Below are 121896 nucleotides of genomic sequence, written 5' to 3' on the forward strand. Positions count from 1 at the left end.
CTGATTCAGCCATTACTTTTGAGACATCTTTTCTCACCTCCTGTCCAGTTTTATACTCGCCATCTTTGAAGGTGATGCTCTCAGTGTGTCTCATACACCTTTTCTCCTCCTTGTTCGCCTCACACCTGCACTTCCATTTTCATGATGTCACCAAAGTGAAACTGACAAATCACACCAAAGCCAAACTGACCAATCAGATTGGTCAGACTGGACACACAGACCCTAGTGTTTTATTACATAGCAGATAACCTCTCACCAGCCCCTGTGTTTTTTTCCCAAAAGCCCACATTTATGACACAGAATGTATATCATATCACCAAGAACATCGATTACAGATTTATTTAAAACAAGTTTCCAGCTTTATGTTTTTATTTAACTGAAACATACAAAAGTTTTTAACAGGAAAAGCAAATTAATTTCCATTTGTAACTTTGTGATCTTAACAAATGCTGATTAAGCTAACTATTGTAACAGCAAAGTATACAAGCAAGAACAACTAGGATCAAGGTTTTGTTGGCTATATACAATAATTACAATATTCTGATTTATAATTAGGGGCGGCACGGTGGCACAGTGGGTAGCGCTGCTGCCTCGCAGTTGAGAGACCTGGATTCAGCAGGTTGGAAAATGGATGGATGATTTATAATTATACATTATTAGCAATGGGAAAGTGAATTTCTCTTTCACTTGTGTTGCTGCATCCATGGCATACATGTTCAATATTTGTTTTGCTGGTCAGAAGTGCAGAATAACAAATTCAGCATTAGTCCTATATGCTATTATATACATACACAACCATTTATTAATGAACATCAGTAAAAGACTTTTTATAACCTGAAATATTTTAACCTAATGTAATTTACTTGATAACAGAGTCATATTAAACTGGTGACACTAATCACAATACTTTCTAATTTTCTAATAGGTGATGCATTTCCGTGTGAAGTTTGCAAATTCTGCCTATGTCATAAGTTTCTTCCCCTGGCATTCAGGTTTTCCTCAAACATCCCAAAGATGTGCAAGATAGTTTAAGTCATGACTCTAAATTTCTGTGAGTGTCAGAGAGTGTGTGCTCTGTGACAGACTGGTGCCTGATGCTCTCAGGAAAGACTCGCAGGCTTTAGGTGTACATTAGTAGGAATTGTTGTTGTATCGTCACCTGTACAGTATATGGTAAAACTGTTACGTGTACGTCCGACCAAATACAACACACCACTAACTCTCCAGTGCCATGACAAACAAGGATAGATAGATAGATAGATAGATAGATAGATAGATAGATAGATAGATAGATAGATAGATAGATAGATAGATAGATAGATAGATAGATAGATATGAAAAGCATAGTACAGTATATAGATGGATGTGATAATCGATTTTCATACCTTATCCTGTAATTGTTGTTCCAAAGCAGTCCAAGGACTGAAGTCTACTCAGTTATGTTGGCCTTATTTTGTATATCACTTTGTATATAAACATCTGATATACAAATAAATATAAATGTGGATGGATGGCTGTAAATCTTTCACTATATAAAATAGTCAACTTGTACCTTCTGTCTCTTTAGGGGAGCCCCGTAATGGATGCACTATGTTACTAAAATAAATCTCCAATAAAGCGTTGTTTTTTTTCCTCAAACATTTAAGGCCACAGCTAATGTAAATACGTTTACAATCAATGAACACCACAATTTAATTCATTCTACACTGTCTTGCACATCACCTACCCTTAAAATAGAGAATTCTTCTGTACTCCATAAATGACAGATTAGTTTACTGAGTCAGATTTAGCTTGAGAGAGGTCACTTCAGCGTGTACTGTATATTTGGCATACTGTGTTTTTTCTCTTTTAAATGTCAGATTGCCACACCTACCTGCAAACAGATCCTTAAGAGGCTATTTAAATGACAGCAAAGTTGCACACTCATGTCTGCATGTCCTTGTGCCCACATCTTATGTATGAATGTGCTGCCTGTCCAACCCTCAAAGACACAACTAACACACTTTGTGACAAAATATTTAATAAACAAAAATGTCTCTTTAATGAAGTAAAGAACAAATGAATTATGCTCCAACTTTCCATCAATGCATCCATTTTCTGATCTTGGAGGGTCACAGAGTCTGTCACTTTCTTATTGGTGACCAATTTTTGCTGTTAATTGACTTCTTTTCCCTTCATTTTAAATGACTTGTTTTAAAGACCCAGTCCTCTGGTTTGCTTCCTTTTTCCTTAAATGGTAGCCAATACAAAAATGAGATGTGAAATGAAGCAACAGATGACCAGTTAAGTCGGGGGCCTCAAACTCCAACCAATTTCATGCCAAACTGTTTCTTAATTGGAAGCCAGTTCTTGTTGTTGACTCTCATTCTAACACAGCAGAGATCTGCAAAGCAATTGATTTACATTTTTGAGACCACTGTCAAAATGTTTTGTGGACTTGAGCAGAGCAACAATACTGAGACCAGTACTCATGTGTTATAACCCCGCCACAGGTACTCGTGTGTGATATCGCCAACGTGGGCACAGGCAAGAGAAAAACTTCATTGTTTTTTACATTTGTTTACTTACAAAACAAAAACAAGAATACGTAAAATTTGATTTTTCATTACTTTAGAAACATTTCTTCTGTCACGAAGTTTCTAATGCCGTTAAGTGTAACATCGAAATTGGTCATCAGCATTGAGCAAAACACTATCTGGGCTGAGTGACAGTGGTTATAACACACAGGTATCCAGGGACCTTCCCTTTTCTTTATTTTCACAAATTATAGGATGGACACAGGTTTGTAGGTCATGCATTGGCTCATTTTGTATCTCATTATTGTTTGGCTGCTAATTAAGGGAAAAAAAGCAATTAAGGGGTCTGAGTTTTAAATCAGAAGTCAATTAAAATGAAGACAAAAGCGTTCATTAGCAGTATAAATTGGTCACTGACATAAAAAATAGCAGAAAGGATAACCTGCTCTCCATGATCACAGTTGGATACCCCTGTTTTAAACCCACTTATTTAAGCAGGGACTCAGGGAAACTGCAGCCTAACCCAGCAAACATAAGGTGCGAGGCAGAAACAATCCATCATATGATAAGCACACAAAAGCCTACACACACCCACACATAACTCAAGTTAACTCAATTCCAAAATGCCTCTGTATTACTCCACCATTGCATGCATCTTCTAACTTGTTTAAAAAATAAGAAAGTGTTTATTTTGGCTCAAGTACATTAAGCAAAAAAAAAAGAAGTCATCAGTCCTTTCAGTATCATTATAACTTGTGTACTTTTTCAGAATTTCAAAGTTTTAAACGTGTTATGGTAAGATTTAGGTCATATTGTAATTTTATATCACAATCCATTTATGTTATGTGACTTGGAATATGGTGTATCTATCTATGACTTTCTCCCCACGTCTGCGTGGGTTTCCTCCGGTTACTCCGGTTTCCTCCCACAGTCCAAGGACATGCAGGTTAGGTGCATTGGTGATCCTAAATTGTCCCTGGTGTGTGTGTGTGTGTGTGTGCCCTGCGGTGGGCTGGCGCCCTGTGTTGGCTGGGATTGGCTCCAGCAGACCCCCGTGACCCTGTAGTTAGGATATAGCGGGTTGGATAATGGATGGATGGATATCTATGACTTTGTAGAAGTATGGTTGTGACTCTTAAAAAAATGTCAGCCCCCAAACTCCAGCCCACCAACCCCCACCGCTCAAAGCCTAAATGTTAAACACTGTCTATCCCTAATTGCTGTGGTCTAAGTTAGTAATTATTTTTTTATAAGAAATCCAGGATAGATTTGAACATTCTATGCATCTATTCCGTCATTTTCTTACCCAAGGAATCTAATCCTGACATTAGTTGTTTTTCTAACATGTGTCTAGGAGAAGCTGAAAATTTTTTACGTCTTCTTGCAAGGCCATTTTATTTTTCTTATGAGTGCTTCTATTTTGCCAAAGTCACTGTAGTCCTGCATGTACTGAGGGGTAAATTTATTCAGCCCAGTTTAGGTTCACAGGGAGCCAGTGATTATGGCAGCAGAACTAGGGGTAAGGCAAGAAGCAGATGTGGTGGATGATGCACCGGTCCTTTTCAGGGCTCAATCGCACAGTCAAGCAGAAAAGACTGGGCTGCTTGCAATCCAGTCAAATTATTAAACAGTGGCAGCTGGCCAATAGAGGGCGCTCCCTGCTCCAAAGAGTTTTTGAGTTTGGTTTCCAAAATATACATTTTTAAAATAAAAATAATTACTTATTTTAGGAATGTGTGTGTTTGAAATAATAGTGTGCAATATATAAATAATACTTAATCAAGTCTGAGTGAACTTCACTTTATAATCATCCCCTCTCTCTCAATATCTCTTCTGGAGTACTGTGTTCACCAGAACAATCGCCCAGTCGTTGCAGCAGCGTAGCCAGTCACTGATTAAAGATATCCACAAAGCAATGTATATTTAGTCAATCAGCCTAAAAGGTGATTAATTTATCACCCCAAGCAGAGTCCATTGGTGGAGTTGGGACATCTGATGTTGTTTGCCAGATTACACAAAAACTATTATTGACAATGATGAGCACGCATAATCAAGATAGGGGATTTTAGCCGCCTGCAAATTCAATAATATCTCTGAAACTACAAGTCAAAAAACTTGGCCCAGATCAACCACACATCAAAATCACACAACAGGCCAGCAAAAAAGGTAAAATCTACATTCAAGGCTTCTCCCATAATTGGTACAACAGAAAGGCTTGGCTATCTGTATGCAGTCATGCAAATGCCGTATTTTGCTTCTCATGCTTACTTTTTAAAAAGGCAGATACAAAATGGACTGTTTCAGGAGTTAGGAACATGAAACGTTTATCTGAAAAGATTAAAAAAACATGAGTGAAGTGTCTTTAATACTAGAGTCACTGAGCGATTTACCACTCAGAAAGACAGAAGGCCAAAATTCCTGTATAAATAAGATGTCACATAAACACACACACACATACTGTATTCCCCCTAATCCCATTTTCCTTTGGATATAGTTGACCTTAGCATATTACATCATCATATTGCACTCTAGAAATTCCTAATACTTTGTCTTAATGGTGTCCTTGCTAATTTTATTGTTTACTGCAGGCTATATGTTTCATTTTTTGGTGGCGCAATGGTAGCACTGCTACATCGCAATAACAAGATCATGGGTTCGCATTCCAGATCTTCCCCTCATGGAGCACTTTGAGTAGTGGGAAAAGAGCTATACAAATGTAATGAATTAATTATTATTACTAATCTGCTGATTTTTTAAAATGCCAGTTAAATTGACTGATTATTTCACTTGGTATCCTGCAGTTTGTATTGAAGTCTATTGGGATGATCACTGAAACTGTCTGAATAAGAAACAAACAGCCCCACCTTTAATGTGTGTCTCCATCCGCCACTGTTATTAAAGTATCTGTTTAGTTTTAATTGAGTTATTTGTTAAATATATTTTGAAACAGTGTTGTCTAGTGGCACAGAGGCTAATGCTCAGCCATGGGCTCAGATTGCAGATTGAAAAAAGAGCTGGATGTTATTTACTTCAGGAAGGACTAACCTAGTTTTTCCTTTATTGAAAAGTATTACTGACACATTTCCAGTATTCACTGTTAAAATGGGTAATACTACTCAGTTAAACACACTCACTAATAGCAAACAATCCAGAAAAGTATGGGCAAAACATGCAAACCCCATACAGTTGGTGCTATATGGAAGGAATGCCAGCTCTGCGCTACCACTCTGCCCTTATGTTAAAACATCTTACTGAACTTTAACCTAGTTAAAACTAAATGTATACCTGCAGTTTTTGTTGAATTCTTGTCACATAATTGCAAGGTACTTGGACACTTGTCCGCTCCTTCAATAGCTGTCATTAGACAACCAAAGGACTCGTGTGCACAACAACACCAGCTCATCCAAGAACGCCCTTCTTTTGTTTAACCAACATTTTAGGAATGTTCTTATTGATTTCATTGGAAGAAGCATTTGGCTGAAACTGTTGTATACAGGAGTTTCCTAAATTGCTTGCTGTAAAAATGGCTTAGGTGTTAATAGTGTCTTTGAAAATAATGGGAAATAACTTTTCAGGTGGTTTAGGAGTGATCTGATTCAGCACTAAAATGCCAGAAAACAATTAGATGTGAATGGGCCCATATTTTTGGGAATGAATGTAATTGTGCTTGTGTCAGTATGTTCCAGCCTTGCACCCAACACTCATGGGATAAGAACCAGCTTTCCCGTGACCCTGAACTAGATAAACAGAAGAAAACTCGATAGAAGAATCAATGGAAAGATAACAACTTTACATAAAAGTGGGTGATTTTTGTTATTTTGTTTTCAGGGCTTCAGAAAGAAAGGATATGATTTATTATTTAACTGGTAAAAAAAAAAGCTGGAATGGGTTTTAACATAACAAAAAAGTCTTGGTAAAAAAGGCAATATACAAATGTACATTTTCCAATTGCAAATGTGCACTAAGAGCTTTTAAACATGTGCACTCTTAGCATGGTTTGGAGATGATGTTGCAGGGGCTCCTTTCTTGGAATAATAAAAACGATCTTCACTGTACTGAGGAGACTCTCCAGTACAGCAAGTGATCATAGATCCTCCAAACAAGCACAGAGCTGAACCGATCCAACCAGCATACAGAGAGAAGCCAAACGTCATCAGTCCAGAGTCTCGGTATGCTCCAATTGGAAACCACACTGTTGATATTATTCCAAATAAAGCTGCAAGACAAAAATGTAATATTTTCCATTTACATAGGGTTATTTAAAGAGTTATAATGACTTACAGAAATCATTAAATGTCTAAATAATCTCAGAAACTAATTTAAAATTGGCACAACACAGTCCCAAAAGGCACATTTCAATAAAGGAAATAAAATAACTTGGCACACCTCTGTTTAACGCTGTCAGAAGAAATGTATGCTGCGTCACAATGAGTGGCATTCAAGAAGTGAAATGGGGACTTAATGGCAGTGATTCTTTAAACCTCCTCTGGCCTACATTATGAAGACTTTAGCTCACTCCTGTCCTCTTAAACAAGGAGCCAACTATAGTCCACAATTACATGAAGAAAGTATTAAATCGTATCCCATGACTCCCCTAGGCCTGCTGCCAGATCTTCTAGTTTCAATCAAGTGCTGTATAAATTCAATATAACCTTTATCAAACGGCACGTGATAAAGTCAAATAGCCTTACAAATAATATCCATAATTTTTCCTTTTTTATTTTTACTTTGTGAATAATGGTTTCTTTTGTCCTTTGACTGTGGTACAGTACATCTGTGATGCCTTAGACCTGAGGTGTCTTATAAGCAAAAATAAAAAATATCCATTGCAGCCAGTCAGTTTCATTTGGTTTCTTTTCTCATCAACGGCAAGAATATAAAATAACTGCTATACATCTGATGTTCCTTTTGTTAATTTAATGGGTCTAAAATGCCAATTTTAAGACTACTTTCATGGTGAGGAGCACTCCTTTTATCTTCTGCAAGATCCTGCACTTTTATATTATTCTTGGTAAAAATTCCTGCGAATCCTTATTGGTTACTGTGTTGCTCAAAGCTGCAAGGTTTAGCTTAAAAACAATTGTTTAGACTTATTCAGCAACTGAAAAAAGCAGAAACATGAAGTCACAACTTATTTTATTACACATTTGTGTGTGTGTATGCCCTGCGGTGGGCTGGCGCACTGTCCGGGGTTTGTCCTGCCTTGCGCCCTGTGCTGGCTGGGATTGGCACCAGCGGACTCCCGTGACCCTGTGTTAGGATATAGCAGGTTGGAAAATGACTGACTGACATTGCTTGACTACGGGAACAACAGATTAAAACAGGAATGCAGGTCTCTTCTTCTAAAATATATATATTTTATATATACTGTATATATATATATATATATATATATATATATATATATATATATATATATATATATATATATATATATATATATAAATAGAGAGAGTAGAAAAAGAGAGAGAGAGATAAGGAGAGGTGAATATTAAGAAAGAGAGTGTTTTGTAGCACTTTAGAAAAGTTGGGTAGTCACCACACCTGGCAGAAAGAGGGCAAGACATGTTAAGGAAGGCTCAGCGGGTCGGGACTTTCTTTAACATTTCTTTCCTTGTTCTTCTTTTGGCTGCTCCCGTTGGGGGTTGCCACATCAGATCATCTCTTTCTATATCTTATTTTCCATATATTGCTCTGTTTCCCCCACCACCTTTATGTCCTCTCTCACCACATCCATAAACCTTCTCTTAGGCCTTCCTCTTTTCCTGTTACCTGGCAGCTCCGTCCTTAACATCTTTTCCCCAATATATCCAGCATCTCTCCTCTGCACATGTCCAAACCAACGCAATCTCACCTCTCTGACTTTGTCTTCCCAACTCTCCAACCTGAGCTGACCCTCTAATGTAATATTTCTAATCCTGTCCATCCTCGTCACACCCAATGCAAATCTTAGCATCTTTAACTCTGACACCTCCAGCTCTGTCTCCTGCTTTTTAGTCAGTGCCACTGTCTCCAACCCATATAACATAGCTGGTCTCAATACCGCCCTGTAGATCTTCCCTTTCACTCTTGCTAATACACATGTGTCACAAATCACTCCTGACACTCTTCTCCACCCATTCCATCCATGCCTGCACTCTTTTTTCACTTCTCTTCCACAATCTCCATTACTCTATACTGTTGATCCCACGTATTTAAACTCATCCACCTTCACCATCTCTACTCCCTGCATCCTCACCATTCCACTGACCTTTCTCTCATTTACACACATGTATTCTGTCTTGTTCCTACTGACCTTCATTCCTTTACTCTCTAGAGCATATCTCCACCACTTCAGGTTCTCCTCAACCTGCTCCCTACTCTTGCTACAGATCACAATGTCATCCGCAAACATAATAGTCCTCAGGGACTCCTGTCTTATCTCCTCTGTCAAACTATCGGTCACCATTACAAAAAAGAAAGGGCTCAGAGCCTATCCGTGATGTAATCCCACCTCTAACTTGAATGCATCCATCACTCCTACTGCAAACCACACCACTGTCACACTTCCCTCGTACATTCCCTGTACCATTCTTACATACTTCTCTGCCACTCCCGACTTCCTCATACAATACCACAGCTCCTCTCGAGGCACCCTGTTATATGCTTTCTCCAGGTCCACAAAGATGCAATGCAACTCCTTACGGCCTTCTCCATATTTCTCCATCAACGCCCTCAGAGCAAACATCGCATCTGTGGTGCTCTTTCCCAGCATGAAACCATACTGCTGCTCACTAATCATCACCTCACTTCTTAACCTAGCTTCCACTATTCTTTCCCATAACTTCTTGCTGTGGCTCATCAATTTTATCCCTCTGTAGCTACTACAGTTCTGCACATCTCCCTTATTCTTAAAAATCTGTACCAGTGCACTTCTTCTCCACTCCTCAGGCATCCTCTCACTTTCCAAGATTGCATTAAACAATCTGGTTAAAAACTCCAATGCTCCACTGCCACCTCTCCTTTCCATTGGTTCTTTAAGTTATTCTTTTGTTTACCTCTTCATGGTGCATTTTATTATTTAACAAACACAATATTTGACATTTCTTTGGTTCTTCTTGGTAATATTCTAGACAAAGAGAGAAGCCAGGGAGTACTCTCCTCAATAAAACTACTTGTGCACTCTTCATCTTATTCAACTAAGACAAATTTAACTGATAGTTGAATATGAGAAACACAATTTAAAATAAGATGAAAATATATTTACCAATTAATAAATTGAGTATGCCACCAATCACAGAACGCCTGTGCTTCACTGACTCTGGCTCGCTTCCCAAGTTGATGCATGGTAAAGACATTAAAACCAGGAGGACAGCAGGCAGGCCGATGATAGAAGCTGAGATCATCAATGCTCGGGATGTCTGGACGTAAGCTGTAAAATATTAATAACACTTATTAGGTGACATAAAGGCAAATTTTACTAGTATTGTATGCCCTTGAAAAATATTTTGATTAAAAATATGTAAATTACAATAATTTTACTGTGAGAACACCCACATATTAAATTTGCATCCTATTGTTTTCACCTGCTGATAAACAACTGAGTAGTGATATTCAGAGGTTGTTAAGAGATTAATGGTTGGTTTCTTGATTTTAAAAAATTAGGAAAAATCAGTTTTGCACAGAAAAGAAGGGAAAAGTTAATCAAAGTTAATCATGTGGCAGTTCTTCACAAGAACCATTGTGAGAATTTGAAATGAGTTATCAAATCATATAATTCAAACACAAGTCTGGAGAGACAACTTAACTGTGGTCCATGAAGTTCCCAAACGTCTTCGGAATTTTGCCAAACACACAGTGAAGCAAACACCACGGGGTACACTCTTCACTACTAGTAAACCTAACTTGCACTGTTTTTGAAATATGGAAGAAAATTTAGATCTCCAAGAAATACCGCAAGAAATCAAGGAGATTGTGCCTTCTCCACATACTGTAACAGTGAATAGGCCAGATGAATGGCTTTGTGTGCTACACTGACCACCAAGTAAAAAACCTTTACTGTCCTTTTGGGTCTTTTGACATTAAATTTATAAAGTTATTCACAGCATGTACCGCATTTGACTAGAAAACCTCTAAACCAGTGGTCTTCAGGATCAGTCATGGGAACCTCTGAGAATGAAGGTTTTTGTCCCAACCAACTTCTACTTTTAATTAGATTCCCAAATTAATTCAAGCAGTTATTTCCCAGTTGCTATGTTTTGGTGTCGATCCAGAAATTACAAAGCTTTGTTTGTTAAGCATTTATTGGAATGTAGCAATCATTTATGAATGTTACAAGGGGACAGGTGTGTTATTTTACCTTGTTTTACACTATCCTAGTCATTATGATTTTTATTCTGCTTTACAAGGTGTTCTGGTCATTTAAGCTAGTATTTACAGATGAGCACTTTTGTGGGTCAGATGCTGAGGTAGCTGCAGCCTTTCATGATTCAGTGCCTTTTGCAGACGTATACAGTATACTCTGATTTTCATTAATTGCCATTATCAAGATACAATTAAGGAAACAAAGTCCACATAAAAAAGGTGGAACAATACCAAAGACAACAAAACAAAGTTAAGGATTTAGAGATATGGCAAAAGGCAAATGTTTCAAAATTACTTTTAAATTTGAAACTATTGTGCCTTTTCTCAATGCAGAATAAGAGGAGAAGAAAAAATTAAACAATGAAATGACTTAGAGGTAAAATGATTCAGTGATTGTGTAACTGGTTGGAGGTCCACAGGCCTGAACTTGAGAACCACTAAGTCTAAAACTTTTATCTCATAGACTATTTATTTTATCCACATGTTCATCTTCCAACTTGCTTATCCAGTTCAAGTGTTTTGGGAAGCCATTATCTGCCTGGTAGAACAGGTCACCAGGCAGTAAGCAACCTTGGATGAAGCAGCACTTCATTACAGTATAGACTCGTGCACAAATACGGACACTCACTCACACTAGGCCAGTTCACAGTACCCAGTGATCCTGTATTTATTTTTCTAACACTGATTAATCTATGATTACCATGGGCTGGAGATTTGCAACCTCACAAATAGGACCAATTTCATTTAATAGTTAACCCAACCTGTTGGTTTTAAGGAAGTGTGAGGAAACTGAGTAAGGCCTACATGGACATAGGGAGAATTTGAAAACTCCATACAGACTGTGACCAGGCTCAAAATCAAACTATGTTTCTTGAGAAGTGATGGAACAGTTCTATCACAGTTGCTATTATTGTACACTATTATCAGTGGTTATAATTAACATTAACTCAGCTCTATCCTTGTAAAAAAGGATAAAGGAAAAGTAGCTCAAGGTGAAGGGACCTGACATATAATTATTATCTATGGAATTTGAATCTGTGAGAAACAAAACATAGTTGTCCAAAACAGAGATGAATGCACAAACTAAACAAAACAAAGGAACTGGTAATTGACTTTTGTTACACCAAAGAAACTCTATGCCAGGTCAGTATTCAGGGAGTGGATATTAAGGTGATGCACTCATTCAAGTACTTGGGGGTCCACATCAATGACAGGTTGGTCTGGCCTCAGTATACAGAGGAACTATTAGCAGACTGCTTTCCTTTAATGTGGGTAATGGCACCCTTCACATCTTCTACAACTCTGTGATGGCCAGTGTAATTTTTTACACTGCGGTATGCTGTGCTGGTAACATCACTTCAAGAGAAGCCCACTGAATCAACAAGTTAATTAAAAGGGCAAGTTTGGTTATAGGACACATTCCGGACCCCCTGGAGGTTGTAGCAAAGGAGAGAATGAAAACAAAACAGAGTGCCATTATGAACAATGCTGCACATCCTACCTCTGACACACTAACACTGAGGACTTTCTGTCAATGAATTATTCAGCAGAACTGTGTCAAGAAACACTGCTGGGGCTCCCTTATACTAACAGCGATGTGTCTGCATAATGTCTCACTGGGACTGGGACTACCAAAGCAAACATTATTCTTTATTTTTAATCTGCTTCCTTTTAAATCATTCTAGCGTGTGTTTAGACTATAGTGTTTTTGTATTTACTTATTTATTCATTTAAAGAGTTTCTGTAAATAGCCAACATTTCCCCTGGAAACAAATAAAGTTCAATCTATCTAGATTTTTCCTTCCATTTCTTCATTTATTTTACAAGGATAGTGCATTGACATTATGAGCAGTTTGAGAAGAATCATTTATGTGCCTCTGATGAACCCAGACAACATTTAGGGAACAAGAATACTCCAAGGCTGAATTTGGGCCTACTCAATAAAACAGTCAGAATACATTTTACAACTTTGACATTTCTTGAATTATATATGTAATACTTAGTACATTATGCCTGTTTTGCATTACAATTAATATTATGTATTAGTATTTATCTGAATAATTTGTGAAATTAGTTAAATGCAATGTAGCAGTCATTTGCATGACTTATATATACTATATAACCCACATATATGCTGTACATGCACTTTATAATGTACATAAATCATATATGTCCTTAAATCAGCAACCTTTATAGTAGAAACCGAATGAGCCCAAGCAATATATTTAAAAGAAATTGTCTCTTAAGTTCACAAAGATGAAGTCAAGAAAATAATTAGTTTTGAATTTGTATTTTTAAAGTAGTAAATAACTCAAATTATACGTATTATTGGTGTTTACTTTTTAAAAACTGGAATTTGTTCAATGAAACTAACATGAAACTATTAATTAACCAATTTATTATTGATATATTTGTTCTTGCAACTTTTAAATAAAATATACTGAAATCAAAAATGCTGTCAAATTGACATTCATTTACTTAACATCTTTAATAAACTGCTAGTTTTCTTTGACATCATTTACCCAGAATATTGAACTTCATTAAAGCAAATATATACATCTAGCCCATGTAAAATGCATACATTAATGTGAAGATTAGAACATTAGAACACTCTAGACGATTCAACCCAACAAAGCTCGCTGTTCCTATCCACTTAATTCTTCTAAAAAAACATCAAGTTGAGTTTTGAAAGTCCCTAAAGTCCTACTGTCTACCACACTACTTGGAAGCTTATTCCAAGTGTCTATGGTCCTCTGTTTAAAGAAAACTTCCTGCTGTTTTGAGAAATTTACCTTTAACAAATTACCAACTATGTCCCCGTGTTCTTAATAAACTTATTTCAAAATAACAGTCTCAATCCACTGTACTAATTGCCTTCATAATTTTAAACATTTTCAATCTTGTCACCTCTTAATCTTCTTTTGCTTAAACTGAAAGACTCAGCTCTTTTAATCTTTCTTCATAACTTATTCCCTGTAACCCCGGAATCAGCCTAGTTGATCTTCTCTGGACTTTTTCTAGTGCTGCTCTGTCCTTTTTGTAGCCTGGAGACCAAAACTGAGGCCTTACCAGTGTGTTAAATAAAGCTTGAGCATAACCTCCTTGTACTTGAACTCCACACATCGTGCTGTATAACCTAACATTCTATTTGCATTCTTAATGGCTTCTGAACACTGTCTGGTAGTTGATAGTATCGAGTCCACTACGACGGGCGGCGCGGTGGCGCAGTGGGTAGCGCTGCTGCCTCGCAGTTGGGAGTTCTGGGGATCCGGGTTCACTTCCCGGGTCCTCCCTGCGTGGAGTTTGCATGTTCTCCCCGTGTCTGCGTGGGTTTCCTCCGGGCGCTCCGGTTTCCTCCCACAGTCCAAAGACATGCAGGTTAGGTGGATTGGCGATTCTAAATTGGCCCTAGTGTGTGCTTGGTGTGTGGGTGTGTTTGTGTGTGTCCTGCGGTGGGTTGGCACCCTGCCCAGGATTGGTTCCCTGCCTTGTGCCCTGTGTTGGCTGGGATTGGCTCCAGCAGACCCCCGTGACCCTGTGTTCGGATTCAGCGGGTTGGAAAATGGATGGGTGGATGGAGTCCACTACGATTCCTATAAACTTCTCATAAGGTGTACTTTTGATTTTCCGACCACCCATTGTGTATTCAAACCTAACATTTTTACTTCCTATGTGTAATACTTACATTTACTGAGTCATTAAATGACTCAGGCGCCGCCGAGAGTGGCAGCCTTTTCAGCAGCTCCGTGTACAACTGTGAATTTCCCCTTGGGATTAATAAAGTGTCTATCTATCTATCTATCTATCTATCTATCTATCTATCTATCTATCTATCTATCTATCTATCTATCTATCTATTAAATTTCATCTGCCACAAATCTGCCCAAGGCTGTATGCTGTCCAAGTCCTTCTGTAATGATATAATGGATTCCAGATTATCTGCCAATCCATCTATCTTGGTATCATCTGCAGACTTAACCAGCATGTTGCTTATATTCCTATTGAAAGCATTTCTATATATTAAAAATAGCAGCGGCCCTAACACTGACCCCCTGTGGAACACCACTCTTAACATTAGCAAATTCTGATAAGGTTCCTCACACGCTAACCCTCTGCCTCCTGTGTCTGAGCCAATTCTGTACCCATCTACAAACATCACCCTGAACTCTCACTTCTTTCAGTTTAATGCCCATGTGTGAATATATAAATCGGTTTATAATCCATTTAAACTGCCAGATTGTAAATAAAATATTATAGGTAATGCTATATCAAAGGGTAAAAGAGCAATAATCATACATTTACAAGACTCTTATGTCATAGAAAGGATCATACAATTTTTGGAGGGCACCATTTACAGCTTTGCCTAGGACAGTAAAAATGCTAAAGCTTGCTCTGCCATCAAGGACTGATGTCCAGATTATGTAACAATAATATTAAAATAAGCACAGATCTCAGTACTGCAATAAATAATAAATAAACACCCACATACAGACATCACTGCCCACTTAAGTATATGATTTATATATTCTATATATTTATAAGGAACTCTGTTTTTGATCTGATATTCCAAACGAACCTGACATTAAAGCCATATGTATGCAGATGATTCAGTTTATTTTTGTCTAGCGCTCTTCACTGAGTGCAGGCACAGAGCACTGTGATAAGTTCTCAGGTAAAGTGGCAAATATAAATTTTACAAGTTACTATGTACACAATTAGTAGACATAAGCATACAGAATGGAATATAAAGTAGTTTGAAACTGATTAATGTAAATTGAAACTAGCAATATCTGCCCGTTGATTAACTGTTGAACTAAGGGCAGTTGACAACGGTGGAGAGGAAAACAAAAACGCCAGTCAGAATCGTCCATGGAGAAAACAAACCTCTGGGAGTCCACGGTCAATTGTGAGGGAGAATGTCAAAGACAAAGTCAGACACAGTCAGAGTTCTCGAGTCCTTGGCCAGCTAGCCACCCATGACCTCCTGGGCATTCTGTAGTTGAATCTGTGCTGAACCATCCAATTTGATGGCAGAATACAGAATAATATACAAGGACTATTTCTATTTATTCAGTATCAAGTCTATTCATTCATCCATCTTCTTGTCCTCTTACCCAGTTTAGGTTATGGGTAGAGCCCATCCTAGCAGCACAGTATAGGAGGCAGGGACCAATCCCAGATATGGTGCCAACTTATCAAAGAGCACTCTCATCATACCAAGGTGATCAACATTGGCCAAACTCCTTAACTCACACATCTTTGTGGGGAAAACCTGAGTACTAAGAGGAAAGGCTCAGATGGTGGAAAAAGGTAGAATGTACACATAGACATTGCTCATATTCAAACTCTGTGTAATAGGAATGTGAAGCAGCAGCTCTAACCACTGTGCCACAGTACTGCTCTAAATGCATGTCAATATAAATATATTGTAATATTAAATTGTGAAGCAGTGTTGTGGTGGTTACATCAGCTTCCCAACACCAGGAGGCTGAATTCGATAAGGAAAGTTTGTTATGTATTGAATTATTGTTTGTGACTTGTTAAGGTTGAGATGCAAGGGCTGCTGGCAGTAGTGTAGCCAAACGTGGGCACAGATGGGTGATCACCCACCCGCTCTGAACCCAGCCAACTGAATCAATTTTGAATTTTGAATTTTCAAATTGAAATATATATATATATATATATATATATATATATATATATATATATATATATATATATATATATATATATATATATATATATACTGTATATGTATTTTATGTAAAACCATTTTAATATTTATGTGGGTATTATTCGTCATCCCTAGCTAGAGCTAGAGAGAGAGAAAAACATTCACTTAACATTGTTGTTAACTACAGACAGTTAATGGTGTTTATAGTTTGGGTGCTATCATGCCAGATATTTTTTTTTTGTTTGTTTTGTTTTGTTTTTTTGCATCATTGTAAAACCATTCTTTTAATTTTCTTCTTATAATAGCCAAGGAGGGTAGATTTGTATATTTAACAGCTGGATTTTTGACTTTGTGTGAATGTATCTTCCAACGTTGTGTGCATTACTGAGCAGGGTTTTATTAGAAGATATCCCTCCTTCAGCCGCTGATGGTCAAGTTCTATAAACCATCTTATCTGGGTGAAATTTTATTCACCCACCTAGTTTCATGAATGCCCACCCAGCAAGAAATTTCTGGCTACGCTACTGGCTGCTGGGTATGTGGGTGTGGTTTCGTCTTTAATTATAAAGGGGCAGTAAATAAAAGGTCATTCAGTGTAGCTGCTGACTTAGGTACAGGATCGTTTCACCTAGAGTGTGTACAGGAGATACAAATATAATAATCTTTATGTAATAAAGTTCCACTAATGAAGCTCCAACAGTATTCAAAGTCAAAGTCAAAGTGAACTTTATTGTCATCTCAACCATATACAAGTAAACAGATTGACGAAATTGCGAAGCTCAGGGTCCATAGTGTAACAACATGAAGTGCAAATAAAAAATTAAAATTAGAATGAAAATTAAAATTTTACAATTAAAATTAAGATGTAAAATTAAAATGAAAACACAAACAAGACAAGACATTGTGCAAAGACAAGACAAAGGGCAGACTCCACCCCCATAGACCTTCCCGGCGCTGCACGTTTATCTTGTGCAACTCATTCACTGCGGGATTGTAAACAGACGCGTCGGTTGTTCGGTTTTATGTGTGTGGATTCGACAGACAATTCAACGATCTGTTCTTCCCACTTGTGAACAACATTATTCCAGTTTTTAAAAGGCGAAAGGCGGAGTAGTATTTACAGATAGTCTGACGATTCAAACGTCCTATCCAAGGGTTAATACGCTTATTTACTTTGCATAACTGTATACTTTTTTTAGCAATAGGATAGTATATTTTTACCGTTTTATTTATCTTTACAAACAAACGGATAGACTATGTATAAACATGCATGTTGTTAACATTAATTGAGCTTTTCATTTTATTAAAACAACTTGCACAGTGAGAGACACACATGCTCCCCACAGCAGGTAGTTTTTCTATCTAGGGCTGAATAGAATATACTGTACAATTATCTAGTTGTAAAGTAAGCAGCAAAACAGGCACATCTGTATTGTATGCATACATAATAAAGTGGGTGCATGTTTAAATTTATTAAGATTTTCTAATTAGTTTGCATTGTTGCTTACTTGATAGATACCTTTGTATGCCTTTGTAACTACAGGTATTTCATTTGGTGCTATAAAGTATTTCTAGCACCATTTTTAAGAAGGTATTTCAAGCTTCCCAGTTGTCAATATGTATGGATAATAGGTATTTATTTTGTTAAAATTTACTTGACAGCAGTTCTTGATAAGGGAAAGAACTTTATCAATATTAGCTAATCGAATGTTTTTGAGTTTGTTAGATGAATGAATGAAAATGAAAATTTAATTTGGTTAGAGGCATTTTCCTAAAAGATACACATGACTTTCGACTCATTTAGCTGTTAAAGTACCAGAAACTACTTGCATATTACATTAGCTCTGATGAGACCATCAGTTTGCACTACTGTAGAAAATTTAGAAAAGTTAGGACAATTGTCAGCACTCAGGTACCAAAGCATAATCCGCCATCTATGTGCAGGGGTGCCAGTCCATCAAAAGGCATAGTCTCACGCACACATAGGTGCCAGTCTATTGAATAGCACAATCTTACACACATAAAGGTGCCAGTTCATCAATTGGTGTAATCTTACACAACCATGCTTGCCAGTTCATCAAAAGGCACAGTCTTACAAAATGCATGTGTGCCAGTGCAACGAAGGATACATTTTTACATACCCTCAGGTAGCAGTCCATCGAATGGCACAATCTTACATACCCATGAGTGCCAGTCCATTAAAGCATACAGTCTTACAAACCCACAGGTGCCAGTCCATTGAATGGCACTCCTTCGGAGGACACATCCTTACATACCCACAGGTTCCAATCCATCAAATGGCTCAGTTTTACACGCCCATAGGTGCCAGTCCATCAGAGAGTACATACAGTCTTACAGACCCACAGGTGCCACTCCATCAAATCGCACAATCTTACATACCCACAGGTTCCAGTCCATTGAATGGCACAATTTTACATGCCCATGGGAGCTAGTCAATCAAAGTGTCCAGTCCTACACACCCACAGGTGCTAGTCCATCAAATAGTACAATCTTACACACCCATGGGTGACAGACAAACAAAGTGCACAATCTAACATATCCATGGGTGCCAGTCTATCGAAAGTGATACACACCCATTGATGCCATTCCATAGAAGGGCATTATCTTATATGCCCAAGTGCAGTCATACTGGGTCAATTTACAGATTCCAAATAAACCAACATGCACATCTTTGGAATAAGGGAGCAAAACAGAATTACCTGGGGAAAAGTCATCATGTACACTGAGACACCATTTAAACCCCATCCAGACTGTGACCTGGGCATGTTTCCAGTCATTAAAAATGTAAAGGTTTTCAGTCCCAAAATTTCTTTTAGATCCCTCTTACTAGAGCTTGCTGCACTTTTGCTAATCAAGCCCACCCTTCCATATCTGTTTTTGCTTGCTTACCCCTGGCTATTTTCAGAAAGAGGTGTACATAATTGATTATATAAAACGCATTAATTCCCCCCAAATGGTAGTGGCGTTTGTTTAGTTGCAAAATAATAATAATAATACATTTTCGCAGTTAAGAAAGACATGAGTGTGACAGAACATAAAGCTGAACGCGCAGGGCGCGTGGATGAATTTAATTCCATCTACTACGCATTTCCAGGTGCAACAGGTTAATTCTGAGAGAAGGTTGGCATCCCTACCAGGCAAGGACAGTATGTCGCTCAGAGCTTTGCAGTGGTACAGGTCCGTTGACATCACGCAATGCTGCCAAAGGCCTTTAATTCCCAACTGGTCCATCTTTTTGCAGGTGGTAACCTCGTAACTGCAAGTCACAATCCAATCATTGGTTGCAGTTGCGATTATTATTCCAATCCATCCGAAGAAACTGATGAAAAAGCCTGAGAGCTGAAGGCAAGCCGACGCCATGAAGGGAGTAACTCAGAGATGTCTCAATTTAAATTAACAAACCCGTCGTGTATATTCAACCCACTCAACAATCCGGCTTTACAGGTGAGTTTAGTTGCAGACAGCGGACTATCTCTACTCTAAACTCTGTGGCGACTTGATTGCATTTCACCGTTACTTTCAACACCCAATCACTGTCGACGAAAATAAGCCCTAGGAACTTTCAGCCAATCGGTAGGCTCGGGCGTCGACGGTGGGAGGTGGCAAACAGTGCTGGGGTGGTGTTGAAAGTGAGTGGCGGCGTTTCAGTCGGAGTGGGCGAAAGATGTTAATGTCGGTTTGATTTATGTGTTCTTAGGGGTGTCGGCATTGCGCTTTATGAGTAGCAGGACTGAAATTGCTTCACAGTAGCTTTCATTTTTAAACTATTTCTGCGTTTTTATTGCCACCTAGTGGCACCTTTTCTAACTACTTTTTCTCGAAGACAACATTAAAAAGTATTTTTATAGAGTTTAGTTCTAACAGGTTTAAAGGCTCTTTGTTGTAGAGTACGGTAACATTTTCACTCACATATGCTAATCAAAATGTAGCAAGGTTAGTGGGAACTGCATTACCTGGAAAATTCTGTCTTGCTTACAAAAAAAAAACTCAGAACATATTCGTCATAGCAAAAAGAATTATAATATATGCCTACAAATAAAGTCGAATGAAAATGGAATAATGCTTACCTAAAGTTTCTCATCATAAAGTTTCTTTTAATACCTGTAGCTCACGCAAATTCACATATAACGTGAGTAAATGTCAAAAAAGTTAACCATACACTACTCACTATAGAGCCAAATGTTTGTGGGCACCTGACCATCCCTCCTACATGAGCTTGTTGGATATTTGCACCATCCCACCTATATAAGTTTGTTGGACATTCCTAAACAATGATCATTGATATGGATTTGCCCCCCATTCGCAGCTATAATAGACCTTGACTCTTCTGAGAAGGGTTTCTACAAGAATGTGGAGTGTGTATGTGGGAATCTGCACCCATTCAGCCAAAAGAACATTTGTGAGATCAGATACTGATGTTGGATGTAAAGACCTGACTTGTAATCAGTGGTCAAATTCATCCTAAAATCTCTCAGTAGGGTTGAGGTCTGTGCTCTCTTCAGGCCACACCAAACTTGTCAAACCAAGTCTTTATGGATAAAACTGGAACAGAAAAGGGGCTTCCCCAAACTGTTGCAACAAAGTTGGAAGTGCATAATTGTCTAAAATGCCTTTGTGAGTTATAGCATTAACAATGCTCAGCATTGAAACCAAGGGGTGCTAGTTCACCCCAGAAAAAACAGACCCAGACCACTATCCCTCCTCCACCAAACTTTGCAGTAGGCACTAGATAGTGTTTTCCTGGCATCACCAACCCTAGGGCCATCTTAACCGCATCATAGTTCTTCAAGCAAACTAGTGTGCTGGGGCCTATGCTTTGATAGCAAAACAGAAACATACTGTACATTGGCATCAGAAACATCATGAGCCCCTATGCTCCTGGTGCCCAGGGCCAGTGCCCATTGTGCCCATATGTTAAGACGGCCCTACGTTAGTCTGCCAGATATTGAAATGGGATTCATCACTTTTGAGAACACTTTTTCACTGCTCCAAAGTCCAATGGCAATGTGATTTACACAACCCTAGCTGATGCTTAGCATTACAAGTAGCGATCCTAGGCTTGTGTGTAGTAACTCAGCCATGAAAACCCATTTCAGGAAGCTCCCAACACACAGTTCTTGTAATGATGTTACTTACAGAGGCTGTCTGGAACCCCTGTTGTGAATGACGCTATGAGGGGATATGTGATTTTTATGTGCTATGTGCTTCAGCACTCAGTAGGCCTGCTCTGTGAGTTTGCATGGCTTACCACCTCATGGTTGAGCTGCTGTTGTTCCTAAACATTTCCACTTCACAATAACAGCACTTACAGTTGACTGGGGCAGATCTAGCAGAACTGAAATTTCACATACGGGCAAAGATGACATTGTTTGACATTGCCACGTTTAAAGACACTGAGCACTGACCTGCTGTCAGTGTTTGTCACTGGAAATTGTATGGCTATGTGCGTGATCTTATGTAAATGTTAACAATAGGTTACCTGAACTCAGTACTTTGGAGGGGTGTCCTCATATTTTTGGCCATATAGCGTATCTTCAATTGAATGCCCACTTCCTTCCCCATGAATAGGTAGGTGCCCATTCAGGTCACCATTCACACCTTCATTATGATGGCTACTTATCCAAACTGTCAATGAGCCCTTTCCTTTCCTCTTCTCATTCCTCTAGATTCACTAATGTTGTCAGTTCTAACAATTTTATACCTCTTCCCCAAGGTCACCTGAAAATGCAGTTGCTGTCATGGTGTCAGCATTTAAGCCTTGGGCACTACTGTAAATACAGTATATCTCAAGGATCAGAATGGACACTAGTATTTCACTAATTGTCAGTGTAAATGTGATTAAATTACTCCTTATTTCAGGCTGGGTATTGAAAGATTCACTCAGCACAGATCATAGTACACAAAACCAATTTATATCAATCACAAGTTTGCGTATGTTCATTCAGGAAGTCATCTTTTATTCCCTTTCTGGGTTTTCCTAATGTATCCACTTATATAAGCTTAAAGATTTAGAGGATACAACTAAAGCATTCTATAGGGTCAGGGTATGGCGTGAGTATTTTTCTCCTTTTTAGTTGTTCATGTGACAAGAGTCCTAATATTAACAGAGTGGATATGTGTCTGTACTCTTGAGGCCATAAGGTAACACTAAAATAATAGTGTTTCATTTGATCGTACAATAACAGTTGTCTTAGCCTCTAAACTGTGTCACACATGGGTGTTCAGGTGTCCCCTGTCAAGCTCGGCTGAGGTAAGCACTACCACTCCAACCCACCGCAGGACACACACAAATACACCCACACACCAAGCACACACTAGGGCCAATTTATCCATCCATCCATCCATCCATTTTCCAACCCGCTGAATCCGAACACAGGGTCACGGGGGTCTGCTGGAGCCAATCCCAGCCAACACAGGGCACAAAGCAGGATCCAATCCCTGGCAGGGTGCCAACCCACCGCAGGACACACACAAACACACCCACACACCAAGCACATACTAGGGCCAATTTAGAATCGCCAATCCACCTAACCTGCATGTCTTTGGACTGTGGGAGGAAACCTCAATAATGCATGACAGACATGCAGAATCTTTAGACTTATAAAATATATGCATTAATTTAGGATTTTACACATATTGTACAAGTATATCTGCATAGAAAAATTGAATAGCAATTCAGATAACCAACTTGCTTTCAAATTATAATTTAAAAATTAGATAGGAATTCTTTAACAGTTGGGAGTGGTCCATGTCCAGTGACTTCTTATCGACACTGCACACATTTTCTTTTGCAGAACATTCCTGCCATCTGGTGTTGAGGCTTGAATTTACATGCTGCTGTGTAACCAGATGTCACATAAACAGAAAACCCACAGTGCCAAAAGAATTGTGCTGAGGCTTCCAGCCAGCGCTACAAAAAAGTATTTTGTTCTCATTCTCATGAATATCATTCCATGTTGGAGGAAAACCCTTGAAATTCAAAGATTTTTGAGGTTTGTATTGTAAATGTGCTTTATAATGGCAGGTTACATTTTTCTTTGGCTAGGTTGCATAATACAGCTATTCAAAAATGTAAAACTTTTCTGAACAGGGAGTCACTGGCAGCACTGGGGTAAAGGGTGAACCTAACTGTGAATGTGATGCCTGTCCTACCCTTGGGTTTATTTGTACCACTGAGACATCTATAATCCTAAAATTGACATATCTAGAATATGGGTAGAAGACTGGAGAACTCAGTAGACAGAACATAGATACAACATACAAACTTCATAGAGTAGGGTATTGTCTTATTTATTAAACTGTTTAATTTCATGGTTGATTTCTTTACTGTACTGTCTGCAAGCAAGAGCACAGCAGGTTTGTACAATTTAACGGAAGGAACACTACAATGAAGCAGGGGTCAAAACCAGAAGAGCCTATAATCTGTCACCAAAACCAAAACACTACACAATAATCAAATTCAAAAGGAGAATTGCAAGAAGTCAAAATCCTAATAAAGCTAACGTCACACATGATGTGTTCTTTTTCTTCTGAATCCATGATCTTGAACACTGCATAAAATGTGACCCCTGTTTATCAAGAGTTGCACAGCTGATATTACACTTTGCGATCTCCCAAAACTACGGCTCTAATAAAATGACAGTGTCCACGGGAAACAAAAAAAAAAAAGGTGAAAAAGTTCATCTATTGATCCAGAGACAAATACTAATCAAAATAACCATACACCCAGAATCCTTGGTTTTCAACAGTACCAAAAATTCTTAATTGTGTCACAAAAAAAATGTATTTACTCAAAAAAAATTCTCATATCCTGAATTGTAACATTTATTAATTTTGGCTACATTTGTTTTGTAAAGTATTATTTTTCTTTAAATATACATTTTTCCTACTACTGATTACAAAATCACTTAATAACTTTATTCAATTAATCATTGAGTCTGGAAGGATATGGTTTTAGCCATTTGGGGAGAAATTAATGACACATCATGGTAGTCATTTAGATTTGGGTTTGATGCTTTTGTTAGAAATATTATAAAGGAGAGGCGAGAGGAGAGATGCTGGGTATATTGGGAAAAGGATGCTAAGGATAGAGCTGCCAGGCAAAAGGAAAAGAGGAAGGCCTAAGAGAAGGTTTATGGATGTGGTGAGAGAGGACATGCAGGTGATGGGTGTAACAGAACAAGATGCAGAGGACAGAAAGATATGGAAGAAGATGATCCGCTGTGGCAACCCCTAACGGGAGCAGCCGAAAGAAGAAGATTATAAAGGCAAAAAGGTTATGTTTAGTCGGAAAAGAACAGTAAGAAACATTCACATTTTATGACAAAATGAACAAAGGAAAACATTCAATGTTTTGTGGGAAAAAGAACAAAGAGAGAGACTTCATTGTTAAGAGGAAAATAACTACAGGCTACAGTTTAGTTGAGAGCTTGTGTGCAGGTGGCACAAGGAGGCTCGAGCAGGTGAAGCACACGGAATCTGGAGTGTCTGTTTCATAAGGACACTAAAGTGTGTAGGCACAAGGAGACATGGGTTTGTAAAACATACAGAAACGTTGGTGTGTGAAGAACACAAAGCATCTTCCGTGTATTGAGCACTCAGGGGTACCAGGAAGGGGAAGTGGAGAAATTCATGGTTTGAGATGGAAAGCCTTTTCATAAATTTCATGAGCAACTTTTGAGTACTTATAAAAAGTTCAACATTTAAAGTTATCATACTGTATATGTAAATCAGTACCTTTAAAGATATATGCAGGAATTTAAGAATATATCTTATTCCCTTGAAGTAACAGGTTTTTTCATTAAAAAGGTGCCCAGCAGAGGTGAAGTGTTTCATGGTTCCAGAAGACCGTGCTCAGATCCCAGTTTGGTCAGTATATGTGCAAAATGTGCACATTCGCCCCATCATCTCTGTGTGTTTCCTTTCTCAGGGTACTCCAGTATGCCACCCAAATCCTAATGACATGTATATTAGAGGATAGTTATTCATATTTGTTCCATAAATATGTTCAGCAATTGGCTGGCATCCTGGATATGGTTGGTTCCTGTGTAACCTATGATCTGTGTAACCTAAGTGTAATTTAATTTAAGACCAATTTCTTAAATGAGAAGCCAATTATTGCTGTTGAAGCACTCATTGCTCAAGCAACATTTTTATACCTCATTTTAGTCGTCTCACCTGTTAAACGACTGCCCCACTCTTAAATGCTTAATTTTGTCTTAAATGACTGTATTCACTGTATTTAACGGCTACTTATTAGAAATAAGGTGTAAATGACAAAGGGACCAGCAATTCTACATCTAACTTGCTTCTGTTTACACTTTGGTGTATTTATTGTGAACTCTCTGCTTTATTAAAATATCTGGAAGGAAACTAAAGCGGAAAAAGTAAAGGACTGAGAATTACTCAGCCATTTCAAGCTACAAATCATTTGAATGACATCCTTGGAAAGAAAAAAATCTATGATATAAGAACGAGCTCACATGGCAGAATGAAAACACTAACAAGCCATAAAATTAATAATTAATTAAAAATGAATAAGGTCTGTTATTGATAAGGATCAGTTTCTAAAGAATCAAACCTGTTAAAACAAAAACCTGCAGCCATGTTAAATCTCAATGACTGTCTCTGCAGAACCCTGTGCTAGATAATGGATGGTATTCACCATACTGTATATCCTCAGTCAGCCATATTCCAACCCGCTATATCCTAACACAGGGTCACGGGGGTCTGCTGGAGCCAATCCCAGCCAGCACAGGGCGCAAGGTAGGAACAAATCCTGGGCAGGGCACCAGCCCACCGCAGTGCACACACACACCCAGCGCAATTTAGGATCGCCAATGCACCTAACCTGCATGTCTTTGGACTGTGGGAGGAAACCCACGCAGACACAGGGAGAACATGCAAACTCCACGCAGAGAGGATATACTTATTTAGAGTAATTTTCAGTAATATTCTAATTGCATGGTAAAAGATGCATTTAGGATTTAAAAAAGAGATTTTTTTCTGGAATTAAAGTTTTATTATATTCATTCCATTGACAGCAGTAACAACATTAACATTTTCAGGCACATAGGAAAATATTTAAAACAGTCCTTAATACAATTTTAATATTTCCTACTAAATATACTGAAAGATCTTGGTTTGAGTTTAGCTTTGTTACAGAATAAATGAAGAATTAAAAAAGTGTTTATTTGACAAGGTGGTTAACATGATGTCTGTGTTTTTGAACTCCAGTGATTTTAGAAGTAATTACAGCATTTGATGTTTTTTTTATGTAAATGACATTATAGTAAAGAAAGCTGCTCATTGTTATACACTTAAGGAAATAAAGAATACTGTACTTAAAACTTCTTACATTCTCTAAATTCATATGTCACATATATTTATAATAAAAAAATAAATGTATTTTCCCTCCTATTAGTGTAAATGCACACACATTGAGGCAAAAGTTTGAAATATACATGCTGTAATTCTGCATTCTGATTAAACAACTGCAAATGATACATTAATGGTAACAAATGAATCCATGCCAACACTACAAGGAACAGTGACCTCTTTTGCAACTATAAGAATTAGCACAGGCTGACATTTTATGATTGCTAACAGTGTTATTTCCAGTAATAATTAAAAATGGTTAACATAACTAGGAAACTGTGAGTAATCTCAATGAATTAAGAGAATTTTTTGAGTTAAAGGCATATTTATGCTAAAATCACAGAATGGAACAGCAGTGTACTATACACATAAATACTTTTTTTTCTGTAAATAAAAGGAAAACGAAATGTTCTGACACTCCTATGCCAAACAAGAGAGAAGGAAAATCACCAAAGCCATTGTATAATTCCACCCTGACAGTTCATGCATGAACACTTCTGAAACGAAATATTAAGCAACACTGTTAAGTAACACTAGTTATAAACTCAAAGAAGGTCTTTAAAGTGCCATTTTTGCTTTCTCTGTGCTGCAGTCCAAACAAGCTTTTTACCTTTTTTTCTTTTTTTTAATAAAGCATAGAAAGTGGTGATGGAAGTTCTTCCAATGAACACTCCTGGCAATATGAAAAACTCACACATAACCTGCAGCCGAGAGACAAAAGCTCTGTACCTTTTGTAAAATGAACAGTAAATAAATAAATATTATAAATAACATGGAATATAACAGTAAATACAAATCTTAAAAATTGTAAAGACACATTTTTAAACCTATAACACAGTGCTTGATTTGCGTACTTGTAACATTCATGAGTAAGTCTGGAATATGACTTCATAACAACGATGGGGCCTTTCAAAATATTTCATTTCATCATTGGTGTGATTTAATTTTTTACTTGTTTGCCTCAGGACTAATTCATTACTTCATGTTTGATTCAACTTATAATACTGTAATCTTAAGAATTCTGTCTCAGGTCTACCAAAACAATTGATTTTCAGTACACATTTTTAACAAAATTTGAAACACACACACCCAAGTTTTCCACTAAACACCAGCATGCTTTATATAATAAACACTAATCATTTCTTCACTCCTAAACACTTTTTCCTAAAGTCTTTGCTCTTCTCATCAAACACATAAGCTCTTTTCATTCCATTTCCCTTAAAACATAAAAGGTAGGTAAAACGTAATAACCAGAGTGATAATCCTGTGGTGGCTGATCTTAGACAACATGGCCTTGTGGCTAAGATACTGGGCTGCAGGTTCCCCTGACTCAATGTGTATACATCTCGCATACGTCTTTACCTCTTATCCCTCCGGGCACACATTGTAGCTTAGTGGTTAAGGCACTGGATCACAGGGCTGCAGTTTCAGTCTCCACCACTGACTTAATGTGTGACCCTCAGCAGATCATATAACATGCCAGATACCACTTTAACAAAAACAGAGAAAAACAAAACAGTAAAGATAATGGAAAAACTGCATTGTAGTTTTATAGCTGTATATAATACCTTAGAAAAAATGAGTTTGTGACTAAATTGGGCAGACACAGCTTCTGAAGATTTAATTGCACTTTAATTTAAACTCAATCCTCAAAAGAGGCCTTTTTGCTATTTTTGCTTTCTCTCGATATAAAATTACGTGTTAAATGTGTTTTGCGTTTCTAAGGAATGTAACATCATAACTGTTTTTGTTCTTTCAGTAAATTTACCAAGTGTGGTGGTTAACAATGATAAATAGGGGTGAGTTTTCCCAAAAGTACCATAGCACTAAGAATGTTGTAAGCTCAATCTTAAAATCTGTTGTTGACTAGATGATATCATTTTCATTACGAGATTAAATAATGCATTTGTAAGACTGTGTTATATATAAAGAAAATCTGTTGTTTATCATTAGTTGATATAACTATGTTCTTCAGCAATTTTGAAGAATCTATGTTCTAGGGTCTGCGGTGGGTTGGCACCCTGCCCAGGATTGTTTCCTGCCTTGTGCCCTGTGTTGGCTGGGATTGGCTCCAGCAGACCCCCGTGACCCTGTGTTCGGATTCAGCGGGTTGGAAAATGGATGGATGTTCTAGGGTTGTAGCTAGCATTTTCTGTATTGAAGTTGATTATGAAGTGAGTTAAGAAAAAAGAAAAGAGAAGGACAAAAATATGGAGTTTGTACATTTGGGGGAGAGTCAGTACGGCTACAATACAGAAAACCTACACTGAATTCTGTGTCGTCAACCACCTCTTGACAAACGCAACACTATACAATATTTAATTTAAATTATTGCAAGTGATACTGACACAGACTCAGTTCTCTGCATTGAACCTACAGGTGATTTTCAGTCACCAAATACTTTTTATGGATAATTAGCCAAGTGCCCTCAAAGTACAGAAGATGCCTTGATCTGGGCCAATTCAGTAGTGCATCAGAAGGCATGAAATATGTTGGGTTTGGTTTTTTGATTTGGCTACTATGTTTCAGCAGGTATCACCTTCATGCATATCTGCTGACACCTGTACCTAACCCCAAAGAAAAGTGCAACATCAGCAAACTCATAGCATACTGGAGCACAACAGCAGCCCACTTGCATTTCCACTTTATTTATAACTCAAGTGGCATCAGATTTACACCTGAGCTCTTGTGCACCGTGATAGCTGTGTGTACTATTCTGCACAACATTGCTGTTTGAACAGACATTCCACTTACCCAGTGAAGATAAGGCTGGATGTTGGTAACACCTAAACTCCTTATCTTAGAGCAGAAGGTGTGTATGGGGCTGGTGTGGAGGGTAGGCAGGCCATAATAACCAACATTTTAAAATAATTTTTTCCATTGTTCTAATGCTTTCCAATTAAAAGACTCAATTTGCATTTCTTTGTACTTCGAGTTATTCCTGTGTACTGTACACTGAGTGCAGACATTTTCATTGAAAAATGGAATTAACTTACTCATCTCCATTTAAGAATTATACAAAGATAACATTACATAAATCAAACATATACACAAATAACTTGCAACATTAAAATCAGACAGGTTTGATTTTGTCGTTAGTTGTAGGAGCGGGTTCTGTGTGCATGAGGGCTGACAACTAATAAATGATCATCCAGAACCACAATGTAGTGAGAAGGAATTTTTAGACATCACACACAAAAGAGAAGCTCATCTGTGTGATGTCTCTTGTTTGACGTACCATGACATAATGGAAAAAAGAAAAAAGGGCAGAGTCTGCATCTGAACTAGCCATATCTTTTATCAATTTATACTGCGCCGGCTCCATCAGACAGCACACTATTGGCTGTCTTAAAAAGGGGCAAGGCAGACTGTGCTAAAAAGTCATGACGCAGTCACTAAATTCATCATGCCCAGGGATTTTCAGTCATGTAAACTGACATGATCTAGTGATGAGATCCACAACTGAAGTCAATAAGCCTGACATACCCATCGAGCAGAAGTCAGGTAACACGACATCGGCTTTAACAGAAGCACAAGCTCTTGTTTATTAAAGTGTGGTTTTCATTTACAGTCATTATTTTGCTTTAGAAACAACAGGTTTCTAATTTTACTTTTCAAAAATGTATTTCACCCCATATAAAATGACAAGATACCATGAATATATTGTCAATCGAATGTATTTCAGTCATCCTGTAATGCTCTTCGCTAATCAAATTAAGGTGCAGGATTAAAAAAAAGTACTTTATATACTTATAAAATATCCCATTATGAGGGTTTTTTTGAGAATCACATGAAAAAGTGGCACATATGTTATGCACATATATCATAAAGTTACTCATTAATCTCTCAGATGCAACATAACAAAATCGTATGGGACAAATGCACTCAGCTGATAGAGACATTGCACTATCACAAATTAAACTTGCAAACCATGAGGACACAACGTGAGGAGAAATGCCATACACTAATGAGAAACACCTTGAAAGCATGTAAATCAAAGAGCAGCTGCACTGGGTCCTTTATAGCGCCATACTTTGCTTTAAAGGTTTTGTTCATGGTGCTATAAATCACACAACACAGTGACCCTTTGCTGGCTATGTGCATTTTTCTCACCCATTTGTCATGACATACTTTTTTGATGGTGCATATTTGTCTACGCTCTTTTGTCTGACATGCTTTTGATATGCCATCCTGCATGATGCATTGTTTTCTGGAAACTCACCACTGATTGTTTCTATCAATAATCTAAAATGAATCTAGCATCAAAAAGTGTGAAAATAAATATAAAATATTAAAAATAGTGCTTATGTATATTTCTATACTACTACTAATTGGATTTGGTCATCTGTTGTTGATATTGTAAAACACTTCAGCAACATAAACAAAATCTGTCAATTTTCTGTGTTATGGAATGGATTAAACAAGAAATTTAAAATGATTTTCAAAGGTTTGAGACAACTGGCTCACTGATTAGCACTGCTGCCTCACAGCGGTAGGTGCTGGGTTCAGCTTCCTTGTGAATTAAGGTCTGTGTGATGTCTATAAAATGTTTTCTCAGCATCCCTATAGGTTTTTTGCCTTTTTATTGGTTTCTAGCACTAGATGTGCATTTTCCCTTTATGAGTGAGTGTGTCCTGCCCAAGGTTAGCTCTCAGCACAGGTTCTAGTTCCCACCCAGCCTGTACTGGACATAGTAGGTTCAGAAAATAAATAAATGGGTCATAGGACTGAAAGGCAACAAAACCAAAACAAAATATTCTGTGGTGATATATCTATTTCTCCACTACAATTAAATCCAAGTAATAAATTTGGAATGTATATTGTTAAGTATTCATACTAGATAAACAATACATGGCCTAAAACAGGAAAACCAGGATACTGGAAAATATCACCTGCCTATAACATTTAAAAGCCCCTGTTCAGACTGATAATCCAAAATAGCACAGACACTTCACAAGAAGCAGTGCTGAGAAGCATTTACTTTGGCATCAGAAAAAAAATGGTTATTCAATTGCTTTAAACAGTCAGCAAAAGATGAGGGCCTTGAGAGCTTCTACAGAAGCCAAAGAGTGGGTCTGCAGTCTCTAGGAGGAAAGCCAGCTGAGCCGGAGAGAGAGAGAGAGAGTGAGAAAGAGAAACAGAGAGAGAGAGAGAGGCAGAGAAAGAAGAACACTTCTAGATAAGGGATGAATTATAGCACAAGTCCCCGTATGTCATAGTGACACCCATTGGCATTGCCCTGAATTTAAAACAAAATATGTCAGAGACTAGAAAAAATATTTTAAAAAATGTTAAAACAAGACAAAGAATGTAGGAAAAAAAAAACAAAACACAAAGAAAATAGCTGTGTGATTATTCTTTTTGTACCCTGCAATGGTTGATTTAACCTTTACTTAAACAGTGGGAGTAGTTTCTATTTCTCAATGCCCACAGCTTCTTTACATCAAGTCCTGACATACAACATTTGCCTGCTGCTGCTCCATGTGTGTTTCTCCATGACAAGAACAAAAAACATTTATATTCTGCCCTTGAATTCGCCAGGGTCTGGAATTACCTAAAATTGCATCTAAATGGTTTCTGCGCACACTGCAGTCCTTATCCCTCAGTCTGAGTGTCTCATTGAAAGGTTTAGGGCTCATTTTGTGCCCATTGTCAAGGCCCTAGCTACACACTATGAGGTGCCATCTTCCAAGAGTTACATCACTCAGGAAAAACAAAGGGACCGTACACTTTTCAATGAAATGTACTTTTTCTATATCTCTGTATTCCTCCTTTAATTTACATCAGAAAAATGCATGAAATATAATGAGGTGGCACTAGTCTGCTCCTTGAGCTAGATTCTTTCAATTTTCAAATAATCCTCTAAATTTTACTTTAAAAAGCTTTATTAGTAACACAATGATTTAAAACATTAATTTGCTATTTAAGAAGGATGTAGAAGGAGCATTAATCAGACTATTTTATCTACTTGTGCAGAAAAAAATATATTAATTTAAAAATTGTGTGTATTTATATACACACATACGCAGTATATATATATATATAAATATAGACAGATAAATAATTTTCTAAAAATATGTATATATTAAATCTTTTCAAATACTGACAGAATAATCTATGATATTATTGGACAATTGTAAATTAGCAACAAAGAAAACAAGTAAATCATTAAATAAATACGTTGACTCTTAGATTCTGTGTCTACCATGTTTACCTTGGCTTTTCAAATTTGATTATATTTAAAATTATTACTTCTCCACCTACAAAAAGTATAACACCCTTTATAAAACCAGCCAAAATTGTTCACTTCTACAATTGGAACTGAAGCAAACAAAGCTTTCCCTTGGAGTAATAAAGAAAACATCACCAGCAAGTGAAACACTTCACCTCAGCAGCAGCAAATGACATGTACTTGACAGGGTGTCTCTCTTTCTCTTTCTCACATTCTCTCTCTCTCAAACCAACCCCCTTTTCTCTGTCTGTCTCTTTAGATTTTCATTAGGGTTCCTTCAATAAGTTTATTCGAGCACAGATTTTCAGTGCTGGGCCTAGTTTTATATTCATTGCATTCATTAAGTGATCTTCCTTCAGCAGAAGAAGAGCTTGGCCATCAATCTCTTGCAATCGAAACTCATCTGCAATGTCCTGACACCCTGTGAAAAGATAAAAAATACAAACATATCAAGGGTTAAATAACTTACTGTGAAAACATTTGAATACTATCTGAAAAGACATTCAAGTAGAGGGTAAATAAACCTGAAATTAATTGCAGCCATGAACATAACAGTTTTACTTCATCTATTCAAACTGGACGTTTTTTTTAGTTTTCATCTTGTTTCTATCTATTGCATCTGTGTAGTGCAGCAATATATCTGTCTATCTATAAAATTAATGAACATATTAATTTTCTGATTCTATAAAGATTTGAATAGGAAATAAGAACTTATTAGTGAAATCTTTGTACATTTATAAATTTCAAAAATGCCCATCCATATCAGTGCATTTTAGCACACCTCTAGAAATCTGTAGATTGCTCCTTGGACATACTTGTTTTCCTGATTGTCACATGTCAATCATCTCAGATGAGCTCATCGATTTTTTTCTTTAATTTTCCCAGTATATGTGATTTGTCAGGCCTGATTGGGATGTGATTTGTAGGCTGATCAGTAATATTTATGTTCCTGACTTTAAACTACTTTACACATTCATGTGACAAACTGAAGTTTTGTGTGAATGTGGCAATGGGACTCCTTCCTTCACAATGAATTCAAACACAGCATGTCAGTCATTTTGTCACACTGAACTAAGAATACATAATATACTGTAACAGTTAAAATTCATTCTTCATTCAAGTGCAAGGCAGTAAATGAAATAATAATATCTATCTATCTATCTATCTATCTATCTATCTATCTATCTATCTATCTATCTATCTATCTATCTATCTATCTATCTGTGTTTAACTGAATATGATATAAGGCACAAGCAGACTAATTATTTTGAAAAAAACATACATATTGCAAAACAATACTTGTTGCATCTTCAATAAATGATAAGATGATAAAATGATATGACTGACATCCTAATCAATCTAATAAACATAAGACATAACTATATCCATAAAATAACATGTGGTTACACATATGAACTCTTACTAGAAACAGAAAAAACAGAACTAAAAAAGCAAAAAAAAAAGCTTAAATAAGAGTTTGAAAGCCCACTAAGAGTCACATTCACACTAAATATTCTGATCTGGATCAAATACTAACGATGGGCATGAATGATTTGGATGTGATCACATCCAGCTTAAATGTGTTCCTACACCATTAAACTGATGGATCAGATTGGTACAGTAGCATTTCATCCAAGATGGCCCTGGAAAACTTTTTTCTGAACCATATTCCTAGCTTACCTATGTTTTCTCACCCAAGGTTTTACTGGAAACACACTTTAAGATGTACCTTAGATGTGATACCACCTACTTAAGTAACTTCTATAATGCCATGTAACATCGGTTTTAATCATTTAATTCTTTAATCTCATCTACAGCAAGCCACATAAAGGGCCATGGTCAACAACTAGACTCTATGTTTAACCTGGTCCCATCATGGCTAGCACTTCTATTGAGAAGTGTCAGTCCTTAAAGCTAATTGTTAATCTGAGATTTAAACCTGATTTCTATGACTTTGCTTGCTTAATCTGTTGTAAAAAGGCAAAGGGTATTAACCTTCAAACTGCTGTGGATATACTTAAAACATGTAGACATTAGAGGACAGTCACATGTTACATAAAACATAAGCAAGTTATTGATATAAACAGACTTCAACATTGCCAATGATCCCTACTTATTACATTTTCTACAATATCATCAGATGAGTTTAAAAGGTACTGAAGTATTACTACCTAATATAATCAACATCATGATCAGTTGCACATTGATAAACACATGCAAGTAAGAATTTTACTGTGCTTTGAACATGTAACGATAATCACTTTATAAACCTATCATCAATGATTTAACTGCTTTACCCAGGTTAGGTAGTTACTATCTAATATAATACCTTGTAATTTACTCCCATATTGTTTGTTCCTTGAGAGAAGAAATACTTTCTAACATAACTGTGAAAATTAATCTTTGCTCCAGCTGTTCTTGCAGGAGAACTCATTTTAATGTAATAGCTGTCATCCTTCCAGCAATTCTCTTTATAATTTAAGTATTTCTATCATCTCATCTCTTATTCCCCATTTCACCGTAATGAAAAGATTCATCTTTTTCAGTCTTTTCTCACAGCTCATACTCTCATCCTGCAATAAACCTAGTAGCATATTAAGGTGAAATCTATACTTTCAAGCAATCACAAATGTTAACAGGTTCCATGGAAAAGTACACCATCAATATAAAGTCTATAACATTTGGTACATAGTTCATTGCTAAAAGAGAAAAAGTACATTGTGAAATCAAATCATTGATTTGTGACAATAGTGTGCATATGAAGCCATTTGACTTACTTGATCAGATAATTTACCAGTAACTTAACTTTTCTAATGTGGTTGCATCTGATTTGGAAGCAAATGTTTTTAAAACTCTCTCCTAACATTCAATGCCATTTTGACAGAAAGAAGAAAGGGGAGAATGTCAAGTATTTGTACAGCACTTATGACAAGTATTCACCCCTTGGAAGATTTCATACTTTATTGGTATGCAACATTGAATCAACGTGGGCTTATATGATACAGATCAACACAAAATGGCACTTTGATGTCAAAGTGAAAAGCCCACACCTAAACACACCTAAATTATTATATAACACACCTAAATTATCACTGGTGCAGTCAATTGATTTTAGATGTCACATAATTAGTTAAATGGAGATCACCTGTGTGTAGTCAAGGGGTTTCAATTGACTGTAGCATAAATGCATCTGTAACTGGACGGTCTACTTTAGTGACAGGCGGACAAAGCTCCATGAAGCTTCTAAGGCTTCATCTGATTGTGGCAGAAAAAAAAAGAAATGAAGAGCTACAAAGTGACGTCTAATGGTTTACTGAAACCACATTAGCCTTGAGCTCAAGACAGCAAGCAAAGAAAGCTCACATACAAGCCCTTATGGATTGCATAGTATCTAAAAGCTCATGGATGTTCTTTGTGAACACTTTGATCTTATCATAATCATACTGTCATTAAAATGTTGCAAAAAATGTACATATTAGCATGTGTGACAAATTTCTGCAATAAACAAATATTTAAATGTGTTGTCCGAAAGATTTCATTTGTTACAGTCTTTATAAATACTTTATAAGCCACCACTGAGTCATAACTATGCAACAATTTTTTATGTAAGGGGAGTTTAGCTGTGAGGCATTGTGAAAGATTATTATTCTTCCATCAACGTTTGAGGAATAATAATATTATGTGGAAAAAAGAATCATAACAGGGTTTTAGAAAGTTTGCTTGTGGAACACCGCAAAGTGATAAAGGGAATGTGGCTACAGTAGTCTACAATACTTAATGACACTTTGAAAGTTTCACTACAGAAGAACTGTATAGTACAGCATTTAACTTACTGTCGATTACACAGATTGAAATGTTCCCACAGTCTAGACTGCTATTTTCCCAGTTTTATAGCTTGTCTAATTCAGGGTAGCACAAAACTTTCAATTTTCCTGTTGTTTCAATGATTTTCCAGTCTTCAGACATCATCAGTCATGCGGTAGTAGGACTTCAATACAAGCTTCAGTACACTGATTTGAAACAGTGTTCTTCATTAAAATGATGTGCGCTTCAAAGCCTTGGTGTCAAATGTTCCATCCCTAGTCCATCTTGTGGCGAGTCAGATCATGGCCTAACCTACACAATGAAGAGAAAAATAACACGCCAAGCAACTCCATGCAAAAGACTGAAACGCACAAGTGAGGGGATAGATGCAAGAAAATATCAAAGTCACTAAATATCTATTGGAGTCCAGTTAAACTAATCATTAAGAAATGTAAAGAATATGACACAATAGTAAATCTATCTAGAGCAGGCCACCCATCAGAATGGAGTGATCATGCAAGAAGAAAGCTTGTGAAGGTGGCCATCAAGTGACTTAAGGCAACTCCAAAGGAATTACAAGCTACAGTGGATATAGTGTAATTGGAGAGGCTATGCATACAATAGCTGTTGTCCAAGTGCCTTACCAGACAGAACTTTATGAGAGAGTGCCAAAAAGAAGGCCACTATTAAGAAAAAAACACAACAATTCGGCTAGAGTTTGCTGAAGGCACATAGGGAACTTCAGTCAGCTGGAAGAAAGTACTAAGTCTAATGAGACCAAAATTATACGTTTTGGCCATCAGACTAAACACCATGTTTGACACTGTACATTATGAATAACACACTAGTGCATCTATTAAATACTCACTTGAATCAACTATTTTGTATTTTATATTTGTAATTACTTTAGACCATTTTCCAGTACCCTGTTTTCATTTTGACATGAGTCTTTTTCTGTTGACCAATGTCAAAAAAGGCAAATTAAATCTACCTTGATTTAATGCTATACTGTTCAATGTATAATAATAAAATGTGAAAACTTCCAAGGGGGTGCAAAGTTTAAAATGTACTGTATTGTTACAGAGGACCTGGTCGAGATGACACCGCCACAGCTAGAATACAATACAAGACAGCAGTAGAGCCATAGAACACTTTGGTAGAGTGTGCACTTGCAATGGCAACTCTTGTGGCTTTGACAGACAAGGGACTGCCAACAGCAGAGAATATTATTCATTTTAATGTGAGATACCCAGAAGAGCAAAAAGGCAAGTGTACCTTTAAAGTCAGAGAATGTATGAAGAGAAACATATACCAGAAACATGTACTTCCAGGAAGCTAGAAGGCAGTCTGTGAAGCTGAAGTTCAGATATATTGTCAAGTGTACATAGTACAATGAGATATACATAATACACAGACTAATGACAATAGTACAGTTCCAACAAAAGACAATGAAAACAAACACAGGCAGTGAATGCAAAAGCATAGCCTTATGATGTATGGATAAAAACCATCTCTGAATCTAGCACTGCAAGTACTGATGTTAATGAAGAATGACCTACTGTGACGGTGCGGGTTAGCTCCTTGCTCCCTCTTCATTTTTGGGAGCCTCTTGAACCCAACACCGTCGATAGACATGACCAGGATGAGCTGAGCAGATGAGGATAAAACACACCTGAAGCAAGGGGAAGGTGCAAAGTGCTCAGTGCTTTTATTAAAATAAATAATCCATAAAATGAAATCAATCCATAAATAATCCATTAAAATGAGATCATAATTCAGGCAAACTATCTTATAATTCAGGCAAACTATCTTTTTATCCCGTGAGCTTTGGTGCCCCTTTAAAAATCAGACTCCTCTTCGGCTTCCCCTCTCTGGACATTGCAGCCCAAGGAGTAGGGCGGAGTGGTGGTTTAGGGCAGAGTGGTGGCTCTGTGGCTAAGGATCTGCGCTGGTATCCCAAAGGTTGCCGGTTCGAATCCCCGTCACTGCCAAAAAGGCCACTGCTCTGCTGGGCCCTTGAGCAAGGCCCTTAACCTGTAATTGCTCCAGGGGCGCTGTACAATGGCTGACCCTGCGCTCTGACCCCAAGGGGTATGCGAAAGCTACCAAATTCCTAATACAAGAAATTGTATAAGGCGAAATAAAGAACAAAAAAAAAAAAAAAAAAAAGGAGAAGTCCTCTAGCACCACGGTTTTCAAACTTTTTTGAACAAGTACCACTCCGCGAGGACCAGTAAACTGAAGTACCACTGTTAATGAATCGTTAATTTACACCCGTATTGTTTTGAAGAATCACTATAATCACTATAATGACTATAATTATGACGTTAAAGTGATATTAAACTAATTAAGGAAATGGGTGCCCACGCTAATAAAAGCCGGCTTGGAGTCTTCCATGCATTTACAGTAGTATACTTATACTATATATGATTATATGCAACATATTGGCATTCTAGCAACATCGATTCGTGGAAAATAAAGGACCACACAAGTATCACTTGGCATGACTTGAAGTACCACCAGTGGTACGCATACCACAGTTTGAAAACCGTGGCTCTAGCAGGTGCAGACACCCTTCTTCTCTTGGCCTGTGTCCCCGATGTCAACCCTATGATGTCTGCGGGGAGCTACCGAGCCCTGCCCCCGTACCCACCACTACCTTTACAGGATCTATCCAGCGAAACCTCGTTCTGTCCTCTCACCATTGCCGATCCGTTAGCTTCTCGCTGCATAAGGACATTCCTGAGCCTAGTGGTTGCTCCTGCTACTAGAACATTCAACAGGAGTGATTCCTGAGCGCTGGCCACACACTCTTTCCTGGGGCTCCACACATTACACCTGCTCTCTCCCTCCTGCCTGTCCTCTTCATTTCTATCATTTCATTTCTTTTTTTTTCTTGTGCCGGCTAATTTTTATAAGGCTTCGTGGGCATAGCATCTCAATCACACACCGCAGGATGCTGTTGAAGCAATTGAGAAAGGTTTCACCTTCATGTGCAGATGCATCTCGCCCCAATTACTCCACCAACTCACTGCAGCTGCATGAGTGCGCCCATGGAATATGAGCTGGCTAATTGATTATTTATCAAAACTGCCATTCTTTCTGAGCCGCAGACCCACTATACCACACCTACACCTTTCTGGGTTGCTTAACCAAAAATAAATAATAAAAATAATAATAATTCTAATAAATAGGATGCTGTCAGCAATAGGAGAACTATGCCTCTTAGCTGATTAAATTGCTCCAGAAGAGGTAATAGCCAAAACAGTAGCAATAAGGAATGTCAGTGGAAACAGACCAGATAGTGTCTTTAACCTTTCTGTGCAGCAAGCAGTGACAAGGCTTCTCTGGTTTACACCATTACAGAAGTCTACAATTAATTGTACTAATGAATGCTATCTTTTTTGGTCTCTTTTGACTTTATTTGGTTTCTGAGAGGAAGAGCTTGCCAAGCCAAACTTTTAAAATGTTGTACACAGGCAACTGCAATAATTGACAAAAGCAAAGCATATAACATAATTTACTTAGCCTTCAATACAGTCCCACACTGAAAATTTTATTCTAAAACTAGAAGCAGTAGGTATCAGAAGTAATGTACAAAACTGTATCTCAAGTAGGTTAACCAACAGGACAGAAAGAGCACAGATAAGAGGAGAATGCTCTACATGAAGTGAGGTCATCAATGGAGTGCCTCAGAGGTCTATTCTTGTACTACTGCTGTTTCTGATTTATATTAAAGACATTGATTCTGGTATAGTTAGTAAACGTGTGAAATTTGCAGATGACACCAGAACTGGAGCAATGGCAGACACTGAAGAGGCAGCAAAGCAATTCAGAAAGACTTGGGCAAGTTTCTGAACAGAGTGAACACTAGGAAAATGCAGTTTAATGTCAAAATGTTAAACAAATGTTACATTTCAAAGTCCTACACAGGGGAAAAAGTAATATCAGTTATAAATACAAGATGGGAGATACTGTCCTATATGAAGCAACCACTAAAAATGATTTAGGGGTAATGTTCACACACCATTTTCAGCATCTAAGCAATGTGCAGAAGAAATTAAAAAGGCAATTGAAATGTTATGTTATATTGTTAAAACTGTTCAATATAAATCAAGGGTTTTTATGCTCAGACTATATAATGCTCTAGTGAAACCGCATCTGGAGTATTGTATGCAATACAGTATATAGCAGCACTTGAAGCGGTGCAGAGAAGAGCAACTGAATGGCAACCGAGTGTATCCCAGGACTTAAAGAGCATGTCATACTATGACAGATTCTGAGAATTAAACCCATTTTAGTCTCCTCTTTAAGTCTCACCAGAGGAGATTACATACGCACCTAATCCAGGTTTCAAAATTCTCAAAGGCATTAAATAAAGTAGATCCAGAATTCTTTAAACTTAGCGGTGATTTCCATAATTGAGAACACCAGTGGAAATTATGGTAAAATGCATTTAGGACTGAATAGAGCAATAATTCACACAAATACTTGTGGGAATCTGGAACAAACTACCTAGTCATGTAGTTGAAGCAGAAACCTTGATGAACTTTAAGAAGTACCTGGATGATATATTGGAACAGCTTAGCTATTAGCTTAACACACAAGCTTTATGGATTGAATGATCTTCTATTGTTTGTCAAATTTCTTATGTTCTAATGTTCATAAGTATCCAATATTGTCCATTGTTTATTAACTCATGAATTATATCTTTGAGGAACACAATGACAATATGAAAAACTAAAGAATTCAAAATGCCCAAATGTTAGATGTAAAAGGAGCACACATTGGTACTCTATGGGGCCAGTTAGTTCCATGTAGTATGTGCTGGACACAATGCGATAAACACATTATGCATATCTATGTTAGAGCTTGCTGTGTCCTGAGCAAAAATTCAAAATGGAAATCAGTTTAGAGCACACATCTGCTATAAAATTAATAGAAATTGATTTCAACATGTATTTTCTTTACTGATTACTGCCTTTATCTGCTTTTTTACATTTTATGGAGGGTGGCCCTGTGACACAGTGTTTGGTGCTGTGACCTCACTACTTCGAGGACCTCAACATCTGGCCTGGTCACTGCAGATGTAATGCCTGCAGGAGTTATCCTTATGTTTTCCCCTGGTCCTTTGATTTCTTTCAATACCCAATGACATGTTTGCTAGTTTAAATATTGTCTCTAAATTGGGTCTTGTAAGTGTGTGTTTTTTATTGATAGGTATTCCATTCATGGCTGGTTCCTATCTGACACCTGGTGGTGTCATGGCTCTCTATAAAACAGTACTATTCTAAGCAGAGTCAAAAAATGAATAAAACAGTGTATTTTTTAGATAAAGACATTTGAGAAATAAACTGTTTTAAGTAAATTCTTCAATAATTGCTTAAAGAGTGTTTCTCCCGCTCTGCCATTCTCTACATACGATTTAATTAAACACACCTGCTCATTCTGCACCTGTTCTTTACATGACCCATAATTTTCACAGTACACTATGCTCTAATTTGCATTCCTTGCCATATTTAAAAAAAATGGTAGCAGCCTTTAAAAGTGTAGTGCATTTTCCTGCTTTTACCCTTTTGGATATTACCTGCTTATTTAAAAAAAGAGGCAAAAGGAAAAATGCACTGAAATGAAAAATGCATTTTTTATGAGTGTCAATAATATTTCTGCCAGCATGGTTTTAGGGAAAAAAATGAGGCAATTTGACTTTTAATACTATGCATCTCTCTTTTTTGAATACACATACAATATCTTCCAGCACTCATTGCATAAATAAATATAAGAGGTTCCATCCATAATATGAAAAAATAATTCACAGCAGATCAAGCTGCATGGTTCAGTATTACTGCAGGAGCAAAAGTTAGCTGAAAGAAAAGGACAAATATTAAGTGTCCATTACCTGGCAAAGCATAAATAAAGGCCCACACTTCATCAACTGTCCAGAGAATGGGGTCATTCAGCGTTGACTGCAGCTTCTCACTGTCAGTGGGTTCACGCACCCTGAGTCCCCTTTCCCGTTCCCGTTCTCGTTCCCGCTCCCTTTCACTGTGTTTCCTCAGCCGTGTCTTCATTGGAACAGAAAGAACATCTTCATGTGGTATATGAGGCTGAACCTCATCAGTGGCAGTATAGGGGACTTGGAGCTAAATCAGAGTCAAACAAAAGTTTAATCAGTGGGCTTCCCAGCAAGTACTGATCAGTATAACCTACATCACTAACCTTATTATGTTTCTTTGGTACAAAGTTTACAATTTTTAGCTTTTTAGGAAAAACCTGGAGCTGCATATTATTGTCATTAGATAGATAGATAGATAGATAGATAGATAGATAGATAGATAGATAGATAGATAGATAGATAGATAGATAGATAGATAGATAGATAGATAGATAGATAGATAGATAGATAGATAGATAGATAGATAGATAGATAGATAGATAGATAGATAGATACTTTATTAATCCCAAGGGGAAATTCACAAATTAGGAACCAAGCAGTAACATTTCTTTTTAAATATTTACATTATAACACTTTTTTGCATAGAATTCAGCTTTCCTTACCTGTTTCTGAAATTTCATAATCCAGCTCAGGGTTATGGGTGCCTAAAAATAGCCACAAAGCAGGAACCATCCACTGAATAAGAAAGCTAGATAATGGTGCAGCACACTCATGCAGTGGTGGAAAGTAATGAATTGCATTTACTTCTGTTACTTTACTTGAGTAATTCTTGTACGGAATTGTATTTTTAAAAGTATTTTTAAATGCAAATAATTTGCCTTTTTAAAAAGTATACTTATTTATAACTAATGCTACTCTGTTACATCCTTAAAGTGGGTCATTGCAAAGAATAACTTATTGCTTATATTTAAAATGCAAATTTGCAAAAGTAAATTGTAGGTCATTATAACAGAGCGTGAAGTGTAATAGTAAATGGCGCAATGGCCATGCAGGATATTGCAGTACAACTGCCCAATGTATCAGACAAATGGCCAACACCTGTATGGTGTTAAAGATTCCGCCTCTAATCTTATGTGCCAAAATGCAATGTTTTCTGCACGTTTAGGTGTAAGTACAGCTTTAATTTCTTTTGTCTCCTATTGCAAAACTTTATTTGTCAAACGGTAAGCTTTTCTTTTCCCTCCAATAGAATACCCAATAACTAGAATTTGAAATTTAATTGCCATTTACAAAACACTGTTTATAGTTGTGTGTGTATGTGTGTATATTTAATGAATATGACTTTTGATTAATAAAATCTACTGTATTGCAATGTATATTCTGCTTATACTTTCCAAATTGCAACATGCATAGTTGAGGATATTTTAATAATTTTCTTTCATTCCTAAAGTCACTAAATTGTACTTTTACTTGAGTAATTCTTTTAAGATCATGCTTTTTTACTTTCACTTGAGTAGTTTCCATGTCAGTTACTTTTACTTACATAACAATATTTCATGAGTAGTGGTTTTTCTTTTCACCTCTGCACACACCCATATGACAACAGTGTCTATTTACTATAATTATTATTGTATAATTGGCAGACACCAGTACCAAAGGTAACTTACAAGATTTAGTTGCATTGCAATTCTTAGCCTTAGCCTTCAGCTTTTTCATCTAAACTCTTATACCATCCAATAGAATAATTACTGTTTTATTATATAGTTTGTGTACATACTGTATAAAGTTGGAGCAAAAAAGCTTTGGTGTTTCCTACAGTACCACTATGTATTCTTTTGTGCAAGAAAAATTAGCCCCAGACATGGTAAGGAGCCTCATCCTGGTGCCAGCAACAATTAACATAGACACATTAAGTTAGTGGGACTATCCACCATCATTTTGTTTTGTTAGTTCTGTTAAGGCATCTGTAGGCTTGTTAGAAAGAAGACACACTGTATTAATTGGAACTGTGTGTTTTGATTGTAGAGTTGTAGGTTCATATAGGCTTCAAATGAACATGTGGAGGGATTATTGGACCAATTGGAGTGCTCTTGAGAATTACAGTTTAATAATTGGCAAAAAAGTGTCATAAACCAAGAAACTCTTCCGTTTATAGCTCAGAGGTTGTTGCTTTGCAGATATGAAAGGACATACAGTAGTCCTAGTAAGTTTCCAAAGATGTCCATGTGGCAATTAATTCAACAGATGGGCTATGGCCTGTTTTTACAATCATACTGTGGTGCAGGGCATTTTGTATCACTGACAGAGGAGAACATTTTCAGCACCACCTTTAAAATGGTTAGAATATTCTTTAACACTCTATAATATTCTTTAATAGAATTTTCTAATAATACTAAAATAATAATATAATTTTTAAAGTGTAATATAAATTTTGTTGTTCTTTTATTACCAAGACAACCAACTTTTCTTGCTACACCTTGTACTTGTCTGGTTAAGTACTGCTCCTTCCCATATATCATATTATAATCATTATATTATTTATTATAGCATATTAAAAATATACATATATGTATATACTGTATATATATATTGTTGTGGATGGCTGGGACCCTTGCCCAGCCAGGACACCTCTTCCTTGGAAGGACCAGGGGAACAAGTATTGACAGAGCATTACCTCCCCCAAAACGCTAGATGGCAGCCCCCTTGGGTATTGGCAGTGCTTTGGACTCCTGCAGGGCTTCATGGGAGATGGAGTTGGACACAGCCCTGCTGGGATCTGGGGGTGCTGCCAGGGGGTGCTGCAGCTGTTCCTGTGCCAGTGTGGGCGGTTCTTCTGCCACACCCAGCAGTGCTGCTGGAAGTGGGGCAACGAGCACCTGAAGCACTTCCGGGTGCCTTATATAAGGGGTCAGCAGACAGTACTCGGTGAGCCAGAGTCGGGAGGAGGGAAACGAAGCTTGCGGAGGAGGAGTGGAGGAGAAAGAGTAAAGAGAAAAGAAAGAAGAGAATTGTGTCAAGGTGTGCTGTTTGTGCTTGGACTGTGTTGTGGGCTTGTGGGAACGGGGAAGACGTTCTTCACAAGTGAAGAAACAAAAAATAAATAAAAGCACTCGTGTTTCATAAGTGTGCCTCCCATGTCTCTCTGAGTTGGGTTGGGTGGCTGTCACACCCCTAGTGGTTCTGTATATATATATATATATATACTAGGGGGCTTTGCCCCATGCTCGCATCGCTCGACCAACCCCCGTGTTTGGTTTTCCAGATACACACTTTTAAGATTTTTTTTCTTTGAATTGTTGCTATTTCATTAGTTTCACTTTTATTTCAGAACTTCTTTAAAAACAATATTTGGAATCTTTAGAGTCCCAACAGTATATATATATACACTACACAGTAAATGCTACATACTAACTACAGTGCTGCTTTTCTACATTTAAGTTCACCAACATTATTCCCAAATTTTGGAAAAATGTGATTGACCCACCTGTTTATGGAAATGCTCTCTGTTGCTTCCATCACTACCACCGGGTCGGCGTCCTCTTCTTCCATCAGGTTTACGACCCCACCGGCTCACTTTGTCTGCCTTCAATAAACTGAGTCTTTTAGTGCAACTGACATTGAACCTGTAAACAGCAAGAAATGAAGTGTCCCAGTTATGCTTTGAAACACAGTGAGCATCAACTGGACATACAATAAGCCTATTTTACTCCTACTTAGTTGAAGAGTGTCAGAAAGCAAAAGGCTGTATAACAGAGCAGTTGTGATTTAGACAAACCATTAACTAAAGTGTACCAGCAAAACAAACCAATTTCAAGATTAAACTATCTCAGGACATTTAAAAACTTTTTTTTTACCAAAATTAGCAATTTTATTATCATTATTATTTAGTAAACACTATCGCATTAAATATGTTATTTATAGAATATAAATATTCAAATGCATATTTTCTTTTAAGAAACATCACAGCAACTGAAGTTCTGAATGTGAACTGTGAAAGGCCTTTTCCTTTGAAAGCCTACAGTGATGCTGGAGATGACAATCATGCAAAAGACCTACTTCGGGAACATGTGAGCTCATTGTGCTACTTAAACAAAAGAATGAATACATTAAGCTGCTTAGATGTCACTACTGTGTTGTACTTTTACACGTAGTTTCTGTTGCTCCTAAATTATTCTACTCCATATCTTTTATCCTTTATTTTGGTTAACACTATCTCAACCACAAAGACAGAAAAAAACACATTTTTCTGCTAGACCAAAGTACACAATGCTAGTTGGCCTTACCAATAACAACTTGCATTAAGAATAAGTCTGCTGTGTTCAGGTTCTGATGAGCAGTCTGTCATACATTTGAGGCAGAGAAAGGTAAAATTGTCTATATTATTTGACTGAAAAGCATTGTAAAGTTTTAATTAGAACTAAGGTGGTCATGAAATTGGGGCTTACAGCAGTAGTATGCCTGGTGGAGCATTCCACAAATTAGATTAACTTTAATTTAGATACTATCAAAGCTATAACACTAAGAAATGGGTATCTTCACTAACACATAGGAGTGCTGTTTTTTACTAACACAAGAAACCATTCAGAGATCTAAGAGGGCCAACAGCTTGCCATTTTTCCATTATAAAAAAGAATTCCATGGGTGGCACTACATTTACTCTACACTGATTGGATGTAAATGGTAAATATTTACCTACTTATGGTTTATATATAATTCAAGAGACATGAAGTGCATATAACTACATGTACACTTTCATACAATCTTTTTAAATTTGTGGCTGCTACACTGTTTGAAAATGTGTGTTTCTGAGATATGTAATATCACAATTCTCATACATTTGATTATGTATTGTTTATTATCATATCTCATGGTCATATTGGAGAATCTCTACTTCATCCTTTTGCTTCTGCATTTGGATTCCTGAATGCCATTTGCCATGTTGGAGTCTTTCTACAAGCATCAAAAAGATGCCTACACCACTGAAAATCTTTCTACAGCTGGTGCCTAAAGTGTGTATGTAACTTGCAAAGTGATGAAAATTTGGAGAGCTCTCAGGATGAGAAATGAAATTATTTTGTCATGTTTAGATCTACATGAGTGGAAATAATAAATTGGCCTTAAATACAGAAGAAATTACTTTGATGCTTATTGTTCTTTTTTCTGCCCTTTATGGTATTATTTGAAACTGTTTTAAGCTATGCAGGACACCTGTAATTGTAATATCCTTTGGTTGCAATTCATACTCAATTGCAGTACATTTGTTACTCTGTTTTACATTAAAAGAAAGAGCACACAAAAAAGAGTGGACTGCTTACAGGCTTGTCATAAGATTGGAACCAATCAGTGATTATTACATCAGCTTGCTAGTTCCAGGAATTATCACATAAAACATAATGAAAATAAAATAAGATCTAGTAGCAATGCCATCAAATGAAAAGCATTCAATACCTTTCTGGATATTAGGAAAAATACATTCATACATTCAATCACATTTAGAGCACTTTTTTGTACATAACATTTTTTGCATCATCTCTGTAATGTAGCAGGATTGCAAAATGAATGTCTGGATTTGTAACTGTACATGCTGCTATACAAAACTGGCCATAGATAAAGGTTGAAACATGCATAGACTTTTTTTTTTATTACTGTACACTTTTAATATCCAAGATTCTGTGCCAGACCACAAACTTTGTTCCTTGGAGGGCAAATTTATAATATGTGTGGTTATTCTCCCTTTAAGAATAAATCCTACATCAATCTACGATCTCAATGCTAAAGATTAGATTCTTCTAAGATTCTTCTTTGTAAATGTTCTGTTGGACTACTGCTTGGTGCAGCATTTTCCAGTCTTAGGTCAAATGTAAAGACTGCTTTGCACTTCATTTTTTAAATCAGAAACTTCAAGTTGTGTGGCAATTGGTTATTACCATGCAGTCAAACTTGCACAGAAGTAAAAGCAAGACAGGCATCAATGTGTGGAGAAAAAGTCTGCTGCTTTCTGCATGTTTTAGCTCATTTCTCAACAGGTCCAGTGCAATTTGATGAATGTAATTCAAAATAATGCAGATAATTATATAAATAATATTATCAATAACAGAAGCAAATCAATGTATACAGTTAAATTTGCTGTACAATAGAACAATGCATGATCAGGCAATGTCTTTTGAAATAAACTGGACTACATTTGCTGCTACAGAGATTCTAATAAAACATTGCTAATGTTGTCGATTCTTTTGGTTATTTTTTCTACTAGTGGCCAAAGCATATGTTTTATGAAGCCACATTATGAGAGGCCTTTACCTTCTACATATCAAAAGACAATGGTCTTCTGATTACTAAATATTAAAGATACTAAAACATTTATTACACCAGGGTCATGAAGCTTGCGTTTGCATTATAGGTCATCAAATTGTAAACAAAAAGAAAATAGCATTAATCTATAATGTACTGTACATTAACAAAAAAGGCAAGCTGTAAAACTTCTACTGTATGTCCTAAGGCAGAACATTATCAGAAGAGATTTCCCTCTTTATTTTTCAGGCACAATTACCAAGAATTCTATATAAGGCTAATGCATGGTCAGTAGTTTTGTAGCCTATTGTAAGTTTTTCATTTAGTGACTTGTAATCTAACATGAATAGGAATATGTCACCTACTATTTGTTGAATACAACTACTAAACATTTAAAGTAAAAAAAGAAAAAAAATTTGTGTGGTGCTTTTCAATGAGTACAGGCTAACAGCACTGCAACATGTTTATAGCTAAAACAAAAACTGCAAAGTTTACAAATTACATGCTGGTCATGCAAAACTAAACAGATTAGGGTAAACATACAGTAGACACCTTTAGATGGAAATATGTTCCAGTTAGAATGATGGTACTTCTGCAGTTACTTCATCAATCTACTCTATATATATATAAAATCCTAAGCCTAAAAGTGCAACGATTTTGTGACGTTTTTATGTCACGTTTTTTGTCACACTTTAAATCAGGCTTATTTTAAAACCTACATATATATGTTTGGTATCATTCTTTTCAGAATTTATCGAACTTTAATTTGATATTGCTAGATTTCAGATTCTTATTCCATTTTTTAAATTATAAACTAAAAAATATCAAGAACTCACGTCCCACGAGACAAGACTTTGTGCCAAGAGATTTAACCACGCCCAGGGCCAGAAATCAAAGACTAATAGTAGGACAGCTGCTGGTATAGGCTTTAATATATTCAAAGTACAGATGCAGATCATGCAGCACGGCAGCAGCAGCAAGCCAGCAGCTGATCGAGCAAAGAGAAGGTAAAAAAAACTGTATTTGTTTCCCATTGTATCACAGTTTAAGAGGGGGTTTTGGAGGAGCAACCGCATCTCCTTGGGGTGCATTCAGCCCCCCTCTTCACAATGTGAGCAGCAGAGACATGAAGTGGCTGGCGCATAGCACAGGCCTGGGGGTTGGCAAGCGAAGTGAGCAGAGGGCAAACCCCCTAGTATGAATATAAATTAAAACATACAGTAAGTGGAGATCATCAATTTTGACATTGTTTTTTTCTGGATACTGCTTCTGGAGTATAATGCACAATTTTTAGTGGGTTATTTACTGTATAATCATCCAAAGTCCAGGATTCAAATCTTAACCAAGGAATTGGGGTTAGCTCATTCTTCCACTGCATTTTTCTACACATTCTCAGATTTTCCTTCCACATCCTAAAATATTAATGGCAGGTTGGTTGAGGACTTTAAACTGGCATTATATGAGTTACAATAGGCATAAACAGATTTATGTAGTGGACTGGTGCCCCATCTTGGTTTAGTTCCCATTATGCATTTAATTCTATACTGCAATTATGAACTGGCAGAGTAAACTAAGACCTAGACCAGGAGTTGGAAAATGTCAAAAATGTCAAAGTCAACAGATTTACCCAAAAACACATAGCAACCAAAGCCAAACATTTTTATCAAAAATCAAAGTTTCAATCACACACATTTCTGATAGCTTGAAAAGATTATACTAGACAGCACCACAAAAATTTTTGCATTCAAATCTAAAATCTAGGAGTAGCATACCACCATGTTAAATATCATCTGGGTGATGATGTCACACAATGTGACTTCTGGGTATCACATGGTAGCAGCAGGGAAACATTGCAACAGCACTATAACTGCATGTGTCTGTAAAAACAAATGGCAGCACACAAACTAAAAAATAAATAAACTGAAGAAAATTGAATACAAGTACTAAATGGATTATGCACAATTTAAATTCCCCAGTTAAAGACAAATTAATATAATGGGCACAGGTGTATACATAAAGATGTTTCCTGTCATTGCTGCAAAGACAGGCTCTAGTAACCCATGATTCTGAGCTGAAGATGTAGGCTAAAAAATGGATGGATATATTTTAGTTTATCATTGCTATTAATTTTACTGAATGTATCTATGTTTTAGTATTCTTTGAAGTCTGATAAGCATTGTAACAGTCTTTCTACAAAAAGCCTCTCCTACCAATAGAGCTTGGCTTTACAACCAGCAGCCATACCACATGCACGTCAGAAAAGGTTATCCACCTGAAGCTATGCATGTTCAGGCCCAGGGAATACTTGGATGGGTGACCTAGGAAAATGACTGGGCTGCTGCATGAAAAACTGTTGGTGAGGTCAGCAGAGGACACTTACCCTGTGGTTTGTGTGTGCTTCCCAATGCCCCAGTGCAGTGATGGGAATACTGTGCTATAAAAATGGCACCATCCTTCAGATGAGATGTAAAACCGACGTCCTGACTCTCTGTGGTCATGAAAGATCCCTGGGTATCCTTTGTAAAGAGCAAGGTGTATCCCAATGTCTTGGCTAAATTGCCCTCCATGGCCTAGTCATTCCGGCCCCCTAATCATCCCAGTCTCTAACTGGTTATCTCTCTCACCGCTTCACCACCTAATAGCTAATGTATGGTGAACATAATGGCACAAAAATGTCTGCCGTCACATTTTCTAGGTGTATGCTACACATTAGTGGTGGTCGAAGTGGCCCCCCACTCACTATGTAAGCACTTTGAGAAGTGAGAAAAGCACTATATAAGTGTAAATAATTATCATTATTATTATTATAACACATGTTGAGAAAGACTCATTCTAGTTTGAAGCCACAGTATGATCTACTGGACCGTTTTGCATATTTTGAATGAATCATCTTGTCTGTTTGTTGTTAGACTGCTCAAGAATGGTATATCTAGTCAGAACTCACAGTAAGATTTTATCAGTATGAATGCAACATCATTAAATCTGACTGTATGTGAATTAAACTACACTTTGCATTTTGTTTCAGTAGTCTTTATGTACTAAACTATTTATTGATACCTTTTTTTTACTTGCTGCTAATTACAGGGCATACTGCAACAATATTTCTTCTGGCTATAGTTATCTTACTTTATTTTATGTATTAATGTTATTTCATTCTATTTTACCGTGTTTATCTGTGATACCTTTATTACGAAATATATAGGGTTAAAAGGCTACTTAAGAGGTACTTTTTATTATGACGTTTTTATGGGGTTGTCATGTGCACTGTTTAATTGCCAGGACCTGAGCACTGAATTTCGTTTCAACATATGGATTTCGATAAAAAATCCTTGATCCTTGAAAAACTCTGAAACCAAAGTTACTTTTATACTGAGGTATTTTTCTACTCCTCTGTTGCAGTCAAGTCTTTATCATACAAGATGTTATTATACTTTTGTTTGATTTTTCACACTGATTTATGGCTTTGTGTTTGGTATGTGTCTGACATATGCAATATTTTAAAAAAAAAACAGTTGTTGCTTAAATGTAAAAAGAGTGTATTGTATGTACAGTACTCTGGCTACAATTCAGTCGTAGGTAACAGAAGGAAAACTTTAGCATCATCATTTTCCGTGCCTTGTGCTGCTTGATTTCTATCGCTTCTATTTGGTGTCCTTACCTGACAAACTGTTCTTCACAGATAATTCAGCAGAACATTTTAACATTATGCTGATATGCATTTAAAATGCATACAGTATACTACTACTATTCAACCAAATTAAATTTCCTGAAGGCTTCAACTATTTTTAATTGCTTATATTTTTTGTTAATTTTTGCTTCATTTGGAGGGGAAGGGGAATAAAAATGTGACTACTAGATGAATTCAACATAAAACTTTAAAACTATACCATGTATTCTACTGCAATTCTGAACTTAACAAAGCATAAAAAAGAAATGTACACTGTAAACTTGAAAACTGAAAAACCTTCCAAAATGTAATTACTTTTTCAGTGATGTTTGAATCTTACTCCCCTACTCCAAAATTAAGGCATTTTTGAATGCTAACTTGATCCTGCTTAACATAGTTCTGCCGATACAACTAATCTCTGTGAAAACAAACTTACTGGCTTCATTCCCAAGTGTATTAACTTTCAGGCTGCTTATTTGCTTTTCTTTATTTCTAGTAAGATGAAGCGTAGTAACACGCCTCCATAAGCTAATAAACAGTTCTCCTAACTCTGTGCATGAAGTAAAAAGGCCAGAAGATCCTTTATATGATAACAGGGATGAGCAATCAGGAATTCTAAGCACAAATAAACACTATACCTTTTGGCACAGGACATAGAGCAGAAACGTTTTGATCTCAAGAATTTGTGAGCATAGCCCATCTTCCCACAGAACTCGCATTTCAGGAGCTTCATCACAGCATCCTCAATTCCCTCTAATAAAAACAGGCACAAAACAGTTACTTTTCATTCTCAATGCTCATCTCTGACTCCCAGATCATATACTTGTATTAGCAAATAGGTTTTCCACTCTAGCTCTTAAATGTTAAGATTCACCCTTAACTAGGTAACAGCCCAAATGTGAAATCTACTTGGGATAGGTACAAATGAGAGAAAGATTAGCACTGTTATTAAGGGTGTGAAAACTTAATAATGCAGTTAGGGAAAAACATGTCCAGAGGGTTAAAAATAAATAATAATTAATATATTGCTTACTCTGCAGGCCTATGTGCTCTTATGCTTCAAAAAAAAAAGCTACAAAAAATTAGTTTCTCCAAACAGCTCAGTCCTGCACCTCCTTGTCAGTCAAGGCCTTTTCCTTCTGATCTTCTTTTACTTTAACCACCCACCTTACCTATGGCCTCTTCCTCTGTATTTCCATTCACATCACTCTTTTTCCCACATATTCATTGTCTCTCCTCATGTCTCAGCTCCATACATCATTGCTGATCTTACCATTGCGTTTAAAACCTTACCTTTAACCTTCACCTTAATTCTTCGCTCACACAATACTCCTGATATCTTCTTCCAAATGTTCCATTCAAATCGCACTCTATGGGTTATCTCTGCATCGAGTTTTCCATCCACCACTGATCCTAGATATTTAAATTTATCCAATATTTTCAACAGCTCTCTGAGCTAGCTAACATCTGAATACTGTTCATCATTAAACCTCATATATTTTGCCATCTTCCTATTCATCTTTAAAACTCTTCCTTCATTCTTCCAACTTCCTCTCCATTTTCTCTTTTCTGGTGCTACACAACACAATGTTATCAACAAAAAGCAGGCACCAGGGGGGTTTGTCTTTTCTCCCATGACTCAACACATCCATGACCAGATCAAAGAGGTAAGAACTAAAAGAAGATTCCTGGTGCAGACATAATCTAAGTAGGATGTTGTCTGTTACCCCAATGACTGATTTTTAACCCGAGTTAATACATACATACATATCCTGGACAATCCTCATATACTTCTCTGGTACTACTTTCTCTCTCATGCACCTCCAGGCCTCTTGATGTGTTACTCTATCAAAAGTTCCTTTTCTAAATCAATATCACATGTAAACCTTTTTTCATTTCTCAATACTTATCTATGAGCTGTCTCGATGCAAAGACTACATCAGTTTTTCCTCTCCCTGACATAAAACCAAATTGCTCCTCTCCTACTCTCTATAACTCTTTCCTAAATTTTCATTGTGTGTGCCTTTCCATTTTTCAGTCTTTTCAGTGCCTTCTTTACTTCCTCCCTCTTTGTTTTTTATACTAGCCCTTTTTTGTGACTCCATTCTCAAATACTACCCTTGGATTTTCTTCATTCAGTAGCTTTTCAGAGTAACTCTTCCATCTATTCTTAATCCCATCATGCTCATTTAAGACTACTCCTTGCTCATCTCTCATCTACTTTATCTGACTAAAATCTTTTCCAGCCTTGTTCCTACTCTTTGCTATTCTAAAAATCATTCTCTATCCCTCTTTTTTCTCCAGTTTTTCATACAGCTCCTCAGTATTCTGTACACTCACATAAACGTGAGGAGAATTTGCACTTAACATTTGAGCTTCAAAATGAACTTGTGAATCTAGTGCTATTAGCCAGCAATGCTGACACCCTATCACCACTATCACTGTGTCACATGAGACTAAAAATTTAAACAAGTTCTTATTGTAGTTCATTCATTTATAAGTTTAAACTGGTACAGACCCTCAGTAATCATGTCATCCACTTCGCTGTCAGTGGAATTTTCAGGCTGCTCCATCTCTATCAAGGCAGGTGGCTCAACACTGGTCTGCTTGATTCCCTGTTCTTTCGATACCTTGGCTTGATTTTCAATCAGTAAGGAAGAACGACTTACCTGTCATGATAAATAAAAGTAAAAGTTAGAGCGGGACATCAAAGGAAAGCTACCAGGCTAATAGAATAAAGAAGTTAAAATACAGAAATGAATGGGTTGAACCTTAAGACTTGTTCATTAGATATTTAGGTGCTGATTTTATCCAAAGTGATCAGAAAATTACAAACATAAAGTACAACCATTCACCTAAAATCTGAATGCCATAAGCCATTTTATTTTTCAATAAAAGTCCTGCTGAAGAGAAAATGTTAAAAAAATCAAAAGGCATTACAGAAGGAAAGTTATATTGTAGTTAAATTCAGTATACCATAAATCATAAGAGTAGTCTATCTATCTATCTAGTCAAGTAAGTCATCAAGTTCAAGAGACTCATAATAAAAACAAAACTAAACTAAACCAGAATGTGGCTCAAAAACAAAAGATTTTTTTCCTAAAATCCCAATTTTTTCTTTATTTTCCAACAAAATTCAGCCACTTCTGGACACTACTTTAACAGTGTCACTATCTTATAAAATAGGACAAATGCGATATACAGGTAACCTGTTAAATGCATCAAATGCATAGTAACCATGTACTGTAGCATTATATCAACCAACCAGCCACATAAAATGGTGTCCACATAAACAAAAATACAAAATGGAGGCATACAAGAAAATTTTACAAAAATGTTAAAGCAATTTTACAAAATGGCATCAAAGATGACATCATCACCAGGATGGTAAAATTATAAAACTATGATCAAATAAAAATGAAAATGAAAAATGATTATGTTCCTGACAGTGAAAACTGGCAGGTTGAGTGACTCATCCAACATTTTAGCCACTATGTCATACTGCCTATTTGAATGAGTCTTGCATTTTAAAATTTTATAAATACCTGTCAAAACCAATTCAAAATCACAGGGGGTGCCAGTGTATCACAAGGCTCACCATGCACACACCCAAAGGGTCAATTCAGAATTATCAGTTAACTTAACCTTAAAATTTTTGGGGATGTGGGAAGAAAACTGGAGTACCCAGAGAAAAACCCACATAAAACAGGGAGAATGTGCAAACTCCACTGAACACAGGATTCAAAGCCAGGATACTGAACCCATGAAGCAGCAGCATCAACCATTGTGGTTCAATGTCCCTAACTTTTTACACTGGAAACCGAAACAGGAAAGGTGCCTAGTTATAGACAAATGGACGTAAAGGCCAGAACTAACAACACAACAATTTCAGACTTTGATGATATGCATAGACAAAAATGTTCTACTTCACAAATGTTTCTTAAGGAATAAAAAAGGCAAAATGAAAAGTATATAGAAGAGAGAAATGTGAGTGAAATCATTTTGTAATAGATAGATAGATAGATAGATAGATAGATAGATAGATAGATAGATAGATAGATAGATAGATAGATAGATAGATAGATAGATAGATAGATAGATAGATAGATAGATAGATAGATAGATAGATAGATAGATAGATAGATAGATAGATAGATAACCTTTGATACCAAAATAATACATTTAACATAAAATTGGAATATATCCAATGTACATCCATCCATTTTCTTACCTTGCTGAGGACAACTAAAACTATGAAAACACATGAAGAAGGTGCCTACTGCACATAAATCATGAATGGGACAGGATTTGAAGCTAGTGCTTACTATTACCCTACAATGCATATGGCAAAAAAAGAAAAAAAAACTAAAATGCTGGTAATGCTTGACTGAGAAAAGTCAGTAACAATATAATACTGTTAATATATAGATTAATAATAGGATTTCTAGCAAATGTAACCATATAAGAAGGGATATGAAAACTGAAGGTTTGGTGGAACAATCTGGAGATTTAAATGAACTCCTGTCCCAAAGGGAATTAAAACATAATGAAAATTCAGGTTAACCAGTCTGTCATGAATAGTGAAGGTGTGCTTGAGTGTGCCCTCTGATGGACTAACACCTCAACCAGGATTAGTTGCTGGCTGGCACCACATTACTGGCTCCCTTTGACCAAAAATGTGTTTAAGCAGGTTTAGCAAATGGATGGATGACCAAATAAAGCTGTAACATTCATATTTCTGTTCATCGTCTAGTTCTGCTTATTTCAAGCCAGGTTCCTAAGGGAATTGAAAACCTACACTAGCAGTCAAGTAGGAAGCAACCTATTGTGGGATATCAGTTTATCACAGAGTATACTGTACACTTTTACCTGTACACACTAAGACCAGGCCAATGTAAATCAACCAGCTAGTGAAAAAGAAAATATCTGCAGAGAATGAAAAGTGCTCAGTTTTACAAAGCTGTGCAAGTGGCAAAGAAGCAAAGGTGATTAAGCATAGGGCTCCAGGAAGTACACTTTTCAAGGATCAGACAATCTAGTGGAGCACAATTGGCTTGATCCATAAAAGACAAACATCTAAGTATGTGAAGCACTGGGTTACTTGTACATGAAAACACCAACTGGATTTTTTTTTGCACCTTTTATCACTTCCAGTAGTTCAACCTGACAAAGCAATAACGCCAAAGGCTGATTATACACTAATAAAGAATGCAGACTTATGTTAAGAGCTTACTGTCTGACAGCTACTTACCGGGAATGGCTCCAGGCCCTCCTGGATGACAAAGCCCTCAATAAGGTGAGTGAGGATTTGGGGTTTGACGATTGCCTGTGGGGGCCTGTTCTCAGACCCACTGGACAGACTTGCCGATGTGGGCTTGCAGCTAGTGTGGACCGGTGCAGGCTGAAGACAAGGAGGTGAACTGCTTACGTAAGAGGGATCTGCTGCCGATCTGATAACAGAGGCATTGCCACAGGTGGTCACGCACTGTAGATCCAGGGGATCTTAGCAAACAGACAATGAAGACAAAAGTAATTATTCATTTGGAACTGTAGTAGGGCAGGAAGAATCTGTTGGTTAATCTGATAGTTAGGATACATCCCACTGCCTATGCCATTCTCTTCACCTGCTATTCCATATGGTGGAACAGAAAGTATGTTACTGAAACATTGTAAGCCTGAAGCTTTCCTCATAAAATTTAAATTGCACACGGATGTGAATTATGCATTATTTCACCAAAGCTATTTATTTAATGTGAGTGTCAGGCAAAACAAATGTGTATACGGTATGATTACACTCTGGAAGAGGTGGCAAAGATCAATGGAGGAGAACTACTTAACAAATGAACAACTTAGTGATGAGAGAAACACATACAGTTTTGCAAAAGTGACAGCAGAATTCATTTGTAAGCAATTGCGCAATTACAAAATACAAAACTCACTAAAAGCTATTTTGCTTCCTATTGCCTTGCACACACTAACATGTTTACTTTTGCTTTTTGTAGCCGCAGAATTCAGGTAATCCTGAAATCTCAGCACATCAGTCAAATAAATTATATTTTACGGCTCTTGTCTACATCACAAAGAAGACAGAGCACATTTTTAAATGTGACATGCTTCATATTTCCTACACAAAGAGACATGAAAATGCACAGTCCTGCACATTACTGTTTTTTTTTTCTAGAGGAAAACTCTCTACACAAAAATCTGCTTCACCAGCTGTTACCTAGCAACTGCCATTTCCTGTTTCTTGATTCCTGCAGTGTAAGTTGAGGATGTGCATGCTTCATATGCAACAGAGCTTTGAGTTTTGTTTGTCTCAGATGCATCTTTAGGGTTGCAATTGCCAAGACTATCATTATTATTGGCAAAGTGGGCATCCTTTTACTAGTACAAGCATAACACATACCTGAAAGCTCATCAAAAGTCTAGACATGATAAGAAAGAAGTCAGGTGATTTTTTTTTTTTTCCCACTAGAGATACTTATTTAAATAATAGATGACAGGCATGCGAAGTAAATGCATCCAAATGCTTCTAGACAGGAATTAAACAAATTTCTTCTTTTGTAAATGACACAAATATCACTGGAAGTGAAACACTGTTTTGCAAAATTGTTTTGCCAAGGGAAACGCTGAGTTTTCTGCAAATTCAATTTTAAATATCAAATAAATAAAAAAAAATACTTTTAGCAGGAAACAAAGCAGAAAGGTTCTTTGAATTGTTCTGTGTTCAAAAAAATGATGTTACCTATAAATAAAAAAGAAGGAAGAGCTCTATAAGAATGCAAAATGGTAAGAGGAGATATTTCTGTTGTAGAGGAAGCTGACAATGAGAGTAGGAAACAGTTTGAAAACAATCCGCAATCAAAATTCCCTACCAGTGATTTCACTGTGACTGTCCATTCGTTTTTTTCATATTTTCTATCAGATGGAGCATTATTTGGCAGTTCTCTGAACCATTACATTCTTTCAGAGGAAGACTACCAGTTTTTAGTTAACAAATTAAACTTTCTATGAAGCAATGGTGTCTCACATATAAACCTTAAAATGTGTTATTCTTACACCATACATGCACTTTACATAATACCATTTGTGCACTATTTTCCTTAGATTATATATTGTCTGAATATTTAAACCATCCATTTTATGAACTACCTTTTCTATTACAGATGAGATGCCAGAACCTGATCCTATCAGCAATAGGAACAAGGCAGCAATGACATTTGGATGGGAAAAGCTGTCCATCATTGGGAACAAACACACACACACCAATACAGAATCAAATAATATTTACCAATTAATCTAACCTGTACGTCTTTAGGTTGTTGGATGAAACTGTTTTACGCAAACTCTACTGAGACAGTGAGTAAGTTGTAAAGGAAGTCTGAGCCCCACAGAGCCATGTTGCTGCAGTGTAAACCATTGAAGCTTTCTCTTCCACTTAATCATGTTTAGCAAGGTACAGCTTTTTCCCATGAGTGCTGGGTGCAAAGCAGGAACCAACCATGGTGTATGGGAATTAAGTCCATCTCAGGGCACACACTCATTGACATACACACTCACTCACCGGGAGCAAATTTGGAATAACCAGTTAAATGAACATGCACTTCTTTAGCATCTGAGAGGAAAACTGGACTGTCCGCACTGCAGAAAAACCCCTTCACACATAATGTCATGATTCTGAGATTTTGAACTGTGCAGATTTCATTTTTGCATTTGTTGTACAATAATTTTTCATTGTTAAGGTGCTACATAATTTGATTGTTCTGTTTAATTTCATCATGCCATTTTTTGGTTGTGGCTTGATCTGCCATTTTGGATCATGTGACCCTGATCTCATGATTTGTAATGTCATTGCTGAAAGGGTATTTAAGATGGTGGCATGCTATTTCCTGTTCAATATTTTGCATACTCAAAGAAAACCTTTATGGTGTTAAGAGTGTGTATTTAAGTACTCCATTCAGCAGCAGAATGCTTCCCATTACAAGGCACATTCCCATGTACAGCCACACATGCCTGCTGGGCCATTTTATAATTGCTAATGAGCCTAACACAAGTATCTTTGGGCTGTGGAAGGGGAGAAAAGGAAAAGCTAGAGGAAAAAATATCAAGTATGTTATCTTCGCCCAGAGAAGAGTATGGGATTTGCACCAAGGATGCAGGATCTTTGAGGCGTCAGTGAATTTAAGTGGGCTTTTTAACACAAATAAACACAAATTTTGTTTGTATATAATCCCAAATACTGTCCATTCTACCGGGAAATGTGGAGAAAGATTGGAGAGTAACTGGTTCAAGTAGATTTGCAAATGAATGCATGGTTGGAGGTTGTGCTTTCACTTTGGCACTTATCAGGAGTATGAGTATAGCACTGATTTGACAAGGAACCAAAACAGAGGAACATAAGAGGGGGCAGAACATTATACCAACAACAATGTAGCTGACCATGCAAAATACTCTAGCTCCTCCCACCAATATGTCCCTAAAATGACCTTCGAGCAAAGAAGATGATGAATCAAATGGTAGCTCGAGTGGAGATCTCATAAGCAAGGGTGGAAGAACACAGAAGAAAACAGTGTACATTTTGCTTCTTCTAGATAACACCTAATGGCTGCTTCATTTTAAAAGTTCATTATTACACCTTCATTTCTTGTAGGCAGCACCACAATACCAAAAACATGGAAATTCCCCATGTGGCAGGAAACCTAATTAGCAGTGATGCCTATAAAATTATGTTTGCCAAATGGTCAATCCAGCCAATCCAGTGTTCCACAGGGTTGACACCACCATCCAATAATTAGGAAGTTGCTTCCAAACAGAGGCAACTAACATGTGAAAATATAGGAAGAACAGAGGGGAAGTAGGTTACAGTTTTCAAGGCACTTGCCTTTCTATTTTTTATTATGTTCATCAATATCGACTCTTTATTTATCTCCTTGACATTAACTGGGTTATCAAGAGCACCCCTATTGTTTACCTCTGTCTGAGATCCAAGAGATCTAAGATTTTTTTTTTTTTACAAACTATAGTTTTATGTGTAGATGAATGTCACAGGGTCTAAAAATTATTTCATATGGTAATCTGATTAATTGTGAAATGAGCCAAATAAATCATTTTTTATAGCTTATATGCTAGAGTGTAAATATATTTAAAATGGCTGTCGATACTGTAATTATAGTAAGTATGCATACCCAGAGAGTCTGCAATTAGGTCCCAGACAGAGGCTTCATTCCTAGCAACCTCTATATGGTTACATTAACAGATGTTGGCCAACACAGTCATTTTATCATTCAAAATTCTTTCATTTTTGTTAAGGCACCAATTACATCGATAATAAAATCTTATCTTTCATAAGTGGTTTTGAACAGAAGATCAATCATCTGTAATGTCTTACCTGTGTCATTTTCAGGCCGCTCAGACATTTCCTCATTGAGCTCAACTGGGGCAGCTAGGGGTGAAAGGGCAGGGGGTGTAGGAGTTCTGTTGCCAATTCTGTCCTCTCTTAGCTCATCTTGACAAATACTTTCAATCTGGTAGACCTGTTTGTCACAAAGTCCCAAAACCAATGATTAATTGAAGAGAGAGAGAAAGCAGATTAGAGAAGCAAACAGATTATGTGACCGTGTCAGTCTCTCTATTTCACCCTAATCTATTTTCAAGGAGAAAAGAGGTACTCAAGTAAATGTCCAACACACAATCTCCAAGTAGTCTAAACCCTTACTCAGTCTTTTCAGTAAATGGGAGACATTTGATGTCAGCAAGTTTGAAGCAACAAGTAATCATTTTTATGAATAACGGAATGAGTGCTAGCATCAAAAGGCTGAGGGTAAACTTACCACACAATTTTGAAGTTCAACAGAGAGACTGACACCTTACTCTATATTTAAAAAAATACTTTTATTGCCCTTTTAAACCATTTAATCTCAAAGACAAGATTTTAAAAATACAGTATTTAAAATACAATGGTAACCCATCCCTAACCAAATCTGAGGGATTGAATTATGCACCTTTGTCCAGTCCCAACCAAGGATAAGTGCACATGTGAAAATTCACTTAGAGTACTCACATTGCTTTGAAACTCATTTAGCTTTATGATTCTTACTCTCTGCCCATGGAGCTCCATGAATATGTCACACTCATATCTTTCCTTTTCTCTCTTTCATTTAAATAGGCTATGTCTACAACTCAGTTCGTCCATCTATTAAACACAACACAGGCACCAAGCTAAACTAGTCAGGACAGGGAACACTCACATGGACACCAAAATCCACTCACATTGGAAAAATCTAAAGATTATGAACATGCACATCCTTGGGATGTGGGAGGAAAGCATAGCACTGCAAATGTTCAAAGACTCTGCAGCTATATGGCACAATCTAATCATTGTGCCATTGTATACTGGTGACTACATGCCCTAATTTGACAGCTCTGTACCAGGAACACTGATTGAGATTCTGATTTACTGTCATCTCATCACATTAATCTCTCCCATTTTGCTTATGTAACCTCTTCATACTTTGTTTCATTGTAAATTAACATGTGTTAAGTACTTTATGTTATTACTTTGTATGATACTCTTGTTTGCTTTGAAGAGATGCCTAGTGATGGTGTGCTGAATCAAGAATATGATATAAATTAAGGATTACCTGATTCAGAGAAGAAGTGTGGCTCTGCTTTACTAGTCCAGTATCCTACGTTTGACACCTGTATTATGGCCTTATCTGTGTTATGCTACCACATGTCAAAGATGTGCACGCTAATTAATTGGAAATTTTAAACTGGCTAATGAGCATGTAAGTGGGCCCCCTCACCATTGAGGGCTTGTTCCTCTCTTACAGGATTAAGTGGGATTGAGAATTTTATGTTATGATTGATTGATTGACACGGTCACAGGACAGACCACATCACAGTTACATCCCTAAAATCTATTTTACTGCAGAGAGCAATGTTCAATATATGCCTAGGCGGCTAACTCTAACAACACTGCGTGTTGTAGTTTATACTTTTAAAAACATTTTGTAGAATGACTATCCTTTTGAATAATTCCACATACTGAAATTTTCCTAAAAGACTAAATTTAGGTCTCTCACTCCCAATAGCACTTTAATACACATCACAGCACTCTCAAAAATGCTTTTGCAGAAAAAAACATCTTAACAGGTCTTACCACTGGAGCTTCCATTTGGGCAGATGACTGTACTTGAAGGTTGACTGCAACCGTCTGTGGAGGAGATAAAGACTGGAAGGGCATCTGCACCAAGGCTTCTGCTGCAGGCAACTCCTCCTGCGACACCAGCATGTGACCTGGCGTCAAAATCTCCGACTGCACTGCAAGTGCCTGGACAGACTGCAATGGGAGAGGCTGGAGTGTGGCAGTTGGTGTGTGAGTCAGCTGTGTCAGGGAAGTACTGGGAGGAGCAGTTTGAGGGGGCAAGGGCAGTTGCGGAGATTGAGAGATGGACGTTTGAGACAGCAAAGGGGTCTGAGGTAAGGTGGAACTCTGAACCACAGGAGAGGATACTGGAGGGAGGAGGGAGGGAAGGACAGTGGCTTGGGTGAGACCAGCTTGCTGGACAGGAGATGATATCAAGGCTTGTGTTTGGGCCTGGACAATAGTTTGAGGCTGGATAATGATGGTTTGAGATGGACTTGTTGGTGAGGGAGGAGGCTGAGGGGAAACAACAACTGTCTGCTGCTGTGGCTGGCTAGGGGTTGTGCTCACCACTGTGCAGTTCTGGGACTGGGCAGACATTGGACTAGATGCTCCTGACACTTGGGTCTGCACTGACACACAAGGCTGAGAAGATGGTGGAGTCTCCTGGGTTGAGACTTGGATCGCCATTGGTTGTACCTGTCGGTTGGGGAGAGATGACTGCTGGATGATTAACTGGTGGTGGTTCCCCTTCTGTGCTGGTGGAGACGTATATAGTGGGAGTGGTTGATGTTTAATTAGCGCCTGAGGTTGTATGGAAGGGTATGGAGCTGCAAGTGAAAAGAACAACTGTTAAGCATTTTGGAGCTTTTTACTAAAGAGTAACAGATTAAGTATATGAAGTTGGGAATTACTATGTTCAAAACAGTGTCAAGTTTCCCAGCACCAGATTCTTTCATTGAACCAATATATAACTGAACAACTACCCATTACATTGGAAATGATTATTATTCATTTACTCCAGCCCAAAAATCAGATCATGGCCACCATTTAGAATACAATAGAATTAAAAACTCCAAGGCCAGTATCTACAACCCTAAGGCCACTATCTATGTGTTTGTCTAAAATGTTTTTTGGGGTTGAGACTAAGTCATATTCTATACAATCCCAAAGCTGGATGTTCCGCACTAGTGGTATCCCAATGACCCAGTTCACTCCATAAAAGATTCTGATAACCTATGTTTTTCTGTCATTAGCATGTGATGCTCATAGACATTTGTGATGTTAAGCCTCCATAAATGTCTCAACCTGTGTGCCTATGGCATTGCTTTGATCTGTATACTGAATGAAGGCCTGCCTCACACCAATTACACTATGAAAGAAAAACTTTTATACTATACTTTCTTAACATTACCTACTTGATGACTGATGTTGGCTTCCAGCACCTTCTGCACTGACTGAAATATTTCAGTCATTATGAATTGTCTAGTAGTTATATGAATTGAGTGGTGGTTGCTTGCTGACTAGAGTTGAAACAACAAGGTGGCAAAGGACAGTTAATTTTAACATTAAGCCTCGATAAGCATTCTGAAATTAAGAAGCACTAAGCAATTCAACAAAACTCTGCAGTGGGCAGATAACAAGCTACAAAATAAGCTGAAAAGGAAAAAAAGACCTATTCTATGAGGTACACAAGCGAAATAACTCCAGTGCTGACCGTAGGACTTATGAGAGCATGACAGCCACAAGTGAATAATGAAATTAGGAAAGCTAAAAAGGCATTAGGAGGGAAATATTGTGAAAAAGAATACAGATGACCCAAAGAGATTATTTCAGTATGGTAGTAGTTAAATGCAGTCACCAAGGAGGTGAACTGCATTAGAAATAGCAAGGGTGAGTTTGAAATATACAGATTGTAACATAGCAAATGATCTTAACTTGCTGTTTTCTATGGTTTACTGAGGTAAAGATGTTGATAAGCTGCCAGCCATTACCAGGACTGTCAAGTGAATTGTTAACTGTAGAGGGAGAAATACTGCTTAGATTAAATAAGTTGAAATCTAAAAAAATATGTAACATCTATCCTAAAGTGCTCAGAAAGGTGAGTGTGTACAGTATATAAACCTTTTGAGCGTATTACTCAAAAAATCAGCACACACTAAGAAAATTCCTAAGAACTGGAACCTAGCAAATATTATTCCTTTTTATAAAAAGCATGATTGGACTGATCCAAGTAACTACAGGCATGTACGCTTGATGTATATATTGGATCAAATAATGCATACAGTTTGTAAACAAAAGTTTAAGCCACACATGGCAAGGACACGTGTATTACTAAACAGTCAGCCTGTGTTTAGACAAAGGAGGATATGTTTAACTATTATGTTGGAATTCCATGAGGAAGCAACAAAACAATCAGGGAGTTTTCCATGATATTGTTTATCTTGATTTTCAGAAAGCTTTTACAATCAACACAAGAATATAAGAAATTTGATAAGCAAGAGAACATCCCGTCTAGCAGATTCATTTGTTTAGCTGAACAGCCAAGATATGCCAATATCTCATCCAGATACTTTTTAAAGGTTGCCATGGTTTCTGCTTCAACTGCATGTCTCAGCAGTTTGTTCCACATTTCCACAACTCTTTAAGTAAAGAAGTGTTTCCTGGTGTCAGTCCTAAATATACCACCCCTCAATTTCCACTGCTGTGCTTGAGTAGCTGGTTTACTATTGAAAGAATTCTGCAGGACCTACTTTGTCAATCCCTTCGATAATTCTGAAAACTTGGATTAGGTCCCCACACATTTTCCTGTGCGCGAGACTAAACAGATATAATTCTCAGAGTCTGTCAAAGTAGGACATGTCCTTAAGTCTTGGGATGCACTTGTTTACTCTCCTTTGCACAGTACTGCTGTGTCTACTTTTTAGCGTGGTGATCAGAACTGTACACAATACTCCAGATGTGGTCTCACTAGTGCATTATGTGGTCTGAGCATAACATCTCTTGATTTAAATTCAACAGTTTTTACAACATAACCTACAATTTTATTTACCCTTTTATAGTTTTAGCATTGCTTAGATCAGAGGTTCTCAACCTCTTTTCCTCTGAGGTCCCCCAGTGAAGCATGAGAATATGTGAAACCTCCAGACATGATATTTACTCTCTTGTACGGTTGCTGCAGTCTTGACAAAGGTACTTGTTTTTGAACTTATATTTACTGCTAGTGCTATAATAATGCCTGTATTTTTCAAAGCACAATACAAAATTAAGAAGCCATTTCAAAAATAGCCTATATATTGTACTTAAGTAAAATTATTAGCGCCTGAATTCCATAATCATAACATATAACAAGTCAGATTTTTTAAGGAAAAATAATGACCAGTTATTACCAACACAGAATTTGCTACTGCAGATATTTTTGATAACAACAACAGCTACTCACTACTCAACTTGGCTAAGTATTAATTTCTAACTTATGCATAAAATGATTATGTATTTTTAAAAATAGTAATTTTTTTAAAAGTAATTTTAAAATGTGTTTTCTTTTCACAAACTACAATTAAGTCAGTGGAAAAGAAAAAACAATTGTGTGGAGAAGTGGCATCAGACAGGTAAACTGCAGTAGGCTAGTTAGCCCTGACACCTGTGTCTTTAAAAAATTAGCTGAGTGGCAGCAATGGCAGGTGTCAATCTGCATTATCTTTATGTGACTGTCACACATTTGGCATAATGTTAAAACACTAAAACACTTTTTTTTATGTAAGAGTGGCATTACTCCAGTTCTTAAATTCTTAAACTGGCTCCCGGTTACGTTTAGGGCAGTTTTCAAAATCCTCCTTTTAACATATAAAACATTAAATGGCCAAGGTCTGGCTTACTTGTCTGAACTTATCATGACTTAGAAACCAGAACATACATGAAGATCTCAAGATGCCGGTCTGCTTATGATTCCAAGGATTCATAAAATAACAGTGGGAGGTCAAGCTTTTAGTTACAGGGGCCCTAAACTGTGGAATGGTCTGCCTGCTACTATAAGAGGTGCCCCTTCAGTCTCAGCTTTCAAATCCTGGCTGAAGACTCACTACTTCAGTTTAGCATATCCTGTCTAGAGCTGCTGATTAACTGTACAGACTGCATCTCTGTTGTTAGTCATTAGCACTAAAACATAAGTAACATGATAGTCATAATTTGTTACTAACTCTCACCTATTCTGTTTCTCTTCTTGGTACTCAAACGTGGCAGTTGGTGCCACGGCCCACCTGCCAAGTTGTTTTGCCTGCCTAAGATAAAGTCATCCCTGATGGAGGATCGCAGGAATCGTTGGATAGATGGGTCCTTTCATCAGATTGGCTGGCCCAGTGCTTTTTCAGCTGTGGAACGGAAAAATGGGGATGGCATCTTGATGGCTGAGGTCTCCAGGACTCTAAACAAATCCAAATCATATTATGTGATATCATCTACTGTTAAATTCCACTCCGTACTTGTAATTTTTTTATTTTTTTTATACTGTATTGAGGATTTGCTCTGTTCTGTGTATTGTATTGTATTGACCCCCTTCTTTTTGATACCCACTGCACGCCCAATCTACCTGGAAAGGGGTCTCTCTCTGAACTGCCTTTCCCAAGATTTCTTCCATTTTTTCCCTACAAGGGTTTTTTTGGGAGTTTTTCCTTGTTTTCTTAGAGAGTCAAGGCTGGGGGGCTGTCAAGAGGCAGGGCCTGTTAAAGCCCATTGCGGCACTTCTTGTGTGATTTTGGGCTATATAAAAATAAATTGTATTGTATTGTACTGTATTTCACATTAATTCAATTTTTTCTTGTTGGGTCATTGTGAGCAGCCTGTTCCCATTCTAACTATACTACTATAGCTGTGGTGTGCTGTGTTATGTTGTATGAATTAACACATGGGAACACCGAATAAACATTTTAATGGCTGGTGCAAATGTAATCAGGATAAGTTATATCATGTGTAGCACTGCCACATAAATTTATGTTTCTGGTTTGTCTTTTGTCTCTCTATGTGAATCCTGTTTCCATCTGAGCACACTGTAGCATAAGATGGGTGGGTTGGATAAGGAGGACCTTTGTGAGGTATGGGCTGCCATTGTGATTTCCAGGAGTGTCATGGAAATGGACGCACTATTGAAAAGGAGCGTGAAAAGGCAGGAAAAAAAAGGCAAAAAACAGCCCAAGCTTTATGGCGGAGGGGAAAGATGTGACCTATCTAAGGCCAGGAAAAAGACTGTTTCTTGTGGGAGTGGCCACCTCGAAGATTCTTGATACACTGAGGGAAGTGGACTAGACAGTGGATGGGAGCAGAATCAGTGTGAGCAATAAATCTTTTATTCTGGGATTGGCACGTCTGAGAAACTGAAATATTGGGAGATATGATAATCTGATAAAGAGACTAAATTGAGTGGACGTTGTGGGATATTTTTGAGGTATATGATTTTATGACATTTGTTTACTGTATACGTTGGGAGAGGGTGGGTGGTTTTTGGAATCGGTTTATGTATGGTGATTTTGTGGGATTGTAGATAAAGTATTAATTAAATTTTTTTTGTTGCATCTTTTGTCTGGATCATTTTTTTGTAAAAATCACTTTTATTAGTGGATGACATTTTCGGCGCCGTGGAAAGGGGTCTGAAGACAGTTTGGGGTTGACATGTAATCAGTAGTTAAATTTTTACTATAAACTTAGTGAAGCGTAGAGGTTACAATTGCTAGACATGTATATACCATATTAACTCATATTTAGATACAATCTACATACACTATGAAATGAATGGTAAAGTGTCTTTGAGAAAACTGATAAGCCTCACTGGCCAACAAATTTTATGAAAAATGTTGTTTCCTCAGCAGTTTTGGTTGTAAACGATAGATTTTTACATGCTGAACACAAAAATGTATTTATAATTTCTGTATCAGATATGGTTTTCAAGAAAACTCTAATTACAAATTTAACATTTTAACGTCTCCAGAGGCATAGGCCTTTGCTAGGATATTACAACGTTAGCAACATGGCAGAAAGTCATGTGCTTTGTGTGTCAGTGTCCAGCTATGCCTCTGGAGACGTTAAAATGTTAAATTGCTAGCATAGACGGACTCCACCGCCTCTTGTTCTTGGAAGAAAATCCTGAGACATTTGTCTTGCAAAGGTAACAATCAGTTACATGATCCTTCTGCTCCGTCCATGGCATGGCATGTATGGACATATTCCCTTCAGCCAAGCTCTCAAGCTGGTAGCGCAAGATGCACAACATATATGAGGAGCCCATACTTTGTCCCAGTCACCAATTTTGCACCTGAAGTATAATTCCTGTGCATTCAAAGTGAACTCACCACAGATGTAATAAAACATATCACAGCTATTGAGACATTGGCGCAGCATTTCAGAAATTACATAAAAATAAGTTCAAAGGCCCTGAGTTTTATTTCTAATGTAATATCCATTGACACTGACATTAGTTAGAAAGACTGCAGCTGTTACTCACTGCTGCTGCTAGGTACAGTATATATAGTGTTGCATTGTCATGGAAACAACCCATAGTCTTGAAGGAGCGCTCAGGCATGCCGGAGCACGTCATAGCACACATGATCAGACAGATTTTCTTGCAGTATTTTAAATAAGAGAGTATAATATAAATTGCATCAGTTATGGCTGTAAAATATAATGATTTTGAACTAAGAAGATCATGAGCTACTGCAAGGCAGCTAAACCTGAGCACCAATGACTACACAAAACACCCCAATTTGACAATTTTGTAATTTGTATTAGAAAATTAGCCATTTCTCAAAAACCTTTACAATTTTAAAGTTATTTCTGTGATCTGCATCATAAAATCTATTCATCCAGGTCACCATCCTGTTCTCAGACTGCATGACATTTCCCCAAGACTGCATACCACCTATCAAACTATCCAAAAGAAAAACTGGATTGTAAAACTTCATTTTATTTTACCTCATCAAGGTGTCACCCCTTTTTACTTTCTGTGTCAGTCTTTTGTATATTGCCCTGATTTACAAGACAGGTAGCTCTCCAATGTACTCCAAGCCTCCCTTGCCAGATCCAACTGTCAGACAGCCCCCATCATGAAGCCGGCCAAGATGCTACAATATTTTGGATATTGATAAAGTGATCCATTTTGAAAAGATAAGTTTGCCAGTCTGTTGTAGATTTTTAATGATTTGATTTTTTTGCCATTATTTTATTATTATCTTCATTCATGTTGAAGCCCCTCCTGAAAGTTTACTGAGGCCACCCTGTTAAGAACCACTGGCTTAGAAAATGAAAATGCTATGTCTACATAAATGCCAAAATCCTTTTCAGAGTTTGCTTCCTTTAGTACCGTGTCTCCCATCTTGTACCTATAAATGATGCTCCTTTTGCCCACATATAGCACTTTGCACTTTCTACATTAAATAGCAATGGTCCCACCTGAGAAGTTAGTATTCAAACTAGAAGAACCAGGAATTCAAGATGGAGTATGTAGGTAAGTATAAAATTGGCTTAAACTCCAGAAACAGAGAAATATGTTGAGAGGAGCTTTTTAGAATGTGATGATGTTAAAAGTTATGTTTCTCAGGGATCCGTGCTTTGGTCACTACTCTTTTTATTACACATAATGCATCTTCATAAAAATATAAATGGCAAAATGGTTACATTTGCACTAAGTGAAATGGTGATAATCTACAATCATCGTATTTAGTATAGTCTAGACTTTTAATAGAGACCTAGACAGAATTACTGGTTTAAGCAGATTTGTGGTGGATTAAATTTTATATAAATAGATGTAAGGTAGCAAACATAGGATATAAAAATGGCATGAAAAGGAAAATACGATGTGACATGATAAAAGTGTTTAAAATAATGAAAGGAATTTGTACAGAGGAACGCAGCAAACAACTCATTGTTATTCTGAAAAAATTAGGTGAACAGAATTGGCATGTTTGCTGGGCTGAATGGATTCTTCTTGTCAAAACTGTTCTAATGTTCTTCTGTAAAGTGAAAGAGGCATCAAGACAGGTGCTGTGTGTGCCATTCTAGGAATGGATGGGCTACTAGGAGGTGATATACCCTTCTGTGTGTAGTGTGTGGACCAGAAACTCCATTGTGTAGGGGCACCTACATGAAATTGAGAATGAGAGGAATAGCTGAGGCCAGCTGGAAGTGTGTAATGCTTTATCAGATCTCTAGAATGTAGATGAGGCAGTATATGCTTTATGTGCCTGACCCTCTCCTCTAAAGCAGAGGGAGACCAGGGAATAAATGTCAGATGCGGAAACACTTTCTTGCAGCAAGAATTCACACAGTCCTACAAGAGAATGAAAGAGTCTCTTCTGGCCTTTGCATAGAGTATGATACACTTGATAACATTGTTCCTTTAATTTTCTATTTTTTCAGCATCAAAATAACCTTAGCCATCTTTTTTTCTTTTTGCAGATGCCCACTGACACAGACCTTTAATAACAATACAGTGCTGAGGTGTTCTCTGATTGATGCTACTCATAAGCATTATTCAGTTTTCTACAGGGGAATGTTTTTTAAAGTTGGACATTCTCAAATCTTCACCAGATAGTGAAGAACTTCTACTTTGGCCTATAACAGAGACAGACAAGGGTTTTTCTTTGTCTGTAAAGATGTCTATGACATGATTAGTGAATGTATGATCATTCATTAGCCATGTGATCAGCTACAGGCAAGCTGAATTTTAATACAGAAAACTTCCATTGTAATATAATTGAAGATCTTGTGAGAGCTGAAGTCTATACAAACTCACATTTAATATCTCTAATAGTTACTAGTAACATCTGCCAATTTTCCTAACCTTCTTAATCCAATACGTGGTACATGAAGCTGTAGTGTGTCCCTGTAACATTAGGCTGAAGGACAGCAATAGATCATGCAGAACACTCAAAAAAATAAAACACCAAAATTTGTTCACAGGGAAAATTCAATTCAAGCACTATAGCTGAAAAAAATTGAATTTCCAGGGAATTATTCCCCCCTACTGGAAACATTAAGTATGTGCATTTGCTGCACTACAACCTTTTACTGAAAATGACATACAAGACCATTAACAAGGCATCTGTTATACTGCGTCTGATTTGAATTGCCTTTGCTATTGTCTTCTTGCGTCTCAACTGGATGATATATAACACACATCATAAAGCAAGCTAGCTAGCTGCATTTCTGCACTGGCATTTCTTAGTTGCTAAGCAACAACTCAAACACTCACAAAGATCTGAAATCCATCACTCACTATGAGAATATTTAAACAATATAAACATTTTTCATATCTTTACAGCACTGTCTGTCTATTCTCATTGTTCTTCAGTGTTTCCTGTGCTCCCTGTGTTTTAATCCTCTATAAAACAAACCTTGTTGTTAATCAAAATTGGTTGTATTTCTGGATGTGTCTTCCTCAACTTCTCTTGCCTGCTTCCTATACTTGATCCAAATAGAAAAATACAATGTAGGTAGATACTGTATTCAGGATATTTCCACACTGCCTGATATACAACTGACAGTACTTTAGATATTTTTTCAGGCATACAAAAAACAGAAGAGTATAGATGTAATTATTAACTTTAACAGATGGGACATGGCCCCAATACTTTGTAAAAATGGTCATGGGAATAACGCTAATTATTATAAATTAAAGACAAGTTTCTTATTTAAGTACTAAAGGGGAGCTATCAAGAGAATGCAAAATAGTTAATCATGCCCATAGCACTTTTTAAAAGACAACCAAGTCACTTTTCACATTATGCCTAGAGCTAGTAATTAGCATAAAGTAAATGAATATTTCATTGCTTTACTAGCACACTGACTTTGAAATCAAAAGTTATGTCTCTGGGATAGTGTCCTGATCAACACAAAACATTTTAATCAATGAGTGTGTTAATTAAATTATGATTTGGGTAAATGGGTGGTGAGATTTCTTCCATGCTTTTAGGTACTCCTGTGATAATTCATGAGCATCACTGCATACTCCACTAGCCATGTGATGGAAACTATATGCTGGTACTTCCTAGGTATCTTCTGAAGTGAGAGTGCCACTTATTCATATCTATACAATATAGCAGCCTTGTCCTGATTTGGGCAGAAGCACATAACTTACCCAATGTATTATAATAAACAACACACTGAATATGTTGTGGTGAAAAATTCTACATGAGCATTATCCATGTTTGGAGATTTTTCAGAACACATAAGGGCTTGAGTGAAATGGTAGTATATACTGAGTGTACATGACTATACAATAGGTAGCATGGAGGAGACCATGAAGTCAACAATCATAAGGACACATGTCTTGCGTTCTTTTCTTACCTGATACATCTGCCAGCCAGAATTTGCAAATAATGCAAGGCCTAGCATAAACTGCAAGAAAAAGGTGCCTACACTAAGAATTCCAATGGTGCACAAGAGAACAAATTCTATTTCAATGGATCAGTGCAAGAAAAGATGCTCACCTGGGGCTATCAAATGATGAGTAGCAGATAGCCGGTTTATAGTGCCGGATCTGGGTTCTGTTCCAGGACTATCGCCTTTCTTGCTTCCTTCACTGTGGGTGTCAGGTGCTGGGCTGGCTTTCACAGGGCTCAATGACATCTTAGGATGGGAAGCAGGTAGCGTTTGCCCCTGAGTGCTGGTTTTAACGGACGTGTTCTGACCACTGGATTGAGTATTGGTCTGATGGGTGCGAACAGCCAAATTCTGAACCTGCAGAATGAAAAATAAAGCATAGGTTCAACAGTTCAATGCAAGCACAGAAACCATTCTGAAGTACCAGGTTAGTAAAAAAGAAGTGAAAATACAAAACTTCATACAAACTATGTTATAGACACAATTTAAAAGTCAGTTTTACCCAAGCCACACAGGAATATCACTGCAGAGGAAAAAGCCATATAAAGAATTGAGGCTGAGTTCAACAATGCACACACATTAAACAGCCAATCATTATGATAAGTCTTATCTCAGATTCATCAGATACAAAAATAAGGCCAAGATTCATTTCATGCTTTCAATATGAGGTGTGAATCATTCTAGAAATATGCTGAGGTGGCTGCTACAAGCCCATTTATGCAAGGTATAGGACAGAATTTAGGGTAAACATTCTAGAAGTTCCAGCAGTCCGATCTTACTTACAGATCTGTGAAGCTATATATCTAACACTCACAAATTTTGAATTTGGACATTTTGATTTTGGCAACCCCTTCAAAACATCAGTTTCTCTAATTAAATAAACATGCAGAAATTAAAAGGAATAAATGTATACTGCTAAGCAGACTGTGTATTTACTAAAAAGGCCAATAAGAAAGTAACATATTTGAGGCAGAAACTTGATCATGTTTTTGTGGAAATACTTGGGCTGCACTTCTGTGCAATAACATTAGGGACAATGCTTCTCACTAGCACCATAAAAACTTTAAAATCCTATTAGAAGCATATAGTGCAGCATTAGCCCAGTTACTTTGAATTTTATATGTTAGCAGCTAGGGATGCCTGGCCATGTTTTTTGCCCTGATCCTTGCATTCTAAAGATTTTGTTAAATATTTTGTAAGGTCCTTTCGGTTTTGTTAAGTCTTCCAGTGTGTGACATAGACACAATTTAGTAAAAAATCCGGTGAAAAGGACAGGCTGCTAGTCATATTTTTGTGATTGTGAAAAAGGAGCACCTAGCAGTCTGCATGGAAAATTTCTAAAGAAACAAAAAGATTAATTATTTTGGTAAGATAATATCTGAAGAAGAAAGAAAACAGATCTGTATTGCTGATTTTCAACCAAATTTAATTTAATTTTAATTTAATTTTATTTAGTTTTGTATGAATTGGGTTTGGTTGAAAACTGTAGGTAGCATTAAAGTACAATCTATAGTACTATATTCAATATCTCACTGTAGTCTCTGTATTTAATTTTTGCACTCATATACATGACCGGCTTACAAAAAAAGGCCTATTGTTCTTATATATTTATTTTATTTCTATTTCTAGTTAAACACTGATTAGTTTATTGTACAAAAACAATATCTTCTTAGAGTAATAAAAGGTGTTACCATTCCCTGGCACTTGAAATTCACTCCAGAAATTCTGGGGGACCAAAACTGCTGACTTGCTCAATCCTGAAAAGTTTAAATTGTGGCACCCCATAACATGCCACCCACTAAACTTGTGCATGCTCCTATAGCATGTAGAGAAGATAAAGGCTGGAGCATGGAGAGCACATGGAGAGCACTTTAACTAACACAAAAAAACAAAGATAGGGAATATCCCAAAAGTTGCAGAGGCATTCACCCTGATGAATTTTAAATGGTGTTTTCCAGGAACACCCTGATGTGCATTGTACGCTAAATGATTATTTAATATAAACTATAAAATTATTATTTGTTGGCTTTTTATTGTTATTTTGTCACTGTTATGGCCTTAAGTTGGTACTGTAAATGGAACCACCTTTTTTCAATGATTTTCCAAACAATGAATCTGGTCTATTCAAAAAAATTAACCCTTCCTACTGGACAAACTTGCATTTTAATTGTGAATTTTACATATTTCTGGATTCAACTTTGTAGCTGCCTTTGTTTAGATGCCTTCATTTGACAAATATGTTTGATCTGACCTAGCCTGAATCCTATCAATGACTTTTTCTATTTGGTAGGTTGTTTAACTTTTACCATATACATGTTAATTAATTCTGTGGTGGGTTGGCACCCTGCCCGGGATTGGTTCCTGCCTTGTGCCCTATGTTGGCTGGGATTGGCTCCAGCAGACCCCCGTGACCCTGTGTTCAGATTCAGCGGGTTGGAAAATGGATGGATGGATGGGATGTTAATTAATTACTTAATGGCACCCAAAAACAACAAAAAAAATTATCCAGTCTATCAGATTGTCACATTAGGAATATGGACAGAGTTACATGAGCAACAAGTATGGAAACGCTTCAGGCAAAAGAAGTTGCAGCAAGCCAAGGTAGTGAGAAACAAAAGAGTGAGAATGAAGTACATTCATTTTGACTGGGTGCTATGAAAACTTATTTGCCATCATGAAGCAGAAAGATAGAGTTTGTTAAAAAAAAAAAAAACATCACAAGCAATGTAAATTTAGTGTCTCAAGAAATCAATCCAGCATCAAAAAGTATCTCCGAATCATGGTATTCAGTTTAGCTTAAAAACCAGTGGCCAAATAAACAGTTCACTTTTGTAAACTTAATTCACCCCATTAAGCTGCTATATTATAGTTTAAGGAAATTTTAAAAGATATAATACCTGATGCTCTACCTTCATTTTCTCTGGTTGCATAAATTAACAGCTACAGTATCAATGAAGATCATCATCATATACAGTACTTTGATAAGCTTTTGAAAGTTAACTTAATAATCAGATCACCAGGAAGTATCCCATGCCCTGTCTGCCAACTTAAAAAATCTCTGATGTTTCTCATTTGGTATAGCTTCAAAAATGTATTTTTTAATAATGCTCATTATGAATGGTACAACATAAAAAAGCAAACTGATTTCACTTCTTTGTAAGAATTGCACTGTTGTTTCATTTTCTAATGTCTTGTATTACATTTGTGCACTTTCTGTACAAAACTCTGTCTGATATTAAGTAAGAAAACTTAATGAATTGCTTTTTTAATTCCACACTAAATGCTATTCATCTTCTATTCTGAAAAGAGCTCTGTACTTGAGTATTGGTGTTTGCATGAGTGTGTAATGCAGCATTGGCTCCTGCCTTGATGTCAAAAGTGTTGGAATATGCCCTGGTCCCTACAACCTCGGTCAGGATTAAGCAGATTGGATAAAGAAAGAATGGGTGGATGGATATTGATATGTTTCCAAAATTTAATTGCAATTTCATGTATATACTTCACAAGACACTTACAGTTCTATTCAGCTTATCTAAGTTATTACAAAAATAGTTGATGATGAAATGCGACTTTATGATTACTTTACCAGATCCTTGTATATTTTATTACTGCTGCCCAATATTATCACCATACAGCCATTCATCCATATATTAGTTTTCCAAAACTACGTACTCATTACAAAACAACAAGGAGCCAGAGCCCATCATTGTATTGGTATTTGTAAAGCACAAACTAATCCTGGATGGGACACCAATCCACAGAAGTGTACAGTCATGCACACACACACATATACATTCACATCATGCCAATTTAGGATTACACTCAATATAAATGTGACAGGGAATCACAACTCCACAATTTTTGATCACCTGCTAAGCAAATAAGTTAAAAAAAAACAATAAAACTCAATTTAAAATATAAAATAAAATGATTAATGTCGGAACAAAATTGTAATGAACCACATAGAGTACAACTATTTTTTCTACAGAAAATTAATTGGGTTTTATTCATTCTGGTTTTGGCTATAATAGAATGTCATTATTATAATGTCACTTTTAACAATCACTACTTCATCAAAAATAGGTGTCAAGAACAACACTGATTTGAAGTCTCCTGCTCTAAAAAACAATTTTAAGTGCTGCCTTGACTCCTGTTTTTGTTTCTTCACCAAATTGCTTGTGTCTGGTCAGCTCACCTGGGACACAGTTGGCTGGGAGGAGGCAGAAGAAACAACAGGAAGATCAGACTGGACAGCAGTGACAGTTGCAGTAGGAGTGAGAATAAGCTGTCAAATAGAAGAAGAAAGAAAGAGGAAAAAGGGACACCAAACAGTAATAGCTGCTGGGATAATCTGCTAACAATAAAAAGTGTAAATGGAGAAGATACCAGATATATATCAAGATATATATTTTAGGGTTATTTTAAATAATTCCAACAGACTGATGTTGAAATAGCAGGGAATCTTTGCTTTGCATTCACTAATCTGAATTAAAATTAAAATGCTCCTTATATACTGAAAATACATCAAGCCCTTTTTCTGAAGGACATAATACATTTCATAATAATAATAATATTAATAATAATACTTATTATTATTATAATTAATGACATGTGCATAAGTTTAACTACCCTATTCAAAGAGATTTACATTGATAGTTGGGAACCACTTCATCTACCACCAATTTGTAGCATCCACCTGGATAATGCAATACCAGTCATTCTTGCACCAGTATGCTCACCACACATTAGTTATTAGGTGGTGAAGGGGTGAGAGAGATAGTTAGTCAGTGAGGGACAGGGCATGATTAACGGGGAAGAATGATCAGGTCATGGTGGGCAATTTGACCAGGATATCAGGAAACACCTTACTCTTTTTGAAAGATGCTCAGGGATCTTTTATGACCAGAGAGAGTCAGGAGCTACACCTCATCTGAAGGACATCTTGCATTTTTAAAGCGCAGACTCCCTGTCACTGTACTGGGGCATTGGCATCCACACACAAACCACAGCACCCCTAATCACCTCACCAAAACCTCGTCCAGCAGCAACCCAAGCTTTTTCCTAAATGGTATCTCATCCAAGTACTGGCTAGGCCTAAACATGCTTAGTTTCAGGTTAATTCTGAAGTGCAAGTGGCATATGGCTGCTGGCATACCCATTTTTACTAATCCAGAAAGTCAACACCCCTCCATCCAATCATTTCTTGGGCCAGTAAAAGGTTTCAGTGAGTGAAAATATAAGCTTGAAGCAAGGCAGGATGGATTCTACTCCACCACAAAACATTTTTGGTTTTGGTAAAGTGGAGGTAAATGTCACAAATGTCATGCTTCTAAAGGGCATCAGACTTAATATGCTCCTTGCCTTTGTCCCTATATGCTCCCAGTATGCTCCTTGTCCCCATACATATGATAACTCCCTTACCATCTGTGCGCGCAGGTACATTTGTGCCTGGCTGGTGGTGAGGGTAGGGGAGCTGCTTCCCAGTAGCATGGTTTGCTGGGTGAGGCCACCACTGCCTGAAGAGCTGGAAGTCTGAGTACGGCTGATCAACTGCGTGGTTGCTGGAGATGTTGAAAGATTGATCTACACAGATTGAGATAGAGAGACACACAGAGAGAAAGAGAGAGAGATGGCATAGCAAGAATGCTTCCAAAGCTTAGAGAAACAAGCAAGACACACAAGAAAATGCTAGCATAGTTCTAAATGAAAAGCCAATCTAACAATATAATTTACATTCCAGTGCTTCTCCCCAACAGGTAAATGTAATTAATTCTTCTCTGTGCTCTTTTCTCTACTGAAAGTATCATCCTCTTAGCTCCCATTAACCCAGAGGGAACCAGAGACAAAATTTTACAGTTACTTGAAATTGAGCTGAAAGTGCTAAAAGAAGTAATATAAATTTAGACTGTTGGGGTTCAGCCAATCTGTATGCAATTCATAAAAGTGCATTATTCCAACTTATCAGTTAGCTTCATCATGTGTTGTAACATTATTCATTCCAGGTTTGAAAGAATGTTCCTTGTTTAATAACAGTAGTGAATACTTTATTTTTTAGTATATCAGCCAACCAGTATTTACTACACTGAATGATGACACTTTAAGTGGCATAATAAAGTTTTTTTTTCAATTGCGATTGCATAATGGTGTGTTTAGCATTACTGGATAAATCTCTAAAGCTAGGAATTAAAGGTGTGGTGGAACAGAGAAGAAAGAATAATGATGAGACCCTGTCTTTGTGCGCCCTGCAGTTGGGTTCACTATTCTATTTTATGTAGTGCCCATACTACCCTTTACTAGTGTTTATGACCAATGAGAACTTTCATGTGAGTTGTCACAGACACATGATAAGCAGAGGGGCAGACATCAGTTGTAAGTTTCAAAAGAGTCATCGAAATAAACAGAGGTTGGTACACTAATACTGGTGGAGCAACACTAAATTTATAATAATAAACAAAACAAAACAGTAAGCAGAATCTAAGCTAAATTGATTCCCGAATATGTTGTCTCTTTATTTTTGAACAAAGTTAAGACAATACTTTAACCCTGTGGCCACCATGAGGTCACAGATTATTTGACGTGCACACATGCCTAGCAACTATGTATAATCATAGTCATTAGACAAACAAAATAGCAGTGCTAATGAAAAACACAATGTCACAGAAATGATGCATATTGACATAACTTAACCTTACACAGCTTGGGGAATGCTGTCATGAGCCAATTTGAGCTTCCTATAAAACTGCACTGAAAATGTCAGTATAGTCACTAAAGTGAAGAACAGGTCTTTTTGGGGTAAATAAAGAAGTCTGGACAGAACTGGGGTCAATACGCAAAAAGTTAAATCAATTAACTAGACTTACTTGAAGTAATAAAACAAGTCAAAACTAAAAGTAAAAAAAAAACAGCCTTGAAAAGAAATTGGAAGATAGATAGATAGTTTTCTAGAAGCAAGCAAATGGTCTTGCCAATAAAACAAAAACTGATCAACGAGCAAGCATGAGGCTTAAATAAGAAAGCTACCATGACATTGTGAATATGACCAAGTCCCTCATTGATGTCACACAACCTAGTAATGTGCAGCATCACAGCAACCATAATCCATGATGACAGAAAGATGACATCATTATTAGGGGATTAGCAAAGGATCAATGGTTGATCAAAGGTCCATACAAAGACCAAACATCAAGCCAGGAAAGAGAATATTGGGAATTATGCATTGAGCTAACCTTCTGTAATTGACCTTAGTTCAACGTTCATAATCATGGAGTCAATATTGTTACACATAGTTCACTGTTCAACAGAATCTGATGTCTTTTTTCAGATTACTTAAAAACTGCAGTTGTCATACCTACACTCTAAAAAGAGAAAAAGGGCTCTTTTTGATTTAAGGTAATTTTAGTAGTTGTAATGAACTATATTAATACCTAACGTAATTTTTTACCTTACTTCAAATTGAAAAACCTTGCTGTTGCTTAATGTAACTTCTTCTATTTAGTCTAAAGCAAAAAATCGCTTTCGAGATCTTGCCGGTTCCGACCCCTGTGATGTCACGTCTGGGCTCGCACCAATGGCAGAAGACCTACATGAGCCCGACCCCCTTTGACTTCACTTCCTGTCTCCCCCTTTAAAAGCCTCCACCTTTTCCCTATTCCCTCAATTCTGTTTGTACTTGGTTTTGTGCACATCAATGCTGTATTATTTTGAAAAGCAACTTTGCAGCCAGGAAACCAAAATTATACGGGTGGCTGCCCCAAACCTTTATATGACCCTGTCTCGAGTTTGTGACTATATATATATATATATATATATATATATATATATATATATATATATATTATATATACTATATATATATAAAATATATATATATATATATATATATATATATATATATATATATATATGTATATATACATTTTTATGTATACTATATAATATTATGTAATGTTCAAAATATAAGGTGTATTTAATATATGTATATATAATTATTTCAAATAGATATTTTATGTATAATTTATAAACATTTTTTGTGAAAAACTTATAAAATATATTGTGTATTTAATATATATATATGTATTTTTTGTGAAATGTTTGTTCTGAATATTTACAGAATAAACATGTTCAAGGAATGACCAAAAAATAGATTTTTGTGTTGCAAATATTCAGTAATAAATCTAAACCATAAATCTAAACTAAACCATTCCTATGGGATTGTTAACATGTGGTAATGCACATTCTGTAATTGATACAAATTAGCAAGCATGTGCTGTACAGACAAGAAGCAAAGCAAAAATTTAACCATTGTAATAGCTTTTAGCAGCATCAGGCAAAAAAACATCTAGGAAATATTGCACATTTTTGAATAAAGGAGACAGATAACACTATTGAAATGTGAAAGAAAAAAATAATCACTTAAATACTGGTAATGCAGGTAAAAATCAAAAAACAAAAAAAAATTGAAAGGGGATTCTATTTATTTAACGCTCCCATCCTTCTATCCATCCATCCATCCATTTTCTGAACCTGACTAATTTAATTTTAAGGTTGTAGGAACCCAGCACTTATCCAGTCAATAGTAAGTACACAACTGGAGCCAGCCTCGGATGGAACGCTAGTTCATCACAAGGCACACAAATCTACCTTATTTGCACATGTTTCAGATGTGGGAACAAATTCAGAGAAAATCCCACACAGACATGGGGGAATGAAACAAACCAGCCAGTCTTGTGGAGCTGTGGTACTCCGCTGTGCTCTCCTCTATTTCTTTTTCCTTGTACTTCTCAATGTGAAACACTGCATAAAACAACAAATGAAGCAACTGAAAGTATTCGAAAATCGCAAAAGAGTTAACACCCTGGAAATGTACCATATCAGTTCTTTAAATTGATGTAATTTCATACAGTTCACAGATGTCACTGTACAAATGTCATAGTCTAGATGCCTTTTATTTTTGCTAAGATTATTATAGTTTTGCTTTTTTACATTAGTTTTTATTTCATTATTTTTTTCTGATCATAATTCAGTTTAGTTTTATATTTCTGTCATAATATATTTTAGCTTTACTTTATTTTTTATTTCAGGAAGACAGTTTTATTTTATTTTTACAGTAGATTCAGAAAATATTCAGACCCCATTATTTTCTACACACTTTGTTGTAGCTTTAATGTGAAATGGATACATTTTCCATTTTTGCTCATGACTCTACATTCAATAACTCATACTGATAAACTGAAAATGTGTTTTCAGAAAGGTTTACAAATTTATTAAAAAAAACTGAAATCTCTCATTTATAAAGGTATTCCGACCCTTTTGTTGTGGCACTCCAAACTGTGTTCAGGTGCAGCCTGTTTGATTTAATCATTGAGATGTGTCTAGAGCTTGATTGTAATGAACCTGTGGCAAACTGAATTGACTGGACATTGTTTTGAAAGGCAAAGACCTACTGTACGTATATAAGGTCCTACAATCCACACTACATGTGAAGACAAAAATCAAGCCATGAAATCCAAAGAACTCTCTGTAGATCTCTGCGATAAAATTGTTGTGAGACATACATCAAGGCATGGGTAGCAAACTATTTCTAAAGCTTTGAGTATTACCAGGAGCACAGCAGCATACATAATTGTGAAATGGAAGAGGTTTGGAACCACCGGGACATGCCCTAGTGCTGGAAGTCTAGCCAAACTGAGTAACCGGGCAAAAGGGGCCTTTGTCAGGGAGGTGAATGATAACCCAATGTTCATTGTAACAAAGCCATCTCGACAGCCCTACAGTAAATTAACTTGGTATTTATGGTAGAGTGGTTAACTCCTGCTTGAAGTTTGGAAAACAGCATTTAAAGTATCCATTTAGAATTGTATCTACAACACCATAAAATATGTAGACAGTGAAGAGGTCTGAACACTTTTTGAATCCACTGTATATTAGTTTCAGTTTTAGTAATTATGGTTGTTTAAAAAGATATGGAGTTTAGTTTTGTGTTTACAGTTAGACAGCACTGTAGATTTAATGGGTTTGGATATAATATCTGTTTAATGTTAGTAGAAGCGTACAAGTATGCTCTGTTAAAATACTAGCTGAAACTAAACCAGATAATGAATATGAAACATTTTATAGGATGCTTATCTTTTGATATTTGTGCAAACCACACTTTTCCATGCAAATTATTAATGGAAAATACTGTAATTAATAAAGCAAATCAGAAATAGCTGAAGTACACTAATAATGTAATAATGTAAAGGAGAAGAATACTTCTTTCTCCATTACACAATTCACTTTTCTACATCCCCACGATAACATTTACATTTTCGCTGTTCAAAGGTGGGTGTGTGCATGAGAACATCCTACAATGGACTAGTGCCCTGGTGCCTTTGGTATTGCCAGGATAGGCTCAAGACCCCACAAGTCAGAATTGGACAGGTGGGTAATGAAATGAATGGATGTTCCCTAATGAATAAATGAGAATAAGGCTGTTTGGCAGTCATCTAATTATGTCCAGTAATGCCAAGACAGGTATATATTGCAGGTTTTCTCACTCTGAAAGTAGTATTTAATTCTGAAGTACCCCCTTTTTGTTGGTCATTTTTTAGTCTGTTTCAAAGCATTCATTCAGGGAAGCTTCCGCCTCTGTAATTAAAAACTAGAAGACATTCAAGGCTCACCCCAAAAGCAACATTTTATTTTATTGATGATTCACCTGCACAACCACTCCCAGAAAGGTTAACATACTGATTCCCAAGCAGACAACTGTTTTACCAACGAATAATTTCTTGAACAAAAAATGTAACCACCACTTAGGGTGTGAAAATGATCATTCATCAAGCTAATTCACCACACAAAGGCAGACAGTTACTTACTTTCAAGAGTAGGCATATTAGACTAGTGAGAAAGGTTAGCTCATGGCTACCTAGCCATTTTTAGCTTAAAAACCCCAGCAATGAGCTAGAGCCACACCAAACTGAGTCCCTCTTGGCACACTGAACCTCCCCTGAATTGAAAGGGCCATAAATTAAGTAGCTAAAATCCAGTGAATACATTAAGTAGAGAGGTGAATGAATGAAATACATCAGGAAAGAAACAGGCTATTTAGTGTTTATCCACCAGACTGGAAAAAACACAAAATACAAGAAGAAAAAAAAACATTATTATAAGAAAAAGAGACATGCAGTCAGCTCTTAACCAATTTGATAGAATACACCTTTGGTAGAGGTGTCTTAAACAAAAAAATCTTTCAAGAAAGATATGGAAGTAGCAGATCCTTTTTCCTTTGTGTACATCAACACAGTCAGAAAGCTCAACGAAAATTTGTGCTTTTGGGGTGTCAGGCATCATTCAGCAATGCATTCTTAGCTTTGTCATCTGTTCCCAAAATGTTTATCATTTCGCTAAAATTCTAAGATATTTCTTATGAAGAAAAGAGAATTCAGATAAGCAAGGGGGGCCCTCACATTTGGATTTTTTCTTGTCAAAGTTAGTCTATTTTCTGAATTATACCATACTTCACAAATGTGATCTTCAATGAAGTTCCACAAAATGCTTATATATTTCCCAATATTTCTTGTCAAATGTCTTATATGTTATGGAAGCAGAACATTGACAGAGAAATAGCATTCACTGCTCAATAATTATTTAACAAAATAAAATTTCAATCTTATGGCAGTGATTAATTTACAAGTTAACTAAACAAATGTTAACCTACTGTGATATTTAGTATGTCAGACCACAAGTCACAAGGAGCCAATAAGACACATCCTAGAGTCTTCAAAGGGCGAGTCATTAGAGATCATTATAAACTAGAGAAAATCCCTAATGACTAGGCTCACCAACACTCTACTATTAGATTAGGCCAGCCTTGGTAATTATACAATATTTAGTATAGCTTGTATAAGGTAAAAAAACTATGAAAGGTTACAGTGAACCAGGATTTACAGATTAGGTGAAGACAGACAGCACTGATATAGACACTAGTGCCAATGCCATAGTCAGGCAGGAGTTTCAGGGGTCAACCATTTAAACTTTATACTAGGTGGCGATGACAACCTCAAACACTTTTCCCTCAGCATATCCGCTAAAAGCACAAAACTGGGTGAGCCACCCTGAAAGAAGACTTTGAGTTTATTATTATGCTGGAATTTCACAAGGAAGAATCACCACTGAGAAGTCACTGAAGACCCCACTCTTCTCCATTTCACATCCTCACATAGACTGGCTGAATGTAAACTCCAGGACTCTGAGTCAGAAAGCACCACCAGCTTACTCAGTTGAACTAAGATGACCTAAAGGGAACTACCTGTACTCATCTGAACAAGCAGGCCTCTGACTTCAAAATGTACAGTAACTGTAAGAGTTTCATATTACACATTGGGCTATCTCTATTTTTCAATCTTGCTGCTCCTTACTACAGGAAACAACACAAATATTTACTATTAGTAGAGAATTCAGTACCTCCAAAAGCCATGAATCCATGAAAAAGCTTATTCTAGTTCTGGGTCACAAGAGCCTGATACATGCCCCAGCTGCACTGAACACAGTCAACAGACCCATCCAACACAGGGCACCAATCTCTCATACTAACCCAATCAGGTTAGTTTTGAGATGTCAGTCATCCTAACCTGTGTGTCTTTCAGATATGGGATGGAAGAAGTGAACTTTAAGAAAAATATATGCAATCGTGGAAGGAATATGCCATCTCCACATAGATAGTGCCCAGGCCAAGATATAAACCCTGGACTTTGAGGCTGTGTTATAGTAGTATTTGTATCATTTTGTACTTCCATGCCTGAAATGCCATTTCTAATTCCTGGAATGCAATTATAATGTATGTTAACATTAATTAGTTGTCAGTTGCCTGCTGGCTTTGGTCACTTCATTGCACTTGAAAAAAAAAACAGCAACATCAGTTCAACAAGGAATTCTTCATGTAAAGCGCTGTGAAAAGGTACGTGCCACCTTCCTGATTTCTTCTGTTACTGCTAATTTTTTACACTAAATGTTTTCAGGTCTTCAACTAAAAAACTAATATTAGATAAAGGACACCCAAATGAACAAGTAACATTTCTTCTTCAAATTATTTCATTTGTTTAATGCACAAATTTATCAAACAGCAAATGACACTGTGTGAGAAAGTAATTACCCCCAGATATATTATCACGGGCTTCGATACAATTTTCTTGCACAAAGTTTAACAAGCATGCCATTCCAATATCAAATCAAATTTCTGATGAGAACAGAAAAACTGTTTACATTTGTTAGTTTATAAAGGGTTACAATGCTAATTCTTTGTCTCTGGGTCTCCAACTACTCCAACTGCTCCAAGGGCAAAGAATAAAACGATCCAGGAAGTCACAAGAGATCCTGAAAAAATTCAACAAATCTGCAAGTATTGTTTGCCTTAGCAAAGGTAAGTGCTCATAAGTCTGTTACTGTAAAGATGCTGGGAAAAAACTGGCTTCATTGGAGAGATGTGAGACAGAAACCACAGAGAAGAACATAACTGCTTTCCTCTCATTTACCAGTAAGCGCCAGGATGATCACCAAGTCTTTTAGGAGAATGTTCTATGGACAGATGAGACAAGAATTTTTGACTGACACGTTTCTAATTTTGTTTGACATAAGGCAAACACAGCATCCCACAGAACAACAAGATGCCAACAGTCAAACATGGTTGTTGTAGTTCGATGGTGTTGGGCTGTTTTGTTGCCTCAGGACCTGGATGACTTGAGCCATGAACTCTGGTCTGTATCAGAAAGTTCTTAAGGACTTCTTAAGGAATATTTCTGAAATAAAGTGTTTCTGCAAGGAACTGATATTGAATTATGGGACATGTTTAGCCAGAATCATTGTAAATGAAGACAATGCACCCAGTAATTAACTATATGGGGGCAATTACTTTTTCGGATAGTGCTAGTTGGTATTCGTTAGATAAATTAAAGATTTTCTTTGTATGTCTAAATTTAGTTTTGTTTGAAGAACTAAAAATATTCAGTGTCCACTTTTCAATAGTAGAGGAAATCAAAAATAAATACATTTTCATGGTACCGTACTTAAGCCAGAAAAGTAATGGAAAAATTAACTACTCTGAGTTTAGTGAACCATCATTCATTGGTTTATTCCATATAATCTGACCAGTTAGCTTGCATGGATCAGGCAGTTCTTTTTAATCACGACTTGGAATGCAATCTCAGATATAAATAAAAACTGTTAGTTCATTATGGGTCACTAAGCTTTGTGCTTTTGGAAGATGAGCTGATGAAGATGGTTTAGAATCAGATAACCTGTTAGCAAGTTTGAAATCTAGACTTCCTGAAGCTTGGTCTCCACATTAGCACAAGTAGCAATGGCAGGTTGATACCTGAATGATGACTAACTGAAGTAAAAATGAAGCAAGACAGATACACATGAAGCACTGCAATGCTTCCTTCTGCTTTTAGGCTTAATAGTTTTCTACTTTTCTGTGGCAGGATACCTTTCATGAAGTAGGAAGCAATTGTACTGAGTATGAAGCTCTATCACACTCTCTAGAGCGGAGGAAGGAAATCTCCACCTTAACTGCAGCCCCAGAGGCACCCCAGAGGACTTACCCAAGGAATCTGCTCCACTTTACAAGGCCCTTAATTAAATACTGAGGTCACCGCTGTCACAATAAAGAGCTCTGCCACGTGTGAACAGATGCAGAGTTAAATGCTACCCACCGAAGTCTGCGAAACACTTGACTGCTGAGTGACACTTCCAGTGGGGGATGAGGACTGCCTGCCTCCAGAAAGCGTCGCCTGGAAATGACAGAGAGAGAGAGAGATAGAGAAAGAGAGAGTGAAAGAAAAAGAGAACGAAAGGTTAATATCCGTCAGTTAATGTCTTATATTCAGCATAACCCACCTCCTACAGTGGGTGCTGGTGCATGTGTGAAGTTTCACAAGAATAATAAAAAGAGATAACCACTGGTTCACAACAACTGTAAGCCTCCCTGTGGTTTTCAGAGCAAACAAATGCCTGACATCAAATAAAAAAAGGTACGCCTGCATAAGACACCTACAGGAAACAATAAGTTTAGATGTGAACATGGGGGGCGCAAATAAAGATCCCCAGAAGGAGAGTCTACTGAAAATACTATCTTATACACTAGAATCAGTCCTCATCCTAGGTACATTACCACTAACAAACAAGGCCTGTTTGCTACTTACCTGCTGGACCGTGGCTAGGCTCTGTAGCTGGGAGCTGCTCAACTGCTGCTGCTGCTGCTGCAGGGCCGCTGTCTGGAGCATGAGGTGCTGTTGCTGAGCTGCATACATCTGCTGCAGATACTGTGCTGCCATACTAGGTGGGCGATGGATTGCCTGCTGGATGACCTGCAGGAATTTCTACATTTAGTACTGCTGCTGTCATGGATGATGGGACATGTCTATCCAATCTATTACCTGTGATCAGAAACACTTGAACTGTATGTTACATAGAGGCTAAAATGGCAATCAGTATTTGTACTTAGCTACACAACCAAAGAAAGCTCTGCTGTGAAAGAGCATTCTCTCTCAGCACTGTAGGTACTTCTGACATGTCTGACATGAACCACAGACCACTGCAAGCATATCTCCAGGATTTCCTGTTCGTTCTCTCATTTACAAGTGAGAAAGAGCTCTTTTCATTATATGTACTGCCTTCTATACATATTTCAAAATGCTTAAAACAAATGTTAGATAAATTCAAGCACACTTTTGAGCCCTGCATGCTATGCTGTACAATAAAATACAGTATGAAAAACAAAAAAGTATAAAACACAACATTGAAACATAAACAGAAATACATCATATATCCAGTATATGCATTTATGTATGTATAAATCTATATACAGTACATATACAGGGTGATTTAAAGATGTATATATAGTACACTTCCAGGTATCTGAAAGTGCATTAACTTAGAGGTATACTTTAATAATTTACACCAAGTGCTTGACATACATTGTGCGAATTCAAGAAATAAATATTACTACAAAATTCTAAGTGCAGCATCATAGACTTGCTTAAGGTCATGTAACTACTCAAAACTGATATCAAAACCAGCTAAACCTCAGCCCTGTCTAAACATTTACAAGACTTGTTCAAAGATCAAATAAAGCTAACTTTTCAATCAAGGAAAAGATAAAAACAATTAAAACATCCCTCAGTATGCTTTAGAGCAATCATTTCCATCTCTGTATAGTTGAAATTCTGAGAGAGCACGGGGTGCAAGGACAAAGGTTAGAGCCACGGTGAAGATGATCTACTATGTTCTATGTTTCTAAAGGATTCAGAGTCTGTCTTAGTAGAAAAAGAATCAAGCTGAGGCCAATTAAAGTATCAGATTTTACTAGCACACACTTCACATAGCATAATATTTCAAGGAACTTTTGTTATACACAACAGTACAATTCAGGTAGAATGAGTCCCATATAAACAAGACCATACATCTTTTGCATTGCTAAATTAACTCATAGACTGTGTGAAGGAATGTGTGAAGAAAACATACATGAATGCAAGGAGCAGGAGCATGTAAAAATTCCACAGGGCCAGGATTCTAAACCAAAAATCAAAATCTGAAATCAAGAGGTGTAAGGTAAAAACACCACCTGCTGTACCTTTGTGCCATTCCGTGAACTGACCAAAAATATATAAAGCAATCCCTTCTTGAAGGCACACAGTCATATTTCCGTAAATGGAAAAAAGCCATGATGTGGTTTTGGAGTTCAATTTTTCTCCAACTCTTCTTTGACCTCTGAATTAATTATTTGTAAATTTATTTTAGGGTTGCTGATTCCAAGGAATCTACTGATTAGAGTCATTTTTTATTTCCTTGTGTAGTCAATAATGTAAAAAATTATTCACATTCTCCTGCAATGCCATCGTGTTTTCCTTATTGATGTAGGCATTGATAGGATGCAGTTCCTGGAAGTCATACATCATGATGTCACTAGTACGATGCTTTAAAAAGTGGCGTCACACGTTACTGGTCTTCCAAGACTGTATTCTTGAAACAAAAAACTCTTGTGTAATTTCTTATTTTTAGCTTTTGAATTTACTGATTACAACCATTTTTCTGACTTCGGATTATGATCTGTGTCTCATGTTTCTTATCTCTAGCTACAGGTTCCCTTTCAGGTTTAAGAGTATGTGTTCTTAGCTTTGTTTATTTTATTATACTCTTCCTGATTATGATCCCTGTGTGAATACTGACTCTCCATGCCAACTTCTGATTCTATTCGTTCTCAAAACAGCTGTCACCTTACTCAAATAGTACAGAATGAGGACAGGCTTAGGTTTTGCTTTGGCCTTTAAAAGCGTATTTAGTGTTCTGCAGTCTTTCCAATCCCTTACATCCTCACTATGCCCTGCCTTTCTCATTACTCTCATTATCACTGCATCACTGATCTTCAGTTTTATTTGCTTTCAGTGTTTGCTTTCAGAAACCTTAACCCAGCCTTCTTTTATAATATTTTAGTACTATTAGAACTACTTGCATCATTCAATTAACCTCCTGATGACTGAAAACATAATATTTACATATTTTTTCTACACATCTTAAGGCAACATTTTTCTCTCCACAATATTTAAGTATTTCAATTCCTTCTATCAGCACAACATTATTTAACTTTCTGAGTCATCATGTTTTTAATCTTAAAACAGATTGAAACAATTCTCAATATAGATGATGGCCTCTCAAATTGCACTTTTGATGACTAGACATAGTAAGTATTACTTTATATACGCACAGACCCAAAACTCTAAGTATATTAACAGTCAAAATACAAGCAGGAATTGTCACCAAAAATAACTTTCCTCCTAAACAAGAGCACCAAAACCAAAATGACACACCTGAACTCTTAGTGTTGAACCTTTACAGGTCAAAAACCTTTCTCTTTTATTTGTTCCCTTATTCTCCAAGTCTCAAACAAACATTCATCTTCCTCAAATGTAAGACACATTTCAAAAAAAGGTATGATCATACAAATCACACTGAATTACAAAATGGCCTCGGTGTCATCATGGCATAGATGGCCATGATGCTATTCAAAGACGTCATTAGTGTGTAATGCCCAGAGACAGAAATGTAAACAAATCCACAAAATCAATAAAGCAAGTCACTTATAAGCATTAAAAGTAAAATTTCAACACCAAATAGCACGATTGTCATGATTGTGGTTTTTTTATAATAATAATAATAATTCATTACATTTATATAGCGCTTTTCTCAGTACTCAAAGCGCTATCCATGTATATATATATAGAGAGAGATACTGTAAATATATATTAATTGTTTCTTTTAGCTTATCTTGTAGAGCGCTTTGGTTCAGTTTAAGCTGTTATGAATGTGCTTTATAAATAAAACTTGACTTGACTTCATAAACACCTGGATGTCATCTTTGTTTGTTGTACTAAAACCTGATGAAACTTCTGACTTTTCATCACAAGATTCTCCTGACAGATTCTATTCTCAATGTTTGGCAATATTTTTTAAATATTGTGTATTGTTCATTTTGGCACTGCATCCAGGGATTGATTCCTGCCTTGCACCTGATGGTGGTGCAAGACAGTGGAGCACACTAACATCCAAACACTGAATTCACACAATTAAAAAAAAGAACAATTTTTTACTGTTTCATTAGGTAGTCGATATCAAACAGAATTAGGGCTTTTGCCTTTGATTTCTGACTGCTACTTTTGCCTTTTGCTTTGAATTTTGATTTTCCCATAGTTATTTTGGTATTTAATCTTTTCATTTTCGCTGACTTCTCAGCTAAGGTTTCGGTTTTAATATCCTGGTTGATTAAACCTTATGTATTAAGTCCTTTGGAACACTAATTCACACATATGTTGCTGCCTTTTATTTCTTAATTGTTTTACGTTCTCTCTCCTATGGTGCCCATAAACAGCTTGATAATACATCGGAAAAAGGAGTGTGACTCCAGATACTGTTGTATTTATATTGTCTGCAAACAGTACATGTTTCTCTCAAAAGTTTTTGTAGGTGTGCATGTGTGCCTTTATATTTATGCCCATTTCGATAGAAGACATATTTATATATATATACATACAAGTGATTTCAAAACATTTATTTAAAAGAAATCCACAACAGGGGGATAGAGAATGCTTTTATTTCTCCAGTACACTTACCTCACCATCAGGCAATATGCCTTCAAACAAAGTTGCCCTTACTGCATAGCACTCCTTAGAGAAGGTTGTTTCTATGGAGACCTGACTCTGTGTTTTCTCTTGTCTGATGCACGATAAGCACAGGTGTGTGTGAAACTTACCCAAGATGTGTAAGTTGGCTGCAATATCTGTCACCTCATTTTTCACAACGTGTTTGGAGCTGAATCTCATATGTTTGTCAGTTTGGTGTAAACAAGGTTAGGGTTAGGACTGCAAACCTTTCTGCTTTGTCTCTATGCTTGGGGGTCCACACTCAATTTTAGAAATTTAGCCATTTTATTGTTTCCAGTGTTTATTTAAAGCAAGACTAACCTCTCCACAGTAAAAGCAAGTCTGTAAACCTGTGGTTCAGTACTGGAGATCCCTGTGCCTATGGATATTTATCCCAACAAATGACACGATCAGTACATAGTTCTTGCTTTCAACAGATCTTATCATTTAGTCATCTGTCCTTTGTAATGCTCATACTCAAACAAATTCTGAAATATTTGTATTTTTGACAAAACTTTAAATGCATATTTTTGCCATTTTCTTTTTATTTCACAGTTCTATAGAGTTTGCTCCTTTGATGGTATCTAAGTACTGACAACACAGAATGCTAAAGAGGAATGATTACTTTAGTGCCTTATTCATTTGTTTGCTTATTTGTAAGAAATATTTCTTAAAGAGCAGACAAGTTAAAATAGCAGTAAAGTTATTGCCTCCCTTTAGTATTTGTTATTTACAATTTTGTCTGCACTGCTCTTTGCTAATCTTCAGCATTTGGATATAATGCAAAAGAAGTGTAAGAATTTAAAGATGTGGTAAAATACAAATATTTAAGAATTCTTGGAAATATTTGTAGGCTAGATAACTAATCAAAGTGATCTATTAAAAATAAGCATAATGCTCCATGAAATTAGTTGGAATAAAAACCTGCAGCCATGGTGGTCCCCAGGACTGAACTTCAAAACCACTGAAGCATTTGTTGAAAATTTTATTCCATTCCACTGATATTCAAGTTTTTTGTTGAATTTAAAACATATATTATCAATCACATTAGTGACTCGTCATTTTAAGTTCAGTCTTAACATCTATATACTGCCATTTGGTGATGTGATGCGACCAAATCACACATGTACAGTATGTGTCATGATTTTCTACTTTTTTGGTATTATTCTTCCTTGTTGCATTATATTCTTACATTACGCAGTTTCTAATTTCTCATATTTTAACATCATTTTGTCAGGTTTTTACATGGATTTTATGTACAGCTTCAGCAGCTCCCTCCAATAAAAGATGGAGCCACAGAACTCTATGCATTCTAACGTTGGGGTAACAATTTTAAAAACCCCTTTACTCTGACTTGTTTTAAATTTTGACCATCTGCTTTACATTTTCTTAACTTTGACTTTCAGCACTCACTTTAAAAAAGGATTTTTGATCAGTAATATTTCCGGTAACTACTTTGTTTAGCTTTTTTGACTTTTATTTTGTCTTCTGCCCTTTATCTTTCAATCCATTTTTCCTTGTCCTTTTAAGAACAAGAATGCTTTTTTGTCATTATAAACAATAAGTAAGTATTTAATACAGAGTTCTACACTGAAAACACTCCTGAATGTAAACCTGCGAAACCTCCCTAACCTGCTCCAACAATATCAGCTCCAGGATGGCAAAATACCCTAACAGTATAGATAGATAGATAGATAGATAGATAGATAGATAGATAGATAGATAGATAGATAGATAGATAGATAGATAGATAGATAGATAGATAGATAGATAGATAGATAGATAGATAGATAGATAGATAGATAGATAGATAGATAGATAGATAGAGAAGACGTAATTGAGAAGCACAGTATTAACTTTTTTTATATGGTAATATCACTTAGCTGTTTGCCATATTGAAACCAAATACTACTTCTTAATTACATGAATTAACTGGTTAATTGATATAAAACAGTAAATAAATAATTATTAGAGCACCTAAATTTTTGTCCAGGGCATACATTTCAGTCTCAAGATGTAGGCCTTATTAATATCCGATGGATAAATTAAAAAACTAGTGTAGGAGCCAGAACACTTAATTATAGGGAACCCAAAATCTCTAATGACCCACCTACCAATACCAGAGAAGACTCATCAGTTCCATCATTTAAATCAAGGCTGAAAAGTTATTATTTTACAAGTGTAGCATAGCATATGCTTGTTGGGAGTTTGTTGCAGAGGTTGCTTCATATTACTACATTACTATACCTTTTCATTAATTGTAGTATTTGTTTTTGATTTAGCATTGCTAAGTCTTTTCTATTTTTCTTCTTACCTTGGACTAGGAGCTCATATGATGGTTTTAAGACATCTACTATTCTAAGGAAACTGTCATTATTTGCTTAGTAAATGATCCTTTTCAGAATACCACTGACATAGACTTATAACCACCATATATACAGTATACAGTATGTAAATATGTTATTTGTATATATTGCATGACATTCATTTTTCAAAAATAGATTTTATAGTTTTGTGCATGGGGGCACACAAGTAGCACTGTTGCCTCATAACAAGAAGGTCAGAATTCAAGTTCTGGGTGCTCCATCTGTGAAGTTTGCATGTTCTGCCCATATCCAAGTGGGTTTCCTCTTGGTGATCTGGTTTCCTTCCAAAGACATGTTAGGTGGATTGACGATGCTAAACTGGACTTTGATATGAGTGTTTGTTTACTGCAATGGGCTGGCACATTATCCAGGGATTATTCCTGCCTTGTGCTCAATAGTTGCTAGAATAGGCCCCAGCAACCCTGCTCTGGATAAAAATGGATGGATGCTTTTCTGCCTTTAATTTTACATATGTGTGAGTATTGTATAGAATAATGACCTTATATATGGAAGCATTCTTAATAAAAATTTCTTTCTTTCCCCAATAAAAATGCTCTTTTCAGTTTAATGTTACGTGCATGTGCATGGAAAACAGCTTGAAGACTGAGTGGCAATAATTTTCCACTGAGACAGGATGTGGCACTGTATACTAACAACTTTGTTCTTCCCTTTCTTCAGAAATGATGATAGACACCATTCCATCTGACATCCACCTGGACCATTCTCTTCCTCCAAGAATGCCTTAAATTCGGTGGATCCACCATCTTAGTCAGTCTAGCTAAGACGGAAGTCAAAGTGACTCACTTTTCGCATCATAACACATGTTTTCTTTCAATTTATTGCTATAAATTATACAGGGTTGGTCACAAGGTTCCCCAAAACTCTAATCTTGTCCTGTTATTTTTTTCACAGTGACATAGTCTGCAGGATCTCTAGCAGGCAAGAAACGATATCTGAGCCCAAGGATTTAGCATCCATCATCCAGGAACTAAACCTCCAAGCAGGGGAGAAATTGACCCAGCTTGCCGAAGCAGCAGTATGTAACTGAGCTTGTGTTGCTCTCCAGCGGGACCTCCAGAAGGGTCTGTTCCAGGTGTTATTGCCCCTATATCTGGGTGGTGGTATTGAGGCCTACTTATTTCTGTTCGAAAGAACTGCCACAAGTCATCACTGGCAATGTGTGGACTGGGCACACATACTGGTGCAGTTCTTGGGGAGATAGGCACAGTGAGCCTATTATGACCTCGATAAGCAGGAGGCTGATAATTATGATCAACTGAAGGCCAAGCACGGCTACAGCATGGAATTAATCCGGAGCAGCAGGCATGGATGTGTCACAAGTGGACATTCAGCCCAGAGAAGTCAACCCGCTCCCAAGCATTCAATTTGTGTGGCAGAGTTCAGCGATGGCTGAAACCAGAGGTAAACTCAGCAAAACACATTACCTAGATGGTCACATGTGTCCTACTTCTAAATGCACTCCCCAACTACCTTGCCTGGCTAGTCCAGAAACAAGAACACAAGAACTTGGATTTAATTATAGAAGCCCTCAAGCGCCACCAGACCACTTTGCAAATCAAGCATATGGAATAGTCCGCTGATCACCACAAGTCCCATCCTGGACCTGTCACTGATTAGGAGCCCACACAGCACAACACGGAACCGGTGGTGCAACCCAAAGGAGAAATACACAACTCTTATCTGCTGTTATAAGTGTAGGTGGGCAGGACATACCATCCCCAACTGCCCCTGCTTTGGTGAGCCCATGGATTGCAGCTGTGCACGGAGGAGAGGTGTACTGTTTAATTTGCTAATCCCCTGTCTCTTTCTCACAATGAAGTGGTGGTTGTTAACAAGCATAGGGTTTCTGTACTCATTGATTCTGGTAGCAACATTTCTATTGTTACTCATCAATATGTCCTTCCACGACAATGGGAATCTGGAAAACCCATCTAACCTGTATTCACAGGGAGACTCGAAGGTACATGTCCTCTCGTTGTATCATTGCTTATAAAGGTGACACTAAAAGGATCAGGGTGTCTGTTATGCAAAGTCCCTGTTTTCCTGTGATTCTCGGATGTGACTGGTCAGAAAAGAAATGGAATGATATCTACTATCTCTTCTAAAGCACTGAGCCTGGTTATTGATGGTGAAAACCCATCCGAAGTTGTTTTCACACCACACTTGCAGCCAGTGTTTGAGCAGAGTTACATGGCGACTCAGTGAGATGAGACTGACGTCCCAGCACCGCGCACAAACATCTCTACAAAGATGCGAACCATCACGGAGCATTATTCCACACCCTGAAGTCACTACTGGTTCCCTCCCCGCTTTACACTTCCAATTCAGGCACACTCCAACTTCATTTAAAAGGGATCAGTGGAACGATGACTCCCTGAGGTTTGCAAGCTAGAGCACACCCACCTCTTAGACGTTCACTTACGCATCAGATAAACACTGGAGAGAATTAAACTCCAATTCTGTTGGTCAGGGATTAATGAGAATGCCTGTCGCTTTGTGCTTTCTGTCCCAAGTGCCAATTGAGACAGATTCCTCAGAAAGACTGTGCTCTTCTCATCCCTGTCCCACTCATAGACATTCCTTTTGAGTGACTGGGGGTTCATTTTGTAGGGTCCCTTGAAGCCTCTGTCAGAGGACATAAATACTGATGCTCTGTGTAAGAAAGGACAGAGCCGACTATACTTCCTTAGAAGGCTGGCGTCCTTCAACATCTGCAATAAGATGCTGCAGATGTTCTACCAGACGGTTGAGGCGAGCGCCCTCTTCTACGTGGTGGTGTGCTGGGGAGGCAGCATAAAAAAGAGAGACGCCTCACACCTGGACAAACTGGTGAGGAAGGCAGGCTCTATTGTAGGCACGGAGCTGGACAGTTTGACATCCGTGGCAGAGCGACGGCACTGAGCAGGCTCCTGTCAATAATGGAGAATCCACTGCATCCACTAAACAGTATCATCTCCAGTCAGAGGAGCAGCTTCAGCGACAGACTGCTGTCAATTTCCAGCTCCACTGACAGACTGAGAAGATCGTTCATCCCCCACACTATGCGACTCTTCAATTCCACCCGGGGGGAGGGGGGGGGGGGGTAAAACGTTAACATTATTCAAAGTTATTGACTGTCTATATACCTGTATTGTTAACACTCTTTAACTTAATATTTTCTTTATCAGTATGCTGCTGCTGGATTATGTGAATTTCCCCTTGGGATTAATAAAGTATCTATCTATCTATCTATCTATCTATCTATCTATCTATCTATCTATCTATCTATCTATCTATCTATCTATCTATCTATCTATCTATCTATCTATCTATCTATCTATCTATCTATCTTTTAGTCACTCTGGATTACACTATTCATTATCCTGAAGCCATGGCTAACTCTAAAACTAATGCACGGGAATTTGTAGGTGTTTTTGCATGTGCCAGCACTCCTTAAGAAATGCTAATGGACCAAGTGACATCATTCATTTCAGAAACGTTCAAGGAGGTTGCCAAATTACTCCAACTTAAGCATTTAAAAACCTCAGTATACCACTCTCATACTGTTTGATTATCGGTAGGTACTGCAGGCCTCTTCTCTCCCTTTGAAATATTGTATTGTTGACAACCCTGAGGAATATTGGATTTTCTAAAACAAGATTGGGAAGAAGAGGCATTTCCTTCCACTAATATTCTTAAGTATATTATGCAATTACACAATAGATTACCTAAAATTCGGTCCATCCTAAAAAAAACATTGAATGTGTGCAATTAGCTCAGGTTCTGTGTTATTACCATGGCCAGAAGCTCCATCCCAGAGACCGTGTCATGGTCATCCTTCCCAATTTATTGTCTCATTGGCAAGGCCCGTATGAAATTAAGGAGAGTAACGGTTTGGTCGACTATTTGGTAAAACAACCAGGCATGTTGCCAGTTGAGTAGGTCTATCACGTGAACTTGTTGAAGCCCTGGAAGAAAAGGGATCTTGATCCCCACTCAGCTTAACCTTGCTCCTTCTTTGCTCAAAATAACCTTAATTTGAGAGCAAATATGACACCCAACCATCGACGAGAGCTGAAAACAGCCATCTTGTCTGGCCTGGGAGTGGTCGATGAAGTGCTTGGAAGAACCACATTAATTGCACATGACATTGTTACAGAACCCAGGGTTATTGTCAGAGAGCGCCCTTGTCACCTCCCTGAAGCTAAACAAGCAGAAGTGGAACTTGACATCAGATGCAAACTGGACCTTGGTGTGACTGAGGAAAGTTTTAGTTCCTTTTCCAGTCCCATTGTTCTGGTCCCAACTCCGGATGGAAGTTGACACTTTTGCAATGACTTCCATCAAGTTTCCCGATTCGATGCCTATCCAATGCCTTGCATGGACAAACTCCTCGAGCAGCTTGGAAAGGCTCAATATTTGACCACACTGGACATGACAAAAGGGTATTGGACAAATTTCTTTAACGGAATCCACAAAGGAAAAAACCTTGTTCAGTACCCCGAGTGGACGTTGGCAGTACAAGATCCTCCTATTTGGTTTGCACTGGGCCCCAGCGACCTTAAAGCATTTTGTAGATAGAGTGCTATTTCCCCACCAATGCTATAGTGCTGCCTACTTATGATATGGGAGGATAACGTACAGAATGTGCGTGCAGTGCTTCTGGCACTAAGCAAAGCCGGGCTGAAAATATATTCAAAAAAATGTAATTTCAGATTAACTAAGGCTAAATATTTAGGTTATTTAGTGGGCAGAGGTACAGCATGTCCAAAATGTTCTAATATTAAGCCATACTTAAATGGCTCTGTCCAAAAACCTAGAGGCAGGTTCAAGCTTTCCTGGGACTAGCAGGGTACTATCGCTGGCTTGTATCCTGTTTCTCTGACAGGGCAGCGCCTCCAACAGACTTGACAAAGAAATGGGCCCCAAACAAAGTAGTATGGGATAGGAAAGCAGAGGCCACATTCCATGAGTTGAAACAGCCCATCACGTCAATATCTGCCTTAATAACACTTGATTTCTCTTTACCTTTTATCTTACAGACCAACTCTTCAGATACATATGTGAGTGCCGTGCTGAGCCAAAGTGTCGATGGTGTTGAACACCACATAATGTACTTGAGCTACTAGATCAGGAAACCAGGTATGTGACAGTGAAAAGGAAGGTCGTCACAATCAAATGGGCTGTTGACCAGCTGAGCTACTACCTCCAGGTATGCAAATTTACTCTGTTGACAGACTATTCTTTTTTACAGTGGATGTTGCTGCACAAGAAGTCAAATCCTGTGTTGCAAGATGTTTCTCAGACCTTCAGCCTTATCACTTCAAAGTCCTGTATCGTCACGGTTCTCTCCACGCCAACATTGATGTTTTGCCTCACGTCTATGACCTCACAGATTGAGTCACCCGATCCAATGGATCTGCTTAAAAAACAGCTTGAAGGCTTGGATGATGGTAATTCTCCGCCAAGACAGGAGGTGGCACTGTGTATTAATGACCTCTCTTCTTTTCCTCCTGCAGAAAGGATGATTGACACCATTCCATCTGACATCAGTTCTGGGGTTTGCCCACCTGGACTCGCCTCTTCCTTCCAGAATGCCTTAAATTTGGAGAAGGGCCGCTATCCCAGTCAGTCTATGACTTGCTTTTTGCATCATAAAACATGTTTTCTTTCAGTTTATTGCTTAGAATTATATGGGGTTGGCCTTAAGGTGCCCCAAAACTCTAACCTTGTCCTGTTATTTCTTTCACAGTAACCAAGATTTCAAGTGCCAGTGAATGTACCATGAAGAATATCAAATAATAATTCTTTTAACTGTAGTATTTATATATAAGAAGTTCCCATTTAATGATAAGATATATGCCAAAGACTTTTAATCTATCTAGATATTTGGGTACCTTTTTATCTTAGTGTGTTAGATTAGCTATACCAGGGCCAGCACATTGAATAATTCTGCCTAAGGCAAAGTGATTTTTTTTTGCTTTTTAGCCACTGCAGTGATCACCCGCTATATCGCGGTCCAGCTATCGTACCCCCGCTACATTGCAGATTTATTAATATTATTATTATTACTAGGGGGTTCCACCCCCTGCTTGCTACATATTTTATTACATATATGTAAATTGTTACATATGCATTATTTTCATTTTTACTTTAAAACTTTTGTAAAAACAATATTTGTCCTTTATTTCCTGCCCCGGGCATGGTTAAATCTCTTTCTCACGGATCTTATAACACTGCTCATGTTGTGAAGGGGGGGTCTGAACGCATGCTAAAGAGATGCGATCGGTTCAGCTGGTGTCTTGCTGCTGGCCAGCTGTGTGTTGTGCTTGTCACGCTTTGCTTCAATCACTTAAAAGCCTGTACAGCAGCTGTATTTTGCTACTTCGCGTCTCTGCCACTAGCTTACTGAAGGAGGAGGAGGGGGAGGAGGAGGGGGTGTGAGGGCTGAACGCACACTAAGGAGAAGTGCTCGGATCATCTGCTGGCTTGCTGCAGCTGCTTCTGGCAAGATGTGCATTCTGCTTGTCGTTGTTTTAAGAGCTGGGAACAACTGAAGTTTGTCTGCCAAAAGCATTCCAACAATTGCTAAGTTAGATGTCAGTGAACTTGTTTTAAATTGTTTGTAAGTAGGGCGTGACGTGCAAAAGTCACCGTCTCACGGATTTTGCTTCCTAAGGTTGTAATGTCTAGTCTTGCGTGTCGTCAAAGTGTCTCTCCGAGATGATCTGGTCTCAATCGCTTCACTCAACCCCCTCAGAGGAGTGCTATGCTCCTGCCACTTCGCGTTCGGGGGGGAGCTGAATGCACGCTAAGCAGAAGTGGACAGATCAGCTACTGGCTTTGTGCTGCTTCTGCCAAGGTGCCTGTTCTGCTTGTCGCTCTGCGCGTCGATCATTTAAAAGACTGTACAGCAGCTGTTCTTCTGTCTCACTGCCTTGTCTTGCATGACGTTAAAATGTCTCTCACGAGATGTCAAATTGTCTTCTGAGAAAATCAAGCCTTGTCTCCCTGGTCTTCCTGCCAAGATTTTTGTTTATAATAGAGAGATGTTACTCACATCCTTAGCTCAACATCCACATATCATATGTGTTTACAAAGTGTGTTTTAATAAGTTTACATGTCTTTAAAGCGTGTGGGAGGGGTATTTTAAGGCTTAAACTATTTCAAAAAATGTTTATTTATATGGTCTTTCTATATCGCAGATTTTCACTTATCGCTGATGGGTCTGGAACGTAACTTCCGCGAAAGGCGGGGGATCACTGTAATCCAAGATTTATCTTTACTTAAGCATGAAACAATACTCTTAATTCACATATATTACATATTGCTATACAGGCTTCATGATTCAGTGCGTTCTCTGAACAATGGACAAAAAAATAAACAAATATTTTACTTTTGGAAAAAAAATCTAAAATAAAAGAAGATTAGCTTTAAAACAATAAAATGCAAATATGCACTAAAAACAATTCAAATATTTAATGTGTAACTCGCCCCCCACATTTGTCTAACCATCTTTGTTTCAAACTTGTGATACTTTTTAACAGACATCAGCTCTGACTGACACCTTAAACAGATTCCAAAAATTAACAAAATGTTACAAAAATATATAATCAGAATATGTACTATGTGACATGCATGTGCACCTACCTGTCATAAAGATAGAGAGGAGGAAGGCAAAAATTATAGGCTACAACATGTAGATAGTAATCCTGCAATAATAATCAAAATAATCATCCTCAAATTGGTGTAGAACATGAGAAACAGACATGACAAAGTCAAATTATACAGGACTGCAACTGTAGAATGTAAAGGCACTGCTAAAGTTGAATTTAATTTAAAATATAAGCATCTCTCAAATGAGCTTACATTAAAAGTTGCATCAGCAGCATCAATGACTTGATAATTGTACTCTTCATATTCGCTCCTGCTCCTGCTATGCTAAAAATATTCTCCATAGCTAGAAAAACTGATGTAATGTATTCATTGGATAATAACACTGCAGTACTTGCATACTTTAATGATGATGGGGTAAAAAGGAATCATGGGTAAATGTAAAAAATAATCATTATGCTTTAATTTCATTTAATTTTCAATGATATTAAGCTATTATGTTTAGTTTGAAGGCCTAAATATATTTACATGGTTACAGTTTATGGGTCAGCAATGTTAAAAATAAAATAAAATAAAAAGTTAGGTACTATCACCATTATCGTAAGCCACCTTGCACGCTGGCATGTTAAATACAAAGCTACCCAACAATACTATTATGTGTATTGGCATCAGTTTAATGTAAATTTTTTCACTTGTAACAAAAATTCTATACTTTTTACAGAAATGTGAAATACAAAAATCAATTTCTGCATGTTTTACAAAATGTCACACCTCAAAAATGTAATTTTCTGAGACACATTCGGCAGTAATGATTCCATTGAAACCATCTTTGAGCACTGGCCATTATGTGCTGACCAGTTCATAGACATCCAGGCCTGCAAAAAATTTAAAGCTAGTATGTAGCTGCTATTCAGGTAGCATCTGTCTCATGAATTATTTTTTATTAATTTTACAGAATCACAATAGTTATCAAGAAAATTGTATGTCAATGCTATGGACTGGCATGTGACTTTGAAATGCACATGTTTTGATTTTCGGATGCTGGCAATGTGCCAAGGTGCTGTGAACTACGTTATGCCAAACTTAAAATTTTTAATATATTTTATCACCATTTTTAGAAGGAGTACATTAATAAGTTACTGCATGTGTGATAATTCTTAAGGTTCCTACCAACTTTTTTGTATTGTTTGAAAACAAGAAAAACGGTTACATAAAAATGTTGCCCTGACTAAAGTTCCATCTGAGTCAACCACCTTGTTGCTTCACCCCATGCATCAGTCCTGAGATATTCTAATCTCTTTTTGTCAATTGGAGTAAATTGTGAGTTTTATAGTTGTGCTATGTAAATTATCCAAGCCTTCATAAACACAAGCTTTTCCATATTTTTTCAGTCTTATTGTAGTGAACTGTGGTGTTCATATGCCAAGTCCCTCAAACCTACTGTAAAACAATGTCCACTGGAAACATCACAGTGGAGACCTCAGCTGTTATTTAAAGGAAAGTTCCTGGACAGTTTTCCAGATATTTCTCTACATATACCGTGGATTCAGAAAGTATTCAGACACCATCATTTTCTACAAACGTTGCTGTAGATTTAATTTGAAATGGACACATTTGGCATTTTTGCCCATCAATCTACACTTAATAACCCATAATGAAAATGTGAAACCATATTTTTAGAAAGGTCTTCAAATTTAAGAAAAATCAAAAACTGAAATCTCTTTGCTGTACTTAGCTGTAGTATTCCAAACTGAGGTGCATCCTCTTTGCTTTAATTATCCTTCAGATGTGTTCAGAACATGACTAGAGTCCACCTGTGGCAAATGAAACTGATTGGACATAGTTAAAATGGCACACACTTCTATATATAAGGTCCCACAATTTACGCTGCATGTCAGGAAAAGAACAAGTCATGAAGTTCAAGATCTCTGTAGACCTCCACAATAAAGTTGTGGGGAAGCATAAATTAGGACAAGGGTGTAAAACCATTTGTAAAGTTTTGAGCATGCCTAGGAGCACTGTGGCCTCAATAATTCTGAAATGGATCAAGTTTCAAACCACCAGGACTCTTCCTACAAATGGGCATCTGTCCAAACTCATTAACAGGGCAAGAAGGGCACTGGTCAGGAGCAGGACCAAGAACCCAATGGTCACTATAACAGATATTCAGAATCCCTCTGCTGAGATGGGAGATTCTTTCAGAAGGATGGTCACCTTAGCAGTACTCCATTAATCGTTTGTTCATGGTAGATTGTCTAGATGGAAGATACACTTGCTAAACAGCAATTAAAAGGACTCAGGAGGCATGAAAAAAAGGATTATTTGGTCCAGTGAAAGAATAATTGAACTCTCAGCAGAAGTCCAAGTAGTATGTCTGGTGAAGTCCAGGTATTACCCATTACCTGCCTAAGACTAGACCTATAGCAAAACATGGTGGCACCATCATGTTATAAAGGTGCTTCTCAGTTGCAGGAACAAGGAGGCTAGTCAGAATAGAGTGGAGAATGAATTCAGCAAACTATAGAGAACTTCTTGAAGAAATCCTGCTCCAGAGTAAACAAGATACCAGACTGGGGCAACGGTTCACTTATCAGCATGACAAGGACCAAAAGCATACCAGAAGCCAAAACAACACTGGTGTGGCTTTGGGACAAGTCATTGAGCAACCTAGCCAAAGCTCAGACCAAATCACATAGAACATTAGCAGAGAGACCAGAAGATGGCAAGGTACAGATGCTTTCAATACAATCTAACAGATCTTGAAAGGATCTGCTTGGAAGAATGGGATAACCTGCCCTAATCTAGGTGTGAAAAGCTTGTAGAGACTTACCCAAGAAGACACAAAGCTGTAATTGCTGCTGAAGGAGCTTCTACAAAGTACTGAATTACAGGTCTGTTTATTTATATGAATGAAATTCTCATTCATTTTAATAAATATGAAAAACTTTCTGAAAACATGTATTCAATTTTTCATTATGGGAAACTGAGAATACACTGATAGGGAAATATGATACATTTATACATTAAAAATTAAATCTAAAACACAATAAAGTTTGCAGAAAGTGAAGGGGCCTGATAAATTTCTGAATCCACTATAACAATATAGTTATTTTATAGCATGTGATGTTAGTCCATTAAAGGAATGTTATGTATACATGTACACTGCTTTACACTGATGCAATTTAGACTAATATTCTCAAACAATACATGTAAAAGGTTTTTTGTGAGTTATTTGTTTAGTCAGAATCTCTCCTTCTATTACTGTGACCTAGACGAAAATAAATCACATACTAGGTGAAATTATTGCAGGAAAACAGATTAATTCTAAAGGGTTCAGAAACATGTTATCTGCAGTATTTAACACAAATTGCTTGGCCTTTCTAAACACTCACATGACCATATACAGAATGCACACAATACTCTTCTCTGTTGTACCTGAACAGCCTGTCTTTCAGATGAACCACTGTAAAGAGGCACTGGGGGCGCCTGTGTCCGGGATGGGGTGCTTGTGCCACTTGTGCCAGATGGGGCACTAGATCTTGCCTCATTGTCCATTGCTCTGAGTTGATTTTCAGCAATGTCTTCCTTTTGGGCTGAACCCAGCTGTGAAAAAGGGAAAGGAGCACAATAAAACAAGAAGAACACAAGTCAAGGCTACATGCATTTCATGTGGTTTGGAAAAAGCACTTCTTCTTGTAGCATGCCTTCCGCGATACATACAGTAGATATGCTGCATCTGACTATTAATAATATTTCCACAATAAGGAAAATAATAAGAACCATTTTTATACAAGTTGGATTCATCAAGTAATTGATACTGTTTTCCATTTTGCATCCATATGCAGTGTTAGAAAGATTTTGCGACTATTTCTTGCAGCCAAGTAAGCATGATATTTAGAAATTACTACATCTGCTAGAGTTTGGAAAGCTGAGCAGGAGTGTCGCAATTAGACAAAGGAAATTTCAGAGAAATCATCAGATGAGTACTGCCTTGGGTTATTTTTTGATGTGAAATTAATTTTATTGTAGCTTGTCATAATAAACGCCAAGGTTTATCTCACTTTAGTAAGCAGTTCAAATGGACAAAAAACTGGTGGATGATGAATGACAGAGGAGCTATACAGTACATACTTACTATATAGGCTGCACACTCAGTCTGACATTTACTTTAGGCTGCCCCAAAACACACATACCACTAAGGTCAAACATAAGGTACAAAACATCTTACTAATTTCTTAAATGACACCCCCATGACTATGACTCTGCTCAACCTTGTTTATGTCCTCTCTAGTGGTGGGAATCTGACCCATAAACCAGTCACAGTTTACTTTCCAGAACTAAGTTTTATTCCTGGCTTCTCATTTGAACATCTTTAAGATAGACAGATAGATAGATAGATACTTTATTAATCCCAAGGGGAAATTCACACATTAATGTGACAGTTTCACTTGATGAATGGGTTATAATAAAAATAACAGCTTATTACACTCTGCATTGGCTTTCTATTTCTATTTTAGAAAAGAAATGCATTGAATGATGAAACTTCAGATTAAATTTCTTTTATGCTTACCTGGAAAACCTTTTATTTCAGCAATGACCTAATGCAACCTGAAGTCATGCAAGGCAGCAGCACATCAGAGCACCATTTATTAGCACAACATTAAACAATAGCTTCCCTCTGCAGGGGAGATATTTTTGCCTTTCATTTCACAAGGACACTCCAGTTCATTTGCTCAGGCTTTGTCTGTAGCTGAACTGTCACGCTTGTCATAGCCGTATAACAAAGCATCATTCAGTGAGACACAAAAGCAATACTGTGAAAGGGGAAAGACGCCATTCCTGCAGATGAAGAGTAACAGCATCACTTCTGAATAATACAGAATTCTTAATGAATGCAGGTTTGTGAAGTACACAGACACTTTATGAACACTGGTCTGACAGAACATGGGCAGAAAGAAGGCTCTCATTGTGCCACCTGGTGGAAAAATATCACACAATTTGCAGATATTAGAAAGGAAGGAAACCAATTGCTTTAGAAACAATTTCTAAATTGTAATATTCAAGTAAATACTGTTACATGTACAGGGGACAAATAATTTTTTTTTATATAATTTTATTAATTTTATTGTAATCATTTATACAAATCGATCAATTTTTACAAAAAATAGGATTGAAAAACAAGTCGACCCCCACCCCTGAGAGAGAGAGCATGGCCAACGGGGTAAAACTTAAGGCTTGTAAACATACCTAAATAGATGAGTTTAATAGGCCAGTAGAGATGAATGGAGAAGAAAAAGAAATGCGGAGATAATTGCTTCCTCGGTGCTTTAAGAGCTTATTCTAAAATTTTATTGATTATATCCTGCCAGGTTTTAAAAAAATTCTGTACAGATCCTCTAACTGAATATTTGATTTTTTCAAATTTCAAATAGTATAAAACATCACTTACCCACTGACTTAAACGAGGAGAGTTAGGATTCTTCCAGTTCAGCAAAATACAAAATAAATAAATAACAAATAAATTCTTAGTTGCTTGTCTAAACAATGTGTAATAAGTCACCATATTCTCTGCTATAATCAGCGAGTATTACTATTCAAACATTGACCATTCTGTGAAACCATCTAATTCTTCCGTTTCAAAATCTGTTTAATTTTAAAAGTAAGGCACTTATCCTCTAGTTGAATATGTCTGATTATAACACCGAGACAATATGTGCATCAAGATTACTCGTTCATCCATATCCATCCCTTACTTATGCCATTACAGGGTGATAAAAAGCAAAAGTCTGTACCAGAAGCACTGAATGCAAGATAGGAACCAAATCGGGGCAAGACACCAGTCCATTGCAGGGCATACTCATGTACAGATCTGGATAATTTAGAGGTAAAGCAAAATCTAACATGTACGAGGAAACCAGGGTACCCAAAAAGAAATCACAACAAAAACAGAGATAGCATGGCAAAGTTCACTGAGCAGCACAAACCTCCACACCATTACGCTATTCAAATTAATCTTGTGCGAAGTACAACGTTAAGACATGCTGCAAATTAATAAGAACAGTACTTTAGCAAGGGCACAGATCATCTGAACTGAAATCAACAGTAAAAAAGTGCAAAAAAAAGTTTTCTTGCAGAAGGGCCGGCAGCAATTTTATCGCTTGTGTCAAATTCCAATGTATTAACCTGTCTTCTATCCATTCTAAAAAATGTATACAGCCAAGTTTCCCAGTTGGACTGAAAAAATACATGAATGAATGAATGGATTACCTTGTTCTATTATTTTTCCAACCCATTTAACCCTGCGCCTTGGGAACCAAAATCTATTCCAGGTAATATTTGGCACAAGGCAGGAATCAAACCTAACCAGGCATTAGTTAATCACAGTGCATAGCGGATAACCTGAGTATATTCATTTTAAACAACACATGGATTTATGATATTTGCATACCAAAAACAAATTACTGACTGAAAAACTCATTTTACTTTTTCTGTGACAAGTGGACACACTCCAGACACAGTCTTCTTCCCACTCTCCAGGAAGCTATGCTTTCCTTTAGTATATATTATATCCCCTAAATGGCATTTTGACACTTTGTGTATTTTTTTTGCCTTGTAATATTATTCACAATTGATCTGTGAAGCCCTTTGAGACATTACTCATAATAAAGAGCTCTTGCTTGAAAAAAAATGCTAATTATTTGATTAGTTGGTTGGTTGATTCTTTGACTAATTATTTGACTGACTGGTCGATTTTAAATTATTTGCATATGGGCAACTTCTAATCATACTGCAATTTGTCTTTTACTGTAAATGAAGAAGTATGTAGTCTGCAGCTGCTCACTTAAGGGATTAATTATAACAAGACCATGTACCCATCAATTAGCCTATTAATCTTTAATTTCTACAATGACTTAGACATCAGCATTATTAAACTTCAATTAATAATAATATAATACAAGACAGTAAAGATATGCTTTGATGTCACCAAGCAGACTGATGTTTAGTAATGACACAACCACAGCATAAATGTTATATCAAATTTGATTTTCATTGTCACTGATTACTTGAACTCAACATTTTGCTTTGAGTAGTTTAGCTTCAATTTATATTCACCTCAAGCATATGGTGCCCAGTGATGGGATGGCTCCCCACTGAGTATTAGACCCTGCTTTGCAGTCAGTATTTTCAGAACAAGAATTAACTCTCTGCAACACTGAACTGGGCATTCAGGTTAGGGATGGATAGATGGATGGAAGGGTAAGGTATGTGAAGGATATGTAAAATGTACATTTTGCTGGCGGTGCTTGATTAGTTTGGAAATTTAATGTGGAATCATTACTAGTGCTCAAATGTTTTTCCTCAAGATTTGTCACATCAATAAACTGTTAAGCTGCATTTCTAAAACTTTCCTCATTGTCCCTGTATTCTATTATTTACTTTTGATTTTATGAAAAATGTCTCACAAATGACAAGAGAATTGTTTATAAATGGAAATTAAGTGACTCATTTGACTGATTCATTTGAACTGCCTTTTTTATTTTTTGGGTGTTGCTGTGGATGGCTCTGATTGTGCCTATACACATTTTTCAGGTCTTGAATATGTTTTGTAGATATAAATTTTCTCTCTTATTTGAAACATGAATGGGCTGCCATGTGACTTACAGTTCAATTTCCTAACCTGTAGGGTATCTGAGGAAACAGTCACTGGCAAAACATAAAATTTTCTGATGGATGGTAGATTGGTGCTGCTGAAATACAACTGGGTCATAAATGTGATTCCCAGTCTGGTGATTCTGGGTGAAGTTATTCTGTTTGCCCTGTGACAATTTGAGTTTTCTCCAAACACATTGGTTTCTCCCAACCTCCTTTTACTTTTTGGTCACTCTACATTGGCTCATCTCGTTTGTGTGTTGATGTATGTAAGACAGGCTGGAGTTCCAGTCACACTTTTTTTGGATGGTACTATCGGGAATGGTTCCTGCTCCACACAAAACTCTCATAGATGAAGGTAATCCAAAAAATGCTTTTGGATATAGACAAGTGGACTGCAAGGCTGATCCTTGTATCTGCTGGTTTGTATTTAAATTTCATAATCTAACACTCACTTGTGCTTTCAGGATTTTTTTTTATAAGTTGGTCTTTATCTCTTTTATCCAGTACTCAGACATTGCCTTGGGGCATTTGCTTTTTATAAGCAATTCAGAAAGATTTGTATTTTTGCCATAGCTTTCAATACATGCAAACCTCTTTTTAATTTCCTTTAAATTCATTACTTCTGCATTTTGCTTCCTAAATTCTACACAAATAGTGACAATCGGTACAGTGCAGAAAAAGATACAAATAACAATGAATGCTAAAAAGGAGCTTTTACTTCAGCATCATTTCCACTTGGGTGCTCATTAGTAAATAATGTCATAAGCAACCAAAACATTGTAAAATAAATTAAAAAAATAAGATTTACATCTATAAAACATTAACACTACATTTTAAAATCCTGTAAAGTTGGACTGACACAATGAAGGCAAATTCTGAATAATAACAGTATGTTAAATTAAGATGAAAGTCCAGATAAAAGTAAGTAATAAACAGAATGAAAATTTGGAACCACATTGGCTACTCTGCATTGACACTGGGAACCCTTTTACTCAAGGGATTTCAACCCTGGTTTCCGGGAAACTCTGTGTTTCTTGGTTTTAGCTCCAGACAATTATTTAATTAAGGTGAATTTCTGACTTTAAATTCACTTTATTATTAATGATGCACATGTAACCAACTACAGTTGCACTTCCTTAATTCAACATTTAATCAATTAATTTAATCTGCAATGCTTAAACACAGACCATGGCAAAACATTTTCCTTACTCTGATAAACAGGAACCTAAACAATGTGTTTAAACAGAGTCCTGGTCGCTTGAAAGAGGCTTAATATGAGGGATTGTTCAGTGTCTTTAAGCTTTTAATGAAGTCTTGTACACTATTGTACCGTTTTACACTTAGCAATACCCTAAACAAATCTTCATCTCCTCTTCTGTACAGATAGGTTAAAGGATGAATACACACTGGTACAACTGACAACAATAGGTTGAGGAGTTAACAGATAAAAGAGCAAAAGGTCAGTAGTTGATAAGCATGTAGTTAAAATACCAACAGTGGGATTAAAAATTAAACACATTAAAACAACCAAATTGGTATGCAAAAATCAGTAGAATAACACAGCAAGAGTCAACAAATAGACAAATACTAATACTAGAAAATTAATGAAAACCATGAAAAACTCAAGTTGACGAGTTAAGAGGCAAAATTTGAATGACAGTAAGATAACTGTGGTTTCCAAGCAACTGAATTTGAGAGAAATGACCACAGAAAACTCCATGGGGTAGGCCAAAGGGTGTGTTCAAGGGTATGCCATGATGACAGACACAGGACATGTAATATCAAACACCACAGCTCTAAAAGACCAGAGGCTGATCCTGTGAATGTTCTGAAGAATTGTTCATCATTTATCACAAGTACTGCAAGAGTATAATCAACCTCATCAAATGGTTTAAATAGGCAAATCAAGATCATGGCTATCAGAAGAACAACAAATATCAACAGCTAAAACCTGAAAACAAAATATTTTCACTTTTTTTTTTTCAATACCACTGTTTTCATTTATCGATTTCATTCAGGCTTCAAACTAAATATTTGTTAGAAACCTTGCAAAACATTCATAAAAGTGGAGAGTATATGTTTTTGTCCATATTGATTTTAAGAGAGGCTACCATACTTAAGCAATTACTCCAGCATTTGATTTGCTACTGCATTGTGTGGCCTACTTGAGTTCTACATCATGCTTTCAGCGGACATTGATGGTGATACTCTCACAATCTGCCAGAGTTTTACAAATAATAATGACATACCAGGATAGCCATCAGCTTCCCACATCCCTGACCTGGATAAGGAGATAGATGAATTGACTAATGATATAATGGGGCATCTGAATGGTTTTGATACTGTACATATAAATAAAAAAAGTGTGGATTAAATCTTCCATCTTAGAGGATTAAGATAATGGGAAATTAAATAAACAGATAAATCGTTATGACAAGGATGATCAGGAGGTAAAAATGGAGATACCTTTACATAAATCACAAGAGCAGTAAGTATGTTTAATATGTTAAACACATTAGAGCACTGCAAGCATTGGATACCGTAAATAAATCTCAAGAGAAGGTAGTAAAGTAGACTATATGCACCAAAAGATTTGCAGTATAACAAGCATCATATTAGACTGATTTTTTACAATATAACTGTGAATAACTCACTATTAAAATACAATGTAATGTCTCCAGATTTTCACATTTATTCTCTACAGTATAACCATACCCTCAAATGAAGCTTTATGTCACTACACATCAAGAAATATTTGGTAACTTGTACAGCAAATGTTTGTAAGTGTCTTAATATTTTTTCCCCATTTTAAGTAGACTAATCCTAAGTGGTTTAAATGAAAAAACAAGCAGTTCATACCACAAAAAAGCCTCTACAGATGATGCAGCATGTTTCTATTTAAATTAAAACAGATTTAAATATAAAATTTAAAATGCATAAGATTAAATAATGAGTTCTGAATATTTTTTGAAGATTCACATTTTTAAAAACCCTGCTTTGGAATTTTAATGACGTTTAAACATTTCACATAATATGAAACTTTTGTATTTTTGACCATGGTACGGTGCAGGGAAGGACAGAAATAATTTTGTATTAGTCACAAAATACTGTATTTTCATGTATTTATTGATCTTTGATCTGAACGTCCATATGACTATGACTTACATATTTAGAGAGCATAGTATTTATATCATATTTTTTTGTAAAGCATATTTTCTCTGTGTCTGTGTGGATGTTCATCTGGGTAGTCAAAATATATCCATGCTAGGAAAATTAGCATTGTGTGAGTGTGAGAGTACCCTACAATGGACTGACTCCCTATCCAGGGCCGGTTCGTAACTTGCACCCAGTCCTGCCCAGATGGGCTCTGAGCTCTGTGACCCTGAACTGGATTAAGAAGGTCTATGAATGTTATCATAGGCTATATTATTAATTGCTGAAATTAATTATTTCAAAGGCTGCTTTAACTGGTATCATTCAAACCATGACATCAATAATTTTCTGCCTTTATTAAAAAGACATTTGCTCTTCTGCCAAATGTGTCTCACCTAGATTCAAATGTATTTTTGTGAAATAATTTGCAAAAAGTGTTCTATTCACTTAATATTACATTTAAATACAGTTCAAGTTTAACATTTCTTAAAAATTACTTCATTATTTTTTGCACTTTGACAGATGATTTCTTTTATGCCGAAAGCCCTGAAGTAAGCAACAATTTTAGGATTCATTGCCTTTAAAACCCATTCAGAGAATATGTACTGTTATTCTACAATACCACCATATATTCACATCACTGATTCCAAAAACCATCAGCTTGAAAGATGTCAAAAGAGAAATATTGCTTGTATAACTTCAGTTTAGCTATAGGTGGGTAGTATGGCCTAGCAACTCAGGAACTGGACTGTAAATCACAATGCTGCCCATTTAATCTCCACACCAATTTCACTTTGAAAGTCACTAAATCTGTTGTGTGCACCAGTTTTAAAATGTATATGTAAACAACTGACCATAGCTCTGTTCTTGTAAATTATCTTGGGATGGTGTTACTTACAGAAAGGTTTTATATTAAATAATATTTGCTGTTTTCTGGCTTGACTACAGTGCATTTATTCCTTTTTAGGAAAACACACTGAAAACAAAATGTTAGTACAAAGTTAAAATTATAACTCAGTAACAATGTTGGTGTTTTACAGCTGTTAAAAATTTAAATCTTTAATCAAATCTTGAATTCTGCTTTTTCAGGGCAGTATTACATTCATTGTCATAAAAAAACGTTCCTCAAAAAATATGTTCCCTAAATGTAGGCAATGTAAAATCTATTAAACAGTAAACTACAAAAGTATACAGTATTTTACAGAATTATATTCCTAAAAGGACTTCAAGGTGCAAAACGTATTTATTCAAGTTGCAACAACCAGCACAATTTCTGAGCTACTACAGCTGATTGTATCATTCAAATAAAGAAATACAGTAACTCCTAACAACAAACCTAAAATACAACTAAACATAACTAAATATTTCTTCTAGCGATATTGTTTTGGACTTTTATCTGTCTGCCAGATGTGACTGCTTCTAAGGACACATCCAACTCTGAATCACTTCCGCACACTCAACTAAAGACGTGTCATTGACCTTTTCTAAACGTATTGCTTGTATTTTGTCATTGTGAAGAAACCCACAACGAAAAATGTCAAACACTGTAAGTGCTCTCGAGAGCATTAAAATCAATACACCAACGTACGGAAAGGCATTGTACTTCAAGTGTGAGAGTAACACTAGAAATTTAAAGGAAAAGTCAGCTTCTGATAATTATATAAATAACGAGGCAATTTTTACTACCGGTAGCAACTATTCACATTTTCTGGAGAAAAATATGCATGTTAAATTGTACGGTATTTTCATTTAGCTTAATACTCCGCACCTTTGAAAAAAAAAAAGAAGAGGTGCTCTCGGCCTTAAAAGTAAAATTTCCGTACAATATTGGACACTGATAATATAAACAGCACTGCCTAAAACTGATATACTGAGTACAAAAAAAAATCCGTTATGTACCAGCGAAGATGACCTCTGCTGCATCCACAGGAATCTGCCTGCACCTTTGTAAATGGGCGAATTTTACGTCTCAGTTAATGAGATGTCAAGAAAATGACACCTTTTATTGGCTAACTAAAAAGATTACAATATGCAAGCTTTCGAGGCAGCTCAGGCTCCTTCTTCAGATCTTGCCTGAAAAAGGGGCCTCAGCTGCCTCGAAAGCTTGCATGTTGTAAACTTTTTAGTTAGCCAATAAAAGGAGTCATTTTGCTTGACTTCTCGTTGCACCCATAAAGCCTAACACGGTACAACACCCTACTACTACGTCTCAGTTAATATACCAATAAAGTTTACAGTCAAAGTGCCTGCACGTGTGTGCATTATGTAACGATCCCTTCAAACTTCACCTACGTAAGACTCGAGTAGCTGTCTGCTGCGTAATGTTGTGCTGATACGCTTTCGCCCGGTAAACGGTATACGTACAAAGGTTCAGTACACCATGAACGAAACTCTTCTGAAAAAAAAATTGTCAATTTCCAGTATACTCGAATTACGACGCATAATAGCACGCCAGCCAGGTTACTTGTTCGGATCGACATCTTCAGCATCTTGACTAGGCTGTGAGCTGTATTTCATACCTAGCAAATTAAACTCCTGTTGTTTTAGGCCTGGTACGCTTTAAAGAGATGCGTCAACATGAAATGACACTCCGTGGCCGAAGGTCACCATGCTACCTGTATATTTCTAATCGATTTCCATATCACATAAGTCAAATTCAGGTTAGGGCTACAGCCTAGCCCTGCAGCTTCATACACCTAACGACAGTCCATCGCACGGCAACTCTCTTAACGCTCTTAAACTAACGGGCATCTCTTTAGCATAACGGAAGCAAACATTCATTGCCATGGGAAAAACGTGTAAACGTTATTGTTACAGTTGCTTCCCAGCGTTTTAAACCCAGTTTCCTAACCAGTAAGCCACAGTGCCGCTCTCCTTTCCCATCAACATTATATCTTAAATACTGATCGAGTTGCCTCATCGAAGACTGTCAATTAAAGGATCGCTTTGGTTATTGCACTAAATTACTTTTTATATGATAAACGATAATTAAAGAGGGTAAATATCAATTTACGAATTTGGTTTTCTCCCATAACTCAGAATATGCGTTACCAGGTAGTATATGCCACACTGAAGCACAGTGAAAGAATGTAGAATTGTCCTACGATGGCATCATGTCCACAACTGGTTACTTACTTCAGCACTAGTTCTCAATTTATGGAGCTGCAGGTCTCAGAACCCATACCATTTTATAAGCATGTATAAAAACCATAACATTAAGGAAATGGTTCAGTGGATATCTTAAGGAAATGGTTCAGGGGACGTGAACTTTTGGTTTACACATACAAGTTATCGCATTTTCAATAAAAGAACCTAATACACCCACACATTTTAAAAAAGCATCTTTAATCCATACAGAGGGGTAGGCCTATATTTAGTTTAATTAGATTTGTGAAATATGCGTATGATTTCTTTAAAAAAAATAAATTAACCATCTATAGTAAATAAATGTGAAAAGAATATATTCTATTTATAGAACAGTAAACAGGTTAAATTTACTTATGCAGTGTCTGTTGTCACAACAGTTTAAAAGCAATTAACAGCTTGCATGTGTCATGTAGTTATTTAATGTAGTCTTTTTTTTTTTACTAATATCCATTCATCCATATAATAACCCACTTATCCAGTTCAGGGTCATGCTGAGTCAATACCCAAGAGACTAAAGGAAACATCCGACCCCGAAAACCCATACCCCCCCCCCCCCCCCCCCCAATTTACCAACCCAGAGTAACAGCTGAACCAGTGTCTCCTACCCCACAGGCACTGAACCTTGAAGAGGTATATTGGCTCTTATATTGTGTATGTTTTGTAAAATTATACATATAATTGTGCAACAAATGTGTGCATTTTTTAACTTAATAGTTTATCTAAAATTAGGGAGCACAAAGAGAAGAATATTAGGAGTAAAATATGGTAAATGTTACAATGAGTAAACAGGATAAAATATCAATTGCTTATGTATTCAAACATGTGAATTCAATATTTGTTGTAAGCACATTTGGCAGCAGTTAAAGGTGCAAGTCTTTTCTAAGTGTTTCTCTAGAAACTTTGCAAAATGAATGATGTAATTTTTGTTTATTCTTCTTATATTTCTTTCAAGCACTTTCATATTGCTTGGAAGTTGGGGGCAACGTTTAAGTTTTTGCAATAGATTTAAGTCAGAGCTCTGAATTAATTACTTAGAAATGTTCTCTAATTTTGTATTAAGTTGCGGGCTTTGTACTGTTTGCTACTGTCCTGATGGATACGAATTTGGACTCCATTGGGGATTTTCTGAGATTGTTGGCATTTTCTTTGGTTGGTCAGTTTTGTCCATAGTCCTAATAGGTACATGTCTTTGAAAAGCCTGCCTTAAATTATACTTTCCCCATGTTTGAAAGCAGGAGTGGTACTCATTGTCTGATCTATAGCCTAACACATGAGCTTTGGTCAAACACTTCCAGTTTTGTTATGTTTGCCCCATTTTACGTTTAGTACAGCACTTAAATATTTCTTGTTAATCAATCGTTGTGGATTAACCTGGTTATTTTTCATTTCTAATCTCATCACGTCCACTGAATTTAATAGTTTACCAGATTTTAGTAGTGGTCTCACCATGACTTCAGCAATGGGACTTCTTGTTCTGACACTCAATTTGAAGGGACATCCTAGCTTAAACTGGCTAGCACACCTCTTACTTTCTTGATAAGCAAATGAAAGACTATATTGACAGATATTTGACACTTTGTTGCTCTCCTTCCTGTGCATGTTTTTCAGTGACTTTGACTTACATTGAAAGCCCCATGGTTTTCATGACTGATTAATTACCTGACGAAGAAACCTCAAAGAGACTTTTTTTACTGCGAAGTCATGGGAACTAATTAGCTAGTGGTGCGGCTGTTACAGTTTTTCTTTGCACCTGAATTCACGCGGGTTTGCCACAAAAAGGTTTAAATACGTGTGCAATTACGACTTTTAGGTTTCCTGTTTGGGTTACTTAACTTCTTTTCACCGAAACTCGCTTTTTTCCAGTAAAGATTCGCGAACTGTCGGAAACCGTTCATTTACATGTGCCAATGCAGCAAACGCAGAAAAAATGTTGTCAGCCATCCAGGGTCTGAATACTTTTGCATTTTGGCATTCAGTATGTCTTAAAGACAGCTTCTGATGGACTCAACAAGTGTAAAATTATTTAGCTATACAGCGCGTGTATTTTTTTTTATGAAAGATATCACGAGATAGTCTTTTTGTAGTATAATTTGCATAATACAGCTGGGAAATACGGTTTACTTTCATTAAAAACATTTCTTCCGCCTGTACAAAGCTTTATTATGATAGCGATGTTTTAAAAGTACAGTACTTGAATCTTGCGCGCTAGTCGCGCATGTTCTTGGCTATGGGGGGTTTTCCAATACGTTTCGTTAGCAGAAGCTGAAAAAAAGTAAAGTAATAGCCGAGTTCATTGTTATTTTAAATGATTATTTCACCATTCTAACGTATGAAACAGCGGAGCTAAACAACAATCCCCGCAAATTCCATCTATCAAATTACCAAGCAATACTTCAGATAGCGGCTTTTATTCTCAATTTTATCTTCAAGGGATTCTCAAAGCAAAAATAAATTAAACTAAACAATTTATGGAATCGAAATGCCCCAGGACTTTCATAACTTTTAAGCTGCCAAGAATTGTATCGGCTCATAAAATAAAAGATACAATTAGACAAATTACAATATAATGAACATTAACTGTACACGGGGAAGTAAACAACATTTCAGAAAAGGTTAAGCTTAAACTTGTTTAGTTACGATACGCAAAAAATTAAATTCTGTCAGATTAACAGAACCTATGTATAAAATAATACACAGTTTATCCAATATCCAACACATGCCACAATTTTCAAGTTTGGAGTCGTATATTTTTTATTGACACAAGTATTAATTAGTGAAGACAAAATACGTGCTGCCATTTTTCATTTGCTGTAGTTTGAATCCAAAGCTTTATAACGAAACGTGTGAGAGTGGATTAATTGGAAATAATTTTCTTTAGGGAATGTATTTGTGCGTATAATGCTACGTAACCTTAAAATTGGTATAAATCATCATTTTTATCTTGATAATTAATCTCATCAGCCCCAGAAGCAGCTGTTCTGAGGTTGTGTATTTTACTGGATGACTATCGGATCATCTTGAGAAGGGTGCAGAACTGCCTGCCTAAGTTTAAACGTTTTACATTAGTTTAAGTCCGAATAAGGAAGAGAATCTAGGAAAATTGCAGAAAGAAAGAAAGAAAGAAAGAAAGAAAGAAAGAAAGAAAGAAAGAAAGAAAGAAAGAAAGAAAGAAACCTGTAGCCCCAACATGCTGATGCGTAATTCGCGTTAAGATAAATGCTCACGCACTTACAATTTAAGAATTTATAAGGCTTCAAGTAAAATCGGATTACAGTTAACGATAACATTAAACTTGCTTTCAGGACCGCGCCTTAGCAGCTGCAGTTGCAATTTTACTTGAAATACATGCCAATCAGTGACAGAAAATAAAAACTTTTTCCTTTTATAATATTTATTACTTTACGATACGTGTATGTTTACAGCAAACATCATCTAGAAAAAGGTGTATAATACGTTCAGGTTCAAGGTAAATTGTAACGCTCTTCATATACTGCCAAGCCATGCCTCGAACGTTCACATTTTTACATGCAACAGCAGTTTGTAAACATATGATCGCTATACACAAAATGATACGCAATGACACTACATCAACTTTATACAAAAAGCTTTACACATCAATATCCAGACTGAATCGAGGATGATCGCATTTTAACATAGTCCTTGTCTTTCATTCCTACGATGTAAACACGACTGCTTATGTGCGCCACCAAAACGTCTGGACTAAAGTCTCCGCTTTCCGCAATAATTGACATTTGCACGCGTTTACATCAAATTAGTCGACACTGGCATATACAGTACTGCTTTTTCGTAATTATTAATAACAGGTCTCCATACATAAGAACAATATAGACCAAGGCTAACACTGCTTGAACAGCACCAGGTTTTCTATTTTCTCGTAATCTAAAATCGCATTACCTGCCCAAGGAATTATCATTAATCATAACCCATCCCGGTGAGCGTCTGTCACGGATTTAGGCTGTCTCACAGTCTGTCATGTCCTAATGCGTAAATGCTCACTAAAATGGAGATAAAAACAAAAAGCTACGTACTCTTAGAAAGAAAACAGACACAGCACCGCTCTCAGTGTAGGAGGACTTCACACAAGCAGACACTTTTGGAGGTTATACAAAATGGCCATAATATTTGCGGCTCGCTCATCCAAGCGCGGTGAAGTAAAACCTAGAGAGAGGGGGGTGGAGGTCTGCCTGGGGGTCTCCTGGGATTTACGGCTGAAGCGGTAAAAGAAGTGCGGGGATTTTACCAGTTTGTTTACCGTTATATGGTAATTTAGAGTTCAAAATCAATTTTCACAACTCCAGGTAAAACTGTGACTTTCAAGGATAACGAAAAAATTAGAAATATTTAAATGTATATACATACTTCAATCTATAGTATAAATAAATTACACATAATTACATGGTGCTGACCAATAGATTCTGAAAACTTTCATTAAAGA

At 36.9% G+C, this 121896-nt stretch overlaps 2 protein-coding genes across 9 annotated transcripts; both read right to left on the reverse strand.

The window, feature by feature from the left end:
* Positions 1–6291: 6291 nt before the first annotated feature.
* cldn11b (claudin 11b) lies at positions 6292–20331 on the reverse strand. Its single transcript, XM_028794726.2, has 3 exons — positions 19689–20331; positions 9763–9927; positions 6292–6732 (listed from the first exon to the last, which is right to left on the reverse strand). The coding sequence occupies exons 1-3, from the start codon at positions 19912–19914 to the stop codon at positions 6488–6490; spliced, it is 636 nt and encodes a 211-aa protein (XP_028650559.1). The 5' UTR covers positions 19915–20331; the 3' UTR covers positions 6292–6487.
* Positions 20332–26537: 6206 nt separating this feature from the next.
* phc3 (polyhomeotic homolog 3 (Drosophila)) lies at positions 26538–121597 on the reverse strand. Of its 8 annotated transcripts, XR_007934126.1 has the most exons (18): positions 121356–121455; positions 106923–107090; positions 89515–89679; positions 89026–89103; positions 79757–79918; positions 78531–78620; positions 74443–74692; positions 63983–64797; positions 62210–62354; positions 58073–58323; positions 55340–55490; positions 54115–54234; positions 53460–53574; positions 46348–46486; positions 42867–43110; positions 38527–38639; positions 36997–37279; positions 33437–33584 (listed from the first exon to the last, which is right to left on the reverse strand). XR_007934126.1 is itself a non-coding variant. In XM_051922880.1 (17 exons), exons 2-16 carry the CDS (start codon positions 107040–107042, stop codon positions 38560–38562), a joined length of 2925 nt encoding a protein of 974 aa, XP_051778840.1. In that variant the 5' UTR covers positions 107043–107090; positions 121356–121455; the 3' UTR covers positions 33454–33584; positions 38527–38559. The 8 variants fall into 8 exon arrangements, 5 of the variants coding, with proteins under 5 accessions (XP_051778839.1, XP_051778838.1, XP_028650556.1 ...); XR_007934127.1 differs by lacking the exon at positions 38527–38639; XM_051922880.1 differs by lacking the exon at positions 36997–37279 and having other exon boundaries at positions 33454–33584.
* Between the last annotated feature and the right edge of the window lie 299 nt (positions 121598–121896).

Source organism: Erpetoichthys calabaricus, chromosome 2 (assembly GCF_900747795.2).
Source record: "Erpetoichthys calabaricus chromosome 2, fErpCal1.3, whole genome shotgun sequence".
Classification (NCBI taxonomy): Eukaryota; Metazoa; Chordata; class Cladistia; order Polypteriformes; family Polypteridae; genus Erpetoichthys; species Erpetoichthys calabaricus.

Coding starts and splice junctions, on each gene's coding strand:
- cldn11b (XM_028794726.2), bottom strand. CDS start 19,914: ATGGCGTCGGCTTGCCTTCAGCTCTCAGGCTTTTTCATCAGTTTCTTC. Junction 9,928..19,688: donor CGACATACTGTCCTTGCCTG/GTAGGGATGCCA, acceptor AATATTTTACAG/CTTACGTCCAGACATCCCGA. Junction 6,733..9,762: donor CATACTCAATTTATTAATTG/GTAAATATATTT, acceptor TTTGTCTTGCAG/CTTTATTTGGAATAATATCA.
- phc3 (XM_051922879.1), bottom strand. CDS start 107,042: ATGGACAATGAGGCAAGATCTAGTGCCCCATCTGGCACAAGTGGCACA. Junction 89,680..106,922: donor CTGAAAGACAGGCTGTTCAG/GTACAACAGAGA, acceptor AAATTCCTGCAG/GTCATCCAGCAGGCAATCCA. Junction 89,104..89,514: donor GCCTAGCCACGGTCCAGCAG/GTAAGTAGCAAA, acceptor TGTCATTTCCAG/GCGACGCTTTCTGGAGGCAG.